Here is a 126,345-nt window from a genome sequence, read left to right as displayed (position 1 = left end):
TGATTCAAAATCAACCTTATTCAGACCTATTCAAAACAAACATGAATTTAGTTACTAATTACATCATCATATTTGACACAGTGGTCAGAAAAGTTTGATCTTAATGATGTTTTGAAACCAGTTAATGATTAGCTCGTCATTTTCTGACATGGAGATTGAAAAGGTATGACCTTAATTATCTTTAGACATCCGGTGATCCAAAGTCATCTTGCCCTGTTGTCTTTGCAAGGTAAACAGAATTTGTTACCTGGCTCATGTTGACCTAAAATCTAAAAGAAACAAGTTCCATTTATTAGGCAGAAGCTAGACTAATATTTAAAGTTAGTCAAATCTTACATTGGTGAGATTCTAAGGGCCTCAATGCCTATAGTACTAGTTGAAGTAGACAGAGTCATATTTCCTAACCTGCTGCATTTCGCACCAGAATCATTGTGGGTGGCTGATAAAATCTTGAGCTACACAGCACCCTCAGAAGTATCAGTATATTAATAGTATGACCTTGGTCCTTCCTCTTTTCTGAGCTGGTCTCAGAACTTGTCTGAGCTATGGGTTTAAGATGGGGTCCAACATACAGCATTGGTTTCCATAGGCCTGCCCACATTATTGCTCTCTCAATATAAGGAAGGTCCATGAACAGTAATTGTCTTTAGAGAAAAAGAGAATATGGGAAGTGGATAACAAGTTGTGACAAAGAAGATTATTTTTGATGGGTACCCACCAACGAAGATTGCTTAGACATATGGTTAAGCCAATAGAGAGTCTATTAGCGAGCTGGTACTACAAGTGTTCAGGATACCAGTGTAGCCCTGTGCCTTTATCATAATGTGCTTTAAGAACACACACAAAAAGACATTTTTATGTTGGCATACTTCAGTTAACAATGGTTAGCCAAAACTAACAGAAGCCAAAGAAGCAAGGTTAATCCATGTAGAGACTTTATCGGAACTATACTTTTATTACTAAGGACTTATAGGGGTTTTGGGTTTTTTGTGTTTTCCTGTTTTTTGTTTTTGCTTTTGTGGGATTTGTTATTGTTCCTTTGTTTGTTTATTCTCTTTTGACAAGTAGTATTGACTATGTTCTGAGTTTTATGGTCTGAATAGTACATCCATCATGAAGTCAATTGTGTTAATATCTGAGGGCCCACTACAATTATAACTGTTCCCATCATAGTTTCTGTGTCTGTGCAAGACCTGAGATAGGGAAGGCACCCAAGGATCAATGGAGGTGTCCTTAGCTATGACTCACAGGTTTGGGGATATTGAGCTTTAAGAGTCTGCCTCCTGTTGCCAGACAGTAACCTAGGTTGAGAGACAGGGGGACCAATAAACTCACTAAATTTTTGATTCAAAACTTATCCTGTCTACAAAAAATGTACGGATTGTTAAAGGAGCATATACCAAGGAAACAGCCAATCGATAACAGCCGAATTTTAGTCCCATTGCATGGATGGTCACCAAATCCTGATACTATTACTGATACTTTGTTATGCTTGCAGACAGGAGTCTAGCATGGCTGTCCTCTGATAGAATCTATCCACCAACTGACTCAGACAGATACAGACACCCACAGCCAAACAGTGGATGGAGCTTGGGAACTCTTATATAAGAAGAAGAGGCAGAATTGCAACTCTTAAAGAGATTAGAACTCCAAAGAAAGACAAACAGAACCAACTAATCTGGACCCTTGGGGTTCTCAGAGATGGACCCACCAACTAAAGAGTATGCACAGGCTGGACCTAGACCTCCTCCATCATATGTAGCAGATGCGCAGCTTGGTCTTCATGTGGTTCCCGAACAACTAGAAAGGAACCTATCCCAAAAGCTGTTGCCAGCAGTTGGGATATAGACTTATAGCTTGTCTTGCCTTGACAGGCCTCAGTGGGAAAGAAAGCACCTATCCTCTCAGAGACTTGAAAAGGCAGGTTGAGTACATACCCAGGGAACTTCTATCCACTCAGAAGAGAGGGTATTGGAGAAGACCTGTGGGAAGGAGTGACAAGGAATGTGAAAGTGAGTTGAATGTAAAGTGAATACATAAAACATTAAAAACTAAAATTAAAAACAAATCCTACTATGGAAACTCTAGTTTTCCACAATTGCCCCACAGTGCATCCTTTTTTCCCACACACCCTTATTGCTAATTTTCACTGCAGTGGGGCACTGGTCTAGCTGAAAGCCTGTGGCTTCTGCTACACCATCAATAGTGGATATGCACAGAAACTCTTCTCAGATATCCTGTTCTTGTCATTTTTCATAGAGAGACTATATCTTTCGATCTGCAGGGGCTGCTTTTATGTTCACTTCAACAGTTCATAGATAATGTAGGTATTTGGGTGGGCCAATTAAAAGCACAGTATTTGGGACTAGGTGGTAGCTACATTGGTCATCACACCAGATCTCCTACACCACACCACCAGGCCCAGGTCTTCAGCATTGTCCCAGCTAGCTCACCCAATGGTATAGCCAACAAGGGACATGGCCAACTCTCACACTCTCTTAATGTACAAGCTGGCTCATCCATGTCATTGCCATCAGGGCCAGCTCTACTGTGCTGCCCAGGGTAAGATGCAAGGCCTCTCTCCCAGTGCTGCACCTAAGGTGGGGTGAGCTAGCTCTTCCATGATCATACATCCATCACCCCCAACCATGGCAGATGGAGAAGGTATCTCTCCAGTACACAATCCATTTCCTAATGGTAGGAAAATGGCAGGGGCAGCTTTCCTACTCTCATACATTCAGGGCTGACACACAATCAACCAGAACCAGCTCTACTGTACTTTCTGAATGAGGTACAGAACCTGCTCTTAGAGTGTTATAGCTGGAGAGCAGTAGAGCCAGCTCTTGCACAAGGCACAGGCAAAGAAAGAGGCCATCTCTGCACAGTTCTCAGACATCAACATGGACCCAAATGGCAGAACAGACCAGGGACATCCTTTGCCAAAAACAGACTCCTAGTGTCTTGGGGCCATGGACCAAGACGTGGCCTTTGGTGGCAGCATAGACCAGGACTTCACAATGGTCTTAGGCAGCATTGCTGTCTATTCATATCAGGGTGCTCCTCATTACTCTCAAGTGTCCAGTTCCAACTCTCTTCCTTGTGCACACATCCTTCTATTTCTCTTTCTCTTCTATCTCTCCACCAATTACTTGCTCAACTTAGTGATACCCAGGGCTTCTGGGTGTCTAAGATTGTCTCAGCAGTTCTCTGCCACACCCATGCCACATAGCACCAGATTGGGGATCCTCTAAGGCTTGCTTTGCCCAACTCATCCTCCTGGGACTGGGCATGATAATCTTGGTGGTGTTCTGACTGCCCAGGCCCTGTGGCGTTGGACTTCGGACTGTCTCTATCTTGTTCTGCCCACCTGGGCCACATGACATCAGCTGCATAGGAAGAAGCCATATTGTCAACCAGTTAATAAAAAAGTCAGCCCCTGCTGTTTTTTTCTTGTATTTGCTATACAGCCTTACTTCCCAAGATGCCCCTCCACTCTATCACTATAATCCAGTTCATGCTGAAAATATACCACCTGTGTTATTGGATTAGATCACACTCTAGTGCTGATATAAAAATAGTCCATGGTAAAGGCCTGTCTTGTGGCAAACCTAAACACAAGGTACAGTGTTCTTGTGTGCTGAGATAATAGTGTCAAACATATAAAGTAAGAACTGATTAAAACTACGATGAGGGGTATTAACTCTTCATAATAATCATGCCTGATATTAAAATAATTAAATTTCACTGATGTTCTAGTTTAAGGAATCCCCAAGGTAAAGGCTCTATATAATCAGAGGCCCTAGTCTGCCTTCTGCAGTCTTCATATCCCCCAATACTGGCAGGTAAAAGGTCCTTAGAACCTCAGTCCCTGGCCCAAATTTCTGTCCTCTCCTTAGTTCACATCACTGAGAGGTAAAGCGTTCTTGAGCCGTAACTGGCCCACATTTGTACTCATCCAGCTGACTCCAGTTACACAAGTCTCAGTACAAAATTACAACCAACATTTAAAAAAAAATCAAGGCAATGTACTGAGTCAGACATTTTGAAATGGTATTCATTTGACATAGCCTATCACCAACCTTCCTAGCCAAAGGAAAAAAACCCTAACTTACACAGTCAAAAGCAAATTCCTTCCTATATATTGCTTCTCACACTCTACCTGGAAACTTCATTATTATATCAACTGACACATCTTCCCTCATATGAGGGTCCTCAACTAAGTAGGACTATTGGTGACAGTCCGTCCATGAGAGCTGGTATGTTACTTTCAAGTAGTATAAAAACTACTTGGAAATGAGAAAACTTCCAGCTCACATTCAGTCAGATTTCTCCATGTCCTGTATCCAAAATGTGAGTTGCTTTTTGGGACAGGGTCTTGCCATATAGTATGTAGCCAACAATAGCAGTAAGACCCTTGTGATCTGGAGAAATTTGTAGATTGCCTTAGTCAATAATTCTTGAGGAGATAAAAGAAAGAAACACTTGTTGCTGAACTAAAAGCCTTATGGCTCCTGAGGGTTCTGCTTCAACCCATGCAGGTTCAAGTTATAAACCCTCAAACTGCTATTTTTACTGTTCTAAGTTATTTCACATCTACAAGGCACCCCAAAGCTTAGCATTATGTTAAAGATACCATGTATTTGAAGAGCTATTACTATCCTTTATAAGAAAATATAATTGGTCTTGGTCAGGTAAGATTGTTTAAAAGAAATACTAACAGCCCCAACACATAATAAAGATCTCTCATAATTTTTATCCAATATTTAGTCAAAAAAGTACTGTTTGGCAAAGCAGTGTACATTAGGCCTTTACCTTAGTGAGTCCTCCACAATGCACAATATTTCTCCATGATTCATCTGTCTATTTCACAGGACATAGATTTCTGTTTAAGAGGCTTGTGACTTGGAAAACACTCTTCACACCAGAATATATAAAGAAGAGAAATGTACAATGTCTACTCTAGGTATATAACTTCCCACACCTAGGTGGAGCTTCATATTTCTATATCTGTGCTATTATATTATATTTGCCTTGAATGTACTGGTGAAAAGTTTATAAAGGCTTCCAGATACTCAATACCACAGCACTCAACTTTCTGTCAATTTGCCCTTGAGCTATTCCAGTTTCAACACATGTGCTGAGACATTGCATCCATGTAAAAGCAGTGTACTCCTTTCATCTGCTCTGAACCATCCTTATTTTCAACTTTTAATTATTTATTAGCAATACAAGGGGATAAGTTTTACAGACTCATTAAAAATACAGTACTACATTGATTTATTAGGATATATTAAGAGCTATATGTACAAAGGTAGAAATAACTAAGTTCTTTAAAGTACACATGCAACATTGGCTTTTAATTGGAAAAGAAGGGGGAATAGAGCAGACCACCCAGAGGTGCAGACATTCCAAGGCTGCAGGACAGCTCTGGACACATCAGCCCACATGCCTTTTCCAATGGGAAACTGCATAGTAACTCTGGACACAGGGATATGGGAGCAGACAGCCACCAGTACCCACAGTTCTCCTCTGTGCCCAGGACTGAACTGATCTGGCCAATCAGCTGCCTGCACCAAAATCCAGTAGGGGAGAGAGCTGGAACCTCAGGAATGTGGATACTACTGAAAAGTCAGAGGAGACTACCTTCTGCCCACAGTACAGATCCAAGAGGGAATCGCATAGTGCCAACTATGACCGAAGGGTGCAAGGACCTACATGAGCAATTAGAGGCAGGAGCCTTTGATCCATGCCCATGCCTAGAGCTGGAGGACAGTCTTCAGGAGCACTAACACACCTGACATCAGAGCACCTGTACTCAGGAAAGGCTGAAAGAAAGCAGGAAAACAGTTCTACAGGAGTACTGACACAGCGGCCTATGGCAGGTTCAAGTCGCTCCCAGAAACAGCAAGACAAGCAAACACCAGAGACAACCCAATGTCTAGAGGCAAACACAGGAACCTAAGCAACAGAAACCAAGACTACTTGGCATCATCAGAGCCCAGTACTCCCACCAAAGAAAATACTGGTTATCCAAGCACAGCAAAAAAGCAAGATTTAGATTTAAAATCACATTTTTATAATAATGGAGGACTTTAAGAAAGACATGAATAATTCCTTAGAGAAATGCAGGAAAACACAAGTAAATGAGTAGAACCATTACAGGAAACACAAAAATCCCTAAAAAAATTACAGGAAAATGCAACCAAACAGGTGAACAAATTGAAAATGGAAATAGAAACAATAAAGAAAGCACAAAGGGAGACAACCCTGGATATAGAAAACTAAAGGAAGAGACAAGGAGCTGTAGATACAAGCATCATCAACAGAATACAAGAGATAGAAGGGAGAATCTCAGGGGCAGAAGATACCGTAGAAAACAGAGACATGTCTGTCAAAAACAATGTAAAACACAAAAAGATCCTAGCCCAAAACATACAGTAAATCTAGGACACAATGAGAAGATCAAATAGGTACAGAAAAAGTGAAGACTCCCAACTTAAAGGGCCAGTAAATATATTCAACAAAATTATAGAAGAAAACTTCCCTAACCGGAAGAAAGAGATGCCCATAAACATACAAGAAGCCTACAGAACTCTAAATATATTGGGCCAGAAGGGAAAGTTCTCCTGTCACATAATAGTTAAAACAACAAATACACAAAACAAAGAAAGAATATTAAAAGCAGTATGGGAAAAACGTCAAGTGATATATAAAGGCAGACCTATAAGAATTACACAAGACTTCTCACCAGAATCTATGAAAGCCAGAAGATCCTGGACAGCTGTCTTATAGACCCTAAGAGAACACAAATGCAGCCCAAGTTACTGTATACAGCAAATCTTTCCATTAGCATAGATTGAGGAAACAAGATAATCCATGACAAAACCAAATTTATGCAATATCTTTCTACAAATCCAGACCTACAAAGGATAATAGATGGAAAACTCCAAACCAATGAGACAAACTACACTGTACAGAAAGCAAGAATAGAATTTCCTTGCAATGAAACCAAAAGAGGCAAACATAACTCCACATCTAACAACGAATATAATAGGAAGTGACAATCACTGTTCCTTAATATCTCTCAATATCAACAGACTCAATTCCACACTAAAAAGACATAGACTAACAGACTGGATACTTAAAGAGGACCCAGCATTTTGCTGAATGCAGGAAACACACCTCAGAGACCAAGACAGACATTACCTCAGAGTAAATGGCTGGAAAACAACTTTCCAAGCTTATGTCCTGAAGAAACAAGCTGGAGTTGCCATTCTAATAACAAATTAAATTGACTTTCAACGTAAAGAGATTAAAAAAATAAGGAAGGACACTTCTTAATCATCATAGGAAAAAATCCAGCAAGATGAACTCTCAATCCTAAATATCTATACTCCAAACGCAAGGGACCTACATTCATAAAAGAAACCATACTAAAGCTCAAAGCACACATTGCAAGTCACACAATAATAGTAGGAGATATAAACACCCCATTCTCATCACTGGATAGAGCATGGAAACAGAACTTAAACAGTGACGTAGAGAAAGTAACAGACATTATGAACCACATGGATTTAATAGATATTTATAGAACATTCCATCCTAAAACAAAAGGATATACCTTCTCAGCACCTCATGGAACCTCCTCCAAAACCGAACATATAATCACAAAACTTTGTTGAGGTCACAAAACACGCCTAAACAGATAACGGAAGATAGAAATAATACCATGCATCCTATCAGATAAACACACCCTAAGTCTGGTCTTCAATAACAACAACAATGACAGAAATCCCACATATACATGGCAGTTGAATAATGCTCTACTCAATGAAAACTCGGGCAAAGAAGAAAAAAGAAAGAAATTAAAGACTTCTTAGAATTTAATAAAATGAAGATATAATATTCCCAATCTTATGGGACACAATGAAAGCATTACTAAGAGGAAAACTCATAGCTCTGAGTACCTGAAAAAGAAACAGGAGAGAACATATGTCAGAAGCCTGACAGCACACCTAAAAGCTCTAGAACAAAAAGAAATAAATAAACCCAAAAGGAGTAGAAGGCAGAATATAGTCAAACCCAGAAGTGAAATCAACCAACTAGAAACAAAAAGTACTATACAAAGAATAAACAAAGCTTGGAGCTAGTTCTTTGAGAAAATCAACAAAATAGATAAACCCAGAACCAGAGTAACCAGAGGTCGCAGAAAGTGCATCCAAATTAACAAAATCAGAGATTAAAAGTGAGACATAACAACGGAATCTAAGGACATTTAAAAAAAAATAAAGGATCGGATCTGACTACAAAAGTCTATATTCAACAAAACTGGAAAATCTGGAAGAAATGGACAATTTTCTAGACAGATACCAGGTACCAAAATTAAATCAGGAAAAAATAAACCATCTAAACAACACCATAACTACTAAAGAAATAGAAGCTGTTATTAAATACCTCCCAACCAAAAAGAGCCCAGGTCCAGATGAGTTCAGTACAGAATTCTATCAGACCTTCATAGAAGACCTCACACCAATACTGTCCAAACTACTGCACAAAATAAAAAGAGAGGGAGCACTACGAAATTCCTTCTATAAAGCCACAATTACTCTTATACCAAAAACACAAAGCCCCAACAAAGAAAGAGAACTTCAGACCAATTTTCCTTATGAATATTTCACAAAAATATTCAATAAAATTCTTGCAAACTGAATGCAAGAACACATCAAAACAATCATCCATCATGATCAAGTAGGCTTCATCCCAGGAATGCAGGGATGGTTTAATATATGAAAGTCCATCAATGGAATCCACTATATACACAAACTCAAAAATAAAAACCACATGATCATTTCATTAGATGCTGAGAAAGCATTTGACAAAACTCAACACACCTTCATGATAAAAGCCCTGGAAAGACCAGGAATTCAAGGACCATATCTATACATAGTAAAAGCAATATACTGCAAAGCAGTAGATAAAATCAAACTAAATGGACAGAAACTTGAAGCAATTCCCTCTAAAATCAGGGACTAGACAAGGTTGTCCACTCTCTCCTTACTTATTCAATATAGTAATCAAAGTCCTAGCCAAAGCAATCAGACAGCAAAAGAAGGTCAAAGGGATACAAATTGGAAGGGAAGAAATAAAATATCACTATTTGCAGATTATATGATAGTGTACTTAAGCAACCCCAAAAGTTCCACCATAGAACTACTTAACCTGATAAACTACCTCAGCAAAGTGTCAGGGTATAAAATTAACTCAAACAAATCAGTACACTTCCTCTACTAAAAGGATAAGCAGGCTGAGGAAGAAATTGAGGAAATGACATCCTTGACAATAGTCCAAATAACAAAATATCTTGGTGTGGATTTAACCAAGCAAGTGAAAGATCTGTATGACAAGAACTTCAAGTCTCTGGAGAAAGAAATTGAGGAAGATCTCAGAAGATCAGAAGACCTTCTGTGCTCATGGATTGGCAAGATTAAAAGTCAAAATGGCCATTTTGCCAAAAGCAATCTACAGATTCAATGCAATCCCCACTAAAATTCTGACGCAATTCTTTGTAGAGATAGAAAGACCAATTTGCAATTTCATTTGGAATAACAAAAATACAGGACAGCAAAAATTATACTCAACAATAAAAGAAATTCTGGGGGAATAACCATCCCTGACTTCAAGCAGTATTACAGAGCAACAGTCAAAAAATCTGCATGGTATTGGTACAGAGACAGGCAGATAGATCAGTGGAACAGAATTGAAGACCCAGAAATGAACCCACACACCTAGAGTCACTTGATCTTTAACACAGGAGCTAAAACAATCCAATGGAAGAAAGATAGCACTTTGAACAAATGGTGTTGTAGAAGAATGCAAATTGATCTATTCTTATCACCATGTACAAAGCTTAAGTCCAAGTGCATCGAGGACCACTACATCAAACTAGATACACTCAAACTAATAGAAGAAAAACTGGGGAAGGGTCTCGAACACATGAGCACTGGGGAAATTTTCCTGAACAAAACATGAATGGCTTATGCTCTAAGATCAAGAATTGTCAAATGGGACCTAATAAAACTGCAAAGCTTTTGTAAAGCAAAATAAAGTCATTAGGATAAAACAGCAACCAACAGATTGGGAAAAGATCTTTACCAATCCTACATGTGACAGAGGGCTAATATCCAAAATATACAAAGAACTCAAGAAGTTAGACTCCAGTGAGCCAAATAACCCTATTAAAATGGGGTACATAGCTAAACAAAGCATTCTCTGCTTATGATTATGGTCAAAAAGCACCTAAAGAAATGTTCAACATCCTTACTCATCAGGGAATTGCAAATCAAAACAACCCTGAGATTCCACCTCATACTAGTCAGAATGGCTAAGATAAAACACGTGACAGCAGATGTTGGCGAGGATGTGGAGAAAGAACACACTTCCATTGTTGGTGTGACTGCAAACTGGTACAACCACTCTGGAAATTAGTCTGGAGGCTCCTCAGAAAATTGAACATTGCACTACCTGAGGGCCCAGCTATACCTCTCTTGGGCACATACCCAAAAGATGCTCCAACATACAACAAAGACACATGCTCCACTATGTTCATAACAGCCTTATTTATAATAGCAAGAAGCTGGGAAGAACCCAGATGCCCTTGAATGGAGGACTGGATTCAAAAAATGTGGTATATCTACTGAATGGAGTACTATTCATCTATCAAAAATATTACTTCATGAAATTCATAGGCAAATGGAATGAACTAGAAAATATCCTAAGTATGGTTACTCAGTCACAGAGAAACACACTTGGTATGCACTCATTGATAAGTGAATATTAGTCAAAAAGCTCAAATTACTCAAGATGCAGTCTTTAGAACACAGGAATCTCAAGAAGAAGGATGACCAAAATGAGGATGCTCTCACTCCTTCTTAAAAGGGGGAAGATATCCATAGGAGGGGTTATGGAAGCAAAGTTTAGAACAGCGATTCAAGGAATGGCTATTCAGAGCTGGACTCATATTTGGTCCATATATATATATATATATATATATATATATATATATATATATATATATATATATATATATATATCCCAAAACTAGATAAGATGGTGAAGCTAGAAAATGCATGCTGAAAAGGACCGGATATAGCTCTCTCCTGAGAGACACATTCAGAGCATATCCAACACAGAAGTCAATGCTAGCATTAAACTACCAAACTGAGAATAGGACCCCCGGGGTGATTTCAGGAAGTATTGAAAGAGTTGAAGGAGCTTGTAATACCATAAAAACAACAGTGCCAACCAACCAGAACTTCCAGGGACTAAACCACCACTAAAAGACTATACATAGACTGACCCAGGGCTCCAACTACATATGTAGCAAAGAATAGCCTTGTTGGGCCACTAGGGGAAGGGGAAGGCCTTGGTCCCACCGAGGTTGGACCCACAGTGCAGGGGAATATGGAGTGACAGTAATGGGGATGTATAGGAGAAATACTTGTATGAGGGAGGGGAAGGAGAAGGGAGGGAATGGGGGTTTATGGACAGGAAACCGGGAAGGGGAATAAACTTTTAAATGTATGTAAAGAAATATATCTAATAAAAAATTTTAAAAACTCAGAAAAGAAAATCCTTTTGGAAAACCTAATATTATACTCAGTTTTTAGTGTCTGGTTCTACAGAGATACCTCACTGATCATTAATATTTATTCTTCTTTAAAATAAACAAATTAAGAAGGGAATGAGATAGAAAGAATTAATTGGATTCTATTAGTAAAATAATGCCATTTAGCTAATGCCATGATTTTAAACTATGAGAATACCATTTTTAATTTGAATGTTTTCTTTATTTGCATTTCAAATGTTATCCCCTTTCCTGCCCCCTGGAAACCCCCGATTCCACCCCCTGCTTTTATTAGGGTGCTAACCCAACTACCCATTCCTTCCTGCCTACTTGCCCTGGCATTCACCTATACTAGGGCATCTAGCCTTCCTAGGACCAAGGATATCCCCTTCCATTAATGCCTAACATGGCCATCCTCTGCTATTTATGTGGATAGAGCCATGGGTTATTCCATGTGTACTATTTGGTTGATGGTTTGTTTTCCAGGAGTTCTGGGTATTCTGGTCAGTTGATATTTTTGCTCTTCCTATGGAGGTGCAAACCCCGTCAGCTACTTCAGTCCTTTCTCTAATTCTTTCATTGGGGACCCTATTTTCAGTCCCATGGTTGGCTATGGGCATCTACCTCTGTATTTGTCAGGTTCTGGTAGAGGCTCTCGGGAGACAGCTACATCAATCTCCTGACAGCATGCACCTCTTGGCATCTGCAATAGTGTCTGGGTTTGGTGACTGTATGTGGGATGGATCCCTAGGTGTGATAGTTTCTGGATGGCCTTTCCTTCAGTCACTGCTCCACATTAGGTCTTGATATTTCCTCCTTATTTTGTTTCCCTTTCTGCCCCATCGTTGTGCCCTTTTGATAGATTTTGCAGTTTAGAAATACAATTTACGTGCAGGTTTATTGCATTCAGATCTGTTAAGACCTTCCCTATTAACGATCTCACCTATCATGTGCACAGCGAACCACTAAAGTCATGTAATAGTCTAAATGTACTTACTAGATTAAAAAAAAGTCTTTTTCTAAATCTATTATGAACACAGTACTAACTGGCTTAGTAAACTGAATATCAAACATGTCTTTCTCAAACCTAATTTTCCTGAAATTCCTGTCATTACACTAATGTTTTCTAGGAATTTTATTTCTACTGCTAAAATAAACACCATGACTATCACAACCTTGAGAAGGGAAACGTTTACCTGTGCTTAGACTTTCTGGTAGCAGTCCATTTTCCAGGGAAGTCAGGACAAGAATATGAAGGCAGGAATTGAAGCAGAGATGACGAATAAATGCTACTTATTAGCTTGCCCACAGGTGGGAACAAGCCATGCAATTGGCCTAGCAATTGGTGCTGCTCTTCAAAGGGCAGGGTTAAATAATTCTCAAAAAAAAAAACCTGCTTTAACTACAAACAGATCAGTCATTTCATGAGAGTATGCCCTCACCCTTGCTAAAATAAAAAACCCTCCAATTGAGGGACAGAAGAATGTTCCCCCAATATGGGCTCCACCAAGTACGTTGTGCCCCCATGCCTTAGAGGCCAAAATTGGGCTAGTGACTGTAAATCCAAAACCGACAGCCAAAGATGTCCCCTGCTCCCATGGCAGTTGGGAAACTCTCCACAGGGACAGCTTCTGGCCCCCACTTTCAGGACAGGTCCCGGGGCAATAGGGTTTGTTCCTCAACAAACCAGTCACCACTCACCAAATCAATTGCCCATCTCTGCCAAACCACAAAGAACAACTCAGGATTGGACATCTGTGCCTCCTCCAGTACAATATTAACACCTGAAGAAAGTTTCCAGGCCGCCTACCCCCAAATACTCTTGGCTTGGTTCTGGGGAAGATCTTCCCAATCCCTGAAGGGACTCCAGATCACTCCTGGGGTTATAGACCCTGACCACTAGGGAGAAATACAGGTCCTGGCCAGCATCACAGGTGCCCAGATACTCATACCCACACAACAAGCAATCGCACAGTTGTTGTTACTCCCCAAGATGCCAGTCAAAAATCCACATCATAAAGATGCCAGAGCTCCAGGAGAGAGATGGATATCAGAGAATTTTTGGGCCCAAAAGATATCCTCCTCTCAGCCTATGCTTAACTTGTTTCTGAATGGAAAAACCTTCCAAGGACTCTTAGACTCAGGGGCTGATGCCAGTTATTTCTGACAGGTTCTGGCCAGCTGCCTGGATGTTACCTGACTCAGCCATCCACCCACAAGGAATTGGACACTCTAAAAATCCTAAGATTACCACTCAGACCATTAGGTGGACACATCCAAAAGGAAACTCAGGAACTGTGATCTCCTATGTAATACCTGACTTGCCAATAAATCTCTTGGGGAGAGACATTCTTTTCCAGATGAATGTTTTCATGTATAACCCTAATGAGGTGGTCACAAAACAGACGCTAGCCCAGGGACTCCTACCTGGACAAGGATTGGGAAAACAGGTACAGGGTATCAAAGAACCATTGACAATGACACAAAGTCTAGATCGAAGAGGCTTGAGATTCTTGTCTTCACATTTTCCCTAGAGATCGCAGTCATGACTGTTCCCCAGGCTCACGCAGAAAAGATCTCTTGGAAAGATACTGCCCCAGTCTGGGTTGATCAGTGGCTGCTAACTCAGGAAAAAATTGGCTGCTGCAAGACAGTTAGTGCAGAAACAATTAGCAGCTAGCCACATTGAGCCATCCTCCTCCCCCTGGAATACCCCAATCTTTGTTATTAAGAAAATGTCTGGCAAATGGAGACTCTTACAAGATCTCCGTGTGGTAAATAAAATTATGATACCCATAGGAGCACTAAAACCTGGTCTCCCATCTCCTACCACCATTCCTGTCAAGCTCTTTAAAATTGTTATTGATTTAAAAGATTGCTTCATTATCATATTTCTTCACCCTGAAGATTGTCACCATTTTGCATTTAGAATTCCCCAAGTTAATTTCCAGTGGCCCATGGGCTGCTTTCATTGGTGGGTCCTTTCTCAGGGCATGGCCAGCAGTGCTACCCTGGCTCAAAAATATGTAGCCCATGTAATCCAGCCTCTAAGGAGAGCTTGGGCACAGATATATATCCTCCATTATATGGATCATGTAATACTGGCAGTTCCTGGCCAGCAGCAAGCCCTTTCATGTTTTCAACATCTTCGATAGACACTCAGCTCCCAGGGGCTTAAAATCACCCCTGAAGAGATTCAAACACAAGACCCCTATTCCTACCTGGGGTATGAACTTAAACTAGAACAGATCCATACCCCCAAAGTTGAGCTCCAGCTTCATCCCTTAAAACTTTACAAGATTTTCAACAATTACTTGGAAACCTCCAATTTATCCACCCCCATCTAAAATTCCCCCTGAGGCTCTAGTCCCTCTCAATAAACTTCTTTCAGAGGATTCTCATCCATTGTCCCCCTAAACCCTAACCCCCCCAGGCCATCTTGGCACTACAACAGATAGGTCAAGCGATTTCCTCTCAGATCTCATTCCAGATACATTACACTGCCCTCCTATATCTTATTGTTTGTGCTACTACACAAACCCCAGTGGGAGTCTTTTGGCAACAACCCAGAGTCCCAAAGGAAAAGGGTTCCTTCTATTATGGGTATATCTCCCCTCCAATGTGAGGATGGGAAAGAAGTGAATTGTCTGACACTGGTTTTATATCCAATCCCTTCTGGTGAATGAAAGGTTTCAGCTTAAAATCTTATAAAATAGGATCAAGATTAGAAACAGTTCTATATGAGCTAAGTTTTCCTGAAAACAGAAAACAATTGGAGTATTTGTATTGTATTTTCTTTTTTTTTTTTTCTATTTTCTTTTTTCCGGAGCTGGGGACCAAACCCAGGGCCTTGCACTTGCTAGGCAAGCGCTCTACCACTGAGCTAAATCCCCAACTCCATATTTTCCCTTCATTTATGTTTTTCTCAGCCCCAAGCTCCCAGAAGAACACTATATTTATGTATATTACCAATGCCTTGGAAAGGTTCTTTGGCTAATTCTCTGACTAGCTGATAAATTAATCACCCTGTTATTCTTCTCTGAGTTCTGCCTGGTTACCTGGTCTGTCTCTCTGCCATAATCCTCTCATGTGCCAGACATCCCACCACCCTTTTTCTTGCCTAAGCTAATAATCAACAACGATTTTATTGACAAGTGATTCTTCTATACCATACAAGAGGTTTTCTCTACAGTTCTCCCTTTTGTCTCAATCAAAGGCTTTTTCCACTTACAAGAATAAACTACAAGCAACAATAATACTTATGAGAGCGATCAGGTAAGTTTACATTCATAATGGTCAGTTCATATGTATTCGTCAAACTTGGAGACCTACTCTGTTATTTATCCTGTCTTAGTGATCTCAGACTTCTATACCTGAATTATTGTTTATCTTTTTTTTATTAACTTGAGTATTTCTTCTTTACATTTCGAGTGTTATTCCCTTTCCCGGTTTTCAGGCAAACATCCCCCTAATCCCTCCCCCTCCCCTTCTTTATGACTGTTCCCCTCCCCATCCTCCCCCCATTGCCACACGCCCCCAACAATCATGTTCACTGGGGGTTCCGTCTTAGCAGGACCAAGTACTTCCCCTTCCACTGGTGATCTTATTAGGATATTCATTGATACCTATGAGGTCAGAGTCCAGGGTCAGTCCATGTATAGTCTTTAGGTAGTGGTTTAGTCCCTGGAAGCTCTGGTTGCGTGGCATTGTTGTCTATAAGGGGTCTCGAGCCCCTTCAAGCTCTTCCAGTTCCTTCTCTGATTCCTTCAACGGGGGTACTATTCTCAGTTCAGTGGTTTGCTGCTGGCATTCGCCTCTGTGTTTGCTGTATTCTGGCTGTGTCTCTCAGGAGAGATCTACATCCAGGCTCCTCTCAGCCTGCACTTCTTTGCTTCATCCATCTTGTCTAATTGGATGGCTGTATATGTATGGGCCACATGTGGGGCAGGCTGTGAATGGGTGTTCCTTCTGTCTCTGTTTAAATCTTTGCCTCTCTATTCCCTGCCAAGGGTATTCTTGTTCCCCTTTTAAAGAAGGAGTGAAGCATTCACATTTTGATCATCCGTCTTGAGTTTCATGTGTTCGGTGCATCTAGGGTAATTCAAGCATTTGGGCTAATAGCCACTTATCAATGAGTGCATACCATGTGTGTTTTTCTGTGATTGGGTTACCTCACTCAGGATGATATTTTCCAGTTCCGACCATTTGCCTACGAATTTCATAAAGTCATTGTTTTTGATAGCTGAGTAATATTCCATTGTGTAGATGTACCACATTTTCTGTATCTATTCCTCTATTGAAGGGCATCTGGGTTCTTTCCAGCTTCTGGCTATTATGAATAAGGCTGCTCGGAACATAGTGGAGCACGTGTCTTTGTTATATGTTGGGGCATCTTTTGGCTATATGCCCAAGAGAGGTACAGTTGGATCCTCAGGTAGTTCAATGTCCAATTTTCTGAGGAACCTCCAGACTGATTTCCAGAATGGTTTTAACAGTCTGCAATCCTACCAACAATGGAGGAGTGTTCCTCTTTCTCCACATTCTTGCCAGCATTTGTTGTCACCTGAGTTTTTGATCTTAGCCATTCTCATTGGTGTGAGGTGAAATCTCAGGGTTGTTTTGATTTGCATTTCCCTTATGACTAAAGATTTTGAACATTTCTTTAGGTGTTTCTGAGCCATTCAACATTCCTCAGCTGCGAATTCCTTGTTTAGCTCTGAACCCCATTTTTAATAGGGTTATTTGTCTCCCTGCGGTCTAACTTCTTGAGTTCCTTGTATATTCTGGATATAAGGCCTCTATCTGTTGTAGGATTGGTAAAGATCTTTTCCCAATCTGTTGGTTGCTGTTTTGCCCTGACCACAGTGTCCTTTGCCTTACAGAAGCTTTGCAGTTTTATGAGATCCCATTTGTCGATTCTTGATCTTAGAGCATAAGCCATTGGTGTTTTGTTCAGGAAATTTTTTCCAGTGCCCATGTGTTCCAGATGCTTCCCTTGTTTTTCTTCTATTAGTTTGAGTGTATCTGGTTTGATGTGGAGGGCCTTGATCCACTTGGACTTAAGCTTTGAACAGGGTGATAAGCCTGGATCGATCTGCATTCTTCTACATGTTGACCTCCAGTTGAACCAGCACCATTTGCTGAAAATGCTATCTTTTTTCCATTGGATGGTTTTGGCTCCTTTGTCAAAAATCAAGTGCCCGTAGGTGTGTGGGTTCATTTCTGGGTCTTCAATTCTATTCCATTGGTCTATCTGTCTGTCTCTGTAACAATACCATGCAGTTTTTATCACTATTGCTCTGTAATACTGCTTGAGTTCAGGGACAGTGATTCCCCTTGAAGTCCTTTTATTGTTGAGGATAGTTTTAGCTATCCTGGTTTTTTTGTTATTCCAGATGAATTTGAAAATTGTTCTGTCTAACTCTTTGAAGAATTGGATTGGTATTTAATGGGGATTGCATTGAATCTGTAGATCGCTTTTGGGAAAATGGCCATTTTACTATTAATCCTGCCAATCCATGAGCATGGGAGATCTTTCCATCTTCTGAGGTCTTCTTCAATTTCTTTCTTCAGTGTATTGAAGTTCTTATTTTACAAACCTTTTACTTGCTTGGTTAAAGTCACACCGAGGTACTTTATATTAGGGTCTATTATGAAGGGTGTCATTTCCCTAATTTCTTTCTCGGCTTGTTTCTCTTTTGTGTAGAGGAAGGCTACTGATTTATTTGAGTTAATTTTATACCCAGCCACTTTGCTGAAGTTGTTTATCAGCTTTAGGAGTTCTCTGGTGGAACTTTTGGGATCACTTAAATATACTATCACATCATCTGCAAATAGTGATATTTTGACTTCTTCTTTTCCGATCTGTGTCCCCTTGACCTCCTTTTGTTGTCTGATTCCTCTGGCTAGAACTTCAAGAACTATATTGAATAAGTAGAGAGAGAGTGGGCAGCCTTGTCTAGTCCCTGATTTTAGTGGGATTGCTTCAAGTTTCTCTCCATTTAGTTTAATGTTAGCAACTGGTTTGCTGTATATGGCTTTTACTATGTTTAGGAATGGGCCTTGAATTCCTATTCTTTCCAGGACTTTTATCATGAAGGGGTGTTGAATTTTGTCAAATGCTTTCTCAGCATCTAATGAAATGATCATGTGGTTTTGTTCTTTCAGTTTGTTTATATAATGGATCATGTTGATGGTTTTCCATATATTAAACCATACCTGCATGCCTGGGATGAAGCCTACTTGATCATGGTGGATGATTGTTTTGATGTGCTCTTGGATTCAGTTTGCCAGAATTTTATTGAGTATTTTTGCATCGATATTCATAAGGGAAATGGGTCTGAAGTTCTCTTTCTTTATTGGGTCTTTGTGTGGTTTAGGTATAAGAGTAATTGTGGCTTCATAGAAGGAATTCAGTAGTGCTCCATCTGTTTCAATTTTGTGGAATAGTTGGATAGTATTGGTATGAGGTCTTCTATGAAGGTCTGATAGAACTCTGCAGTAAGCCAGCACACCTAAAGCTCTAGAACAAAAAGAAGCAAATACACCCAGGAGGAGCAGAAGGCAGAAAATAATCAAACTCAGAGCTGAAATCAAACAAGTAGAAACAAAAAGGACCATAGAAAGAATCAACAGAACCAAAAGTTTGTTCTTTAAGAAAATCAACAAGATAGATAAACCATTAGCCAGACTAATGAGAGGACACAGATAGTTTGTACAAATTAAAAAATCAGAAATGAACTGGAAGACAAAACTATAGAATCAGAGGAATTCAAAAAATCATCAGATCCTACTACAAAAGCCTACATTAAACAAAACTTGAAAATCTGCAAAATGGACAATTTCCTAGACAGATACCAGTTACCGAATATAAATCAGGAACAGATAAACCATTTAAACAACCCCATAACTCCTAACGAAATAGAAGCAGTCATTAAAGGTCTCCCAACCAAAAAGAGCCCAGATCCAGGCTGGTTTACTTTAGAGTTCTATCAGACCTTCATAGAAGACCTCATACCAATACTACCCAAATTATTACACAAAATTGAAACAGATGGAGCCCTACCGAATTCCTTCTATGAAGCCACAATTACTCTTTCTTTTTTTCTTGGCTCAGATAGATTTTTAATTATATTTTTTGCTGGACCAAGATTTCTAGAGTCTGGTCTAAATCATTTTACTTCACCCATATTTAAGCAGAGTCTCAGTTCAGGTTTCACTGCTGTGAACAGACCCCATGACCAAGGCAAGTCTTTAAAAGACAACATCTAATTGGAACTGGCTTACAGGTACAGAGATTTAGTTCATTATCATCAAGGCAGGAACATTTCAGCATCCAGGAAGACATGGTGCAGGAGGAACTGAGTTATACATCTTCATCTGAAGGCTGCTAGCAGAATACTGACTTCCAGGCAGCTAGCATGAGAGTCTTAAAGCCCATGCCTACAGTGACACACCTACTCCAAACAAGGGCTTCTTAGAGGCCAACCTGGGGCAGCAGCCTCAACAAAATCAGAGTTGAGGAAGATCCTGAAATAAAGGGGCCAAAGACCTGGGCAGACATCGGGCCTTAAAAGAGCCTTGGGTCAACCTTATGAGGCTGGAATGGAATAATCCCCATGCCCTTGATTTGCTTGCGAACCAGGAACGCCTCCTTTGTATATGTCCTTCTAGATTTCCATGCTTCAGCTTCTTCTCCCTTCTAGCTCCCCAGCATGAGACTAGAGGAACACTTCCCCGCAGCTGCTGGACAGAGCCTTCCTGTTATCCTGTTTTGTGCTCAGAGAAACACTGAAGGCTCTAGACCCCTGTGTCCAAAACTCTCTTGGTCTTCCATTTGGCAGAAAAAGTTCAAGAAACCTATGGTCCATGGCTTTACCCACAAGGATCAAACCAACTCTCAAACCTAAAAGAATAGACAAAGTAGAATACGGCAATTGAGGGTCTGATTTTGACATCTCTTATTGTGGAAACAGACCCAGGTCGTGACTGTCTCCCACAGGCTGACAAGCTTGTCCAGTACTGGCCTCTACACAAGTCTTCTTTCAGGACACATCTCAGTTACTTTTTCTTTTTCTTTTTTTTTTAATCTTTATTCAGTTGAGTATTTCTTATTTACATTTCGATTGTTATTCCCCTTCCCGATTTCTGGGCCAACGCCGCCCTAACCCCTGTTCCTCCCCTTCTCCATGAGTGTTCCCCTCCCCATCCTCCCCCCATTACCGCCCTCCCCCCAACAATCACGTTCACTGGGGCTTCAGTCTTGGCCGGACCAAGGGTTTTCCCTTCCACTGGTGCTCTTACTAGGATATTCATGGCTACGTATGCAGTTGGAGTCCAGGGTCAGTCCATCTACAGTCTTTGGGTAGTGGCTTAGTCCCTGGAAGCTCTAGGTGGTTGGCACTGTTGTTCACATGGGGTCACTGGACCCTTCAAGCTCTTTCAGTCCTTTATAAGATTCCTTCAACAGGGTCCCGTTCTCAGTTCAGTAGTATGCTGATGGCATTTGCCCATGTATTTGCTGTATTCTGGCTGTGTCCCGCAAGAGAGATATACAGCCGGTTCCTGTCGGCCTGAACTTCTTTGCTTCATCCATCATATCTATACTGGTTACTGTATATGTATGGGCCACATGTCGGGCAGGCTCTGAATGGGTGTTCCTTCTGTATCTTTTCTAAGCTTTACCTGCCTATTCCCTCCCAGGGGTATTCTTGTCCCCTTTTAAAAAGGAGTGAAACATTTGCATTTTGGTCATCCTTCTTGAGTTTGATGTGTTCTATACATCAAGGGTAATTCAAGCATTTGGGCTAATATCCACTAATCAATGAGTGCATACGATGTGCGTTTTTCTGAGATTGTGTTAGCTCACTCAGGATGATATTTTCCAGTTCCATTCATTTGCCTATGAATTTCATAAGGTCATTGTTTTTGATAGCTGAGTACTATTCCTTTGTGTACATGTACAATATTTTCTGTATCCATTCCTCTGTTGAAGGGTATCTGGATTCTTTCCAGCTTCTGGCTATTATAAATAAGGCTGCTATGAACATAGTGGAGCACGTGTCTTTGTTATATGTTGGGGCATCTTTTGGCTATATGCCCAAGAGAGGTATAGCTGTGTTCTCAGGTAGTTCAATGTCCAATTTTCTGAGGAACCTCCAGACTGATTTCCAAAATGGTTGTACCAGTCTTCAATCCCACCAACAATGGAGGAGTGTTCCTCTTTCTCCACATTCTCGCCATCATTAACTGTCACCTGAGTTTTTGATCTTAGCCATTCTCACTGGTGTGATGTGAAATCTCAGGGTTATTTTGATTTGCATTTCCCTTATGACTAAAGATGTTGAACATTTCTTTAGGTGTTTCTGAGCCATTCAGCATTCCTCAGCTGTGAATTCTTTGTTTCGATCTGAACCCCATTTTTAATAGGGTTATTTGTCTCCCTGCAGTCTAACTTCATGAGTTCTTTGTATATTTTGGAAATAAGCCTTCTATCAGTTGTAGCATTGGTACAGATCTTTTCCCAATCTGTTGGTTGTTGTTTTATCCTAACAACAGTGTCCTTTGCCTTACAGAAGCTTTGCAGTTTTATGAGATCCCATTCATCAATTTTTGATCTTAGAGCATACGCCATTGGTGTTTTGTTCAGGAAATTTTCTCCAGTGCCCATGTGTTCAAGAACTATATTGAATAAGTAGGGAGAGAGTGGGCATCCTTGTCTAGTCCCTGATTTTAGTGGTATTGTTTCAAGTTTCTCTCCATTTAGTTTAATGTTAGCTACTGGTTTGCTGTATGTGGCTTTTACCATGTTTAGGTATGGGTCTTGAATTCCTATTCTTCCCAGGACTTTTATCATGAAGGGTGTTGAAATTTGTCAAATGCTTTCTCAGCATCAAATCAAATGATTTTTATCTTTAAGTTTGTAGATATAATGGATTATGTTGATGGTTTTCCATATATTCAACCACCCCTGCATGCCTGGGATGAAGCCTACTTGATCATGGTGGATGATTGTTTTGATGTGCTCTTAGATTCGGTTGGACACATTTTTATTGAATATTTTTGCATCAATATTCATAATGGAAATTGGTCTGAAGTTCTCTTTCTTTGTTCGGTCTTTGTGTGGTTTATGTATAAGAGTAATTGTGGCTTTATAGAAGGAATTCAGTAGCGCTCCATCTGTTTCAATTTTGTGGAATAGTTTGCATAGTATTGGTATGAGGTCTTCTATGAAGTTTTGATAGAATTCTGCACTGAACCCATCTGGACCTTGGCTCTTTTTGATTGGGAGACCCTTGATGACTGCATCTATTTCCTTAGGAGTTATTTGGTTGTTTATCTGTTCCTGATTTAACTTTGGTACCTGGTATCTGTCTAGGAAATTGTCCATTTCCTGCAGATTTTCAAGTTTTGTTGAATATAGGCTTTTATAGTAAGATCTGATGGTTTTTTGAATTTCCTCTCATTCTGTAGTTATGTCTCACTTTTCATTTCTCATTTTGTTAATTTGGACACAGTCTCTGTGTCCTCTCATTAGTCTGGCTAAGGGTTTTTGTATATTGTTGATTTTCTCAAAGAACCAACTTTTGGTTCTGTGGATTCTTTGAATGGTCCTTTTTGTTTCTACTTGGTTGATTTCAGCTCTGAGTTTATTTCCTGCCTTCTACTTCTCCTGGGTGTATTTGCTTCTTTTTGTTCTAGATATTTTAGGTGTGCTGTCAAGCTGCTGATATATGATCTCTCCTGTTTCTTTCTGCAGGCACTCAGAGCTATCAGTTTTCCTCTTAGCACAGATTTCATTTTGTACCATAAGTTTGAGTGTGTTATACCACAATTTCTCTTATACGTAAACCACACAAAGACCCAACAAAGAAAGAGAACTTCAGACCAATTTCCCTTATGAATATCAATGCAAAAATACTCAATAAAATTTTTGCAAACTGAATCCAAGAGAACATCAAAACAATCATCCATTATGATCAAGTAGGCTTCATCCTGGGTATGCAAGGGTGGTTGAATATATGGAAAACTATAAATGTAATCCACTCTATAAACAAACTGAAAGATAAAATCCATAGGACCATTTCATTAGAAGCCGAGCAACCATTTGACAAAATTCAACACCCCTTCCTGATAACAGTCATGGAAAGAACAGGAATACAAGGCTCATACCTAAACAAAGTTAAAGCCATATAGAGCAAACCAGTAGCTAATATTAAACTAAATGGAGAGAAAAGTGAAGCCATCCCACTAAAATCAGGGACCAGACAAGGCTGTCCACTCTCTCCCTACCTATACAACATAGTTCTTGAAGTCCTAGCCAGAGCATTCAGACAACAAATGGAGATCAAAAGGATACAAACTGGAAAAGTAGAAGTCAAAGTATCACTATTTGTAGATGTTATGATATGATTTAAGTGATCATAAAAATTCCACCAGAGAACTACTGAAACTGATAAACACCTTCAGAAAAGTGGCTGGGTACAAAATTAACTCAAATAAATCAGTACCCTATGTCTAAAAAAAAAGGAATAAGCTGGGAAAGAAATTATTAAATAACACTTCATAATAGTCCCAAAGAATATAAAATACCTCGGTGTGACTTTAGCCAAGCAAGTAAAAGATCTGTATGATAAGAAATTCAAGCCTCTGAAGAAAGAAATTGAAGAAGACCTCAGAAGATGGAAAGATCTCCCATGCTCATGGATTAGAAAGATTAACATAGTAAAAAATGGACATTTTACCAAAAGCAATCTACAGATTCAACGCAGTCCCCATCACAATTCCAATTAAATTGTTCAGAGAGTTAGACAGAACAATTTGCAAATTCATCTGGAAAAACAAAAAACCCAGGATAGCTAAAACTATCCTCAACAATAAAACGACTTCCGGGGAAATCACTATCCCTGAACTCGAGCAGTATTACGGTGCAGTAGTGATAAAAACTGTATAGTCTTGGTACAGATAAACCAGTAGCATGCAACTGAAGACCCAGAAATGAACCCACACACCCATGGTCACTTGATTTTTGACAAAGGAGCCAAAAAAATCCAATGGAAAATAGATTGCATTTTCAGCAAATGGTGCTGGTTCAACTCGAGGTCAGCATGTACAAGAATGCAGATCGACCCATTCTTATCACCCTGTACAAAGTTTAATTCCACGTGGAACAAGGACCTCCACAACAAACCAGATACACTCAAACTAATAGAAGAAAAATTGGGGAAGAACCTTGAACACATGGGCACTGGAGAACATTTCTCGAACAAAACGCCAATGGCTTATGCACTAAGATCAAGAATTGAAAAGTGGGATTTCATAAAACTGCAAAGTTTCTGCAAGGCAAAGGACACTGTTTTTAGGACAAAACAACAACCAACAGAATGGGAAAAGAACTCTATCAATCCTACAACTGATAGAGGACTTATATCCAAAATATACGAAGAACTCAAGAAGTTAAACTGCAGGGAGACAAATAACCCTATTAAAAATGGGTTTCAAAGCTAAGCAAAGAATTCACAGCTGATGAATGTCAAATGGCTGAGAAACACCTAAAGAAATGTTCAACATCTTTACTCATAAGGGAAATGCAAATCAAAACAACCCTGAGATTCCTACTCATGCCAGTCAGAATTGTTAAAATAAAAAACTCCGGCTACATCAGATGCTAGGAAGGAGGTGGAGAAAGAGGAACACACCATTGTTGGTGGGATTGCAGACTGATAAAACTGTTCTGGAAATCAGTCTGGAAGTTCCTCAGAAAATTGGACACTGAACTACATGAGGACCCAGCTATACCTCTCTTGGGCATATACCCAAAAGATGGCCCCAAAAATAATAAATACACATACTCCAATATGTTCAGAGCAGCTTTATTTATAAGAGCCAGAAGCTAGAAAGAATCCAGATGCCCTTCAACAGAGAAATGGATACAGAAAATGTCGTACATCTACACAATGGAATATTACTCAGCTATCAAAAACAATGACTTCAGCAAATTCACAGGCAAATGGATGGAACTGGAAAATACCATCCTGTGTGAGGTAACACAATTACAGAAAAATACACATGGTATGTACTCAATGATAAGTGGATATTAGCCCAAATGCTCGAATTACCCTAGATAAACAGAACACATGAAATTCAAGAAGGATCCCCAAAATGGGAATGCTTCACTTCTTCTTTAAAAGGAGAACATAAATACCTTTAGGAGGGAATAAAGAGGGAAAGTTTAGAACAGATGCTGAAGGAACACCCATTCAGAGCCTGCCTCATATGTGGCCCATACATATACAGCCACCAAACTATATAAGATGGATGAAGCAATGAAGTGCAGGCTGACAGGAAACAGATGTAGATCTCTCCTGAGAGACACAACCAGAATACAGCAAATACATAGGTGAATGCCTGCAGCAAACCACTGAACTGAGAATGGGACCCACGTTGAAGGAATCAGAGAAAGGACTTTTAGAACTTGAAGAGGCTTGAGACCCCATAAGAACAACAATGCCAACCAACCAGAGCTTCCAGGGAATAAGCCACTACCCAAAGATGATACGTGGACTGACCCGGGGCTCCAACTGCTTCGATAGCAATAAATAACCTACTAAGGGCACCAGTGGAAGGGAAGCCCTTGGTCCTGCCAAGACTGAACCCTCAGTGAATGGTATTGTTGGGAGAAGGGTGGCAATGGAGGGAGGATGGGGAGGGGAACACCCCCATAAAAGGGGAAGGGGAGGACTTAGGGGGCTTTTGGCCTGGAAACCTGGAAAGGTAATAACAATTATAATGTAAATAAAAATACCCAATTTAATAAAGATGGAGAAAAAATATTTCCAAGCTAATGATCCCAAGAAAAAATCTGAAGTAGCCATTCTAATATAGATTAAAATTGACTTTCACCTAGAACTTATCAAAAAAGGTAAGGAGGGACACTTCATATTCATCAAAAAAATTGACACCAAGATGAATTCCCAGTCCTGAATAACTATGATGCAAATGGAAGAGCAACTACATTCAAAAACAAACATTACTAAAGCTAAAAACACACATTGCACCTCACATAATAATACTGGGAGACTTCAACATGCCTCTCTCAGCAGTGGACAGATCATGGAAAGAGAAACTAAACATGGGCACTGAATAACTAAAAGAAGTTATGAACCAAATGTGTTTAACAGTTTTCTATAGAACATTTCATCCTAAAAGAATACAATATATCTTCTAGTTGACACCTCATGGTATCTTCTCCAATACTGACAATATAATTTGTCACAAAACATGCCTCGACAGATAGAAAAAGATTGAAATAATACATTGTATCCTATCAGATCAATATAGACTATGGCTGATCTTGAATAAAAACCGAAATGACAGAAAGCCCACATACACATAGAAGCTGAAAAATGCTCTACCCAATGATAATCTTGTCACGGAAGAAATAAAGAAAGAAATTAAAGACTTTTTAGAATTAAATGAAAATGAATGCACAACATACCCAAATTTATGTAACACAATGAAAGCAGTGAAAGAGGAAAACTCATAGCACTGAGTGCCTCCAAAACAAACTGGAAAGAGCATACATAAGCAGCTTTACAGCACACCTAAAAGCTCTAGAACAAAAAGAAGCAAATACACTCAGGAATAGTAGTGAGCAGGGAATAATGAAACTCAGGGCTGAAATCAGCTAAGGAGAAACAAAAAGTACTATACAAAGAATAAAGGAAAACATGGGATGGTTCTTTGACAAAATCAGCAAGATAGAAATAAAAAAACTCTTAGACAGACAAGACAGAGGGCACAGAGAGAGTATCCAAATTAACAAAATCAGAAATGAAAAGGGAGACATAAGAAAAGAAAATGTCTAAATTTAAACATCACGAAAATAACTACAAAAGCCTATGTTCAACAAAAATGGAAAATCTGGAGGAAATGGACAATTTTCTAGACAGATACCAGGTACCAAAGTTAAATCACATCAAATAAGCCATCGAAACAGTTACACAATGCCTAAGGAAATAGCAGCACTTATTAAAAGTCTCACAACCAGAGAAAGCGCCAGACCAGAAGGTTTTAGTGAAGAATTCTGTCAGACTCTCCTATAAGCCCTAAGACTAATACTGTCCAAACTATTCCCCAAAATAGAAACAGAAGGAAGACTACACAATTCCTTCTATAAAGCAACAATTATTCTTGTGCCTAAACCACATAAAGTCCCCCCAAAAAAGAGAACTTCAGACCAATTTCCCTTATAACACAAAAATGCTCAGTAAAATTCTCACAAGCAGAATCCAAGAACAGATAAAAATGATTATCTATCACGGTCAAGTATTCCTTCCAGGGATGAAGGAATAGCTCTATATATGGAAACCCATCAACATAATCCACTAAATAAACAAACTCAAAGAAAAAGCCACATAATCATCTCATTAGATGTTGGGAAATCATTTGGTAAAATTCAACACCACTTCAAGTTAAAAGTCTAGGGAAGGTCAGGAATTCAAAGCCATTACCTAAACATAGTAAAAGCAATATATGGCAAATAAATAGCCAACATCAAGTAAATGGAGACAAACTTCAAGGAATCTGACCAATATCATGGACTAGATAAGGCTGCCAACTCATTGCCTCCTATTCAATATAGTACGTGAAGTCCTAGCCAGAGCAATGAGAAAACAAAACGAAGTCAAAGACAGTTCAAAATATCACTATTTGCAGATGATATGATAGTATACAACGTGACCCCAAAATTTCAACCAGAGAACTCCTAAGCCCGATAAACAACTTCAGCAAAGTGGCTAGATATAAAATTAACTCAAACAAATCAGTAGCCATCCCCTGCTAAAAGGATAAACAGGCTGAGAATGAAATTAGTGAAATGACAGTTTTCACAATAGTCACAATATAAAATTTCTCAGTGTGACTCTAACCAAACAAGTGAAAGATGTCTATGACAAGAATTTCAAATCTCTGATTAAAGAAGTTGAAGAAGATGTCAAAAGATGGAAAGATCTCAGATGTTCATGGATTGACAGGATTAATATTGTAAACGTAGCCATCTTGCCAAAAAGCAATCTACATATTCAATGAAATCCCTATTAAAATTCCAACTCAGTTCCTCATAAAGATAGAAAGGGCTATTTTTAAATTCATTTGCAATGACAAAAAATCCAGGACAGTGAAAACTATCATCAGCAATAAAAGAACTTCTAGGGCAATCAGCATCCCTGACCTCGGGCTGTATTGCAAAGCAGTAGTGATAAAAATTGCATGGTATTGGAAAAGAGACAGACAGATAGATCAGAAGAATAGAATAGAAGACTCATAAATGAACCCACACATCTATGGTCACTTGATTTTTGACAAAGGAACTAAAACCATCAATGTCAAAAGGATAGCCACAAATGGTGTTTGTTCAACTGGAGAACAGCATGTAGAAGAATGTAAATCAATCCACTCTTATTGCTCTGAACAATGCTCAAGTCCAAGTGGATAAAGGATCTCAAATAAATAAAGGGTGGCCTTAGTGAGGTCTCTTATTAATTGAAGATACAGTGTTGCAAATGACTGGTCTAATATGAGGCCCATGACCCATGCATAAGACTGGGAGGAAGGACTGTAGTAGTCAGAGGCATAAAAATCAATCTGGCAGTTCCTGAGAAAATTACATATAATTCTACATGAGGAACGAACTATAGCACTCTTGGGCATATACCTAAAAGATGCTCCAATATATTACAAGAACACATGCTCCACTATGTCTATAGCAGCTTTATTAATAATAGCCAGAAGCTGGAAACAACCAAGATGTCTCTCAAGGGAAGAATGGATACACAAAATATGGTACACTTATACAATAGAGTACCATTCAGGTACTAAAAAAATGACTACAGGTAATTTTTTTTATTAACTTGAGTATTTCTTATATACATTTCGAGTGTTATTCCCTTTCCTGGTTTCCGGTCAAACATCCCCCTCCCCCCTCCCCTTCCTTATGGGTGTTCCCCTCCCCACCCTCCCCCCATTGCCACCCTCCCCCCAACAGTCTAGTTCACTGGGGGTTCGGTCTTAGCAGGACCCAGGGCTTCCCCTTCCACTGGTGCTCTTACTAGGATATTCATTGCTACCTATGAGGTCAGAATCCAGGGTCAATCCATGTATAGTCTTTAGGTAGTGGCTTAGTCCCTGGAAGCTCTGGTTGCTTGGCATTGTTGTGCATATGGGGTCTCGAGCCCCTTCAAGCTCTTCCAGTTCTTTCTTGACTACAGGTAATTCTTAGGCAAATGGTTGGAACTAGAAAATATTATTTTGAATGAGGTAACACAGTCACTAAAGAACACACATAGTATGTACTCACTGATAAGTGTATATTAGCCCAAAAGACCGCAATGCCCACGACACAACCCACAGACTATATGGAACTTAAAAGGAAGGAAGAGTAGGTGTGGACACTTCAGTCCTTCATAGAGCGGGTACTGGACAATTTCAGGAAGTGGACGGAGGGGCCACCTGGGAGGAAGAGAACAGGGGAGGAAAAAAGGTGGGCAGAATCAGGCACTGAAAGAGACAGGAGAGAGAAACAGAGGGTCAGGAGATACAGTAGCAATATGTAGCAGTGGGGGATGAAGAAATGGGGTAGAGACTGGAGGGTCTAAGATACCAGGAAAGCAAAAGGCTCTCAGGACTCAAGAGTAATGACTTTAGCCAAAAGGCACAGGGAAGGGGAGATAGAACCTATTGAGACCACTTTCAGTAGATAGGCACAACCCCCATTTGATGTAAAGTGCCATCCACCCATCTCAAGGTTTTTAACACATTAATATTCCTGTTCAAAGGAAGAACAGGGACAAAAAATGGAGCAGAGACTGAAGGAAGGAACATGGGGGGACAATCTCATCTGGGTATTTATTCTGTCTGCAGACACCAATCTTGACACTGTTGCTGTTGACAAGAGGCAAATGCTAACAGGAACCTAGTCTACCTGTTAACTGGGAGGTTCATCCAGCAACTGATCAGTGCAGATGTAGAAGCTTGGAGCCAACCATCACACTGAGCTCCAGGCCTCTGGTAGGGGAGACAACAGAAGGAATGGGGTAGCAGAGGGGGATTGCAGCCCCATAGGAAGAGCAACATCAGCTATCCAGACTACCTAGTGCTCCCAGGAATTATAGCACCAAGGGTTGTACAGGGAAGGATCCACGGCTCCAGATACATATATGGCTAAGGATGGCCTTATCTGACATCAATGGGGGAAAGCCAGAGGTACTGGGGAGATTTGATGCCCCAGCATAAGAGGATGCTGGAATGGTGGAGCAGGAGTGGGTGGATGGGGTGGGAAGCACCCTAATGTAGGCAAAGCTGAGAGGGGAGATGGTAGATGGCATGGGTGTGGTATAGTGAGTTAACTGGGAAGGGAGATATCATTTGAAGTGTAAACAAATGGAATAATTAATTTTCTGTGCCCAGGACCTTAATGAACTGGCCAAATAGCTCCCTGCACCAATATCCTATGGGGGAGAGAGTTGGACATTCAGAAGTGTAGATACTTCTGAGAAGTGAGAGGAGAAGATCCTCTGCCCACAGTCCAGACCCAAGAGAATTGCACAGTGCCATCTGTGGCCACTGGGTGCAAGAACCTATAGGAGCAATTAGGGGCAGGACCCTTTAATTCCTGCCCACGCCTAGAGCTGGAAGACAGTCCCAGAAGCGCCACCACAGTTGAGAGCAGACATAAGACCCACTTTTCTGCTACCAAGTGACCTGCTTGGTGGATTCAGGATACACAGAGGCAGAATTCCTTGGGGTCAGAGCCCTTCCTGTTTTTGGCTCTGCCCGGAAGTGAACTGGCACCATCCCACAGTTTCGTGCACCCAAATCCCATGGGAAAAAGTTCTTACTAGCACAAATACCAAGTGGTCAGTCCTAAAAGCACATGTATACAAAAAAAAATCATCATGAGAACACAGCCTAGATAATCAACTATTCAGAGCCATAACAGTTCACATAGATGGAAGCAAAGACCAAATGGGTCTGCATTAGGTCCTCTGCATACATGATGTGGTTGCATAGCTTAGTGTTTTGAGGACTCCTAACAGGAGGAGTCTGGGTATCTCTGCCTCATTTGTCTACTCTTTGGACCATTTTCCTCTTCCTTGTTGAGTCGAACCTTGATATGACGATTTGTGGCTAATCTTGTCACACCTTTTTATGCCAAGTTGGCTTGATATCCCTAGAAGGCCTGCTATTTTCTGAAGGGAAATGAAAGAACAATGGATCTGGGGAAGAATAACGGTTCCTTCAAGAGGAACTTGAAGAAGTGGAATGTTGGGGGAGGGGCTGTAGTGAGGAGATGCTATATGAAGAAAGAATAAATCAAAGGAAAAAGCACTAAGAGTTTTTTGTCAGTATTGTTGAAAGCAAATCTTCACACAACCTGCATGTTTATTCCTCCCTGTGAGTTGTCTTCATTGTATTTGTCTACAGAGTTCTTCAGTTTCTCATCAGCATTTATATGTTTCAAACACAAATACTGCTAGTGGCTATACTTAACATTCAGGAAAAAAAAGCTTTCTTACTAATCTCCCATTCACGTTCCCTTTTATATTAGTTAAAGGGGAAGATAATGTGTGCATGACTAGTTGCATGTTTGAGAAGAGAGTCATATCTATGTAAAGGCCAGAAGTAAAACTTTTACTAGTACTGTTTCTGTTAGAAACATCTTGTCTTGTTTTGCGAAACAGTTTATCTCCCTAGTATGGCTATTAATCTAGTATGGTGACCAGGAAACCCAAGGGATCCTCCTGTGCCTGCCTCTCAAACCCTGGTATAATGAGCACATGCACTGACTTTGAGACATGCACTGAAGATGAAGGTTGGGTCTTCAGACTTGAATGAAAAGGGCAACAGGAGGAACCGGTTCCTCCCCAGAACTGCCACTTTACATGCTCTGTTATCATTATACGGAACAACATGATATATTGAGAATCTAGTGTTTTGGTTTTAGCCTGAATTGTAAGGAAACACTGAACAAAGGCAACTCAATCAAAAGATCTTATTTTTGAGAACATAAAGAAGATAAATTTCTGTGAATTACCAGTGCTATAGCTAAACCACAGTAAGAACTCAAATTTAGATATACATAGGTACATGAGATTGGGAGACTGTTACAGAGAATAGGGAAGTGCAGATATATGTGAGCAGTGACTCCAGAAACTGGAAAATGCAATGTGTATATTTCTTGAATCTTGAGGAGTGTAGGAGTTATTTTAAGGGAGAAAATACAATACATCCGGAGCCAGGCAATTTGATCTCTTTATTTATTTATTTATTTATTTATTTATTTATTTATTTTTTTGGTTCTTTTTTTCGGAGCTGGGGACCGAACCCAGGGCCTTGCGCTTCCTAGGTAAGCGCTCTACCACTGAGCTAAATCCCCAGCCAATTTGATCTCTTTAGAGAGGAATGAAGCACAGCTCATAAAATGGTGGCAGAGAGGCAAATCCATTGAAAACTGGAGTTGTATCGATATCCTTTGGGTGAAGTACAGATTTCAGCTTAAAGTTTTGTAAAATCGTGGTCAGGAATAAAAATAACTCCATGCGGGCTAGGCCCTCTCCTGCACACATCCGTTTTCCTAGGAGGAAAATGCCAAAAAAGGTAATTATTCCTTGTACACGGTGTTGACCTGAGATGTACTGCACTGGTACAAAAAATACAAGGGAATAACAGTAACTACTGAGTTAAAGCATACATTTTTTTAGATTAATGGATGGCTAAAGGAAAAACATTTTAGACAAAAAGAGTCATTTTTCAAACTAACATATGATATCAAAGAATACATCATTCAAAAGTACTAGTCACCTAGATAGATGTTATGATCTTACCTATATTCAAAGCAAGAGGAAAGTTGTGGAGGGGGAGGTTTTTAATTTTTCATAAAGAACATAAAACTAAGGTAGCACACACACTACAGAAATGTACTTTATATCCACTGTTCATACCCTGAATTTGGGAGAGGGGAACCCTGAGGCCACTGCAGGGCATGATGGCATATCTACAATATTTTCATCAAACTAAGGTGATCTGAAAATTTTTCAAAAGAGAGAAAATGTCCTCTTCAATTGGTTAACAAACTTCAAAGAAATGATCTCCATTTTCTTTTGAATATTATTTGTGACCTATACCCTTTGAGTAAGTTAGACATTTTAATGAGAATGCTGCTCTATGTTTTGTACAAAATGTAATGTGTGAAAGAGCAAGGTATGAACTTTTCCCAGTATCCCTCTGGCCTAGGGATATGTGATAATCTCACATGCATTAACTATACTGTATTGGCATGAAGTAATCACTCCTCTGTTTCCTGTATATGTTTTAGGCCCCTTGGTGCTTTTCTATGTTTTAGGAGACATAGCTTATTATCCAGTCTGGAGGTGAGTAAGAGCAAAGAAGGAATTTAATTTTGAAGAAGTCTCCATTTTCATGGGGAGTAAGTAAAATGTAAGTGAAGTTTAGTTTCTAGAATGGTGTCCTTGGTATTTCTGTAATTTACCTAAAAGAAGAAAGCAAATTCCCTATACTCTAGGTTTCTCAATTTATGAACAACTTATAAACAATCAAAACACTCATTTTCATACCCTGATAAAGAAGGTGGTCATATCCAGGACAGTGCATACACAATGAAAATTATGCTCCTTATCATGCAGATGCAAGCTATCAGCACATGTAGAGTCACACTCTAAGTCCCCACGGTTCTGCATGTCACTGGAACCATGGAAATGAGTTTCTATTACCTGCTGAGAAAGGCATGAAATAGTCACTTTTCTTAAACTTTCCATTCCCATCTAAAAAGTGGCCAGGGTCAAATATCTCTGGGTCGGGGAATTCCTTGCTGTCATGCAGCACTGATGAGAGTGATGTTATTATTGTTGTTCCCTGTAATGACACACAGAAGAGTAACAAACAAGCAAGTTACAAAAATTCATGACTTATAAGGAAAATAGTAAATAACATAGTTCAATCTTCTGGTCCATAGGTAAGATTAAGTTTAAAGAATATCGGGTATATTTATGACAGAGAAAGCATAGGAAGAGTATGAGAACTGTGACAGTGATGTTACTAAAGTGCCTTCAGATCAATTTTAGGTCAGTACTTCAGTAGTGAAATCATCATCTCTAGCAGAATTTTAAGCAAGCAACATGGCTGCTTGGGCAAGAGATCATATCCAAACTCCTTTTAGATCTGTGTGACCTGGCTATAATACAGATATGCCTTAAATTCCAGGAGACAAAGGCAAACAAACCTCTGAGTTCAAGACCAGTATTGCATAGAGAAAGTTTCAGTTAAACCAAAGCATAGGTCCAGGAATGGTAGCATACACCCTTAATCCCAGCACTCAGGAGACAGAGACATATAAATCTCTGAGTTCCATTTAATTAGTTGCATTAGTTCAGTGACCTAAAAGACAGGAGAAAGGAGTGGAGTTCATGGTAGTTCATTTTGTGGAGTTCAGCAGCAGTTTTTATCAGGGGCAGATTTACAGAGACAGGTTTCAAGGAGAACAAGTTAGACACAAGTAAAGTCAGAATGACTCAGACAATATAAAGAGTCAAAAGATTAGAATAGATTGCCAGAGTTAGTTTGATTGGGTGAGAATCTGAGAGAAGTCAGATTGAATCAGTCAGCTTGGAGAGAAGTTTGGGCCAAAAGAACTGAGTTAAACCAGCCAACCAGAGTTCAAAAAGAACAAGAAAGGATGTGCTTATTTAGCATTAAACCTAGATGACAACTTCATCAGGTGAATAAAATTTACCCTTACAAAGTTCATATCAAAAACATTATTCATCACAACCAGACTGGTTAAATCCAGAAATGCTTGGATGACCCTACCCAAAAGAAGAGAACACTTCTCATACTCATGAGAAAAACGTATACTTACTTAGGTCATACAGCTCAAAGATACAAATGCTACATATTTTCTCTACCTTAGGAGTCATGGTTAAAATATTTGTGTGTTTTAGGCTTTTTAACTTAGGGTATATGTTGGGACTAGATAGCTAAATGCAGGTGATTGTCAGTGGAAACGCATGGGGGTAGTAGAATACATGTTAAATGAAAGTAGAAAGGACAGTACTGGGGGCAGGATTTAAAGAGGTAGTAAAGTTATATGAAAGGGAAAGTTGGCAAAAAAATGAAGGCTTAAACAAAATGTGATGTATGTAAGAAGTTATGTAGAAACCTACATAGCATTCCCAATGGGAAACTCACAGTCCAAGGAAAAAATATGTAATAAAGGGGTATAATTGAATGTGTATATTATCAAAGAACAGGGCAAGTATGATAGAAGTGATAAGTTTAAGCATGGATAGAGAAATAAGGAAAAGAAAAAAATGAGGGTTAAGGATTCAATCATATCCTCAATCCTCAGGGAATACCATGAAAGAATGGGGAGAAAAAATGTAGGAATCAAAGGTAAAGTGTGACTGAGAAGACTGGAGCACACAGCACAGATGTGCAGCAGAGAAAAGGAAAGCTTACCTTGGGTATTAGGTAGTTCCTGAACTTAATGTCACAGGTCACCGCATGTGGCAGGTTGGTAGGAATGAGGTCAATGAACCTCTGGACCTCATGAATCATGGCATCTGTGTAGGGCATGCGGCTCCTGTCCTGCATGCAAGGGCTGCGATGTTTGCCAACCACACGATCAATCTCTTCCTGGACTTTAGCTGGTTGGTCACAGTAGAAGTGTTGAAATGGGAAAGAAGTAAATTGTTTATCACAATGCATGACTACATGATGCACAAAAGTAGCATTACAAATGCATTTTATATCCAGGAGTACATTAAGGCATGCAGATATGCTATATATAGATGCATATCACTATCTCACTAATAGCTGTTAAAATACATCACTATGTATTATTATAATAACAAGAACAAAAGGATTAAGTAAATACTTCAAGTAGCATAACAACATAAATAACCGTCATATCATAGTCTGAAAAAGATAATTAGAAATCAAACATTGAATTTTTGTCAAAAATATATCTTAAAATATCTTTAGTTTGTGTGTGTGTGTGTGTGTGTGTGTGTGTGAGAGAGAGAGAGAGAGAGATAGAGAGAGAGAGAGAGAGAGAGAAATTTGGTGGGATATAATGTTCATAATAGGTCACCGTCAAAGTCAACAAGTGCTTCTGAAGTATAAACATATTTGTCAATAATTAATGTTTGCTATGCAGCCAATTACATAAAATATCTTCTGTTGTGAAAAATGAAAAACATGAATTACAGTTATATTCCATATGCTAAAAGACAGCTTCAAAAAGACAACACAAGCATCACACTTTCTGTTACTTCATGAACAATGTGTTTGATTTCAGAATTTAGTTATTCCAATTTTCACTGTGAGATTCATTGACAGTATATAAATATGATTATCCATCATGAAAAATTTGATCATCTTCTACTAGTACTAGTCATTTATATTTAGTTTGCAATATTCCATTTTATGAGTTTAAAATTGTATCTAAGTATTTAAATTCATAGCTCTTGAAATAAAAGCTCAGTTGATGTAGGCATCAGACCACATATTACTTCTCCTTTTTCCCTCATCTTTGTTCATGCATGCAGGATCCACATGGTAAAGACAGAATAGAGATCTCTATAGGTCATGTGTCCAGAAACCTAGCCTTTATCTTATCTTTCTATGTGGGCTGTTCTGATTCCTGGAGCCCATGACTTCCTTGACCCTGATTCAGAGAAGTAGATAAAAATATTCTCAGGTGTTTCATTAAGAAAAGACACATTTCTACGAATACTGGAGTCCAGGCTTACATTTTTGCTTAGCAGTCTCAAGGCAAGTGTTTACATGTGACTCAGGGGTCTTTCTAGAGGATGTCATGCTTATATTTAGTCTGATGTTCTGAAACTCTGTGACTGTTTCTTGGATTAGTGGTTTCATTCTCTTCACATTGCAGAGTATTTAGAATGGTTTATTAAGGTGATAGATAACACACACACACACACACACACACACACACACACAGTTACTAACTTAACTAAGAGGTAGATCTTGCCCCTAAAATTCACAAGCAAATTAGAGAAAGGTGCTCTGATCCTCTCAATTCTGGAACTGGAACATGGTCACTCTTCCCCTTTCATCCCTGTAGATTGCTCTTTCTCTGTCAGCCACTAAAGATCTTTGAATACAGGGCTACTTAGGCTGACTCTTTAAAAGCAACTCTGTCTTCTTCCATGGGGGACACTTAGTCACTGCAGGACTGTGGGTAGAAAGGGAGCCCAAGCAAGAAGAGACCCCTTTTATAAACCTTTTATAGCCCTATGTTGGCTCCTTATTGTTTTCAATCGACATCCATACTGTAACTGTAGAAATGTAGTTTACATGTTCATCTGATATCTATGTTACAGTGTCATCTTCCCTGCCCCATTTTTCTTTGTTCCTCATTACACTGTTGTATTTAAGTATTTTTGTGAAGCTCTTAATCATGTGACATTTTCCATTTCTCCTACCCTTTAATTATTAATTATTATTCATATTTTTGCTAGAGTCACTTTAATGTAAATTACATAAAATTGAGAGGTGAACTTCATATATGCTAAAATATTGAATGTATTTAAAAGTAACTTTTGGGTTGGCACAATCAGATGCTTTCTCCAGGGTACACACTCCCCTTTAAGAGGAAACAGAGGGAACCACGTCCCCTTTGGAAGAAATTAAGACAGTTCTTATGGATGCTCTATTTACTCTGATGACAATAATATAAGAAAAACGTCTGTCGCACTTTGTTATTTCCTTTTTTCTATCTCCAGATGTTAGACTAATGAAAGCATTAAAACTGCATACTTACCACATGTGCAATAGTAACATTTAAAGCTCTCTGGCTACATAAGTGTCATAGGGAAACTTTTGTTCTATCCAGTAATATATTTTTTTCTTAAATTTTAAGTATACAGACCTATTCAGAAGCATGATAGATAACTTAATAAATACTGTAAAATAATAATAGTAGAATAACTTTTCTATAATAATATTTTTAAAATAAATGCTGCTGGTACAACTGGAATAAGTGTGAGCAATATAGGTTGCATGGAAATGGATATTTGAAATAATAACATTCCTTTTTCTATAACTATTGCCTTATATGGAAATAACTTTCTAATGAATTTATTATTTTTACTCCTTCTCAGAGTAGACATTATCTCAGATAAGCTCAGAAATTCCAGAATTCATGCTTATTTCAGTGAAGTAAGTTTTCACCTCTGTATACCTCAAAATTAGGTTTATTAGAAACAAAGAAGGTAAGTACAAAAAGTTGCCTGCTCTGAAAACCTAATTTGGGGACAAAAAATGTATAGGCAAAGCAAGCCAAAGAAGGCTGTAAGTGCCTTTCCCAGATTATCTCCAAAAGAACCCAGACACTTAACAGCATTCTTTTCCTATGTGGACAGTCTCTTCATTCCTCTCATTCATCCTACACTTTCTGGCCAGTAGCACAAAAAGTCAAGGGCAGACTTTTCTAAGAATAATACACAGGACATCAACAACGTCTTCCCAGCATACAATGAGAATGCCAAGGTTCACCACCTGTGTCCTTACCTGTGACTTCTGGACACTTCAGCAGGAGCAACAGAGCATATCTCAGTGTTGTGCTTGTTGTCTCTGTCCCAGCACCAAACAAATCAGTCACAGTGATTGATAAGTTTTCAAGTGTAAATTCCGAATGTGGATTGTGATTTTCCTAAGAATTGGTTGATGTAATTTTCTGGTAAATTGTTTACAAGCACCTATGATAACAATGATTCTACAATATCACCCCATTTTCTGCATGGTTACCAACACAGAACTGAAAATATAGTGCCAGAAGAAATTAGCACAACATTGCAGAGACTAATACAGAGGATCTAAATTTCATTCCGTACACTCATATATTTTTGCTTGAATTCAGAGATACTCTACATCTAAATTTGTATGATAAAAATTAGCATCAAGACTTAAAAGGATGTAAACAAGATTGTTGTTCATTCATTAAAAACAAAAATCCATATGCTAAATATAGTGAGAAAAAAATCAAAGGCATTTGACTCTAACAATATGGGGGGTCTCTGTTATGCTACAACTGGTCTATAATCCAAACTGCTTGCACTGTAGTAAAATAAACCAGTTCTTTCTTTAAGGTATTTGTACTACCCTTAAATCAATAGGATTGAGAAAGTGGTTACACACTGTTCAAGATGTTACAAGCTTATATTACACATTTGTTATTCATTGCTTTGTTCACAACTTTATGGACTCAATATTGCTGCAAATTTGCACCAAAGTTGAACTTGTAAAAAGTATAAAAGTTCAAATATCTAGAAGGAATGGGGAAAAAATAGTCTCACAATGTGAAAATACCATGGCTCCATTCCATAAGCGAGTTCACTAGTAACATGTCATGTATAGGGAAGAATAATTAGACCATATAAACTGAGGAGAGAATAGGTCATGAAGACAGGGGAAATACACACAAATAGCTCTACTAGGATGAAGGAGAGAGTATTTATAACATAATTATGAAAACGATGAATAAAGCTTAGCAGATAGCATACGGTAGGGATTTCATCATATTATATCTATGGATATTTAGTCAGGATATGATTATTCATATATCCTAATTTAAAAATAAGTAACACTACAGTGTTTGATATTATGTAATAACACTATTAACACAATTTAAATCACCTTATCTATGTTAGTATCTGTGAAAAATACACATCTCCCTTTCTCACATTACTTCAGGTACTTTTGTTTCCTGAAATTCATTTTATCTTATCGTTCTGGTGGATCCTTCCGAAAAATCATGAGAAGTCATATATTGTCTTTTTTCTTATTTTACTAGCCCTAGTACAGTGGTCCAGACCATGGGAATCGTCTGGGAAAGACTAGTAAAAGCATGTATTCTTCAATTCTAATTCTTTATTTCAGACAACAAAGTACGGCATGAAAGACAGCAAATCATAACCTGCACCTGCACTTATGAATAAATTTTTACAAATCTATGTCACATCCTGTTGTCCATTTTTTAATAGAAAGATGGCACTAAATGATTGTGGCCATATGTTCTTTCTATGGAAAATAAGTATTCATGAGCTGACCCTACACAGAAAAATGTTTACAAGTCTATGCTCTAGCACAGTCATACTGATTGGTCTCTTTGAAAATTTCAGACCAATTCCTCTTATGAATATCAATGAAAAATTACTCAATAAATATCTTACAAAACAAATCCAGGAACACATTAAAATGATCATACATCATGATAAAGTAGGCTTCATCACAGGGATGCAGGGATGGTTCATTATACAGAAATTCATCAAGATTATTCACCAAATAAACAAATTCAAAGAAAAAGCCACATGATCATCTCATTAGATGCTGAAAACGCGTTTGATAAAATCCAACATCCCTTCATGTTAAAAGTCTTGGAAAGATCAGAAACTCAAGGCCCATACCTGAACATAGTAAAAGCACTATACAACAAACCAGTAGACAACATCAAACTAAATGGAGAGAAACTTTAAATAATCCCACTAAAATCAGGAACTAGACAAGGCTGCCCAATCTCCCCCTTCTTATTCAATGTAGTACTCAAATTATACCTAGAGCAATTGGAAAAAAATGAGGCAAAGAGGATATAGTTAGAAAAGAAGAACTCAAAATATCACTATTTGCAGATGATATGACAGTATATTTAAATAAGCCCAAAAGATCTACCAGAGAAATCCTCAATGTGGTAAATGGCAGCAAAGTGGCTGGGTATAAAACTAACTCAAACAAATGAGTGGCCTTCCTCTACACAAAGGAAAAACAGGCTGAGAAAGAAATTAGGGAAATGACACCCTTCATAATAGTCACAATTAATATAAAATACCTCTGTGGAACTCTCATCAAGGAAGCAAAATATCTGTATGACAAGAACTTCAAGTCTCTGAAGAAAGACCTCAGAAGATGGAAAGATCTCCCCTGCTCAAGGATTGGCAGGATTGATATTGTAAAATTGGCCATCTTGCCAAAAGCAATCTACAAATTCAGTGCAATTCCCATCAAAATTCCAACTCAATTCTTCATAGAATTAGAAAGAGAAACTTGCAAATTCATTTGGAATAACAAAAAAACCCAGGGAAGCAAAAACTATTCTCAACAATAAAAGAACTTCTGGGTTAATCATAGTCCCTGACCTCAAGATGTATTACAGAGTAATAGTGATAAAATCTGTTTGGTTTTGGGACAGAGATAGACTGGTAGATCAATGGTATAGAAATGAAGAGTCTGAAATGAACATACACACCTACAGTCATTTGATCTTTGACATAGGAGCTAAAAACAGCCAATGGAAAAAAAGATCGCATTTTCAACATATGGTGTTTTCAACTGGCAGTCAGTAGGTAGAAGAATCCAAATTGTTTCATTCCCTTGTTTATAATAATAATAATCATTTATTGTTTCTGCTTTTTCACTAGGATATTTTTATTTACATTTCAAATAATATCCCCTTTCCTGGATTGAAATCCATAAGCCCCTAGCTCATTTTCCCTTCCACTTCTTCTATGAGGGTGTTTCCCCAACCAACCAACAACCCCTTCCCACCAACCTCCAATAAGCCTATTAAAAAATGTGGTACAGAAGTAAACAAAGAATTCTCAGTGAGGAATATGGAATTGCTGAAAAGTACCTAAAGAAATGTTGAACATCCGTAGACATCAGGGAAATGCAAATCAAAACAACTCTGAGATTCTACCTCATACCAGTCAGAATGGATAAGATAAAAAACTCAGGTGACAGCAGATGCTGGCGAGGATGTGGAGAAAGAGGAATACTTTTCCATTGTTGCTGGGATTGAAAGCTGATACAATCACTCTGGAAATTAGTGTGGAGTTTCCTAAGAAAAAATGGACATAGGACTACCTGAGGAATCAGCTATACCACTCCTCAGCATATACCCAAAAGATGTTCCACTGTATAACAAGGACACATGCTCCACTATGGTCATAGCAGCCTTCTTAATAATAGACAGGCGCTGGAAAGAACACAGATGTCCTTTAAGAAAAGAATGGAGACAGAAAATGTGGTACAGTTACACAATGGAATACTACTCAACTATTAAAAAGAATGACTTCATGAAAAATAAAATTCTTACACAAATGGATGAAAGTATAAAATATCATCCTCAGTGTAGTAAGCCAAACACAAAAAATCACACGTGGCATGCACTCACTGATAAGTGGATATTAGCCCAAAAGCTCTGATTACCTTATGGACTATCCATATGAAGCTCAAGAAGGACAACCAAAGTTTAGATGCTTCAGTATTTCTTAGAAGGTAGAACAAAAATATTCATAAGAGGAAATATGGAGACAAGATGGGAGCACAGACTGAAGGAAAGGCCATACAGAGACTCTGCACTTGGTGTTTCAGCCCATATATAGTCACCAAACCTAGACAATATTGCTGATTCCAAGAAGTACATGCTGAAAGGAGCCTGATATTGTTGTCTTCTGAGAGACTCTGCCAGATCATGACAAATACAGGTTGGCTTGCAGCCAACTGAAAATAGGGTCCCAATTGGATAAGTTAGAGAAAGTATTGAGGGAGCTGAATGGGTTTGCAACCCCTTAAGAAAAATAATACCATTCTGGAAATCAGTCTGGAGGTTCCTCAGAAAATTGGACATTGAACTGCCTGAGGATCCAGCTATACGTCTCTTCGGCATATACCCAAAAGATGCCCCAACATATAAAAAATACACGTGCTCCACTATGTCCATAGCAGCCTTATTTATAATAGCCAGAAGCTGGAAAAAACCCAGATGCCCTTCACCAGAGGAATGGATACAGAAAATGTGGTACATCTACACAATGGAATATTACTCAGCTATCAAAAACAATGACTTTATGAAATTCGTAGGCAAATGGTTGGAACTGGAAAATATCATCCTGAGTGAGGTAGCCCAATCACAGAAAAACACACATGGTATGCACTCATTGATAAGCGACTATTAGCCCAAATGCTTGAATTACCCTAGATGCCTAGAACAAATGAAACTCAAGATGGATGATCAAAATGTGAATGCTTCACTCCTTCTTTAAAAGGGGAACAAGAATACCCTTGGCAGGTATTCTTGCCAAGGGCAAAGGTGAAAATAGATACAGAAGGAACACCCATTCAGAGCCTGCCCCACATGTGGCCCATACATATACAGCCATCCAATTAGACAGGATTCATGAAGCAAAGAAGTGCAGGCCGACAGAAGCCGGATGTAGATCGCTCCTGAGAGACACAGCCAGAATACAGCAAATATAGAGGTGAATGCCAGCAGCAAACCACTGAACTGAGAACGGGACCCCCGTTGAAGGAATCAGAGAAAGAACTCGAAGAGACTGAAGGAGCTCGAGACCCCTTATGAACAACAATGCCAAGCAACCAGAGCTTCCAGGGACTAAGCCACTACCTATGGACTATACATGGACTGACCCTGGACTCTGACTTCATAGGTAGCAATGAATATTCTAGTAAGATCACCAGTGGAAGGGGAAGCCCTTGGTCCTGCTAAGACTGAACCCCCAGTGAATGTGATTGTTGGGGGGAGGGCGGCAATAGGGGGAGGATGGGGAGGGGAACACCCATAAAGAAGGGGAGGGGGAGGGGTTAGGGGGATGTTTGCCCGGAAACCGGGAAAGGGAATAACAATCGAAATGTAAATAAGAAACACAAGTTAATAAAAAAAAAAAGGAAACAATAGCCGATAAATAAAAGGAAATATTATAAGTTCAAATAATTACAAAATGAAAAAGAAAAACATTACCAACAAACCGGAGCTTCTAAGGACTAAACCACCATCCAAGAGTATACGTGGACATACTCATGGCTCCAGGTGCATATGTAGCAGAGTATGCCATTGTCAGCCCCGAATTGGAGGAGAAGCCCTTGGTCCTGCCAAGGCTTGGTGCCCAATTGTAGGGGAAAGTCAGAGCAGAGAGTTGGGTAGGGGTGGATGGGAGGCTGGGGGAACACTCTCCCAGAAACAGAGGAAGGGGGAGATGGAATAGGGGGTTTATGCATGGGAAACTGGATAAGGCTATACCATTTCAAATGTAAATTTTAAAATATCCAACAAAAAAAAACCTTTTTATTATTTATTTTACTTTTCATTTAAATTTTCTTGGACACTTTATATATTTACATTTCAAATGTTATCCCCTTTCCCTCCTCTCCCAGAATCTCCTCCCCTGTCCCTCTCCTTCTATGAAGATGCTCCCACTCCCACCTACCCACTCCAACACCTATACTCTTGCATTACCCCACATTGAAGACAGGAGACTTCCAAGGACCAACTGCTTTTCCTCCTATTGATGCTGGACAATGCCACCCTCTGCTACATATTCTCTACTTACCAAATGCTACATAGCAGACAATAACTAAGTGCTGCTCTTCATACCCAGTTTTCTAAGTCCACTTAACAGTGTGTCTGGATCCAAATGTAGAATCTAAAAGTTGATTGCATACTATGCCTTCTGACTTCATTGCCAATGTAATACATGTGCGTAAATTACTTAAATGATATATAGGATATTCATTGGTTTTCTCCTAAATATTCTTAAGAAGTATGTCTTTCCCAGTTTACATTCCAGATAACAAAATATTGCTGTTCACAGAGATCAGCATTTGAGCTCAAAACAGTAATTTCTGAGAAGCTTTTAAATGATACTAACCTTTCACAGTTAGGTTATATGTATATATGATCATATATTCATATACAGAGTTGTACACATGCATGTGCATATACAAATATGCACCCATATACATATGTCAGGTTTGCAGGCACACATTCCATATAATTAATAGTCCTATACTACAAATAATAAAGTGACTACCTTGTCTTGGCATTTTATTACAAATAAAATTAATTTGTGACCGGGGTTGCTTGTTCATAAGTGCTAAATACAAAGTGTTGATAGCAGTAAAGCTAATAAGACTGACTTATACTTACTTCTCATTAGCTTAATTTGGTTAGGTAGTTTTCAATTTCCCATCTACAGTTTTACTATTGTGCACATTTTCTAAGTTACTCAGATTTATCTGGCTCAATGCAACTTGTACTGAGTTGTTCAACTGCCACTCTATGTGTGCCTTAGTCCAGAATAGCTGATGCTTCCACTCAGGTCCATAGCTTCCACTACCAAAGATTGAGAAACTCCTCCCTCACCTGCGGTCCTTACCCAGGGTCAAATCCTATCCCTAATCTGCATCTGGAACCTCTGGTCTATATCACTGGTCATATAACGTCACCATCTTGGATATTCACTGGTAAATAAAACTATGAGTATTACAAGATACCCAACTACATTTGGATTAGTTTTAAAGCCTGCAGCAAGGAATTTAGTACCCAGAAAAGTGTTGCTGGTTAAAAGCCCATGGATGGAGAAGCCAAAAACCCGAGGTTACAGCTTACTGATGTTATAATGCTAATGGTCATAATGTTCAACTACTGTGTGTGTGTGTGTGTATGTGTGTGTTTGTGTGTGTGTGTGTGTGTGTGTATACATAAACTTGGGCTGTTATAAATTTAGGTACAATAAGTTTCTGTTTACAGATTAGAAGTCTATGCAGATCCACAGGCACCCATGACTGCCTGACCATTCACTCACAATGTCCTTCTTATTCACCATGATAAGTTGTGTGCCACAACTGGTCAAACATGTTAAATTCTTATCCATCATCATGTCTCACCTTCTTAAATGATTGACTTTCTTCTGCAGTATCTTTCATTCAGAGAAGAGTCCAAAGGTTTCAAAGCCAAAGTAACTTGTAAGGACATTCAATGTGCTTTTGCACAAATGGGAAAGAAGTCCTCAAAACTTCATCTATAGAACCTAAAATTATTTTAAAACACAGTGTCTCATGGGGAGCAACTCAACATCCTCATATGATTTTATTTTTCAGGTAGATTCAATTAAAATTATGGGTCTTACTAGAGGTCAGAAATCCAAATCTTTTCTTGTTGAGTATTTTATGATTTTTTAAAAAGAGAATATTTACCCTCCTAGAACGTATTCCTTTTAATGTTTATTCATAAAATACAAAATTATTCATATTTAACATGCATAAAACAAACCTGATTAAAGTAGTACCTCCAAACATCTAAAAAAAAAAAAAAAAGAAGTCTATGCAGAGATGTGTGTATTATAAAAGTGCAAAAAATAAGAGTCCGAGTACTCAGCCCTTTATTAACCCCATATTCCTGCTAAGAAGTGGTAGAAAAGCTGTAAGAATTAGAGGATAGGATGCAGAGAAGTGATGTGCAAATAAAACGACACACTTATGCACATTTGATCTTTGACAAAGAAGCCAAAAATATACAAAGGAAAAAAGAAAGCATCTTCATTAAATGGTGCCATTCTATCTGGATGTCTGTATGTAAAAAATTACAAATAGGCCCATATTTGTCACGATGCACAAAGCTCAAGTGCAAGTGTTTTGAAGACCTCAATATAAAACCAGATACACTGAATCTAATAGAACATAAAGAGGGGAAAGGGCCTTGAACTCATTGGCACAGGCAGAAATTTCCTAACGAGAACTCCGATGGCTCATGAACTAAATTCAGGAATTGATAAATGGGACCTCATGAAACTAGAAAGCTTCTGTAAGGCATCAGACATAGTCAATAAGACAAATTGATATCCTACAGGTTGGGAAAAGGAGATAGGTGTTGGGGGAGAGTGTAACTTAATCTTATATTGTGTGGGTGAAAGGACTGAAGCACTGAAGGCCAGCAGAAAGAATTGAAACAGGTGAATTCAGGAGGTAGGAGGTTGGGAGGACAATCTAGAATGTACCAGAGACATGGGAAGTGAGTGATTCTCTGGAATCAGAGAGGGCAGATACCCTAGATGAAAGGCCCCACAGTGGGGAGAAGGAAATTATTGAATTCGCCACCAGCAGAAAGACAGGTCATTAAATGAGAGATGGGGTTGCTATCACACAACCAAAGCTCTGACCCATAATTCTTCCTGTCCGAAAGCAATGCAAGGATGAAAATGGTGAAGAGCCTGAGGAAAAGAAAGTCCAGTGACAGGCCCAAAGTGGGGTCCAGCTGAAGGGGAAGCCCAAGACCTGACACCATTACTGACCCTATGGGGTGTTCACAAAAAGGGACCTACCATGACTTCTCTCCAAAAGACCCAACAAACAGCTGAAAGAGTCAGGTGCTGATATGTGTACCCAACCAATGAAAAAAAAAACTGCTTACCCTCCAGTTGAATTAGGGAAGAGCTGTAGGAAGCTAAAGAGGAGGCCAACCCTGTAAGAGGACCAGCAGCCTCAATTAACTTGGGACGCTGAGATTAGACACTGGATCACCAACCAGGCAGCATACAACAACTGAGATGAGACCTCCAACACATATACAGAAGAGGATTCCCAGGTCTGGGTTAAGTCAGAGAAGATGAATCTAACCCTCAAGGGACTGGAAGCCCTAGGAAGTTTAGAGGTCTGTTGGGATGGGTATGGTGGTGACATCTTTCTTGAAACTGGTGGGTGGGGAGTATCGGGAAACAGGGAGCAGGTATTGGATGTAGAACTCCCAGGGAGTGGATCACAAGGGGAATAAAATCTGGAGTGCAAAAATAAATAAATAAATAAAGAAAGAAAGAATGAATGAATGAATAAGTAAACAAACAAACTCTCAAGAAAGAAATCAAAGAAGATCTCAGAAAATGGAGAGATCTCCTATGGTCATGAATTGGTAGAATTAACAAAATAACACTACCAAAGCAATCAATAGATTCGATGCAACCCCCAGTAAAATCCCAACAAATATTGTTTTTTTTTATTTTCATTTTTCTACATACAGTCTGCCAGTTAGACCAACACTAGTTTTTGAAGGAGTTGTCTGTTTTCCATTGTATATTTTTTGTCTTCTTTGTCAAAGATCAAGTGTCTGTAAGTTTTTAATTTTATTTCTGGATCTTGAATTCTATTCTGTTGACCAGTGTTTCTGTCCCTGTACCAATACAAACTTACAGACACTTGATCTTTGACAAAGAAGACAGAAAAAAACAGTATTTGTCACATTACACAAGCTCAAGTCCAAGTGAGTCAAGCAACGCAACCCTAAAACAAGATACTTTGAATTTACGATGTAACAAAATGGAAATTGGGAAAGAGCATGGAACTCATGTGCACAGTAGACTATTTCCTAAATAAAATGGCTACAATGGCTCAGGCTCTAAATAAAGAACTGATAAATGGGACCTCATGAAACAGAAAAGTTCTGTAAGACAAGGACATTGTCATTAGGACAAATTGAAATACAACAGATTGAAAAAAAATGTTCAGTAACTTGACATCTGATAGGTGTTAGTATTGAAAATACACAAAAATCTCAAAAGCTAACCACCAAAAAACAAAAAAAACACACACACACATTCAAAATGAGGTATAAAACTTAACAGAGAATTCAAAAAAGAGGAATCTCGAATGCCTGAGAATCACTTAAAGAAATGATCAAAGTCCTCAGTGATCAGAAAAATGCAAATCAAAATGGCCCTGAGATTCCACAGTACACCAATCAGAATGGCTAAAATCAAAAATTCAGGTGTCAGCACATGTTGGCAATGATGTGGAGAAAAGGAACCTTCCTCCATTGATGGTGGGATTGCAAACTGGCACAACCACTCTGGAAATAAACTTGCAGGTTCCTCAGAAAATTGGAAATATATCTACCTGAAGACCCAGCATATACCCAGAAGATGTGCCACCATGCCACAGGGTGTGTCTTCCCCTATGTTCATAGTGGCCTTCTGTGTGACAAACAGAAATTATAAACAGCCCATATGTCCCCCAAAGGAAGAATGTGTTATGAAAACATGGTTCATTTGCAAAATGAAATACTATTTACCTATTAACAACAATGGCAACCTGAGTGAGGTAACTCAGACCCAAAAGGACATGCATGGCATGTACTCACTAATATATGCATATTAGACAAAAAGTACAGAATTCCCAGGATACAGCCACAGAATTCAAAAAACTAACAAGCCAAAGGGCACAACTGAGCCTGCTCCAATCAACATGGCAGAGAGAAGAAAGCAATCGTGGTAGGCGGGAGAGCAGACGGAAGAAGAGACCAGGCTGGGAAAGAAGCTGAGGTGGCAAAAGAAGAAACATTATCTTGTATTGGGGGAAACAGGACTAAAGCCCTGAGAGTCAGATAAAAAAATGGAAACAGGCAACCTTGGAAGATGGGTTGTAGGGGAACCCTCTAGAATGTACCAGAGATCTGGGAGGCGAGAGATTCTCAGGACAAAAAGGGAGGGACTCCAAAAGAAATTCCCTCAGAATATTGGACATAGAACTACCTGAGGACACAGCTATACACTCATGGGTATATACCAGAAAGATGCTCCAATATATAGCAAGGACACATGCTCCACTGTGATCATAGCAGCCTTATTTATAATATCCAGAGAATGGAAACAACCCAAATGTCCCTCAACAGAAAAATGGATACAGAAAATGTGGTACATTTACACAATGGAGTACTATACAGCCATTAAAAAGAATGATTTCATGAAATTCACAGAACTAGAAAACATCATCCTGGGTGAGTTAACACAGTCACAAAAGAACACACAGGGTACGTATTCATTGACAAGTGGATATTGGGACAAAATCTCAGAATACCGACAACACAACTCAGAGACCATTGAAGCTCAAGAAGAAAGAAGACCAAAGTATGGATGTTTCAGTCCTACTTAAAAAGGAGAGCAAAGTAATCACAGGAGGTTTAGTGTTAGAAGAACATGAAAGGAATAGTGGACGGGGAGAGGAAAAACAGGGGCGAGGCTCAGGTTTGGAAGGAGACAGGGGAGATGTTCAGAAGATCAGGAAATTGAACAGAGTGTGTAGCAATAGAAGATGGAGAACTGGGTGGTAGGCTATAGAAAGTCCCAGATGCCAGGAAAACAAAGGCTCCCAGGACCCAACAGGGATGGCATTAGCTGAAATACCACCACCACCCCAAAAAAGAGAGAGGGAACCTGTAGAGACAATATCCTGAGGTTAGGCACATCTCTGATTGGTGAATGGAGCCATTCAACCTTCTCAAAAATTTAACCCTGAATTGCTCCTGGCTAAAGGAAATAGAAGGATAAAGAATGGAGAAGAGACTGAATGACAGACCACCATAGACTGACACACATGGGAGTTTGAGAAAGGACTGAGGTAACTGAGGGGGGTTGCAAGCCAATAGGAAAAACAACAATATCATCCAACTAGACAGTCCAGAGCTCCCAGGGACTAAACCACCAATGAAAGAAGGCACATAGAAGGACCCAGGGCTCCAGCTGCATATGTAGCAGAGGACAGAGTTATCTGGCATCCATGGGAGGGAAGGCCCTTAGTCCTATGAAGGGTTGATATCCCAGTGTAGGGGAATGCTAAGGCAGTGAGTTGGGAGTGAATCAGTGGGTGGGGAAGCTACCTCATACAGGGGAATAGGGTAAACTGAGAAGGAGGATAACATTTGAAATGTAAATAAATAAAAGAACAAGTAAATTTTTTTAAAAAAGGAAATGCCCTACAGTTGGAGAGGGAACAGGTAGAGTCCACCTCAGGTAGAAAGACAGAATGTCAAGTGAAGGAATTGGGTTGCCATTCCGCAGTCAAAAACTCTAACCCAGAATTGTTCCTGTCTGAAAGAACTGCAGGGACAAAAATGGAGAAGAGACTGAGTGAAAGGAGGTCCAGTTACAGGCCCAAATTGGGATCCAGCTCAAGGGTGGCACCAAGGCCTAATACTATTACTGATTCTATGGTGCATTTGCAAACAGGAGCCTAGCATGGCTGTTGTCTGAGAGGCTAAGGAAGCAGCTGAAAGAGTAAGATGGAGATACTTACAGGATACTGAAGTACATAAGCTATGGACCCTTGTGGTCAAATTATGGAAAAGTTGGAAAAAAGGAAGAGGGGAACCCCATAGGAGGACCAGCAGTCTTCCTAGACTCCCAAGGTCTTCCTTGTTGTGCCACCAACAAGGCAGCATACACCAGCATATTTGAGGCCCCCAATGCATATACAGCAGAGGAATACCTGGTCTAGTCTCAGGGAGAGAAGATACACCTAACCCTTGAGAGAATTGAGGCTCCAGGAAGAGTGAATATCTAGTGACATGGTGCTGTTGGGGACAAATTATTGGAGACAGGGGCACTGCTGAAATATAGGATGAAGAACAATCAGAAGGCAGACTGAGAGGGAGATAAAAACTGGACTGTAAAAAACATTAAAGAGGTCCCCTGCATTCCAGACACCGCCCAGAACTGAAGGGATCCGATCAAAAGCTCCCTGATCAAATCCCTTGGGAGGGAGAGTTAAACCTTCAGAGGGACAGACATGGATGGGAAGCCAGAAGAGATTATACTCTGCCCACATTTCTGACTCCAGAGGAAAACACCTAACGCGATCTGGGATCCTTGTGCACAGGGGCCGCGGGAAAAGGCAGCACAGGCCCTCCTGGTTGCTGCCCTCACAGAGAGCTCAAAAGAAGCCCCCCATTAGCAACTTCAGCCCAGGGACCACAGGTAAGACCAACTTTTCTGCTCCAAGCGACATGTCTGGTGGACTCAGGACACACAGAGGCAAAATTCCTCTGGGACTGGACACTTCCGGTTTTTAGCTGGAGCCCCAACCCCAATGATCCCTGCCCAGAGTTCCCTGCTCCCAAACCCCTTGGGAGAGAGAGCTCACAACCTGGACAGGTGGGCACTCCTGAGATTGCAGGGTGGGAGAAACCATGAATACTGTCCATTCCTGCCCACATCCCTGGCCCAAGAGGAAACTGTATATGGCCTCTGGGAACCTGAATATAGAGGCACTCGAATGGCAGATTCCCTGCAGTCCAGACACCAGCCAGATCTGAAGGTAACTGGTCAACAGTTCTCTGCACCCAAATCCCACGGGAGGGGGAACTAAACTTTCAGAAGAGCAGACGCGCCTGGGAAGCCAGAAGAGACTACACTCTGCCACATTTCTGACTCCAGAGGAAAACACCTAAAGCCATCTGTGACCCCGGTGCATGGGGCCTGAGGAAAAGGCTGCGCAGGCCCTCTTGGTTGCTGCCCTAACAGAGAGCTCAAAAGCTGCCCCCCCACAAGCAACTCAAGCCAGGGGACCACAGGTAAGACCAACTTTTCTGCTCCAAGCGACCTGCCTGGTGGACTCAGTATACAGGCCACAGGAACAGCTGAAGACCAGTACACATGAAAGACTACACACCCAAAAGCAGAACACTCTGTTCCCATAAGTGGCTGAAAGAAAACAGGAAAACAGGTCTACAATACTCCTGACACACAGGCACATAGGGCAGTCTAGCCACTCTCAGAAATGTCATAACAAGGTAACACCAGAGAAAACCTGACAGCAAGAGGCAAGCACAGGAACACAAGTAACAGAAAACAAGACTACATGGCATCATCGGAGCCAATTCTCCCACCAAAGCAAACACTGAATATCCAAACACACCAGAAAAGCAAGATCTACATTTAAAATCACATTTGACCATGATGATGGAGGACTTCAAGAAAGACATGAAGAACACGCTTAGAGAAACAGAGGAAAACATAAATAAACAAGTAGAAGCATATAGAGAGGAATCACAAAAATCCCTGAAAGAATTCCAGGAAAACACAATCAAACAGGCAAAGGAATTAAAATCGGAAATAGAAGAAATAAAGAAAGCACGAAGGGAGACAACCCTGGATATAGAAAACCAAAGAAAGACACAAGGAGCTATAGATACAAGCACAATAAACAGAATACAAGAGATAGAAGAGAGAATCTCAGGAGCAGAAGATTCCATAGAAATCATTGACACAACGTTCGAAGATAACATAAAACGGAAAAAGCTACTGGTCCAAAACATACAGGAAATCAAGGACACAATGAGAAGATCAAACCTAAGGATAATAGGTATAGAAGAGAGTGAAGACTCCCAGCTCAAAGGACCAGTAAATATCTTCAACAAAATCATAGAAGAAAACTTCCCTAACCTAAAGAAAGAGATGCCCATCAACATACAAGAAGACTACAGAACTCCAAATAGATTGGACCAGAAAAGAAAGTCCTCCTGTCACATAATAGTTGAAACAAAAAATGCACAAAACAAAGAAAGAATATTAAAAGCAGTAAGGGAAAAAAGGTCAAATAACGTATAAAGTCAGACCTATCAGAATCACACCAGACTTCTCAGCAGACACTATGTAAGCCAGAAGATCCCGGAAAGATGTCATACAGATCCTAAGAAAACACAAATGCCAGCACAGGTTACTGTATCCAGTAAAACTCTCAATAAAAAATAGAGGGAGAAACCAAGATATCCCATGACAAAACCAAATTTACACAATATCTTTCTACAAATCCAGCCCTACAAAGGATAATAAGTGGTAAAGCCCAAAATAAGGAGGCAAGGTATACCCTAGAAAAACTGAGAAACTAATTGTCTTGGCAACAAAACAAAGAGAAGAAAAGCACACAAACATAATCTCACATCCAAACACGAAAATAACAGGAAGCACCAATCACTATGCCTTAATACCTCTTAACATCAATGGACTCAACTCCCCAATAAAAAGACATAGATTAACAAACTGGATACACAATGAGGACCCTGCATTCTGCTGCCTACAGGAAACACACCTCAGAGGAAAAGAAAGACATTACCTCAGAGGGAAAGGCTGGAAAAAAACTTTCCAAGCAAATGGTCTGAAGAAGCAAGCTGGAATAGACATTCTAATATCAAATAAAATCAATTTTCAACGAAAAGTCATCAAACAAGATAAGGAAGGACACTTCATATTCATCAAAGGAAAAATCCACCAAGATGAACTCTCAATTCTAAATGTCTCTGCTACGAACACAAGGGCACCTGCATACATAAAAGAAACCTTACTAAAGCTCAAAGCACACATTGCAACTCACACAATAATAGTAGGAGATTTCAACACCCCACTCTCATCAATGGACAGATCATGGAAACAGAAATTAAACAGAGACATAGACAGACTAAGAGAAATCATGAACCAAATGGACTTAACAGATATTTATAGAACATTCTATCCTACAGCAAAATTCTATCCTTTCACCACCCCTGGAACTTTCTCCAAAATTGACCATATAATCAGTCATAAAACAGGCCTCAACAGATACAGAAAGATAAAAATAATCACATGTGTCCTATCAGAACATCACAGGCTAAAGCTGGTCTTCAATAACAATAAGAGAAGAATGGAAGTTGAACAATGCTCTAGTCAATGATAACCTGGTCAAAGAAGAAATAAAGAAAGAAATTAATGAACTTCTGAATTTAATGAAAATGAAGGTACATCATACACAAACTTATGAGACACAATGAAAGATGTGCTAAGATGAACACTCATAGATCTGAGTGCAGAAAGAAACAAGAGAGAGTATATATAAGCAGCTTGGCAGCACATCTAAAAGCGCTAGAACAAAAAGAAGGAAATACACCCAGGAGGAGTAGAAGGCAGGAAATAATCAAACTCAGAGGTGAAATCAACCAAGTAGAAACAAAAAGGACCATACAAAGAATCAACAGAACTAAAAGTTGGTTCTCTGAGAAAATCAACAAGATACAAAAACCCTTAGCCAGACTAATGAGAGGACACAGAGACTGTGTCCAAATTAACAAAATGAGAAATGAAAAGGGAGACATAACTACAGTATCAGAGGAATTCAAAAAATCATCAGATACTACTACAAAAAGCAATATTCAACAAAACATGAAATTCTGAAGGAAATGGACAATTTCCTAGACAGAAACCAGGTACCGAAGTTAAATCAGGAACAAATAAACCATTTAAACAACCCCACAACTCCTAACGAAATAAAAGCAGTGATTAAAGGTATCCAAACCAAAAAGAGAACAGGTCCAGGCGGGTTCAGTACAGAATTCTATCAGACATTTCATAGGAGACCTCATACCAATACTATCTAAACTATTCCACAAAATTGAAACAGATGGAGTGCTACCGAATTCCTTCTATGAAGCCAAAATTACCCTTTCAGCTAAATGACACAAAGACCCAACAAAGAAAGAGAACTTCAGACCAATTTCCCTTAAGAATATCGATGCAAAAATACTCAATAAAATTCTGGCAAACCGAATCCAAGAGCACATCAAAACAATCATCCACCGTGATCAAGTAGGCTTCATCCCACGCATGCAGGGATGGTTTAATATATGGAGAACCATCAAGGTGATCCATTATATAAACAAACTGAAAGAACAAAACCACATGATCATTTCATTAGATGCTGAGAAAGCATTTGACAAAATTCAACACCCCTTCATGATAAAGGTCCTGGAAAGAATAGGAATTCAAGGCCCATCCCTAAAAATATTTAAAGACATACACAACAAACCAGTAGCTAATATTAAACTAAATGGAGAGAAACGTGAAGCCAACCCACTAAAATCAGGGAGTAGTCAAGTCTGCCCACTCTCTCCCTACTCATTCAATATATTTCTTGAAGTTCTACCCAGAGCAATCAGAAAACAAAATGAGATGAAATGGAAACAGATTGGAAAAGAAGTCAAAAATCACTATTTTCACATGATATGATAGTATATTTAAGTGATCCCAAAAATTCCACCAGAGAACTACTAAACCTGATAAACACATACAGCAAAGTAGCAGGGAATAAAATTAACTCACATAAATCAGTAGCCTTCCTCTACACAAAAGAGAAACAAGCCGAGAGAGAAATTAGGGAAATGACACCCTATATAATAGTCCCAAATAATATAAAGTACCTCGGTGTGACTTTAACCAAGCAAGTGAAGTATCTGTATGATAAGAACTTCAAGCCTCTGAAGGAAGAAATTGAAGAAGATCTCAGAAGATGGAAAGATCTCCCATGCTTATGGATTGGCAAGATTAACATAGAAAAATGGCCAGTTTACAAAAGGGATCTACAGATTAAATGCAATCCCCATCAAAATACCAATCCAATTCCTCAGAGAGTTAGACAGAAAAAATTTCAAATTCATCTGGATAACAAAAACTCAGGATAGCTAAAACTGTCCTCAACAATAAAAAGACTTCCTGGGGAACCACTATCCCTGAACTCAAGCAGTATTACAGAGCAATAGTGATAAAAACTGCATGGTATTGGTACAGAGACAGACAGATAGACCAGTGGAATAGAATTGAAGACCCAGAAATGAACCCACACACCTGAGAGCACCTGATTTTTGACAAAGGGACCGAAACCATTCAATGGAAAAAAGATAGCATTTTCAGCAAATGGTGCTGGTTCAACTGGAGGTCAACATGTAGAAGAATGCAGATCGATCCATGCTTATCACCCTGTACAAAGCTTAAGTCCAAGTGGATCAAGGACCTCCACATCAAACCTGATACACTCAAACTAATAGAAGAAAAACTAGGGAAGCACCTGGAACACATGGGCACTGGAAAAAATTTCCTGAACAAAACATCAATGGCTTATGCTCTAAGATCAAGAATCGACAAATGGGATCTCATAAAACTGCAAAGCTTCTGTAAGGCAAAGGACACTGTGGTTAGGACAAATCGGCAACCAACAGATTGGGAAAAGATCTTTACCAATCCTACAACAGATAGAGGCCTTATATCCAATATATACAAAGAACTCAAGAAGTTCTACTGCAGGGAGCAAATAACCCTATTAAAAAATGCGGTTCAGAGTTAAACAAAGATTTCACATCTTAGGAATGCGGAATGGCTGAGAAACACCTAAAGAAATATTCAACATCTTTAGTCATAAGGGAAATGCAAATCAAAACAACCCTGAGATTCCACCTTACACAGTGAGAATGGCTAAGATCAAAACCTCAGGTGACAGCAAATGCAGGCGAGGATGTGGAGAAAGAGGAACAGTCCTCCATTTTTGCCGGGATTGCAGACTGGTACAACCATTCTGGAAACCAGTCTGGAGGTTCCCCAGAAAATTGGACATTGTACTACCTGAGGACCCAGCTATATCTCTCTGGCATATATCCAAAAAATGCCCCAACATATAACAAAGACACATGCTCCACTATGTTCATAGCAGCCTATTTATAATAGCCAGAATCTGGAAAGAACACAGATGCCCTTCAACAGAGGAATGAATACAGAAAATGTGGTACATCTACACAATGGAATATTACTCAGCTATCAAAAACAGTGACTTTATGAAATTCATAGGCAAATGGATGGAACTGGAGAATATCCTCCTGAGTGAGGTAACCCAATCACATAAAAACACACATGGACTCATTGATAAGTGGTTATTTGCCCAAATGCTCAAATTACCCTAGATGCAAAGAACACATGAATCTCAATGATGACCAAAATGTGAATGCTTCACTCCTTTAAAAGGGGAACAAGAATATCCTTGGAAGGGAATAGGGAGGCAAAGCTTAGAACAGAGGCAGAAGGAACACTCTTTGAGAGCCTGCCCTACATTTGGCCCATATATATACAGCCACCAAACTAGGTAAGATGGATGAAGCAAAGAAGTGCAGGCTGACAGGAACCGGATGTAGATCTCCTGAGAGATACAGCCAGAATACAGCAAATACGTACGTGAATGCCATCATTACACCACTGAACTGAGAACGGGACCAATGTTGAAAGAATCAGAGAAAGGACTTTTAGAGCTTGAAGGTGCTTGAGACCACAAGAACAACAATGCCAACCAATCAGAGCTTCTAGGGACTAAGCCAATACCCAAAGATTATACATGGACTGACCCTGGACTCCAACTGCATAGGTACCAATGAATAGCCAGCCTAGTAAGAGCACCAGTGGAATGGGAAGCCCTTGGTCCTGCCAAGACTGAACCCCCAGTGATCGTGATTGTTGGGGGGAGGATGGTAATGGGGGGGATGGGGAGGGGCACACCCATAGAGAAGGGGAGGGGAAGTGGTTAGTGGGATGTTGGCCCAGAAACCAGGAAGGGGAATAACAATCGAAATGTAAATAAGAAATACTCAAGTTAATAAAGATGAAAAAAAACCTAAAAAAAATTAAAGAATAAAACAAAACCAAAAATTAAAATAAATAAAATTAAAATCTCTTTCCTATTTCAGAAAATGCTTAAGGCACAAAATGACAATTATATGTGAATAGTTTTCTTACATAATGTACTAAATAAATAATAAATGAAAATCCCATAATGGCATGAATTTGGAAAAGCAGTGGAAAAAATACAAAGCTTATTTATTCACAATTTCTTATACTTTATCACATGATTTGAGTCGGTTTACATCTCTGCTGCACTTCATATTGTCTTTTTCCTCAGTTATGTTACTTTTTGTGGTGAAATAACTGTCAATGTGTTCTGATTAACCAATTCCCCTTATGTGTTCCTGAATCTATATTGTACTTTCATGGCTCAATAACTATTCAAGTTGGTTTTCAAATGACAGTGAACTGAGGCTTTTCAAAGCTCTGGCAAATAAGTTTTCAGTGACTGTGAATTTACTTGAAAAAATGAAATAAATGAATATATATAAATGCTTTACCTGCTTCCACTTAATTAGGTAATAATCAATAAAGTCCCGGGGATTTGTAACATCCAGTGATTCTTGATGCTCTTTTATTTTCTTCAGAAGGTAGTTTCTAATATGATACACATTTTTAGCTAATGTCGTATGACTTCCCGGACAATAATCAATTAAAACAGGGAAAAAACTGCAAAACTACATGGAAAAACACCAAGGATTTATTAAATGCATAAGGGATAGTAAAGAAATACATACATACTATAATCTAGCAATTCTCATTGGGATTTATAATTACATATATGGCTTAGGTTCACCTTGAAAAAGAGTTGCTCCATTTTAGTATAATAATATTATATATAAACTCTATGCTAGTAGAAGAATTGAGGAAGAAAATCCTGCTCATATAATTCTGGTTCATAGTGAATTTTTCCACATTCAGTAATAATTCAATTTTACCTGCAAAGTTTAAATATCATATGATATAAAGTAATGTAATCCAAACATTCTGGATGCCAGTATATGTTAAGAAAATAGGGTAAATAATTTACTGCAGAAAGCTTTTCAATCAGCCAATCTCTGAGATGAAGTGAAAGTATAGAATTGTGTGGGTCTCTAAAGCTGCTTGGACAAAAATTATACACCTTTATTTACTTCTCTGTGGTCCATAACTACTATATAGAAAGAGAGCAGGAGATGCTAATTCCTCACATGGAAAGATTGTCACGATATTAGTGACCTACACACCATACAACCATTCATGCTACCATTTCTTCTTGTTCCCATGTCAGGGAGGATCCAAAATAAAGCAGCAAACATTCCAATGTTTTCAGTGCTTCCTGTATCATTATCCAAAGTTTCCTTTAGCAGATTATTTTCTGTCTACACTGAGCAATTATGCCAAATACTGAAATGAGTAGGTCTTAACTTTTCACAGTACAAGAACTTGTGAGTAATGCAAGAATATTCTTTTATGAGTGACTGAATATCTTTCTAAAAATCAATGGATTAATTTGTAGAAAAAGCTCTCTGAAAGTCAATGACTAAAAATAACATCACATAGGAAGCTAAGTAGCTTGAGCCATCTTAGCATTTGTGCTTTGTTTATCTGTTGGTTAAGCAAAGGATGTAGACCTCCCTTGCAGAGGTCCTATCCATACTACTCTAGGCAGGTCATGTGTATCATTACATCACTATTAGTCCCCTTGTAATTTGACCTGAGAGAAAGAATAGTCACAAGTTTTCAGGAGGAGATGAATTTTATTCACCTGTGTCCAGGGACTGCTCAAAATCTTCATGTTCTCATTGAGTTTTTCCATCAAGTTAAGAAAATCCTGATCTTTATAATCAAAACGATTCTGGAAAATAATGGAGCAGATGACATTGCAAGGAGCACAGCCCAGGATAAACGTGGGGTCACAGGGTGAGCCTGAGGAATGGGAAACAATTGCAATATGTTATTAAAATATACCAAGAGGGCACTTTATCTTTGTAAATAGATAAAATCCTGGAGAAATTTTAAACTTCACTAAAATAAGATTTTCAGTCTTCATTTTATTTTGGAGAAAGTACTTAAAGACAAGTTTCTTCATAATTTAAGCAGATAACTTGACTGTTCTGTGAAAGGTATTTCAGGGGTGAGTAGCATTCACATAGCAATTGAAGATCTGTTCATCACCTAAGCCAAAACAGCGAATACAGAGAGAAATAGTTTACACAACAGAAGACAGATATGTAATATACTTAACAAAAATGAGATGTTGTTAATGAAAACAGTTCAAGGTTACTTATACAAGTCATTTTATTAAGTTCTTTGTGTTTGAAGATTAATACTGTCATGTATAATTTCTTAAAGCATAAAAAATATAATAAAATGAAATTATGATAATTTTTCAAATCATCATGAAATTCTATTACATAGCCAAGGAATGAAATTATATTTTAACTCATAAGTAACCAGGACTATGAAAACGAGCATTCAAGACACATTGCCATATCAGTGAATTTGGGGAGATGAAAGTAGGCCCACAAAATGAAAACAAATATCATCTGGTTTGGGATCTATAGATGTAGATGATGTCACTACCACCATTATCAATAGCAACTCTTCTGTACTAAAATGATCAGCAATAAATAAGTTATGTTCACGCTAAGAATGGAACTCATTAGAAAATTAAAATAAAAGCTGTTGTAAAGTAATGCCAGTAGATCCTTTGACCCTTTGTACTCTAACAGGATGGAAAACTCAAAACACAAAAATTTACTTACCATTGGTTTTCCTCAGTTCCTCCACAAGGCACCGTGCTTCCTCTTGAACACGATCCTCAATGTTCCTTTTCCCCATGCCCAAATTCCGCAGAGTCGTGAGGGTAAAGCGTCTTATTTCTTTCCATCTATTTCCATGGCTAAAAACAATTCCTAAACAAATGGGAATAGAAACTACAATGTGATCTCAGAAAGAAAGAGGGCATTGGAGAAGACACAACCCTAGAGAGACATAGTCTGAGCCCCAGGATCAAGTCTGGCCTTTGCTGTCTATCTTCTTCCTCACTGTGAATGCTACCCAGCTCACTCATAAAAATGCATACTTACCAAGGTCTTTATTAATTTTTTCAGCTACTGGGAAGCTTCCTCTTTCAGCAAACTCCTCCCCATGATCAATCAAGGCTTCTTTTACTGCTTCATATCCATGCAATATTACAGTGGGCTTCGTGCCAAAGTAAAGAGTAAATACAGGACCATACACTTTTGAGAACTGGAAATTGAAAAGCAACCAATGGGTACTTGTCACTTTTCAGTGATGTCACAATGGCCCAGGTACTTGATATTTAGAATACAATAAAGTACCGCATCAAAATATTCAGCAGGTCTCTTGATCGTGTTTCAGTAAGTACTTCAGGCAAAAGTTTTCCAAATTCATTTTGGGGCTGAATTGCTCATGAATAAAAGATCCATTCCATGGGCAGTCACCAAACCCTGGCAACTGTTACTGATTCAATGTTGTGCTTGCAGACAGGAACCTAGTATGACTTTCCTATGAGAGGCTCAAAGAGCAACTGATTGACAAAATTATAGATGTTTACAGTCAAAAATCGAACTGTAGGAAGAGTAAGAAAGAGTGGGAAGATTGAAGGAACATAAGGGAATAGCAATCCCATAAGAAACCACAGAGTGTTAACTAACCTGGGCCACTGGGAGTTTTCAGGGACTAAATCACAAACTAAAGAGAATACAAACCCTGAACTGAGGCTTCGGCACATATATAGGAGAGGACTACCTTGTCTGACTTCAGTGGGAAAGGATGTGCCTAATACTACAGAGACTTTATACACCAGGGAAGGGAGATGAATAAGGGGCACCTTCTCAGAAACAAAGTAGAAGGAGAATGAGGAAGAACTATGCAAGGGGGATGATATTCAAAATTGGGGGGGTAAATAACATAATAATAATAACAATAATAATAACTAATATTAATTTAAAAATGTAGCGGAAGTCCCACACCCGCGGATCCCGGCCCACAGCAGCTCTCTGCTCCCAGACCCGGTGAGAGAGAGACCCAACCGCCTGGTTAGGTGGGCACTCCTGAGGCTGCAGAGCAGAAGAGACCACCAACACTGCTCACCCCTGCCCACATCCCTGGCCCAAGAGGAAACTGTATAAGGCCTCTGGGCTCCCGTGGGGGAGGGCCCAGGAGCGGCAGGACCCCTGTGCCTGAGACACCTCTGGAACCTGAAAGAAACAGACCGGATAAACAGTTCTCTGTACCCAAATCCCGTGGGAGGGAGAGCTGAACCTTCAGAGAGGCAGACAAGCCTGGGAAACCAGAAGAGACTGCTCTCTGCACACACATCTCGGACGCCAGAGGAAAAAGCCAAAGACCATCTGGAACCCTGGTGCACTGAAGCTCCCGGAAACGGCGGCACAGGTCTTCCTGGTTGCTGCCACTGCAGAGAGCCCGTGGGCAGCACCCCACGAGCGAACTTGAGCCCCGGGACCACCGTAAGAATAACTTTTCTGCTGCAAGAAAGCTGCCTGGTGAGCTTGGGACACACGGAAGCAGAATTCCTGTAGGACCGGGCACGTTCTGTGTTTACCAGAAGTCCCACTCCTGCGGATCCCGGCCCGCAGCAGCTCTCTGCCCCCAGACCCTGTGAGAGAGAGACCCAACCGCCTGGTCAGGTGGGCACTCCTGAGACTGCAGAAGGGAAGAGACCACCAACACTGCTCACCCCTGCCCACATCCCTGGCCTAAGAGGAACTGTATAAGGCCTCTGGGCTCCCGTGGGGGAGGGCCCAGGAGCGGCAGGACCCCTGAGCCTGAGACACCACCAGAACCAGAAGGAAACAGACCTGATAAACAGTTCTCTGCACCCAAATCCCATGGGAGGGAGAGCTGAACCTTCAGAGAGGCAGACAAGCCTGGGAAACCAGAAGAGACTGCTCTCTTCACACACATCTCGGACGCCAGAGGAAAAAGCCAAAGACCATCTGGAACCCTGGTGCACTGAAGCTCCCGGAAACGGCGGCACAGGTCTTCCTGGTTGCTGCCGCTGCAGAGAGCCCGTGGGTAGCACGCCACGAGCGAACTTGAGCCTCGGGACCACAGGTAAGAATAACTTTTCTGCTGCAAGAAAGCTGCCTGGTGAACTCAAGACACAGGCCCACAGGAACAGCTGAAGACCTGTAGAGAGGAAAAACCACACGCCGGAAAGCAGAACACTCTGTCCCCATAACTGACTGAAAGAGAGGAAAACAGGTCTACAGCACTCCTGACACACAGGCTTATAGGACAGTCTAGCCACTGTCAGAAATAGCAGAACAAAGTAACACTAGAGATAATCTGTTGGCGACAGGCAAGCGCAGGAACCCAAGCAACAGAAACCAAGAGTACATGGCACAATCGGAGCCCAATTCTCCCATCAAAACAAACATGGAATATCCAAACACACCAGAAAAGCAAGATCTAGTTCCAAAATCATTTTTGATCATGATGCTGGAGGACTTCAAGAAAGACGTGAAGAACTCCCTTAGAGAACAAGTAGAAGCCTACAGAGAGGAATCGCAAAAATGCCTGAAAGAATCGCAAAAATCCCTGAAAGAATTCCAGGAAAACATAAATAAATAAGTAGAAGCCCATAGAGAGGAGACACAAAAATCCCTGAAAGAATTCCAGGAAATCATAAATAAACAAGTAGAAGCCCATAGAGAGGAGACACAAAAATCCCTGAAAGAATTCCAGGAAAACACAATCAAACAGTTGAAGGAATTAAAAATGGAAATAGAAGCAATCAAGAAAGAACACATGGAAACAACCCTGGACATAAAAAACCAAAAGAAGAGACAAGGAGCTGTAGATACAAGCTTCACCAACAGAATACAAGAGATGGAAGAGAGAATCTCAGGAGCAGAAGATTCCATAGAAATCATTGACTCAACTGTCAAATATAATGTAAAGCGGAAAAAGCTACTGGTCCAAAACATACAGGAAATCCAGGACTCAATGAGAAGATCAAACCTAAGGATAATAGGTATAGAAGAGAGTGAAGACTCCCAGCTCAAAGGACCAGTAAATATCTTCAACAAAATCATAGAAGAAAACTTCCCTAACCTAAAAAAAGAGATACCCATAGACATACAAGAAGCCTACAGAACTCCAAATAGATTGGACCAGAAAAGAAACACCTCCCATCACAGAATTGTCAAAACACCAAACGCACAAAATAAAGAAAGAATATTAAAAGCAGTAAGGGAAAAAGGTCAAGTAACATATAAAGGGAGACCTATCAGAATCACACCAGACTTCTCGCCAGAAACTATGAAGGCCAGAAGATCCTGGACTGATGTTATACAGACCCTAAGAGAACACAAATGCCAGCCCAGGTTACTGTATCCAGCAAAACTCTCAATTAACATTGATGGAGAAACCAAGATATTCCATGACAAAACCAAATTTACACAATATCTTTCCACAAATCCAGCACTACAAAGGATAATAAATGGTAAAGCCCAATATAAGGAGGCAAGCTATACCCTAGAAGAAGCAAGAAACTAATCGTCTTGGCAACAAAACAAAGAGAATGAAAGCACACAAACATAACCTCACATCCAACTATGAATATAACGGGAAGCAATAATCACTATTCCTTAATATCCCTCAATATCAATGGCCTCAACTCCCCAATAAAAAGACATAGATTAACAAACTGGATACACAACGAGGACCCTGCATTCTGCTGCCTACAGGAAACACACCTCAGAGACAAAGACAGACACTACCTCAGAGTGAAAGGCTGGAAAACAACTTTCCAAGCAAATGGTCAGAAGAAGCAAGCTGGAGTAGCCATTCTAACATCAAATAAAATCAATTTCCAACTAAAAGTCATCAAAAAAGATAAGGAAGGACACTTCATATTCATCAAAGGAAAAATCCATCAAGATGAACTCTCAATCCTAAATATCTATGCCCCATATACAAGGGCACCTACATACGTAAAAGAAACCTTACTAAAGCTCAAAGCACACATTGCACCTCACACAATAATAGTGGGAGATTTCAACACCCCACTCTCATCAATGGACAGATCATGGAAACAGAAATTAAACAGTGATATCGACAGATTAAGAGAAGTCATGAGCCAAATGGACTTAACGGATATTTATAGAACATTCTATCCTAAAGCAAAAGGATATACCTTCTTCTCAGCTCCTCATGGTACTTTCTCCAAAATTGACCATATAATTGGTCAAAAAACGGGCCTCAACAGGTAAAGAAAGATAGAAATAATCCCATGCGTGCTATTGGACCACCACGGCCTAAAAATGGTCTTCAATAACAATAAGGGAAGAATCCCCACATATACGTGGAAATTGAACAATGCTCTACTCAATGATAACCTGGTCAAGGAAGAAATAAAGAAAGAAATTAAAAACTTTTTAGAATTTAATGAAAATGAAGATACAACATACCCAAACTTATGGGAAAGAATGAAAGCTGTGCTAAGAGGAAAACTCATAGCGCTGAGTGCCTGCAGAAAGAAACAGGAAAGAGCATATGTCAGCAGCTTAACAGCACACCTAAAAGCTCTAGAACAAAAAGAAGCAAATACACCCAGGAGGAGTAGAAGGCAGGAAATAATTAAACTCAGAGCTGAAATCAACCAAGTAGAAACAAAAAGGATCATAGAAAGAATCAACAGAACCAAAAGTTGGTACTTTGAGAAAATCAACAAGATAGATAAACCCTTAGCCAGACTAACGAGAGGACACAGAGAGTGCGTCCAAATTAACAAAATCAGAAATGAAAAGGGAGACATAACTACAGATTCAGAAAAAATTCAAAAAATCATCAGATCTTACTATAAAAACCTATATTCAACAAAACTTGAAAATCTTCAGGAAATGGACAATTTCCTAGACAGATACCAGGTATCGAAGTTAAATCAGGAACAGATAAACCAGTTAAACAACCCATAACTCCTAAGGAAATAGAAGCAGTCATTAAAGGTCTCCCAACCAAAAAGAGCCCAGGTCCAGAGGGGATTAGTACAGAATTCTATCAAACCTTCATAGAAGCCCTCATACCAATATTATCCAAACTATTCCACAAAATTGAAACAGATGGAGCACTACCGAATTCCTTCTACGAAGCCACAATGACTCTTACACCTAAACCACACAAAGACACAACAAAGAAAGAGAACTTCAGACCAATTTCCCTTAAGAATATCGATGCAAAAATACTCAATAAAATTTTGGCAAACCGAATTCAAGAGCACATCAAAACAATCATCCACCATGATCAAGTAGGCTTCATCCCAGGCATGCAGGGGTGGTTTAATATACGGAAAACCATCAACGTGATCCATTATATAAACAAACTGAAAGATCAGAACCACATGATCATTTCATTAGACGCTGAGAAAGCATTTGACAAAATTCAACACCCCTTCATGATAAAAGTCCTGGAAAGAATAGGAATTCAGGGCCCATACCTAAACATAGTAAAAGCCATATACAGCAAACCAGTTGCTAACATTAAAAGAATGGAGAGAAACTTGAAGCAATCCCACTAAAATCAGGGACTAGACAAGGCTGCCCACTCTCTCCCTACTTATTCAATATAGTTCTTGAAGTTCGAGCCAGAGCAATCAGACAACAAAAGGAGATCAAGGGGATACAGATCGGAAAAGAAGAGGTCAAAATATCACTATTTGCAGATGATATGATAGTATATTTAAGTGATCCCAAAAGGTCCACCAGAGAACTACTAAAGCTGATAAACAACCTCAGCAAAGTGGCTGGGTATAAAATTAACTCAAATAAATCAGTTGCCTTCCTCTATACAAAAGAGAAACATGCCAAGAAAGAAATAAGGGAAACGACACCCTTCATAATAGACCCAAATAATATAAAGTACCTCGGTGTGACTTTAACCAAGCAAGTAAAAGATCTGTACAATAAGAACTTCAAGACACTGAGGAAAGAAATTGAAGTAGACCTCAGAAGATGGAAATATCTCCCATGCTCATGGATTGGCAGGATTAATACAGTAAAAATGGCCATTTTACCAAAAGCAATCTACAGATTCAATGCAATCCCCATCAAAATACCAATCCAATTCTTCAAAGAGTTAGACAGAACAATTTGCAAATTCATCTGGAATAACAAAAAACCCAGGATAGCTAAAGCTATCCTCAACAATAAAAGGACTTCAGGGGGAATCACTATCCCTGAACTCAAGCAGTATCACAGAGCAATAGTGATAAAAACTGCATGGTATTGGTACAGAGACAGACAGATAGACCAATGGAATAGAATTGAAGACCCAGAAATGAACCCACACACCTATGGTCACTTGATTTTTGACAAAGGAGCCAAAACCATCCAATGGAAAAAAGATTCCATTTTCAGCAAATGGTGCTGGTTCAACTGGAGGTCAACATGTAGAAGAATGCAGATCGATCCATGCTTATCACCCTGTACAAAGCTTAAGTCCAAGTGGATCAAGGACCTCCACATCAAACCAGACACACTCAAACTAATAGAAGAAAAACTAGGGAAGCATCTGGAACACATGGGCACTAGAAAAAATTTCCTGAACAAAACACCAATGGCTTATGCTCTAAGATCAAGAATCGACAAATGGGATCTCATAAAACTGCAAAGCTTCTGTAAGGCAAAGGACACTGTGGTTAGGACAAAACGGCAACCAACACATTGGGAAAAGATCTTTACCAATCCTACAACAGATAGAGGCCTTATATCCAAAATATACAAAGAACTCAAGAAGTTAGACCGCAGGGAAACAAATAACCCTATTAAAAAATGGGGTTCAGAGCTAAACAAAGAATTCACAGCTGAGGAATGCCGAATGGCTGAGAAACACCTAAAGAAATGTTCAACATCTTTAGTCATAAGGAAAATGCAAATCAAAACAACCCTGAGATTTCACCTCACACCAGTGAGAATGGCTAAGATCAAAAACTCAGGTGACAGCAGATGCTGGCGAGGATGTGGAGAAAGGGGAATACTCCTCCATTGTTGGTGGGATTGCAGACTGGTAAAACCATTCTGGAAATCAGTCTGGAGGTTCCTCAGAAAATTGGACATTGAACTGCCTGAGGATCCAGCTATACCTCTCTTGGGCATATACCCAAAAGATGCCTCAACATATAAAAGAGACACGTGCTCCACTATGTTCATCGCAGCCTTATTTATAATAACCAGAAAATGGAAAGAACCCAGATGCCCTTCAATAGAGGAATGGATACAGAAAATGTGGTACATCTACACAATGGAATATTACTCAGCTATCAAAAACAACGAGTTTATGAAATTCGTAGGCAAATGGTTGGAACTGGAAAATATCATCCTGAGTGAGCTATCCCAATCACAGAAAGACATACATGGTATGCACTCATTGATAAGTGGCTATTAGCCCAAATGCTTGAATTACCCTAGATCCCTAGAACAAACGAAATTCAAGACGGATGATCAAAATGTGAATGCTTCACTCCTTCTTTAAATGAGGAAAAAGAATACCCTTGGCAGGGAAGGGAGAGGCAAAGATTAAAACAGAGACTGAAGGAACAGCCATTTTGAGCCTGCCCCACCGGTGGCCCATACATATACAGCCACCCAATTGGACAAGATGGATGAAGCAAAGAAGTGCAGACCGACAGGAGCCGGATGTAGATCGCTCCTGAGAGACACAGCCAGAATACAGCAAATACAGAGGCGAATGCCAGCAGCAAACCACCGAACTGAGAATAGGTCCCCCGTTGAAGGAATCAGAGAAAGAACTGGAAGAGCTTGAAGGGGCTCGAGACCCCAAAAGTACAACAATATCAAGCAACCAGAGCTTCCAGGGACTAAGCCACTACCTAAATACTATACATGGACTGACCCTGGACTCTGACCCCATAGGTAGCAATGAATATCCTAGTAAGAGCACCAGTGGAAGGGGAAGCCCTGGGTCCTGCTAAGACTGAACCCCCACTGAACTAGACTATGGGGGGAGGGCGGCAATGGGGGGAGGGTTGGGAGGGGGACACCCATAAGGAAGGGGAGGAGGGAGGGGGATGTTTGCCCGGAAACCGGGAAAGGGAATAACACTTGAAATGTATATAAGAAATACTCAAGTTAATAATAATAAAAAAAAAAGCAAAGCAAGAAAACCCTATAGGCAAAATGAGAATAATGTCAAATAAACCACACTTTATATTATGGAGAGTTTGCAAACCTATCTTCTGAAATTAAATATTCTTTCTCAAAAAAAAATGTAAAAGTACTCAACATTTAAAAGCACTCTTTTTTTATCACTTGATGCCTGGACAATCTAATTCCATGTTCGCTCATACTAAAATAAGTGTCAATGCTCAGATGGCGATTTCAGCAACACCTGTAAGCCTTTTTCTGTGCAGCTTACCTTCAGGAATAAAAGAGAAAATCCATAGTGAGGACCCAAAGTTAATTCTATCATTACCACAAGTGTGGAGACTGTGTAGTACCGAAGCTGCACAAAGCATGGGCATCTGTTAAGAGAACAGTTTCACCCTGAGGCATTCTTGGTCCCAGGCACAGAATAAAAGTCAATTTGAATAGTATCAAATATGTTTAGTTCTCTTATTTCCTGTGTTTTGCCTCATCTATGGATATTTTATTTTAATAAAACATCAGTTATTTAGGGAGCTTCAATGCCAAAAGATAATAAATACACATCTTTAAAATGCTGCATGATTTGGTGGATGGTGTCATATACCCTTTTCCAGAGACTTAGCAAAAAATATGGAAAGAGCAATAAAATAAAGAAAAGAAGTATACATAGTTTTTGCAATTTTCCAAATGTTATTTTAATATGTAAAGACCCAAAGTTCTCTAATTCACCATAGAAATTGCTTTTTCTTCAATTTCTCATGGGGATAGAAATGAACCTTCACAGGATTCTAACTTTACAATCATTAATCAATTACAAGGCCATTTGGGCAAGTCCTGAAAATGTAAATAAAAATAAGATTACACAGACTTTATATGCTATAGTTATGAATATATGTATATAAATATACCTATTTGCATGTACCAATTAATAAAAGAATGGCCATTGATTGTATAAAAGAAAAGTAGGAGTGTATGGGAGGGTTTGGAAAGAGAAAAGTGAAAGAGGAATATATTATGATCTCAAAATAATAATTATGTAATTATAATCTCAAAATGAAAAAAAATTTTAAAAGAGTTATATTCACCTTTCCTTGCAACGTAAAAGAGGAGCATAAGCATACTTACACTGGTTAAGGATTGGGTGATGTTCTTCACATTTAGCTGAAAGATATTGCCAATAATTGGGAGAGGAATAGGGCCTGGGGGGAGCTTTCCTCTCCCAGAACTCTGTCTCCAGATTGACAGGAGAATAAGACAGGTGAGAGTGAGCACCAGCAACATGACCAGATCCATTGAGTTTCTCTTTATTGACACAGCTCTGCCAGGAAGCATAGAGCTTTTATCATGTGGCTGCTGAATCAATATTGCATAATTGACTAATCAGCTACCTGCTGATCTTTTTCTTTTACATGAACTTTATCCTAGGGACAATAACAAAAATAAGCTCTTCTTCGTTCTTAAACATCTCATGATATAACTCAAACTGTGTACTTATCTGCTTGACCTTCCCAAGGTTAGAAGTATATGCATGAGCCACCATGCCCAAGTTTAACTGTATATTTAACTGTGTGTATAATTGAAATATTTGTTACCTCAGACATTTACACAAGCATTCTCAATAACTGTAACTTTATAAATATTTAATACCCCATTTTTCATTGGGTTGTTTGGTTCTTTGATGGTTAGCTTTTTGAGTTCTTTATAGATTTTGGATATTAGCCCTCTATCAGAGGTCAAGTTAGTGAAATAATTTTCCTTAATTTGTCGGCTGCTGATATTCCCTATTGACTATGTCCTTTGCCTTACAGAAGCTTTCAAATTTTGCGAGGTCCCGTTTATCAATTCTTGATCTTAGAGTATGAGCAATTAGAGTTCAATTTAGGAAATTTCCCCTTTTCCTGTGAGTTCAAGAAACTTTCCCACTTCCTCTTCTATTAAAATCAGTGTCCCAAACTGGGATCCAGCTCAAGGAGAGGCCCCAAGGACTGACAATATTACTGAGGCTATGGAGTGTTCACAAAAATGGACCTATCATGAATGCTCTCTGAAAGACCCAACAAGCAGCTGAAAGAGAAAGATGTAGATATTCATATCCAACATATGGACAGAAGCTACCAGCCCCTGTGGTTGAATTAGGGAAATCTAGAAGAGGCTGAGGATGAGGGCAACCCTTTAGGAAGACCAGCAGTCTCAATTAACCTGGACCTCCGAGAGCTCTCATAAACTGAACCTCCAACCAGGCAGCAGATACCAGCTGATATGGGGCTCCCAACACATCTACAGCAGAGGACTGCTCAGGCCGTGTTCAGTCAGAGAATATGCACCTAACCCTCAAGAGACCAGAAACCTCAAGGATTTAAGAAGTCTGATGGGGTGGCGGTGGGGAAATCCTCGTGGAAATAGGGAGTTTGTTGAAGTGGGGGAGATATGGGATTGGAACAGTCAGAGGGTGGACCCAGAGGGAAACATATTCTAGAGTGTTAAATAAAGATAATAAATAAATTTTTAAAAAGTATTTAAAAGACTAGTGCAGAATTCTATCAGACTTCATAGAAGACATCATACCAATACTGTCTATACTATTCCACAAAATAGAAACAGACAGAGCACTATCAGTTTTCTTCTATGAAGCCACAACTACTCTTAAACCAAAACCAAAGACTCAACAAAGAAAGAGAACTTCAGACCAATTTCCCTTATGAATATCGACTGACAAATACACAATAAATTTTTGCAATCCAAATCCAAGAACACATTAAAATGATCATCTATAATGATCAAGTAGCTCCATCCCAGGGGTGCAGGGATCGTTTAATATACAGAAATCCATCAATGTAATCCACTATATAAACAAACTCAAAGATAAGAACCACATCATCATTTCATTACATGCAGAAAAAGCATTTGACAAAATTCAGCACCCCTTCATGACAAAAGCCCTGGAAAGATCAGAAATTCAAGGCCCGAACTAAGCATAGTAAAAGCAACACACAGCAAAACAGTAGGTAACACTAAAATCAATGAAGAGTAATATGAAGCAATTCCACTAAAATCAGGGACTACATGAGACTGCCCACTCTCTCCCTATTTATTCAATGTAGTATGCAAAGTTTTAGCCATAGCAATCAGACACAGAAAGGAGGTCAAAGTGATACAAATTGGAAGGGAAGAAGTCAAATATGACTATTTGCAGATGATATGATAGTATACTAAAGTGACCCCAAAAGTTCTACCAAAGAACTATTAACCAGCTAAAAAATTCAACAAAATGTCTAGAGATAAAATTAACTCAAACAAATGAGTAGACTCCTTCTACTCAAAGGATAAACAGGCTGAGAAAGAAATTAGGGAAATGGCACCCTTTATGATAGTCTCAAATAAATAAATAAAATATCTTGATATGACGTTAACTAAGCAAGTGAAAGATCTGTATGACAAGAACTTCAAGTCTCTGAAGAAAGAAATTAAAGAATATCTCAGAAGACGGACAGATCTCTCATGCTCATGGATTGGCAGGATTGATTTAGTAAAAATGGCCATTTTGCCAAAAGCAATCAACAGATTCAATGCAATCCCCATCAAATTTCCAACTCGATTCTTCATAGAAAGAACAATTTGCAAATTCCTTTGGAATAAGAAGAAACAGGATAGAGAAAAATATCCTCAACAATAAAAGAACTTCTCGGGGAGTCACCATCCCTAACCTCAAGCAGTATTACAGAGCAATAGTCATAAAAACTGTTATTGGTACAGAGACAGGCAGATTATATCAATGGAATAGAATTGAAGACCCAGAAATAACCCCACAGACCCATGGTCACATGATCTTTGTCAAAGGAGCTAAAATAATCCAATGGAAAAAAGATAGCATTTTCAAACAATGGTGCTGATTCAACTGGAGGTCAGCATGTAGAAGAATGTGGATTGATCCATTCTTATCACCCTGTACAAAGCACAAGTTCAAATGGATCAACAACCTCCACATCAAACCAGATACACTTAAACTAATAGAAGAAAAAGTGAGGAAGATGCTCGAACACATAGGCATTGGAGAAAACTTCATGAACAAAACACCAACAGCTTACGCTTTAAGAACCAGAATAGACAAATGAGACCTCAAAAAACTGCAAAGTTTTGTAAGGAAAAAGACACCGGCATTAGGACAAAACGGCAATCAACAGATTGGGAAAAGATCTTTATCAATCCTCCATCTAATGGAGGGTTAATATCCAAAATATACAAAGAACTCAAGAAGTTAGACTCCAGATAGCCAAATAACCCTATTAAAAGTGGGGTACAGAGTTAAACAACGAATTCTAAGCTGAGGAATATCGAATGGCTGTGAAGCATGTAAAGAAATAACATCTTTAGTTATCGGAGAAATGCAAATCAAAACAACTCTCAGATTCCACCTCATACCAGTCAGAATGAATAAGATAAAAATCTCAGGTGACAGCAGATGTTTGCAAGGATGTGGAGAGAGAGAAACACTCCTCCATTGTTGGTGAGATTGAAAACTGGTAGAACTATTCTGGAAATCAGTCTGGATGTTCCTCAGAAAACTGGACATTCCACTACCTGAGGACCCAGTTATACCTCTCCTGGGAATATACCCAAATGGTACTCCAACATACAACAAAGAAACATGCTCCTATATGTTCATAGCAGCCTAATTTCCAATATCCAGAAGATGGAAAGAACCCAGATGCCCTTCAACAGAGGAATGGATTCAAAAAATGTGGTACATTTACACAAAGGAGTACTACTAATCAATCAAAAATAATGACTGGGGTTGGGGATTTAGCTCAGCGGTAGAGCACTTGCCTAGCAAGCGCAAGGCCCTGGGTTCGGTCCCCAGCTCTGAAAAAAAGAAAAAAAATAATGACTTCATGGAATTCATAGGCAAATGGAATGAACTAGAAAATATCATCCTGAGTAAGGTAACCCAATCACAGAAAAACACACATGGTGGGCATTCATTGATAAGTCTGCATTAGTCCCAAACTCGAATTACCCAAGATGCAATTCACAGACCACATGAAGCTCAAGAAGTAGCATGACCAAAATACGGGTGCTTTCACTCCTTAAAATGAAGGAAAAATATCCATAGGAAGGGTTATGGAGGCAAAGTTTAGAGCAGAAACTGAAGGATCAGCCATTCAGACCCTGCCGACATGTGGCATATATAGCCACCAAAACTAGATAAGATGTATGGAGCTAAGAAGTGCATGCTAACAGGTATCAGATATAGATCTCTCCTGAGAGACACAACAGGAGCATGTCAAATACAGAGATAAACGTTAGCAGCAAACCACTGAGCTGAGAATGGGACACAATTTGGGGGAATTAGAGAAAGGATCGAAAGAGCTGAAGGGACTTGCAATGCCATAACAACAGCAATGCCAACCAACCAGATCTTCTGGGGACTAAACCACTACCCAAAAACTATACATGGACTGACCCAGGTATCCAACTACATATGTAGCAGAGAATAGTCTTGTTGGGGCACCAGTGGAAGGGGCAACCCTTGGTCCTGCCTAAGTTGGACCCATAGTGCAGGGTAATTTCAGGGGGATTGTAGTGGTCCATATGGGGGGGGCACTTTTATGGGAGATGCTAAGGGGCTAGGAGTCTTATGGACATGAAACCAGGAAAGGAAATAACATTTGAAATGTAAATAAAGAAATATATCCAATAAAAAATACTGATAAATACAACTAAGTAAAAAAGTGCGCCTAGTGTTACTCAGACATCTTGAATAAAAGATCATAAAATACAATCCATGGAAAATACTTTTTATTTGTCCTAATGGTGAAAAGACAAAGAGAAGTACTGTCAGTATCACACAGTTCATAGAAAAAAATGAATTCAGTGAGATTTTCTTATGGCCATAGTTACTCACTGTAGTTTTGTTACAACTTCTTATTTAAAATAGATTCTTATCTAATATCATACATCCAGGCCTCTCATCCCTCTACTTCTCCTTGTTTCTTCCATCTCCCTTCTCTCCGCAGTATTACTCCTCTCGCTGCTCGGTTTTCTGTTCAGAAAAGTGCAGGCCTTCTAGGGATGACAGTCATATGGCGCAAATCATGATACCGTAAAAATATACAAGAGCCCTTATTTGATACTAGAAAAGACAACACAGTAGGAAGGAAAAAAGTTTCAAGTTCAGGCAAAACAGCTACACCCTCTGTTAGGCAGTCCACAAAATCACCAAAGTACAGCTGTATACCTATATGACTACATAAAAAAGTATTGGGATTGCTGCCTTCACATCATTCTAGAAGAGAAACTAGCTCAGTATAACTGACCACAGAAACATTTGATATCTGAGCAGAAAATACTTGCAGAACTGTGAGTAACTGAATATATTGTCTCCCCAAGAAAAAGTGTTTTCTATTTTTTATTATTGTCTAAATTATAGTTAATAATGATGTGATGAAATATCATAACCAAAAGCAAATTAAGGAGGAAAGTCTTTAAATGGTTTACAATTCTACAGGATGGTTCATAATTGGAGGAAGTCAAAATAAGAACTCAAGCAGGGTGGGTTCAGGAAGTAGAGACTGATACAGAAGTCATGGAGAGATGACTTTACTGGTTTGTTTCCCAAGGCTTGTTCATCCTGCTTTCCCCTAAAACACAGAAACACCATCCCATAGATGGCCCCACCCATCATGAGCTGGGTCCTCTTCAATCAATCACTAATTAAAAATATATCTATAGCCAGAACTGAGAGAGACATTTTATCAATTGAGGTTCACTTTTTCAAAATGACTCTAGCTTGTTTCAACTTGACATAAAACTGTCATCATAACTCTGTAATTGATAAGAAAAAATTACTATACAATAAATAATGAAAGTTGAAAACAGTGCAGTTTCCTCTGGCTTTAATATATCATAGGTAATTGAGAATGTTAGGAATCATAGTTTAAAATGACCAAACCATTCAGAATGGGATCATAAAAATTAAAATATTAATGGAATGATATATGTTATTCTAATTATAATGGCAAAGCTCACGCAGTGGCATCCTTGTAGAGGTGACATCATACTTGTTCTAAATTGGCTAAAAAGATATTGCTAAGCTCTCTTATCACAGAAAATTGTCTTTTAAAACTGTTATACAGTATTTCATAAATCATATTATACATATTCTGTGTATTTTCTTAAAATGCTCACTTCAGTATTTCATTTGATTTTCTCTACTTTCTTTGTCTAAGCCAAAATTATTTCCACCAGGGATTAAAAGGTAAGTCTTGGAGATCCTGTCCTTTTCCTAGGCAGACAGAGACAGGTAGTTGAGCCAGGATGTGAGTCCTTATCTTGCCCTTTTTTTTTCTCCACATAGACATTCAGTTCTATTGCATCTACCAACCTTTACTGACTGTGTACTGTGATTCAATATCAACCTTATTAAATCCTATTTAAAACAAACATGAACTTAGTTAATAATTACATCATAATACTTGACATTGAGATCAAAAAAGTTTGATCCTTATCTTTCAAATCTAGTTAATAATTAGATCATTGTTTTCTGACATGGAGGTCAGAAAAGTTCTATGTTAATATTCTTTAGACTTTTGGTGACCAAAAGTCATCTTGTGTAAGTTAAGCAGAATTTGCTGCCTGACTCACATTGAACTAAAATCCCAAAGAAACAAAGTTACATTTACTAGACATAAGCTAGACTAAAAAGCATAAAACTTTATATTTGATTTTATATTGGAAATTAGTAAGCTCTTAAATTGATGTGATCCTTATGGCCTCAATGCCCAGGATACTAGCTGAAGTCAGAGCCTATGGAATAGTTAGAGAAATATGTCTTAACCTGTTTTATTTCCCACTAGAATCATTGTGGGTAGCTGATAAAACCTTGAGCTACAAAACACAATCTGAAGTATCTGTACATAGGCAGCATGACCTAACCTTGGTCCTTTCCCTTTACTAAACTTGTCTCTGGACTGGTCTAAACTATAGTTTCAGGATGGGATATGACAAACAGCATTGGTTTTCAAAGGGATGCCCATACTATCCTTCTTCCCACATCAGGAAGCACAATGAAGAGTAATTGTCTTCATAGGAAAGACACAAAAGAAGGTGTCTTATAGGTACCCATAAAAGGAGACTGCTCAGACATAGGTTTAAGCCAACAGTAAGTCTATTAGCCAGCTGGTAACAGCATTGGTTTTTCTGGATCTCAATGTAGCCCTGAGCATTTCTTATGATGAACTTTTAAGCACAAATACCATACTCTATGCTAACATACTTCAGTTAAAAATATGATTAGTTAGAAGCTGAACTACAGAAGCCAAAAAGTAAGAATAATACATTGGGAGACTTTCCCAGAACTGGACTTTCATGACTAAGGGGTTTTTTTTGTTTTTAGTTTTTCAGTTTTTGTTTTGTTTGTTTTGTTTTCATTTTGGCAAGTAGTATTGGCTGTGCTCTGAGTTTTATGTCCTAAGGGTACGTTCATCATGAAGTCAGTTGTAGTAAGCTGTAGGGGTCTCCATTGAACAAACAGACAAATTTTATTTGTATACACACAAATATGAAAGGGTTTCATGCCAGCTTCCCCCACATCACCCTGGCTTAAATCTGAAGGATAATAAAAGCATGTTCCTCATGTGCATCAATTATTACCATCCCGGCTTTAAAAATGATGGACCCCAACCCCAGAGCTCTCTAATAAATCACCTGAGGGTAAATTGGTGTCATCTATGTTTCTCAATTTGCTAGGCAAAAGTATGCTTTTGTTACAGTAGATCCATACACATGTGGGCTACAGCCCAAATAAGTGAAAAGTCAAAACAGCTAATTCACCATATGCTCTCTACCTTTGCCATCATGACATTCCTCAACAGATAAAACCTGATAATCTCCCTGACTTCACTAGCTCTCAATTCAAAACCTTCTGCACATGTTGGGAAATTGTTCACCATACAGGGATTTCCCTCAAGGAATAGTAGAAAAAGTACATCAAACCCTTGAAATCCAATTTCAAAAACAAAAGACAACCACATACCCCCTAATGTACAATTAATAATAGCTCTGTCTACACTAAACAAATTTAACATTTACAAAAACTCCAAACACCCTCCTATCTTCCTCCACTGACACACACCAAATTTATCTCCCCCTGCCATAATATATGGACATGGTCCTTTGGATGGAATTTGGAAGGGACCAGACCCTCAACTTAAACTGGGTGTGGTTGACTTATGTTTTCCCACCGGATCAACTAAGCCTATCTTGGTTCCTAACAGAAATGCCTGACACCACCCCATCAACCAAGAATATGGCAGATCAAGTGCAAAGGAGGAGGAGGAGGAGGAGGAGGAGGAGGAGGAGGAGGAGGAGGAGGAGGAGGAGGAGGAGGAAGAGGAGGAGGAGGAGGAAGAGGAGGAGGAGGAAGAATTCTCTCCAAGAGATTCTGCCACTAGATGCTGCCCTGGCAACACACCACAGTCACTTCCTACCCAGTAGCCCCAACCTGTCCACTGCATTTTACCTGCTATCCTAGCCCCCTGCCAGTGCTTCACCACTTTGTGCCAACCATAGCAGAAGCTTCAAATACAATTCCACTCCCTACTTGTGCTAGCCTTTCAGCAACATAATAGCAGTGAAAGAAAGTGGCTACCTTGACATGGCTCCCTATTCCCCCTCAAAGAGTGTAATGGTTTGTTTGCTTCAGCTGTCCCCCACCCCCACAGATCTCCATGGATGTCTTCTGGTATACAGATCATCATGTCTGATTTATTTCTTCATGTTCTATAGCTCAAGCATGTGATATATTTAGGTCTTCAATGTTATTGATACATCATGGTATTCCCTGCATTCCCATCTCCCACTTAGCAGTAATATTTTGCCTGGCTCATGTTGCTCTATTGGCAGCACACCAAAGTTCTAGAACAAAGAGAAATAAATTCACTCAAAAGGAGTAGAATGCAGGAAATAATGAAAAAATAAGGTATAAAACTAAACAGAGAATTCACAAAAGAGGAATCTCGAATACCTGAGAATCACTTAAAGAAATGATCAAAGTCCTCAGTGATCAGGAAAATGCAAATCAAAATGACCCCATGATTCCACCTTAGCCCATCAAAATGGCTAAGATCAAAAATTCACATTACAGCACATGTTGGCAAGGTTGTGGAGAAAAGGAACCTTCCTCAACTGCTGGTGGGATTGCAAACTGGTGCAACCACTCTGGAAATCAGTTTGCAGGTTCCTCAGAAAATTGGAAATATATATATACCTGAAGACCCACTATACCTCTCCTGGGCATATACCCAGAAAATGCCCCACCATGCTACAGGAGTATGTGTTCCACTTGTTCATAGTGGCTTTATTTGTAACAGTCAGAAGCTGTAAACAACCCACATGTCCCACGATGGAAGAATGGATAGGGAAAACATGATTCATTTGCGTAAGAAAATACTATTTATCTATTGACAACAAGGACATCCTGAGTTTTGCCAGCAGATGGATGGAACTAGAAAATGTCATCCTAAGTGAGGTAACTCTGACCCAAAGTGGCATGCATGGCAGGTACTCACTAATATGTGCATATTAGCCAAAAAAGTACAGAATACCCAGGATACAGTCCATAGAATTCAAGGAAGCTAACAAGTCAAAGGACACAAGTGAGGATGCCTCAATCCACTTGACAGGGAGAAGAAAGCAATCATGGGGCGCAGAAGGAAGAAGGGACTAGGGTGGGAAAGAAGACAGGCAAAAGAGGAAACATTATCTGGTATTGGGGGTAAACAGGACTAAAGCCCTGAGGATCAGCTGAAAAAAGTGAAAACAGGCAACCTTGGGAGATAGGTTGTAGATGAACCCTCTACAAGGTACCAGAGACCTGGGAGGTGAGAGATTCTCAGGACACAAAGGGAGGGACTCCAGAAGAAATGCCCTCAGAAAATTGGACATAGTACCAAATGAGGACCCAGCTATACACTCCTGGACATACACCTGAAAGATGCTCCAACATATAACAAGGACATATGCTCCACTATGTTCATATCAGCCTTATTTCTAATAGCCAAAGAATGGAAACAAACCAAATGTCCTTCAACAGAAAAATGGATACAGAAAATGTTGGTACACTTACAAAATGGAGTACTACACCACCATTTAAAACAATGAAACTCACAAAACTATAAAATGTCATCCTAAGTGAGGTAACACAATCACAAAAGAACACACATGGTATGTATTCATTGATATGTGGACATTAGTACAAAAGCTCAGAATACCGACCATAAGCTCAGAATAACTCAGAGACCATAAGAATCTGAAGAAGAAGAAAGACCAAAGTGTGGATGCTTCAGTCCTACATCGAAAGGGCAGCAAAGTAACAACAGGAGGTATAAGTGGGAGGGACATAGGAGGAAGAGAGGAGGGGTAGAGGCAAAAGAAGGGGGCAGGATCAGATGTGGAAGGAGACAGGGGAGATGTTCAGATGGTCAAGAAATTGAACAGAGGTGTGTAGTGATGAAAGACGGGGAACAGGGGGAAGCCAACAGAAAGACCCAGATGCCAGGAAAGCAAAGGCTCCCAGGACCCAACAGGAATGATATTAGCTGAAATACCCAACAAAGGGGAGGGGGAACCTGTAGAGACCATATCCAGAGGTTAGGCACAGCCCCTGGTTGGTGATGGGGCCATTCACCCTTCAAAAATTTAACCCTGAATTTCTCCTGGCTAAAGGAAATAGAAGGAGAAAGAATGGAGCAGAGACTGAAAGACATACCAACCAGAGACTGACACACATGGGAGTTTGAGAAAGGACTGAGATAGCCGAGGGGAGTTGCAACCCCATAGGAAGAATAACAATATAAACCAACCAGACACCCAGAGCTCCCAGGGAATAAACCACGAACCGAAGAATAGGCATGGAAGGACCCAGGGTTCCAGCTGCAGAAGTAGCAGAGGACAGAGTTATTTGGCATCCATGGGAGGGGAGGCCCTTGGTCCTTTGAAGGCTTGATGCCCCAGTGTAGGGAAATGCTAAGGCAGTGATGTGGAGTGAGTGGGTGTGTAGGGGAGCCACCTCATGCAAGCAGGAGGATAGGGTGGTGTAGGGTGCTTTTGGAGGGGAAATTGGGAAGGAGGATAACATTTGAAATATAAATAAATAAATTGATAAATTAAATTTTAAAAAAAGTAATGCCCTACAGTCAGGAGAGGAAACTGGTAGAAAGACAGATTGTCAAGTGAAGGAATGGGGTTGACATCCCACAGTCAAAAACTCTGACCCAGATTTTTCCTGTCTGAAAGAATTGCAGGGACAAAAATGGAGAAGAGACTGAAGGTAAGGAGGTCCAGTGACAGGCCCAAATTGGGATCCAATTCAAGGCTCAGCAAGCAGCTGAAAGAATCAGATGCAGATACTTATAGGAAACTAATGGACAGAAGCTACTGACCCTTGTGGTTGAATTAGGGTAAAACTAGTAGAAGGTAAGGAGAAGGGTGACCCCATAGGAAGACCAGCAGTCTTCCTGGATCCCCAAGATCTCTCAGACCATGTGCCACCAACCAGGAAGCATACACCAGCTGACATGAGGCCCCCAACACATCTACAGCAGAGAACTACCTGCTCTGACCTCAGTGAGAGAAGATGCACCTAACCCTTCAGAGAATTGAGGCCCCAGGAAGTGGGAAGGTCTGGTGGCCTAGTGCTGGTGGGGACAACCTTTTGTAGACAAGGGTGGTGAGGAAGAATAAGATGAAGAACAATCAGAAGGCGAACTGAGAGAGGAATAAAGACTGGACCATAAAAATAAAGAATAGAACAAAAAACATAAAAATTAAAATAAAATAAAATCTCATTTCTGTTTGAAAAATGCTTAAGGCACAAAATGATAATTACAAATGAATACTTTCTTACACAATGTATTGAATAAATAATAAATGAAATCACACAATGGCATGAATTTGGAAAAGCAGGGAAAAACAAAAAAATACAAAGTTTATCAGTCACAATAACTTATACTTTATGGCATGATTTGGGTCAGTTTCCATCTCTGCTGCACTTAATATTGTCTTTCTACTCGGTTTTGTTTATTTTATGTGCTAAGATAAATGGCAATGTGTTCTAATTAACCAATTCTCCTTATGTGTTCCTGAATCCATATTGTATTTTCACACACCCAATAACTATTCAAGTTAGTGTTCAAATGACACTGAACTGAGTGTTTACAAAGCTCTGGCAAATATTTAAGTATTCAGTGAATGAGAAAATACTTGAAAAATGAAATAAATGAGTATATATCAACGCTTTACCTGCATCCACTTAATTAGGTCATAATCAATAAAGTCATGAGGATTTGTAACATCCAGTGATTCTTGATGTTCTTTTATTTTCTTCAGAATGTAGTTTCTAGTATGATACACATTTTTTAGCTAATGTCATATGACTTCCCAGACAATAATCAATGAAAACAGGGAAAGAACTGCAGAACTACAAGGAAAAACACCAAGAATTTATTAAATGCATAAGGTATAATAAAGAAGTACATACATACTATAATCTAGCAAGCCTGATTTTGATTTATAGTCCCATGAATGGTTTATTTTCACCTTGAAAAAGAGTTGCTCCATTTTATACATAATAAAATTATATATAAATTCTATGTAGTAGAAAAATTGAGGAAGAAAATCCTGCCCATATAATCCTGGTTCACAGTGAATTTTTTCAAATTCAGTAATAATTCAATTTTGCCTACAAATTTTAAATATCATATGATATTAAGTAATGTAATCCTTACACTTTGGATGCTAGTACATGCTAAAATAGGGTAAATAATTTACTGCAGAAAGCTTTTCAATCATCCAATCTCTGACATGAAGTGAGAACGTGGAATTGTGTGCGCCTCTAAAGATTCCTTGACAAAAAGTACACACCATTATTTACTTCTTTGTGGTCCATATCTACTATATAGGCAGAGAGCTGGAGATGCTAATTCATCACAGGGAAAGATTGTGAAGATATTCATGATCCACCATTCATATTATCATTTCTTCCTGTTCCCTTGTCATGGAGGATCCAAAATAAAGCAGCAAACATTTCAGTGGTTTCAGTGCTTCCCGTATCATTATCCAAAATATCTTTAGAAGAATATTTTCTGTCTACACTGTTATTTATGCCAAATACAGAAATGGGTAGGTTTTAACTATTGATAGTACAAGAACTTGTGAGTAGTTCAAAAATGTTCTTCTATGAGTGACTGAATATCTTTCTAAAAATCAATGGATTAATTTGTAGAAAAACCTCTCTGTGTGTCAAATAAAAATAACATCACATAGGAAGATAAGCAGCTTGAGCTTTCTTGGCATTTGTGCTTTATTTATCTGTTGGTTTAGCGAAGGACATAGACCTCTCTTCCAGAGGTCCCATTCATACTACTCTAGGCAGGGCATGGGTACCATTACATCACTATTAGTCCCCTTGTAATTTGATCTGTGAAAAAGAATAGTCATAACTTTGCTTTCAGGAGGAGATGAATTTTCTTCACCTATATCCAGGGACTGCTCACAATCTTGATGTTCTCATTGAGTTTTTCCATCAAGCTAAGAAAATCTTGATCTTTATAATCAAAACAATTCTGGAAAATAATGGAGCAGATGACATTGCAAGGAGCACAGCCCAAGATGAAGGTAGGGTCACAGGGTGAGCCTGAGGAATGGGAAACAATTGTAATATGTTATTAAAATATACCAAGAGGGCACTTTATCTTTGTTAATGGGTAAAATCCCTGGAGAAATTTTAAACTTCACCAAAATATGATTGCCAGTCTTCATTTTATTTTGGAGAAAGTACTTAAAGACAAGTTTCTTCATAATTTAAGCAGATAACTTGACTGTTCTATGAAATGTATTTCAGGGTTGAGTAGCATTCACATAGTAATTGAAGATCTGTTCATCACCTAAGCCAAAACAGAGAATACAGAGAGAAATGGTTTACACAACAGAAGACAGATATGTAATATAATTAGCAAAAATGAGATGTTGGTAATGAAAACAATTCAAGGTTACTTAAACAAGTCATTTTATTAAGTTCTTTGTGTTTGAAGATTAATACTGTCATGTGTAAATTCTTAAAGCATACAAATCATAATAAAATGAAATTATGATAAGTTTTCAAATCATGACGAAATTCTATTAAATACAGCTAAGGAATGAAAATATACTTTGACTCATAAGTACCCAGGACTATGAAAATGAGCATTCAAGACACATTGCCACATCAGTGAAGTTGGGGAGATGAAAGTAGTTCAAGAAAATGAAAAAAATAACATCTGGTTTGGAATCTTTAAATGTAGATGAAGTCACTGCCACCATTTTCAATAGCAATTGATCTGTGGTAAAAACGACTAGCAATAAATAAGGTATGTTTGTTCTAAGGATGTAAGTTATTAGAAAATTAAAATAAATGCTGTGTTCATGATACCTGATTCAAAAGCAACAGAGAAAACATCATTTTGAATAGAATAATACCAGTAGATCCATTGGACTCTAACCTGTATCAGGATGGAAAAGTCAAAACAGGAAAGTATGATCACCATTGGTTTTCCTCAGTTCCTACACAAGGCACTGTGTTTCCTCTTGAACACGGTCCTCAATGCTCTCTTTCCCCATACCCAAATTCTGCAAGGTCATGAGTGTAAAGCGTCTTATTTCTTTCCATCTATTTCCATGGCTAAAAGCAATTCCTGAACAAATGGGAATAGAAACTACAATGTGATCCCAGGAAGAAGGAGAGCATTGGCGAAGACACAACCCTAGAGAGGCATAGTCTGAGCCCCAGGATCAAGTCTGGCCTTTGCTGTCTATCTTCTTCCTCACTGTGAATGCTACCCAGATCACTCATAAACATGTACACTTACCAAGGCCTTTATTAATTTTTTCAGCTACTGGGAAGCTTCCTCTTTTAGTAAACTCCTCTCCGTGATCAATCAAGCCTTCTTTTGTTGCTGCATATCCATGCAATATCACAATGAGCTTCATGCCAAAGTACAGAGTGAACACAGAGCCATTCACTTTTGAGAACTGGAAATTGAAAAGCATAATAATGGGTAATTGTTACTTTTCAGTGTTGTCACAATGTGATGACCCAGACAGTTGAAATTTAGATTACAATAAAGAGTCACATCAAAATATTCAGCAAGTCTCTTGATCATGTTTCAGTAAGTACTTGAAGCAAGAGTTTTCCAAATTCATTTTGGGGATGAATTGCTCATGAATAAAAGACTCTATCCCATGGGCAGTCACCAAATGCTGACACTATTACTGATGCTATGTTGTGCTTACAGACAGAAACCTAGCATTTCTTTCCAATGAGAGGCTCTACAAGCCGCTGACTGAAAAGGATATATATTTACAGTTCAACATTGGACTATAAGAAGGGTAAAGAAGAGTGGGAGGATTGAAGAAACTGAAGGGGATAGCAACCCCACAGGAAGACAAAGAGTGTTAACTAACCTGGACCACTGGGAGTTTCCAGAGAATAAGCCACAAACTAAAGAGCATACACAAACTTGTACAAGGCTTCTCACACATGTATAGCAGAGGACTAAACATGGCTTCTGGCTTTAGTGGGAAAGGATGAGACTAAGTCTACAGAGACTTTATATACCAGGAAAGGGGGATGACTAAGTCACCCTCTCGGAAACAAAAGAGAAAGGGAATGAAGAAGAACTCTTCAAGGGAGTAATAGGCAACATTTGGGAGGTAAATAATTTCATAATAATAATAATAATAATAATAATAATAATAATAATAAACTAAAAATCTAAGAGTACTCAACATTTAAAAATACTCTTTTTTATCACTTGATACCTGGACAATCTAATTCCATGTTCACTCATAATAAAATAAGTATCAATGCTCAGATGACGGTTTCAGCAACACCTATAAGGCTTTTCCTGTGCAGCTTAGCCCCAGGAAGAAGAGAGAAAATCCATAGTGGGGACCCTAAGTTCATTCTATCATTACTAGAGATGTGGAGATGGTGCACCACTGAAGCAGCACACAGCATGGGCATCTGCTAAGAGAACAGATTCACCCTGAGGCATTCATGGTCCCAGGCACAGAAGAAAAGTCAATTTGGATAGTATCAAATATGTTTAGTTCTCTTATTTCCTGTGTTTTGCGTCATCTACGGATAGTTTCTTTTAATAAAACATCAGCTATTTAGAGAACTTCAGCACCAAATGCTAATAAATACAGAGATTTAAAGTGCTGCCTGACTTGGTGGATGGTATCATGTGTCCCTTTCCAGAGACTTAGCAAAAAATATGGAAACAGAAATAAAATAAAGATGAGAAGTATACATAGTTTTTGCAATTTTCCAAATGTCATTATAATACGTAAATACCCAAAGTTCTCTAATTCACCATAGAAATTGCTTTTTCTTCAATTTCTGATGGGGATAAAAAATGACCTTTACAGGTTTTTAGCTTTACAATTATTGATTACAATGCCGTTTGGGCAAGTCCTGAAAATGTACACAAAAATAATGTTATACAGACTTTACAGCTTATATTTAGGAATATATATATATAAATATATCTATATGCATGTAACAACAATAATAAGAGAATGGCCATGGATTATATAAAAGAACAAGAAGGAGTATATGGGAAGGATTGGAAAGAGAAAAGAGGAAGAATATATTATAATCTCAAAATAATAACTATGTAATTATAATCTCAAAATGAAAAGAAATTTTTAAAAGAGTTATATTTACCTTTCTTTGCAAGGTACTAGAGGAGCATACTTACACTGGTTAAGGATTGGGTGATGTTCTTCAAATCTAGATGAAAGAAATTGCCAATAATTGGGAGAGGAGTAGGGCCTGAGGAAGCTTTCCTCTCCCAGAACTCTGTCTCCAGATAGACAGGAGAATGAGACAGGAGAGAGTGAGCACCAGCAACATGACCAGATCCATTGAGTTTCTCTTTACTGACACAGCTCTGATCAGGTAGCTTAGAGCTTTTATCATGTGGCTACAGAATCAATATGGCATAATTGACTAATCAGCTAGCTTCTGATCTGTAATCTGTCTTTTACATGGACTTTATTCTAGTGACAATAACAAAAATAAGCTGTTCTTCATGCTTTAATATCTCATGATATACCTCAAACTATCTACTCATCTGCTTTAGCTTCCCAAGGTTAGAAGTGTATACATGAGCCACCATGCCCAAGTTTAACGGCATACTTAACTGTGTATTTAACTTCAAATATTTGTTATCTTAAACATTTACACAAGCATTCTCAATAAGTGTAGATTTATACACATTTAATACACCATTTTTTGATTGGGTTTTTTGGGTTCTTTGGTGGTTAGCTTCTTGAATTCTTTATAGATTGTGTATATTAGCCCTCTATCAGATGTCAAGTTAGTGAAGTTTCTTTCCCCAATCTGTAGGTTTCTGATTTTCCCTGTTGACTATGTCCTTTGCCTTACAGAAGCTTTCCTTCTGTTTTGTGAGGTCAATTCTTGATCTTAGAGTATAAGTCATTGGAGTTCAATTTAGGAAAATTCCCCCTATGCCAATAAGTTCAAGAACCTTTCTCACTTTCTCTTCTATTAAATTCAGTGTCCCAAAGTGGGATCTAGCTCAAGGGGAGGCCTCAAGGCCTGACCCTATTACTGAGGCCATGGAATGTTCACAAAAACCGACCTATCATGACTGCACTCTGAAAGATCCAAAAAGGAGCTGAAAGAGTAAGATTCAAATATTTATACCCAACAAATGGACAAAAGCTGCTGGTCCCTGTGGTTGAATTAGAGAATGCTAGTAGAGGTTGAGGAGGAGGGTAACCCTGTAGGAAGACCAGCAGTCTCAATTAAACTGGACCTCCAAGATCTCTCACACACTGAACTGCCAACCAGACAGCATACACCAGCTGATATGGGGCTCCCAACACATATACAGCAAAGGATTGCTGGCTCTGTGTTCAGTCAGAGAAGATTCACCTAAGCATCATAAGACTGGAAGCCTCAAGGATTTAAGAGGTCTTGTGAAGTGGTTGGTGTGGAAATCTTCTTGGAAATGGTGAGGTTGTTGAGGTGGAAGAGATATGGAATGTGGAACAGTCAGAGGGTGGACCCAGAGGGAAACATAATCTGGCATGTAAATCAAAAAGAATAAATAATTTTTTAAAAAAAGTATTTAAAAGACTGAAGAATACAACTAAGTAAATAAAGTATGTCTAGTGTTACTCAGACATCTTTAATAAGAGGTTATGTATTATCCCGTCCTATAATACAAGTCATGGAAAATAAAGACTTGTTATTTGTTCTAATGGTGAAAAGACAAACAGAAGAACTGTCAGTATCACAAAATTTATATAAAAAATGAATTCAATGAGATTTTCTTATGGCCATAGTTATTCTCTGTAGTTTTATTATACCTTTTTATTTAAAATAGATTCTCGTCTAATATCGTACATCCATGCCTCTCATGCCTCTACTTCTGCATTTTCCACCTACCTCTCCTCTTCCCCCAGATTTACTCCCCCACTTTTTTCTGTTCAGAAACGTGCAGGCCTTCAAGAGATGACAGTCAAATGGGGCAAATAAGGATACAGTAAATCAACACAAGGGCCCTCATATTGAGACTGGGTAAGACAACAGAGTTGAAAGGAAAAGAGATTCAAGATCAGGCAAAAGAGCCATCACATCAGTTAGGAGTTCCACAAAATCACCACTCTATCAGCTATATGACTATGTAAGAAAAGTATTGCGATTGCACCCTTCACATCACTCTAGAAGTAAAACTAGCTCAGTATAACTGACCACAGAAACATCTGATAACTAAGCAGAAAGTACTTGAGGAACTGTGAGTCCTTGAATATATTGTCTCCCCAAGAAAAGGTGTTTTGTATTTTTTTATTCTTGTCTAAATTAGAGTTAATAGTGCTGTGATGAAATATCATAACCAAAAGCAAATTAGAGAGTAAAGACTTTAATTGGTTTACAATTCCACATCATGGTTCATCGTTGGAAGAGGTCAAAACAAGAACTCAGGCAGGGTAGGGTTCAGGAAGTATAGTTTGATACAGAAGTCATGGAAGGGTGCCTCTTACTGCCTTGTTTCCCAAGGCTTGCTCATCCTGCTTTCTCCTAAAACACAGGAACACCCTCCTGTGTTGGCCCCACCCATCAGGAGATGGGTTCTATTCAATCAATAACTAATTAAAACTATATCTATAGCCAGTTCTTAGGGAGACATTTTATCAATTGAGGTTCACTTTTTCAAAATGACACTAGCTTGTGTCAACTTGACATAAAACTGTCATCATAATTCTGTAATTGATAAGAATAAAAATTACTACATAATAAATAATGAGGTTGAAGACAGAGTAGTTTCCTCTGACTTTAATAAATTGTAGGTACTCAAGGATGTTACAAATCATAGTTTAAAATGACCAGACTATTCAGAAGAGAATCATAAAAATTCAAATATTAAGTGGAATGATATGTGTTATTCTAATTATTATTTTCTTCCAACTTTATTAAATTGGGTAGTTCTTCTTTATATTTCTTTTTTTTTATTAACTTGAGTATTTCTTATATACATTTCGAATGTTATTCCCTTTCCCGGTTTCCGGGCAAACATCCCCCTCCCCCCTCCCCTTCCTTATGGGTGTTCCCCTCCCAACCCTCCCCCCATTGCCGCCCTCCCCGCATAGACTAGTTCACTGGGGGTTCAGTCTTAGCAGGACCCAGGGCTTCCCCTTCCACTGGTGCTCTTACTAGGATATTCATTGCTACATATGGGGTCAGAGTCCAGGGTCAGTCCATGTATAGTCTTTAGGTAGTGGCTTAGTCCCTGGAAGCTCTGATTGCTTGGCATTGTTGTACTTTTGGGGTCTCGAGCCCCTTCAAGCTTTTCCAGTTCTTTCTCTGATTCCTTCAACAGGGGACCTATTCTCAGTTCAGTGGTTTGCTGCTGGCATTCGCCTCTGTATTTGCTGTATTCTGGCTGTGTCTCTCAGGAGCGATCTACATCCGGCTCCTGTCGGTCTGCACTTCTTTGCTTCATCCATCTTGTCTAATTGGGTGGCTGTATATGTATGGGCCACATGTGGGGCAGGCTCTGAATGGGTGTTCCTTCAGTCTCTGTTTTAATCTATGCCTCTCCCTTTCCTGCCAAGGGTATTCTTTTTCCTCATTTAAAGAAGGAGTGAAGCATTCACATTTTGATCATCCGTCTTGAGTTTCGTTTGTTCTAGGGATCTAGGGTAATTCAAGCATTTGGGCTAATAGCCACTTATCAATGAGTGCATACCATGTATGTCTTTCTGTGATTGGGTTAGCTCACTCAGGATGATATTTTCCAGTTCCAACCATTTGCCTACGAATTTCATAAACTCGTTGTTTTTGATAGCTGAGTAATATTCCATTGTGTAGATGTACCACATTTTCTGTATCCATTCCTCTGTTGAAGGGCATCTGGGTTCTTTCAATTTTCTGGCTATTATAAATAAGGCTGCGATGAACATAGTGGAGCACGTGTCTCTTTTATATGTTGAGGCATCTTTTGGGTATATGCCCAAGAGAGGTATAGCTGGATCCTCAGGCAGTTCAATGTCCAATTTTCTGAGGAACCTCCAGACTGATTTCCAGAATGGTTTTACCAGTCTGCAATCCCACCAACAATGGAGGAGTGTTCCTCTTTCTCCACATCCTCGCCAGCATCTGCTGTCACCAGAGTTTTTGATCTTAGCCATTCTCACTGGTATGAGGTGAAATCTCAGGGTTGTTTTGATTTGCATTTCCCTTATGACTAAAGATGTTGAACATTTCTTTAGGTGTTTCTCAGCCATTCGGCATTCCTCAGCTGTGAATTCTTTGTTTAGCTCTGAACCCCATTTTTAATAGGGTTATTTGTTTCCCTGCGGTCTAACTTCTTGAGTTCTTTGTATATTTTGGATATAAGGCCTCTATCTGTTGTAGGATTGGTAAAGATCTTTTCCCAATCTGTTGGTTGCCGTTTTGTCCTAACCACAGTGTCCTTTGCCTTACAGAAGCTTTGCAGTTTTATGAGATCCCAGTTGTCGATTCTTGATCTTAGAGCATAAGCCATTGGTGTTTTGTTCAGGAAATTTTTTCCAGTGCCTATGTGACCCAGATGCTTCCCTAGTTTTTCTTCTATTAGTTTGAGTGTGTCTGGTTTGATGTGGAGGTCCTTGATCCACTTGGACTTAAGCTTTGTACAGGGTGATAAGCATGGATCGATCTGCATTCTTCTACATGTTGCCCTCCAGTTGAACCAGCACCATTTGCTGAAAATGCTATCTTTTTTTCATTGGATGGTTTTGGCTCCTTTGTCAAAAATCAAGTGACCATAGGTGTGTGGGTTCATTTCTGGGTCTTCAATTCTATTCCATTGGTCTATCTGTCTGTCTCTGTACCAATACCATGCAGTTTTTATCACTATTGCTCTGTAATACTCCTTGAGTTCAGGGATAGTGATTCCCCCTGAAGTCCTTTTATTGTTGAGGACAGTTTTAGCTATCCTGGGTTTTTTGTTATTCCAGATGAATTTGCAAATTGTTCTGTCTAACTCTTTGAAGAATTGGATTGGTATTTTGATGGGGATTGCATTGAATCTGTAGATTGCTTTTGGTAAAATGGCCATTTTTACTATATTAATCCTGCCAATCCATGAGCATGGGAGATCTTTCCATCTTCTGAGGTCTTCTTCAATTTCTTTCCTCAGTGTCTTGAAGTTCTTATTGTACAGATCTTTTACTTGCTTGGTTAAAGTCACACCGAGGTACTTTATATTATTTGGGTCTATTATGAAGGGTGTCGTTTCCCTAATTTCTTTCTCGGCTTGTTTCTCTTTTGTATAGAGGAAGGCAACTGATTTATTTGAGTTAATTTTATACCCAGCCACTTTGCTGAAGTTGTTTATCAGCTTTAGTAGTTCTCTGGTGGAACTTTTGGGATCACTTAAATATACTATCATGTCATCTGCAAATAGTGATATTTTGACCTCGTCTTTTCCGATCTGTATCCCCTTGATCTCCTTTTGTTGTCTGATTGCTCTGGCTAGAACTTCAAGAACTATATTGAATAAGTAGGGAGAGAGTGGGCAGCCTTGTCTAGTCCCTGATTTTAGTGGTATTGCTTCAAGTTTCTCTCCATTTAGTTTAATGTTAGCAACTGGTTTGCTGTATATGGCTTTTACTATGTTTATGTATGGGCCTTGAATTCCTATTCTTTCCAGGACTTTTATCATGAAGGGGTGTTGAATTTTGTCAAATGCTTTCTCAGCATCTAATGAAATGATCATGTGGTTCTGTTCTTTCAGTTTGTTTATATAATGGATCACGTTGATGGTTTTCCGTATATTAAACAATCCCTGCATGCCTGGGATGAAGCCTACTTGATCATGGTGGATGATTGTTTTGATGTGCTCTTGAATTCGGTTTGCCAGAATTTTATTGAATATTTTTGCGTCGATATTCATAAGGGAAATTGGTCTGAAGTTCTCTTTCTTTGTTGTGTCTTTGTGTGGTTTAGGTATAAGAGTAATTGTGGCTTCATAGAAGGAATTCGGTAGGGCTCCATCTGTTTCAATTTTGTGGAATAGTTTGGATAATATTGGTATGAGGTCTTCTATGAAGGTTTGATAGAATTCTGCACTAAACCTGTCTGGACCTGGGCTCTTTTTGGTTGGGAGACCTTTAATGACTGCTTCTATTTCCTTAGGAGTTATGGGTTGTTTAACTGGTTTATCTGTTCCTGATTTAACTTCGATACCTGGTATCTGTCTAGGAAATTGTCCCTTTCCTGAAGATTTTCAAATTTTGTTGAATATAGGTTTGTATAGTAAGATCTGATGATTTTTTGAATTTCCTCTGAATCTGTAGTTATGTCTCCCTTTTCATTTCTGATTTTGTTAATTTGGACGCACTCTCTGTGTCCTCTCGTTAGTCTGGCTAAGGGTTTATCTATCCTGTTGATTTTCTCAAAGAACCAACTTTTGGTTCTGTTGATTCTTTCTATGGTCCTTTTTGTTTCTACTTGGTTGATTTCAGCTCTGAGTTTGATTATTTCCTGCCTTCTACTCCTCCTGGGTGTATTTGCTTCTTTTTGTTCTAGAGCTTTTAGGTGTGCTGTAAAGCTGCTGACATATGCTCTTTCCCGTTCCTTTCTGCAGGCACTCAGCGCTATGAGTTTTCCTCTTAGCACAGCTTTCATTGTGTCCCATAAGTTTGGGTATGTTGTATCTTCATTTTCATTAAATTCTAAAAAGTTTTTAATTTCTTTCTTTATTTCTTCCTTGACCAGGTTATCATTGAGTAGAGCATTGTTCAATTTCCATGTATATGTGGGCATTCTTCCCTTACTGTTATTGAAGACCAGTTTTAGGCCGTGGTGGTCCGATAACACGCATGGGATTATTTCTATCTTTCTGTACCTGTTGAGGCCCGTTTTTTGACCAATTATATGGTCAATTTTGGAGAAAGTACCATGAGGAGCTGAGAAGAAGGTATATCCTTTTGCTTTAGGATAGAATGTTCTATAAATATCCGTTAAGTCCGTTTGGCTCATGACTTCTCTTAGTCTGTCGACATCACTGTTTAATTTCTGTTTCCATGATCTGTCCATTGATGAGAGTGGGGTGTTGAAATCTCCCACTATTATTGTGTGAGGTGCAATGTGTGTTTTGAGCTTTAGTAAGGTTTCTTTTACGTATGTAGGTGCCCTTGTATTTGGGGCATAGATATTTAGGATTGAGAGTTCATCTTGGTGGATTTTTCCTTTGATGAATATGAAGTGTCCTTTCTTATCTTTTTTGATGACTTTTAGTTGAAAATTGATTTTATTTGATATTAGAATGGCTACTCCAGCTTGCTTCCCCTGGCCATTTGCTTGGAAAGTTGTTTTCCAGCCTTTCACTCTGAGGTAGTGTCTGTCTTTGTCTCTGAGGTGTGTTTCCTGTAGGCAGCAGAATGCAGGGTCCTCGTTGCATATCCAGTTTGTTAATCTATGTCTTTTTATTGGGGAGTTGAGGCCATTGATATTGAGAGATATTAAGGAATAGTGATTATTGTTTCCCTTTATATTCATATTTGTATGTGAGGTTATGTTTGTGTGCTTTCATTCTCTTTGTTTTGTTGCCAAGACGATTAGTTTCTTGCTTCTTCTAGGGCATAGCTTGCCTCCTTATGTTGGGCTTTACCATTTATTATCCTTTATATTGTAGTGCTGGATTTGTAGAAAGATATTGTGTAATTTTGGTTTTGTCATGGAATATCTTGGTTTCTCCATCAATGTTAATTGAGAGTTTTGCTGGATACAGTAACCTGGGCTGGCATTTGTGTTCTCTTAGGGTCTGTATGACATCAGTCCAGGATCTTCTGGCCTTCATAGTTTCTGGCGAGAAGTCTGGTGTGATTCTGATAGGTCTCCCTTTATATGTTACTTGACCTTTTTCCCTTACTGCTTTTAATATTCTTTCTTTATATTGTGCGTTTGGTGTTTTGACAATTATGTGACGGGAGGTGTTTCTTTTCTGGTCCAATCTATTTGGAGTTCTGTAGGCTTCTTGTATGTCTATGGGTATCTCTTTTTTTAGGTTAGGGAAGTTTTCTTCTATGATTTTGTTGAAGATATTTACTGGTCCTTTGAGCTGGGAGTCTTCCCTCTCTTCTATACCTATTATCCTTAGGTTTGATCTTCTCATTGAGTCCTGGATTTCCTGTATGTTTTGGACCAGTAGCTTTTTCCGCTTTACATTATCTTTGACAGTTGAGTCAATGATTTCCATGGAATCTTCTGCTCCTGAGATTCTCTCTTCCATCTCTTGTATTCTGTTGGTGAAGCTTGTATATACAGCTCCTTGTCTCTTCTTTTGGTTTTCTATATCCAGGGTTGTTTCCATGTGTTCTTTCTTGATTGCTTTTATTGCCATTTTTAATTCCTTCAACTGTTTGATTGTGTTTTCCTGGAATTCTTTCAGGGATTTTTGTGTCTCCTCTCTATGGGCTTCTACTTGTTTATTTATGTTTTCCTGGAATTCTTTCAGGGATTTTTGCGATTCTTTCAGGCATTTTTGCGATTCCTCTCTGTAGGCTTCTACTTGTTCTCTAAGGGAGTTCTTCATGTCTTTCTTGAAGTCCTCTGGCATCATGATCAAAAATGATTCTGGAACTAGATCTTGCTTTTCTGGTGTGTTTGGATATTCCATGTTTGTTTTGATGGGAGAATTGGGCTCCGATGGTGCCATGTAGTCTTGGTTTCTGTTGCTTGGGTTCCTGCGCTTGCCTCTCGCCATCAGATTATCTCTAGTGTTACTTTGTTCTGCTATTTCTGACAGTGGATAGACTGTCCTATAAGCCTGTGTGTCAGGAGTGCTGTAGACCTGTTTTCCTCCCTTTCAGTCAGTTATGGGGACAGAGTGTTCTGCTTTCGGGCGTGTAGTTTTTCCTCTCTACAGGTCTTCAGCTGTTCCTGTGGGCCTGTGTCTTGAGTTCACCAGGCAGCTTTCTTGCAGCAGAAAATTTGGTCTTACCTGTGGTCCTGAGGCTCAAGTTCGCTCGTGGGGTGCTGCCCACGGGCTCTCTGCAGCGGCAGCAACCAGGAAGACCTGTGCCGCCCCTTCTGGGAGCTTCAGTGCACCAGGGTTCCAGATGGTCTTTGGCTTTTTCCTCTGGCGTCCGAGATGTGTGTGCAGGGAGCAGTCTCTTCTGGTTTCCCAGGCTTGTCTGCCTCTCTGAAGGTTTAGCTCTCCCTCCCACGGGATTTGGGTGCAGAGAACTGTTTATCCGGTCTGTTTCTATCAGGTTCCGGTGGTGTCTCAGGCAGGGGTCCTGCCGCTCCTGGGCCCTCCCCCACGGGAGCCCAGAGGCCTTATACAGTTTCCTCTTGGGCCAGGGATGTGGGCAGGGGTGAGCAGTGTTGGTGGTCTCTTCCGCTCTGCAGCCTCAGGAGTGCCCACCTGACCAGGCGGTTGGGTCTCTCTCTCACCGGGTCTGGGAGCAGAGAGCTGCTGCGGGCCGGGATCCGCGGGTGTGGGACTTCCGGTAAACACAGAACGTGCCGGGTCCTAGAGAAATTCTGCTTCCGTGTGTCCCAAGCTCACCAGGTAGCTTTCTTGCAGCAGAAAATTTGATCTTACCTGTGGTCCCGAGGCTCAGGTTCGCTCGTGGGGTGCTGCCCAGGGGCTCTCTGCAGCGGCAGCAACCAGGAAGACCTGTGCCGCCCCTTCCGGGAGCTTCAGTGCACCAGGGTTCCAGATGGTCTTTGGCTTTTTCCTCTGGCGTCCGAGATGTGTGTGCAGGGAGCAGTCTCTTCTGGTTTCCCAGGCTTGTCTGCCTCTCTGAAGGTTTAGCTCTCCCTCCCACGGGATTTGGGTGCAGAGAACTGTTTATCCGGTCTCTTATTTACATTTCAAATGTTATTCCCTTTCCCATTTTCCAGGCCAACATCCCCCTGGCCCCTCCCCCTCCCCTTCTATATGGGTGTTCCCCTTCCCCCATTAATGCCCTCCCCACAAACAATCCCTTTAAGTGGGGGTTCAGCCCTGGCAAGAACAAGGGATTCCCCTTCCACTTGTGCCTCTACTAGGCTATTCATTGCTACCTATGAATTTGGAGCCCAGGGTCAGTCCATGTAAAGTTTTTAGGTACTGGCTTTGTCCCTGGAAGCTCTCGTTTGTTGGCATTGTTTTTCATATGGGGTCTCAAGCCCCATAAGCTTTTTCAGTCCTTTCTCTGATTCCTTCAACGGGGCTCCAGTTCTCAGTTCAGTGGTTTGCTGCAGGCATTCGACTATGTATTTGTCATATTCTGGCTGTGTCTCTGAGAAGAGATCTATATCCAGTTCCTGTCAACCTGTACTTCTTTGCTTCATCCATTTTAAATAATTTGGTGGCTGTATATGTATAGGCCACATGTGAGGCAGGCTCTGAATAAGTGTTTCCTCAGTCTCAGTTCTAAACTTTGCCTCCCTATCCCCTCTTAAAGGTATTCTTGTCCCCCTTTTAAAGAAGGAGAGAAGCATCCACATTTTGGTCATCCTTCTTGAGTTTCATGTGTTCTGTGCATCTTGGGTAATTGGAGCATTTGGGCTAATATTCACTTATCATTGAGTGCATACCATGTGTGTCTTTCTGTGATTGGGTTACCTCATTATGGATGATATTTTCCAACTCCATCCATTTGCCTATGAATTTCATAAAGTCATTGTTTTTGATAGCTGAGTAGTATTCCATTGTGTAGATGTACCATAGTTTCTGTATCCATTCCTCTGTTGAAGGGCATCTGGGTTCTTTCTAGCTTCTGGCTATTATAAATAAGGCTGCTATGAACATAGTGGAGCATGTGTCTTTGTTGTATGTTGGAGCTATTTTTCTAAGTATAATGGCAAAGCTCACGCAAAGTCTGAATTTGTAGAGATGGCATCATATTTGTTCTAAATTACTAAAAAGATATTGATAAGCTCTCTTGAAACAGAAAACTGTCTTTTAAGACTATGTTATACAGTATTTCATAAATCATATTATACATATTCTGACTTCAGTATTTCTTCTGATTTTTTTCTACTTTCTTTTTCTAGGCCAAAATTATTACCACCAGGGATTAAAAGGTAAGCCTTGCATATTCTGTCCGTTGGCTAGGCAGACAGAGACTATAGGTAGTAGAGCCAGGGTGTGAGTCCTTATCTTGTCCTTTTTTTTCTCCATATAGACATTCAGTTCTATTGCATCTACCAACCTTTACTGACTGTGTACTGTGATTCAATATCAACCTTATTAAATCCTATTTAAAACAAACGTGAACTTAGTTAATAATTACATCATAATACTTGACATTGAGATCAAAATGTTTGATCCTTATCATCTTTCAAATCTAGTTAATAATTAGATCATTGTATTCTGACATGGAGGTCAGAAAAGTTCTATTTTAATAATCTTTAGACCTTTGGTTACCAAAAGTCATCTTGTCCTTTTATCCTGCGTAAGATAACCAGAATTTGTTGCCTGACCCATGTTGACCTAAAATCCCAAAGAAACAAAGTTCCATTTACTAGACTAAAAAACATAAGACTTTATATACAAATTTATATTGGAATTTATATTGGAAATTGGTAAGCTCTTAAACTGATGAGATCCTAATGGCATCAATGTTCAGGGTACTAGCTGAGGACAAAGAATTTGGAACAGCTAGAGACATAGGTCCTAACCGATTGTATTTTGCACCAAAATCATTGTAGTTAGCAAATAAAATCTTGAGCTACACATCACTGTCAGAGGTATCAGTACATAAGCAGCATGAGCTCACCTTGGTCCTTCCCCTTTACTGAACTGGTCTCAGAACTGGTCTGAGCTATGGTTTCAGGATAGAATAAGATAAACAGCATTACTTTTCAAAGGGCTTCCCAAACTATCCATCCTCCAACATCAGGAAGTACAGTGAAGAGTAATTGTCTTTCTTGGAAAGACATCAAGGAAGGTGTCATAAAGGTACCCACCAAGGAAGACTGCTTAGACATAGGTTTAAGCCAACAGTAAGCCTATTAGCCATCTGCTAACTGCTTTAATTGTTTGGAATCTCAAAGTAGCCCTGAGTCTTCCTCATGATAAACTTTTCAGCACAAAAACCATATTCTATATTGACATACTTCACTTAACAAGAATGATTAGCTAGAAACAGAACTATGGAAGCCAAAAAGGAAGAATAGTACATTTAGAAACTTCCCCAGAACTGGACTTTGATGACTAAAGCCTTTTTTGGTTTTTTGTTTTTTAGTTTTTGTTTGTTTTGTTTTCATTTTGACTGGTAGTATTGTCTGTGCTCTGAGTTTTTTGTCCTAAATGGTACTTCCATCATGAAGTCAGTTCTACTAAATAGTGGGGCCTCCATTGAAGAAACAGACCAATTCTATTTGCATACATACAAATATAAAACGGCTTCATGCCAGCTTCCCCCACATCACCCCGGCTCAACTCCAAAGGATAATGAAAACATGCTCTTCCTGTGCATCCTTTATAACCATTCTCGCTTTACAAATGGTGGACACCAACCCCAGAGGCCTCTAATAAAACACCTTATGGAAAATTGATGTCACCCATGTTTCTCAAACATACTTTTTGGTAGTCAAAGTTACAACAGTTCCATACACATATTGGCTACAGCCCAAACAAGTAAAAACTCAAACATATTAATTCAACACATGTTCTCTGCTTTTGCCATCATGGCATTCCTCAACAAATAAAAACTGAAAGAAAACAGGAAAACATCTCTACAGGAGTGCTGACACAAAGGCCTACAGGAGGATCAAGCCACTGTCAGAAACAGCAAGAAAAGCTAACACCACAGGCAACCTGATCTTGAGAGGGAAGTGCAGGATCCTAAGTGACAGAAATCAAGACTACTTGGCATCATCAGAGACCAGTTCTCCCACCAAAGCAAATACTGGATATCCAAATACACCAGAAAAGCAAGATTTAGATTTAAAATAACATTTGATGATGATGATGATGATGATGATGATGATGATGATGGAGGAGGACTTTAAGAAAGACATAAAAATTCCCTTAAAGAAATAAAGAACAACACAAGTAAACAAGTAGAAGCAGTTAAAGAGGAAATACAAGAAGCTCTTAAAGAATTACAAGAAAATATACCCAAACAGGTGGAGGAATTGAACAAAATCATCCAAGATTTAAAGATGGAAATAGAAACAATAAAGAAAGCACAAAGAGAGACAACCCTAGCGATAGAAAACCATGGGAAAAGATCAGGAGTCATAGATGCAAGCATCACCAAGAGATAGAAGAGAGGATCTCGAGGCAGAAGATACCACACAAAACATCAAAACAACCATCAAAGATAATGTGAAATCCAAAAACAATGGCCCAAAACATCCAGGAAATCCAGGATACAATGAGAAGATCAAATCGAAGGATAATAGGTATGAAGAATGAAGAATCCCAACTTAAAAAGCCAGCAAATATTTTCAACAAAATTATAGAAAATAAACCTTCCCAAATGTAAACAAAGAGATGCCCATTAACAAAAAAGGAGCCTACAAAACTCCAAATAGATTGGACCAGAAAAGAAATTCCTCCCATCACATGATAGGCAAAACACCAAATGCACAAAACAAAAAAAAGGATATTAAAAGCAGGGAGAAAGGTCATGTAACATATAAAGGCAGACCTATCAGAATTACACCAGGCTTCTCACCAGAGACTGTGAAAGTCATAAGATCCTGGACAGATGTCATACAGACCCTTAGACAGCAAAATGCCAGTCCAGGCTACTATATCCATCAAACTCTCAATTAACATAGATGGAGAAACCAAGATACTCCATGAAAAAAACAAATTTACATAATATCATTCTTTGAGTCCAGCACTCAAAGAACAACAGATGGAAGAGCCCCAAATTGGGGGAGAAACTACACCCCAGAAAAAGCAAGAAAGTAATCTCCTTGCAATGAAATGAGCAGAGAGACCACAAACATAAATCGACCTCTAAGTAGGAAAATAACAGGAAACAACAATCACTATTCCTTAATATCTCGCAACATCAATGGACTCAACTCCCCAATAAAAAGACATAGACTTACATACTGGATAGATAAAGAAGACCCCGCATTTTGCTGCATACAGGAAACACACCTCAGAGACAAAGACAGACACTACCTCAAGGAAAATGGTTGGAAAATCATTTTCCAATCAAATGGTCTGACAAAGCAAGCTGGAGTAGCCATTCAAATATCCAATAAAATCGACATTCAACCAAAAGTCATCAAAAAAGATAAGGAAGGACACTTCATATTCATCAAAGGAAAAATCCACCAAGATAAACGCTCAATCCTAAATATCTATGCTCCAAATAAAAGAGCACCTACATACATAAAAGAAACCTTACTAAAGATCAAAGCACACATTGCACCTCACACAATAATAGTAGGAGATTTCAACATCCCACTCTCATCAATGGGTAGATCATGGAAACAGAAAAGAAACATAGAGAAACTAACAGAATTATGAACCAAATGGACTTAAACGATACTTACAGAAGATTCCATCATAAAACAAAAGGATATGCATTCTTCTAGGCACCTCATGGTACCTTCTCCAAAATTGACCATACAATTGGTCACAAAACAGGCCTCAACAGATACAGGAAGATAGAAATAATCTCATGCATGCTATCAGATCACCAAAGACTAAAGCTGGTCTTCAATAACAACAATGACAACTAAACGCCCACATATACATTGAAGTTGAACAATGCTCTAGTCCATGATAACTTGGTTAAGGAAGAAATAAAGAAAGAAATTAAAGACTTCCAAGAATTTAATGAAAAAGAAGGTACAACATACCAAAAGTTGGGGAAAAAAATCAAAGCAGAGCTAAGAGAAAGACTCATAGCTCTGAGTGCCTGCACAAAGAAACAGGAAAGAGCATATATCAGCAGCTTGAGAGCACACCTAAAAGCTCTAGAACAAAAAGAAGTAAATATATCCAAGAGGAGTAGAAGGCAGGAAATAATCAAACTCAGGGCTGAAATCAACTAAGCAGAAACAAAAAGGACTATACAAAAATATCAACCAAACTAGAAGCTGGTTCTTTGAGAAAATCATCATGATAAATAATCCCTTGGCCAGACTACCCAGAAGGCACAAGGAGTGTATCCAAATTAACAAAATCAGAAATAAAAAAGAGACATAACAACAGAATCTGAAAAAAAATTAAAATCATCAGATGCTACTACAAAAGCCTATAATCAACAAACTTTGAATATCTGGAAGAAAGGGACAATTTTCCAGAAAAATACCAGGTACCAAAGTAAAACCATCTAAACAATCCTATCACTCCTAAAGAAATAGAAGCAGTTATTAAAAGTCTTCCAACCAATAAGAGCCCAAGACCAAATGGGTTTAGTGCAGAATTCTATCAAACCTTCATAGAAGACCTCATACCAATACTTTCCAAACTATAGACAATTTTACCGAAAGCAATCTACAGATTCAATGCAATCTCCATCATAATTCCTATTCAATTCTTCATAGAGAAAGAAAGAAAGAAGAATTGGCAAATTCATTTGGAATAACAAAAAACCCAGGACATCAGAAAACTATACTCAACAATAAAAGACCTTCTGGGGGAATTACCATCCCTGACCTCAAGCACTATTATAGAACAGTGGTCGTAAGAACTGTATGGTATTGGTACAGAGACAGGTAGATAAATCACTGGAATAGAATTGAAGACCCAGAAATTATCCCCCACACCTCTGGTAACTTGATCTTTGACAAAGGAGCTAAAATGATGCAATGGGAAAAAAGATAGCTTTTTCAACAAAATGGTGCTGGTTCAAGTAGAGGTGAGAATGAAAAAGAATGCAAATCAATACATTCTTATCACTCTGTAAAAAGCTTAAGTCCAAGTGGATAAAGGACTTCCACATCAAACAAGATACACCTAAACTAAGAGGAAAAAAATTGGGGAAAAGCCTCATAAACATGGGACTGGGGAAAGTTTCCTGAACAGAACACCAATGGCTTATGCTCTAAGATCAAGAATCGACAAATGGGGCCTCATAAAATTGCAAAGCTTCTGTAAGGCAAAGGACACTGTCATTAGGACAAAATGGCAAGCAACAGACTAAGAAAAGATCTTTACCAATCCTACATCTAATAAAACTCCAATATCCAAAATATACAAAGAACACAAGAAGATAGACTCCAGAGAGCTAAATAGCCCTATTTAAAAGTGGGGTACAGGCTAAACAAAAAATTCTCAGCTGAGGAATACCGAATGGCTGAGAAGCACCTAAAAAATGTTCAACATCCTTAGTCAACAGGTAAATACTGATCAAAACAAACCTAAGATTCCACCTCACACCAGTCAGAATGGCTAAGATCAAAACCTCAGGTGACAGGAGATGTTGGTGAGGATATAGAGAAAGAGGAACACTCTTCCATTGTTGGTGGGGCTGCAAACTGGTACAGCTACTCTGGAAATCAGTCTGGAGGTTGCTCAGAAAATTGGACATTGAAATACCTGAAGACCCAGCTATACCTCTCCTGGGCATATACCCAAAAGATGCTCCAAAATACAATAAAAACACCTGCTCCACTATGTTCATAGCAGCCTTATTTATAATAGCAAGAATTAGAAAAAAGTGCAGATGCCCTTCAACAGAAGAATGGATGCAAAAAATGTGATACATCTACACACTGGAGTATTACATACCTATGAAAAAATCACTTCATGAAATTCATACGCAAATGGAATGAATTAGAAAATACCATCCTGAGTGAGGTTACCCAATCACAGAAAAACACACTTGGTATACACTAACTGATAAGTGGATATTAGCCCAAAATCTCGAATTGCCCAGGATGCAATCCATAGACCTCAGGAAGCTCAAGAAGAAGGATGACCAAAATGTTAATGGGGGAACAAAAATATCCATATGAGGGGATATGGAGACAAAGTTTAGAGCAGTGAATGAAGAAACGGCCATTCAGTGCCTGCCCCACATGTTGCCCATATATAGAGAGCCAACAAAACTAGATAAGATTGATGAAGCTAAAAAGTACATGCGGAAAGGGACAAGATATAGATCTCTACTGAGAGACACTTCCAGAGCATGTCAAATACAAAGGTCAATGCTAGCAGCAAATCAATGAACTGAGAACAGGACCCCCTTTGGGGAAATCAGGGGAGGGATTCAAAGAGCTGAAAAGTCTTAAAACCCAATAAGAACAAGAATGCCAACCAACCAGAGCTTGCAGGGACTAAACCACTACCCAAAGACTATACATGGACTGACCCAGGGCTCCAGCTTCATATGCAGCAGAAAATAGACTTGTTGAGGAACCAGGGGAAGAGGAAACCCTTGGTCCTGCAAATGTTGGCACACAGTGCAGGGGAATGGGGGGATAAAGGAGATGCATGGGGAGCAAAGGGGGCTTATGCACAGAAAACTGGGAAAGGGAATAACATTTGAAATGTAAATAAATAAATATATCTAATAAAAAAAACTCTTGCAAACCGAATCCAAGTACACATCAAAACCATCATCCATCATGATCAAGTAGGCTTCACCACAGGGATGCAGGGATGGTTCTATATGTGGAAATGCAGCACAACATAATCCACTGTATAAACAAACTCAAGGATAATAACCACATGATCATTTCCTTAGATGCTGAAAAAGCATTTGACACAATTCAACATCCCTTCATGTTAAATGTCCTGGAAAGATTAGGAATTCAAGGCCTATACCTAAACATAGGAAAAGCAATATACAGTAAACCAGTAGTTAACATCAAACTAAGTGGAGAGAAACTTGAAGCAATCCCACTAAAATCAGGGACTAGACAGGGCTGCCAACTCTCTCCCTATTTATTCAATATAGTACTCAAAATCCTAACCAGAGCAATCAAACAATTAAAGGAGGTCAAAGGGATACAAATTGGAAGGGAAGAAGTCAAAATATCACTATTTGAAGATGATATGGTAGTATACTTAAGTGACCCCAAAGTTTCACCAGAGAAATACTAAGCCTCTTAAACAACTTCAGTAAAATGACTGGGTATAAAATTAACTCAAACAAATCAGTATATTTCCTCTACTCCAAGGAAAAATAGGCTGATATAGAAATAAGTAAAAATGACATCCTTCACAATAGTCCCATATAATATAAAATACCTCAGTGTGGCTTTAACCAAGCAAGTGAAAAATCTGTATGAAAAGATATTTCAAGTCTCTGAAGAAAGAAATTAAAGATCTCAGAAGATGGAAAGACCTCCCATGCTCATGCATTGACAGGATTAATATAGCAAAATTGGCCATTTTGCCAAAAGCAACTATATATTCAATGCAATCCCCATCAAAATCCCAACTCATTTCTTCAGAGACAGAAATAGCAATGTGCAAATTCGTTTGTAATAACAAAACACCCAAGATAGTGAAAATTATACTCAACAATAAAAGAACTTGGGGAATCACCACCCCCAGCATCAAGAATTATTATAAAGCAATAGTGGTAAAAAACTGTATGGTACTGATAAAGAGATCAGCAGGAAGATCTATGGAATAGAATTGAAGACTTATAAATGAACCTACACACTTATAGTCACTTGATCTTTGAAAAGTAACTAAAACCATCCAATGGAAAGAAAATAGCATTTTCAACGTATGGTGCTGGTTCAACTGGAGATCAGCATATAGAAGAATGCAGATTGATCCATTCTTATTACCCTGTACAAACCTTAAGTCCAAGTGAATCAAGGACCTCCATATCAAACCAGATACACTCAAACTAATAGAAGAAAAAGTGGGGGAGAGTCTCAAACACATGAGCACTGGGGAAATTTTCCTGAACAAAACACCAATGGCTTATGCTCTAAGATCAAGAATTGACAAATGGATCCCCAGCTCCGAAAAAAAAAATAGAAGAATTGACAAATGGGACCTCATGGACTGCAAATCTTCTGTAAGGCAAAGGACACTGTCATTAGGATAAAACAGCAACCAACAGGTTGTAAAAAAGATACTTACCAATCCTACATCTGATAAAGGGCTAATATCCAATATATAAAAAGAACTAAAGAACTTAGACTCCACAGAGCCAAATAACCCTATTAAAATATGGAGTAGAAAGCTGAACAAAGAATTCTCAGCTGAGGAGTATTGAATGGCTGAGAAGCACCTAAAGAAATGTTTGACATCCTTAGTCATCAAGGAAATGCAAATCAAACAACACTCAGGTTCCACCTCACACCAGTCAGAATGGCTAAGATAAAAACCTCACGTGACAGCAGATGCAAGGATGTGGAAATAGAGAACACTCCTCTATTTTTGGTGGGATTGCAAACTGGTACAACCACTCTGGAAATTAGTCTGGAAGTTCCTCAGAAAATTGGATATTGCACTACCAGAGGACCCAGCTATACCAGTCCTGGGCATATACCCAAAGATGCTCCAACACTCAACAAAGACACATGCTCCACTCTGTTCACAGCTGCCTTATTTATAATAGCCAGAAGCTGGAGAGAGCCCAGATGTCCTTCAAAAGAGGAATGGATGCAGAAAGTTTTGTACATCTACACAATGCAATGTTACTCAGCTATCAAAAACAATGATTTTATTAAATTCATGGGTTAATGGATTGAACTAGAAAATATCATCCTGAGTGAGGTAACCCAACCACAGCAATACACACCTGGTATGCACTCATTGATAAGTGGATATTAGCCCAAAAGCTCAAATTACCCAAGATGCAATCCATGGACCATATGAAGCTCAAGAAAAATAATGACCAAAAAATATGGAGGCAATGACCAAAAATATGGAGGCAAAGTTTAGGCAGAAACTGAAGGAACAGCCTTTCATAGATATATATATATATCACCAAACTAGAAAAGATTCATGAAACTAAGAAAGGAATGGGAGCTTATGCACAAGAAACCAGGAAGGGGACTAACGTTTAAAATTTAAGTGAAGAAATATATCTGACAGGAACCGGATATAGATCCTCCCTGAGAGACAAAGCCAGAGCATGTCAAATATAGAGGCGAATGCTAGCAACAATCCACTGAACTGGGAATGTGACCCCCATGGAAGGAATTAGATTGAAAGAGCTGAAGTGGCTTGCAACCCCATAAGAGCAATGCCAACCAACCAGTACTTCCAGGGACTAAACCACTACACAAAGACTACACATGGACTGACCCATGTCTCCACCTGCATATGTAACAGAGAATGGCCTTGTTGGGCACCAATGGCAGGAGAAACCCTTAGTCCTGCCAAGGTTGGACCCCCAGTGTAAGGGGCTTTTGGGGTGGCGTTAAGTGAGGGTGGATGGGGAGGGAAACACCCTTATAGAAGAAAGGGAGTGGAAGGGGATAGATGGATTATGGACAGGAAATCAGGAAATGGAATAACATTTGAAATGTAAATAAAGAAATATACAATATTTTTAAAAGGAAAATAAATAATAATAGTACAACAACAACAACAACAATAATAATAATAATAATAATGATAATAATAATAACAATATATCCAGTAGGCTTCATCCCTGGGATTTGGGGATTGCTTGATATAACAAAATTCATCAATATAGTTCACAATATAAACAAACTGTATAAAAAATTCTTACAATCATCTCCTTAGGTGCTTTGAAAATCCAACTCCCCTCCATGATGTGGCTGCTCCCCCTCCTTCTTAAAAGGGGAAAAATATCCATAGGAGGGGATATGGAAGCAAAGTTTAGAGCAGCGACCCAACGAATGGCCATTCAGAGCCTGACCCACATGTGGCCCATATATATATATATATATATACAGCCACCAAAACTAGATAAGATTGACGAAGCTAAGAAGTGCATGCTTAAAGGGACTGAATATAGATCTCTCCTTAGAGACACATCCAGAGCATGTCCAATAGAGAAGTCAGTGCTAGCAGCAAACCACCGAACTGAGACTAGGACACTCTTGGGGGGAATTAGAGGAGGTATTAAAAGAGGTGAAGGAGCTTACAGCCCCATAAAAACAACAATGCCAACAAACCAGAGCTTCCAGGGACTAAACCACTACACAAAGACTATACATGGACTGAACCAGGGTTCCAACTGCATACATAGCAGAGAATAGCTTTGTTGGGGCACCAGATCCTGCCAAGATTGAACCCATAGTGCAGGGGAATATGGGGGGCAAAATGGGGGAGTTATAGGGGGAATACCCTTATGGGGGAGGGGAGGGAATGGGGGCTTATGCAGCACAAGAAACCAGGAAGGGGACTAACGTTTGAAATTTAAGTGAAGAAATATATCTAATAAAATTTTTTAAGTACTAGAGAGATCAGGGATACAAGGCACATACCTACACATAATCTAAGGTATATACAGCAAGTCAATAGCCAATATCAAGCTAAATGGAGAAAAAATTAAAGCAGGGAATAGGAAAGGCTCCTCACTATTTATTCAATATAATACTTGTATTCCTATCCAGAGCAATAAGACAGCTAAAGAAGATCAAGGGGATACAACTTGGAAAAGAAGAATTCAAGATGTCATCATTTATGGATGATATTATAGTATACATAAGTGACCCCAAAAATTCTATCAGAGAACTTCTACAGCTGACATACAGTTTCAACAAAGTGACTGGATACAAATTTAACTCAAAGAACTCTTTATACAAGTGATAAACTGGCCAAGAAAGAAATTTAGGATATTTCCTACACTTTTCAATAACCATGAATAATAAAAATATCTTGTAAATCTAACCAAGAAATTGAAAGGTCTATATGACAAGAAGTTTAAGTGTCTGAAAAAGGATATTGAAGACAATTATCAGAGGATGGAAATATCTCCCACGCTCAAGGATAAGTAGGATTAACATAGTGAAAATGGCCATCTTACCAAAAGAAATCTACAGATTGAATATAATCCCCATCAAAATACAAACATGACTTTTTAAAGATCTTGAAAGAGCAATTCTCAAAATACATGTGAAAAAATAATATACCCAGGATAGCAAAACATTCCCAAACAATAAAAGAACTTCTGGGGGAATCACCATCCCTGACCTCAAGCTATACTACCCAGCAATAGTGAAAAAATGGTATTGGTAAAGAAAGAGACAAGCTGATCAATAGATTCAAATCAAAGGTCCAGAAATGAACACACACACCTATGGACACTTGATTTTTTTTTAATAAAGAAGCCAAAAACAGAGACACCACCCAGACCTGAAGGGACGCAGTCAACAGTTCTCTGCACCCATATCCGATGGGAGGGAGAGCTAAACATTCAGAGGGGCAGAGAGGCCTGGGAAGCCAGAAGAGAATACACTCTGCCCACATTTCGGACACCAGAGGAAAATACCTAACGCCATCTGGGACCCCAGTGCACAGGGGCTACCAGAAAAGGCGGTGCAGGCCCTCCTGGTTGCCGCCCTCACTGAGAGCTCAAAAGCATCCCCCCACAAGCAAACTTGAGCCGTGGGACCACAGGTAAGGCCAACTTTTCTGCTCCAAGCAACCTGCCTGGTGGACTCAGGACACAGGCCCACAGGAACAGCTGAAGACCAGTAGACAGGAAAGACTACATGCCTGAAAGCAGAACATTCTGTTCCCATAATTGGCTGATGTTGGGAGCGGCTAAAGATGGCGCTGACATCTAGTGGTCGTTTGTGGTATTACAACCAATTAGCTGTGTCCTTGGCATTTCCTCTGGCATTTACAAAGCCAGGGTGATATGCATGCTAATAAGGTATCTCATACTCCACCAATCCCCGGAGGACAATTTTACAGCCACTGTCTGTTTTGTACTTAAGGCGAGTGCCTTTGTTCCCTGGGGTCCCCCGTATCAAGAATGAGGTGTTCCTGCAATAAAGGCTGTTGAGAAGAATCCAACGGTGTCGCATCTTCCTTGCTGGTCGAGGTGGGTGCTTCAACTGGTGACCAAGTATGGGGACCCGAGAAAATTCTCTTTTCTCGTGAGTTCAGAAGTCTTTAGTTTTCAGGACAGGCAAAGTCGGTAAGTTCCCAGAAGGGGCAATTAGCTTCTGAATAAGGGACCATAAAGCTCCCGGGGAATAGGGATCATAAAATTTCTCTAATGGGACAATAAGGTTTTCTGGAGTAAGCAGAGACGATGAAAGCTTTGGTATAAAGGCTACAAAGTAAGGTTCTCTGGTGTAAGCAGAGACGATGAAAGCCTTGGTTTAGAGGCAAAAGGGTTTGTGGAACACAGCAATGTTGTCTTTCTCATTTGATCCTTTGTGGGTTGGACTAGCACTTTTGCCTTATACTCTTTTTGTGTTGTGGTGTTGCTACTGTTTGAATTGCCATCATCCAGGACACGAATGCATTTGCTGGGAAGAGCCCACTAATGATGAGCCACAAGATCGTGTGTAAATAAACATGCCAGCTCGCCCTGCTCGTAAATCAATCATAAATAAAGTCATAAAAGCATGGGAAACTCACACTCCACCCCACTCCTGTCAGCTCTTCAGGAGCTTCTTGGTCAGTGTAAGCTTAAAATCGAAAAGAAAATCCTGTTGAGTTTTTTTGATGAATGTAACCATTGTGCTCCGTGTTTTATAGTGTCAGGATCGCTCAAGTTAAGAGCATGGGACAAGTGAGGAAAAGATCTGGATTGGGAAACTACAGACGGCAAGCTTAAACCAGGGAAAAAGCTGCTTTGGTGTATGGTTCGTGCCTGTTTAGAAGATAAACGATGTGAAGAAGCTGTTAGGACAGGTCAGAAAATCCTTACAGAGCAACAAGAGAGTATGTCAGAAGGAGAGAAAGTTTTGAAGGAAGGAAAGAAAAGAAAAGGAGGAAAAGAAGTAAAGGAAAAGACAGAAAAGACCAAGGAGAGGATAGACAGAGACAGAGGTAATAATCAGGACCTAGAGACAAAGAAAATATATCCCTCCTTAAAGGCATTGACCTTGGGAATGTCTAGTGACTCAGAGCTTAGTGATAATGACTTAGTTGACCTTGAGGAAGAAGCCACTCTGTATGAGAAAGAGATTTATCATCCTGACTGGCCACACGCCTATGCTATGCAGAAACAAGTCAAAGAATTAGATAAGAAAGCAATTATACCAATGGCACCCCCTGCACCTCTGTATAACTTTCAATGTCAAAGGATGGTGAAGCCTGCAGGAGGTACTCTTTTTGCCCAGAAGTATGCAAAGAGTTAGGATTGAGTTTTCCAGTTTTTCTGGATGTAAATGGGCAGCAACATCATGAACCTGTTGACTTTAAGACAATAAAGCAATTAGCAGAGTCAGTCAAAACCTATGGAGTCAAGGCAGCTTTTGTTATCACTCAAATTGAGGCTCTTGGCAGATACTGTCTCACCCCTGGAGACTGGGTGAGTTTATCCAGAGCTTGTCTTTCTCCGGGTCAATATTTGGATTGGAAATCTTTCCTTTATGAAAATGCTAACACTCAAGCTGCCATCAATTTGCCTTCAGGAGCAGACCCTCAGAGACATTGGGACGCTGACATGCTATTGGGAATAGGCAGATTTGCTCTGGACCAGACTGGTTATCCAGATCAGGTCTATAGCCAGATTAATGAAATAGCCATTAAAGCCTGGAAAGCATTGCCTAATAGAGGGGCAGTCTCCGGGAAACTTACCAAGGTTCTGCAAGGACCCACAGACCCATTTTCAGACTTTGTAGCCCTCATTGTGGAGTCCACTACCAAGATCTTCAGTGACCCCCATACACCCATGCCTCTTAATTTTTTTTATTAACTTAAGTATTTCTTATATACATTTCAAGTGTTATTCCCTTTCCTGGTTTCCGGGCAAACATCACCCTCACCCCTTCTCTTCCTTATGGCTGTTCCCCTCCCCAACCTCCTCCCATTGTCGCCCTCCCCCCAGCAATCTAGTTCATTGGGGGTTCAGTCTTAGCAGGACCCAGGGCTTCCCCTTCCACTGGTGCACTTACTAGGATATTCATTGCTACCTATGAGATCAGAGTCCAGGGTCAGTCCATGTATAGTCTTTAGGTAGTGGCTTACTCCCTGGAAGCTCTGGTTGCTTGGCATTGTAGTACATATGGGTTCTCTAGCCCCTTCAAACTCTTCCAGTTCTTTCTCTGATTCCTTCAACGGGGGTGCTATTCTCAGTTCACTGGTTTGCTTCTAGCATTCGCCTCTGTGTTTGCTGTATTCTGGCTGAGTCTCTCAGGAGCGATCTACATCCGGCTCCTGTCGGCCTGCACTTCTTTACTTCATCCATCTTGTCTAATTGGATGGCTGTATATGTATGGGCCACATGTGGGGCAGGCTCTGAATGGGTATTCCTTCTGTGTCTGTTTTAATCTTTGCCTCTCTATTCCCTGCCAAGGGTATTCTTGTTCCCCTTTTAAAGAAGGAGTAAAGCATTCACATTTTGATCATCCGTCTTGAGTTTCATTTGTTCTAGGCATCTAGGGTAATCCAAGCATTTGGGCTAATAGCCACTTATCAAAGAGTGTATACCATGTGTGTTTTTCTGTGATTGGGTTACCTCACTCAGGATGATATTTTCCAGTCCCAGCCATTTGCCTACGAATTTCATAAAGTCATTGTTTTTGATAGCTGAGTAATATTCCATTGTGTAGATGTACCACATTTTCTGTATCCATTCCTCTGTTGTAGGGCATCTGGGTTCTTTCCAGCTTCTGGCTATTATAAATAAGGCTGCGATGAACATAGTGGAGCACGTGTCTTTTTTATATGTTGGGGCATCTTTTGGGTATATGCCCAAGAGAGGTATAGTTGGATCCTCAGGCAGTTCAATGTCCAATTTTCTGAGTAAACTCCAGAATGATTTCCAGAATGGTTGTACCAGTCTGCAATCCCACAAACAATGGAGGAGTGTTCCTCTTTCTCCGCATCCTCGCCAGCATCTGCTGTCACCTGAGTTTTTGATCTTAGCCATTCTCACTGGTGTGAGGTGAAATCTCAGGGTTGTTTTGATTTGCATTTCCCTTATGACTAAAGATGTTGAACATTTCTTTCGGTACTTCCTAGCCATTCGGCATTCCTCAGCTATGAATTCTTTGTTTAGCTCTGAACCCCATTTATTAATAGGGTATTTGTCTCCCTGCGGTCTAACTTCTTGAGTTCTTTGTATATTTTGGATATAAGGCCTCTATCTGTTGTAGGATTGGTAAAGATCTTTTCCCAATCTGTTGGTTGCTGTTTTGTCCTAACCACAGTGTCCTTTGCCTTACAGAAGCTTTGCAGTTTTATGAGATCCCATTTGTCGATTCTTGGTCTTAGAGCATAAACCATTGGTGTTTTGTTCAGGAAATTTTTTCCAGTGCCCATGTGTTCCAGATGCTTCCCTAGTTATTCTTCTATTAGTTTGAGTGTGTCTGGTTTGATGTGGAGGTCCTTGATCCACGTGGACTTATGCTATGTACAGGGTGATAAGCATGGATCGATCTGCATTCTTCTACATGTTGACCTCCAGTTGAACCAGCACCATTTGCTGAAAATGCTGTCATTTTTCCATTTGATGGTTTTGGCTCCTTTGTCAAAAATCAAGTGCCCATAGGTGTGTGGGTTCATTTCTGAGTCTTCAATTCTGTTCCTTTGATCAATCTGTCTGTCTCTGTACCAATACCACCCAGTTTTTATCACTATTGCTCTGTAATACTGCTTGAGTTCAGGGATAGTGATTCCCCCTGAAGTCCTTTTATTATTGAGGATAGTTTTAGCTATCCTGGGTTTTTTGTTATTATAGATGAATTTGCAAATTGTTCTGTCTAACTCTTTGAAGAATTGGATTAGTATTTTGATGGGGATTGCATTGAATCTGTAGATCGCTTTTGGTAAAACGCCCATTTTTACTATATTAATCCTGCCAATCGATGAGCATGGGTGATCTTTCCATCTTCTGAGGTCTTCTTCAATTTCTTTCTTCAGATCTTGAAGTTCTTATTGTACAGATCTTTTACTTGCTTGGTTAAAGTCACACCGAGGTAATTTATATTCTTTGGGTCTATTATGAAGGGTGTCGTTTCCCTAATTTCTTTCTCGGCTTGTTTCTCTTTTGTGTAGAGGAAGGCTACTGATTTATTTGAGTTAATTTTATACCCAGCCACTTTCCTGAAGTTGTTTATCAGCTTTAGTAGTTCTCTGGTAGAACTTTTGGGATCACTTAAATATACTATCATATCATCTGCAAATAGTGATATTTTGACTTCTACTTTTCAGATCTGTATCCTCTTGACCTCTTTTTGTTGTCTCATTGCTCTGGCTACAACTTCAAGAACTATATTGAATAAGTAGGGAGAGAGTGGGCAGCCTTGTCTAGTCCCTGATTTTAGTGGGATTGCTTCAAATTTCTCTCCATTTAGTTTAATGTTAGCAACTGGTTTGCTGTATATGGCTTTTACTATGTTTAGGTATGGGCCTTGAATTCCAATTCTTTCCAGGAGTTTTATCATGAAGGGGTGTTGAATTTTGTCAAATGCTTTCTCAGCATCTAATGAAATGATCATGTGGTTTTGTTCTTTCAGTTTGTTTATATAATGGATCACGTTGATGGTTTTCCGTATATTAAACCATCCCTGCATGCCTGGGATGAAGCCTACTTGATCATGGTGGATGATTATTTTGATGTGCTCTTGGATTCGGTTTGCCAGAATTTTATTGAGTATTTTTGCATCGATATTCATAAGGGAAGTTGGTCTGAAGTTGTCTTTCTTTGTTGGGTATTTGTGTGGTTTAGGTATAAGAGTAATTGTGGCTTCATAGAAGGAATTTGGTAGTGCTCCATCTGTTTCAATTTTGTGGAATAGTTTGGATAATATTGGTATGAGGTCTTCTATGAAGGTCTGATAGAATTCTGCACTAAACCCGTCTGGACCTGGGCTCTTTTTGGTTGGGAGACCTTTAATGACCGCTTCTATTTCCTTAGGAGTTATGGGTTGTTTAACTGGTTTATCTGTTCCAGGTTTAACTTCGGTACCTGTTTTCTGTTTAGGAGATTGTCCATTTCCTGCAGATTTTCAAGTTTTGTTGAATATAGGTTTTTATAGTAAGACCTGATAATTTTTTGAATTTCCTCTGAATCTGCAGTTCTGTCTCCCTTTTCATTTCTGATTTTGTTAATTTGTACACACTCTCTGTGTCCTCTCCTTAGTCTGCCTAAGGGTTTATCTATCTTGTTGATTTTCTCAAAGAACCAACTTTTGGTTCTGTTGATTCTTTCTATGGTCCTTTTTGTTTCTACTTGGTTGATTTCAGCTCTGAGTTTGATTATTTCCTGCCTTCTACTCCTCCTGGCTGTACTTCCTTCTTTTTGTTCTAGAGGTTTTAGGTGTTCTGTCAAGCTGCTGACATATGCTCTTTCCTGTTTCTTTCTGCAGGCACTCAGTGCTATGAGTTTTCCTCTTAGCACAGCTTTCATTGTGTCCTATAAGTTTGGGTATGTTGTACCTTCATTTTCATTAAATTCTAAAAAGTCTTTAATTTCTTTCTTTATTTCTTCCTTGATCAGGTTATCGTTGAGTAGAGAATTGTTCAATTTCCACATATATATGGGCATTCTTCCCTTATTATTATTGAAGACCAGTTTTAGGCCGTGGTGGTCTGATAGCATGCATGGGATTATTTCTATCTTTCTGTACCTGTTGAGGCCCGTTTTTTGACCAATTATATGGTCAATTTTGGAGAAAGTACCATGAGGAGCTGAGAAGAAGGTATATCCTTTTGCTTTAGGATAGAATGTTCTATAAATATCTGTTATGTCCATTTGGCTCATGACTTCTCTTAGTCTGTCTACATCTTTGTTTAATTTCTGTTTCCATGATCTGTCCATTGATGAGAGTGGAGTGTTGAAATCTCCTACTATTACGGTGTGTGGTGCAATGTATGTTTTGAGCTTTAGTAAGGTTTCTTTTACGTATGTAGGTGCCCTTGTATTTGGGGCATAGATATTTAGGATTGAGAGTTCATCTTGGTGGATTTTTCCTTTGATGAATATGAAGTGTCCTTCCTCATCTTTTTTGATGAATTTTAGTTGAGAATTGATTTTATTTGATATTAGAATGGCTACTACAGCTTTCTTCTTCCGACCATTTACTTGGAAAGTTGTTTTCCAGGCTTTCCCTCTGACGTAGTGTCTGTCTTTGTCTCTGAGGTGTGTTTCCTGCAGGCAGCAGAATGTAGGGTCCTCGTTGCATATCCAGTTTGTTAATCTATGTCTTTTAATTGGGGAGTTTAGGCCATTGATGTTGAAAGATATTAAGGAATAGTGATTATTGCTTCCTGTTATATATATATTGGGATATGAGGTTATGTTTGTGTGCTTTTCTTCTTTTTGTTTTGTTGCCAAAATGATTAGTTTCTTGCTTCTTCTAGGGTATAGCTTGCCTCCTTATGTTGGGCTTTACCATTTATTATCCTTTGTAGTGCTGGATTTGTAGAAAGATATTGTGTAAATTTGGTTTGGTCATGGAATATCTTGGTTTCTCCATCTATGTTAATTGAGAGTTTTGCAGGATACAGTAACCTGGACTGGCATTTGTGTTCTCTTATCGTCTGTATGACATCTGCTCAGGATCTTCTGGCTTTCATAGTTTCTGGCGAAAAGTCTGGTGTGATTCTGATAGGTCTGACTTTATATGTTACTTGACCTTTTTCCCTTACTGCTTTTAATATTCTTTCTTTATTTTGTGCGTTTGGTGTTTTGACTATTATGTGATGGGATGTGTTTCTTTTCTGGTCCAATCTATTTGGAGTTCTGTAGGCTTCTTGTATGCGTATGGGTATCTCTTTTTTTAGGTAAGGGAAGTTTTCGTCTTTGATTTTGTTGAAGATATTTACTGGTCCTTTGAGCTGTAAGTCTTCACTCTCTTCTATACCTATTATCCTTAGGTTTGATCTTCTCATTGAGTCCTGGATTTCCTGTATGTTTTGGAGCAATAGCTTTTTCCACTTTACATTATCTTTGACAGTTGAGTCAACGATTTCTATGGTATCTTCTGCTCCTGAGATTCTTTCTTCCATCTCTTGTATTCTGTTGGTGAATCTCATATCTACAGCTCCTTGTCTCTTCTTTTGGTTTTCTATATCCAGGGTTGTTTCCATGTGTTCTTTCTTGATCGCTTCTATTTCCATTTTTAATTCCTTCAACTGTTTGATTGTGTTTTCCTGGAATTCTTTCAGGGATTTTTTGACTCCTCTCTATGTGCTTCTACTTGTTTATTTATGTTTTCCTGGAATTCTTTCAGGGATTTTTGTGACTCCTCTCTATGGGCTTCTACTTGTTTATTTATGTTTTCCTGGAATTCTTTCAGGGATTTTTGCGATTCCTCTCTGTAGGCTTCTACTTGTTCTCTAAGGGAGTTCTTCACATCTTTCTTGAAGTCCTCCAGCATCATGATCAAATATGATTTTGAAACTAGATCTTGCTTTTCTGGTATGTTTGGATATTCAGTGTTTGCTTTGGTGGGAGAATTGGGTCCCGATGATGCCATGTAGTCTTGGTTTCTGTTGCTTGGGTTCCTGCGCTTGCCTCTCGCCATCAGATTATCTCTAGTGTTACGTTGTTCTGCTATTTCTGACAGTGGCTAGACTGTCTTATACGCCTGTGTGTCAGGAGTGCTGTAGACCTGTTTTCCTGTTTTCTTTCAGCCAGTTATGGGGACAGAGTGTTCTGTTTCGGGCGTGTAGTTTTTCCTATCTACAGGTCTTCAACTGTTCCTGTGGGCCTGTGTCTTGAGTTCACCAGGCAGGTCACTTGCAGCAGAAAAGTTGGTCTTACCTGTGGTCCTGAGGCTCAAGTTTGCTCGTGGGGTGCTGCCTATGAGCTCTCCGAGGCGGCAGCAACCAGGAAGATCTGCGCTGCACTTTCCGGGAGCTTCCATGCACCAGGGTTCCAGATGGCATTTGGTGTTTTCCTCTGGCATCAGAGATGTGTGCAGAGTGCAGTCTCTTCTGGTTTCCCAGGCATGTCTGCGTCTCTGAAGGTTTAGCTCTCCCTCCCTCGGGATTTGGGTGCAGAGAACTGTTTGTCTGGTCAGTCCCTTCAGGTTCTGGCGGTGTCTCAGACACAGTGGATCTGCTGCTCCTGGGCCCTCCTCTACGGGAACCCAGAGGCCGTATACAGTTTCCTCTTGGGCCAGGGATGTGAGCAGGGGTGGGCAGTGTTGGTGGTCTCTTCCGCTCCGCAGCCTCAGGAGTGCCCACCTGACCAGGCGGTGAGGTCTCTCTCCCACGGGGTTTGGGATCAGAGAGCTGCTGCGGGCAGGGATCCACCAGTTTGTGACTCCACCTGCTACATACTGGAAGTGCCCGGTCCTAGAGGAATTTTGCCTCTGTGTGTCCTGAGATCCCCAGGCAAGTCGCTTGCAGCAGAAAAGTTGGTCTTACCTGCGGTGCCAAGGCTCAAGTTTGCTCGTGGGGTGCTGCCTATGAGCTCTCCACAGCGGCAGCAACCAGAGCTATGCCTCTTATTAAGCAGCTAGTGTATGAACAATGTACAAAAGATTGTAGGACTGCTATAGCACCGTATAAACATAAAGGTTAAGAAGTTTGGATGAAGGTCTGCAGGGAGATAGGAGGGCCATTGACTAATGTTGGCCTAGCTGCAGCAATGGTACAATTAAAAAGGAAGGGTACTACAGAGATTTGCTTCAGATGTGGCCGTAAAGGGCACTAAAGAAGTCAGTGCCCAGACAGAAGTGGAGAACAGAGTAATAGCAGACCTCCACAACCTAGATTGTGCCCCCGCTGTAAGAAAGGGAACCACTGGGCAAATGAATGTCGATCTATAAAAGACATGGATGGTCGCCCCCTAGCGACAGGATATGTTGGTGCATGGCCAAAAAACGGACAAAGGGGACCACGTCCCCAGGGCCCTCAAATATATGGGGCTCTACAGAATGACAGGCAGGGACAAGACAAACAGAAGCCTTGGCCTTCTCTTCACCACCCAAAGGACCGAGGAGAGCCACTAAAGGCTCCGCAGGACTGGACCTCCATTCCACCACCAGACTCATACTGACCCCCCAAATGGGAGTACAGCCTATAGACACAGATTTTAGAGGACCTCTCCCTAAAGATACAGTTGGGCTGTTGTTGGGACGCTCCTCCTCTGCCCTGAAAGGTTTACAAATTGTACCTGGAGTAATTGACCCTGATTATTTAGGCACAGTAAAAGTCTTGGTAACCTCTCCCCAGGGAGTTACTGCTATTTCTCCTGGAGACAGAATTGCCCAGCTGCTGCTTCTGCCTAGCTTGCATAGGCATTTTCCTGCTGAAAATAGAGTCAGAGGAGACAGAGGTTTAGGATCTACAGGCTCCCGATTTGCCTTTATCTTGTTAGAACTGGGTAATCATCCAATGTTAACTTTGACTGTGGAGGGATGTTCTTTCCTTGGTTTGTGAGACACTGGAGCAGATCATAGTATCATCTCTGTTCATGACTGGCCACCCAGGTGGCCTACACAAACATCATCTCAGGCCCTATGAGGTCTAGGGTATGAAATGGCTCCCTTACTTAGCTCCACTGAGTTGACATGGAAGGATGCAGAAGGAAGGTCAGGAAAGATTACTCCATATTCTCAGTTCAGTGGTTTGCTGCTGGCATTAGCCTCTGTGTTTGCTGTATTCTGGCTGTGTCTCTCAGGAGCGATCTACATCCGGCTCCTGTCGGCCTGCACTATATTGCTTCATCCATCTTGTCTAATTGGATGGCTGTATATGTATGGGCCACATGTGGGGCAGGCTCTGAATGGGTGTTCCTTCTGTGTCTGTTTTAATATTTGCCTCTCTATTCCCTGCCAAGGGTATTCTTGTTCCCCTTTAAAAAAGTAGTGGAGCATTCACATTTTGATCATCCGTCTTGAGTTTCATTTGTTCTAGGCATCTAGGGTAGTCCAAGCATTTGGGCTAATAGCCACTTATCAATGAGTGCATACCATGTGTGTTTTTCTGTGATTGGGTTACCTCACTCAGGATGATATTTTCCAGTCCCAGCCATTTGCCTACGAATTTCATAAAGTCATTGTTTTTGATAGCTGAGTAATATTCCATTGTGTAGATGTACCACATTTTCTGTATCCATTACTCTGTTGAAGGGCATCTGGGTTCTTTCCAGTTCTGGCTATTATAAATAAGGCTGCGATGAACATAGTGGAGCACGTGTCTTTTTTATATGTTGGGGCATCTTTTGGGTATATGCCCAAGAGAGGTATAGCTGGATCCTCAGGCAGTTCAATGTCCAATTTTCTGAGGAATCTCCAGACTGATTTCCAGAATGGTTGTACCAGTCTGCAATCCCACCAACAATGGAAGAGTGTTCCTCTTTCTCCACATCCTCGCCAGCATCTGCTGTCACCTGAGTTTTTGATCTTAGCCATTCTCACTGGTGTGAGGTGAAATCTCAGGGTTGTTTTGATTTGCATTTCCCTTATGACTAAAGATGTTGAACATTTCTTTAGGTGCTTCTCAGCCATTCGGCATTCCTCAGCTGTGAATTCTTTATTTAGCTCTGAACCCCATTTTTAATAGGGTTATTTGTCTCCCTGCGGTCTAACTTCTTGAGTTCTTTGTATATTTTGGATATAAGGCCTCTTTCTGTTGTAGGATTGGTAAAGATCTTTTCCCAATCTGTTGGCTGCCGTTTTGTCCTAACCATAGTGTCCTTTGCCTTACAGAAGCTTTGCAGTTTTATGAGATCCCAGTTGTCGATTCTTGATCTTAGAGCATAAGCCATTGGTGTTTTGTTCAGGAAATTTTTTCCAGTGCCCATGTGTTCCAGATGCTTCCCTAGTTTTTCTTCTATTAGTTTGAGTGTATCTGGTTTGATGTGGAGGTCCTTGATCCACTTGGACTTAAGCTTTGTACAGGGTGATAAGCATGGATCGATCTGCATTCTTCTACATGTTGACCTCCAGTTGAACCAGCACCATTTGCTGAAAATGCTGTCATTTTCCATTTGATGGTTTTGGCTCCTTTGTCATAAATCAAGTTCCCATAGGTGTGTGGGTTCATTTCTGAGTCTTCAATTCTTTTCCTTTGGTCAATCTGTCTGTCTCTGTACCAATACACCTAGTTTTTATCACTATTGCTCTGTAATACTGCCTGAGTTCAGGGATAGTGATTCCCCCTGAAGTCCTTTTATTGTTGAGGATAGTTTTAGCTATCCTGGGTTTTTGTTATTCCAGATGAATTTGCAAATTGTTCTGTCCAGCTCTTTGAAGAATTGGATTGCTATTTTGATGGGGATTGCATTGAATCTGTAGATCGCTTTTGGTAAAACGGCCATTTTTACTGTATTAATCCTGCCAATCCATGAGCATGGGTGATCTTTCCATCTTCTGAGGTCTTCTTCAATTTCTTTCTTCAGTGTCTTGAAGTTCTTATTGTACAGATCTTTTACTTGCTTGGTTAAAGTCACACCGAGGTACTTTATATTATTTGGGTCTATTATGATGGGTGTCGTTTCCCTAATTTCTTTCTCGGCTTGTTTCTCTTTTGTGTAGAGGAAGGCTACTGATTTATTTGAGTTAATTTTATACCCAGCCACTTTGCTGAAGTTGTTTATCAGCTTTAGTAGTTCTCTGGTGGAACTTTTAGGATCACTTAAATATACTATCATATCATCTGCAAATAGTGATTTTTTGACTTCTAGTTTCCGATCTGTATCCCCTTGACCTCATTTGGTGTCTGATTGCTCTGGCTTGAACTTCAAGAGGTATACTGAATAAGTAGGGAGAGAGTGGGCAGCCTTGTCTAGTCCCTGATTTTAATGGGATTGCTTCAAGTTCTCTACATTTAGTTTAATATTAGCAACTGGTTTGCTGTATATAGCTTTTACTATATTTAGGTATTGGCCTTGAATTCCAATTCTTTCCAGGACTTTTATCATGAAGGGGGGTTGAATTTTGTCAAATGCTTTCTCAGCATCTAATGAAATGATCATGTGGTATTGTTTTTTCAGTTTGTTTATATAATGGATCACGTTGTTGGTTTTCCGTATATTAAACCATCCCTGCATGCCTGGGATGAAGCCTACTTCATCTTGGTGGATGAGTATTTTGATGTGCTCTTGGATTCGGTTTGCCAGAATTTTATTCAGTATTTTTGCATCGATATTCATAGGGGAAATTGGTCTGAAGTTGTCTTTCTTTGTTGGGTCTTTGTGTGGTTTAGGTATAAGTGTAATTGTGGCTTCATAGAAGGAATTCGGTAGTGCTCCATCTGTTTCAATTTTGTGGAATAGTTTGGATGATATTGGTATGAGGTCTTCTATGAAGGTCTGATAGAATTCTGCACTAAACCCGTCTGGACCTGGGCTCTTTTTGGTTGGGAGACCTTTAATGACTACTTCTATTTCCTTAGGAGTTATGGGGTTGTTTACCTGGTTTATCTGTTCCTGATTTAACTTCGGTACCTGGTATCTGTCTAGGAAATTGTCCATTTCCCGCAGATTTCCAAGTTTTGTTGAATATAGCCTTTTATAGTAAGACCTGATGGTTTTTTTAATTTCCTCTGAATCTGTAGTTCTGCCTCCCTTTTCATTTCTGATTTTGTTAATTTGTACACACTCTCTGTGTCCTCTCCTTAGTCTGCCTAAGGGTTTATCTATCTTGTTGATTTTCTCAAAGAACCAACTTTTGGTTCTGTTGATTCTTTCTATGGTCCTTTTTGTTTCTACTTGGTTGATTTCAGCTTTGAGTTTGATTATTTCCTGCCTTCTACTCCTCCTGGCTGTACTTCCTTCTTTTTGTTCTAGAGGTTTTAGGTGTTCTGTCAAGCTGCTGACATATGCTCTTTCCTGTTTCTTTCTGCAGGCACTCAGCGCTATGAGTTTTCCTCTTAGCACAGCTTTCATTGTGTCCTATAAGTTTGGGTATGTTGTACCTTCATTTTCATTAAATTCTAAAAAGTCTTTAATTTCTTTCTTTATTTCTTCCTTGATCAGTTTATCATTGAGTAGAGCATTGTTCAATTTCCACGTATATATGGGCATTCTTCCCTTATTGTTATTGAAGACCAGTTTTAGGCCGTGGTGGTCTGATAGCACGCATGGGATTATTTCTATCTTTCTGTACCTGTTGAGGCCCGTTTTTGACCAATTATATGATCAATTTTGGAGAAAGTACCATGATGAGCTGAGAAGAAGGCATATCCTTTTGCTTTAGGATAGAATGTTCTATAAATATCCGTTAAGTCCATTTGGCTCATGACTTCTCTTAGTCTGTGTACATCTTTGTTTAATTTCTGTTTCCACGATCTGTCCATTGATGAGAGTGGGGTGTTGAAATCTCCTACTATTATTGTGTGGGGTGCAATGTATGTTTTGAGCTTTAGTAAGGTTTCTTTTACGTATGTAGGTGCCCTTGTATTTGGGGCGTAGATATTTAGGATTGAGAGTTCATCTTGGTGGATTTTTCCTTTGATGAATATGAAGTGTCCTTCCTTATCTTTTTTGATGACTTTTAGTTGAAAATTGATTTTATTTGACATTAGAATGGCTACTTCAGCTTTCTTCTTCCGACCATTTGCTTGGAAAGTTGTTTTCCAGGCTTTCCCTCTGAGGTAGTGTCTGCCTTTGTCTCTGAGGTGTGTTTCCTGTAGGGAGCAGAATGTAGGGTCCTCGTTGCATATCCAGTTTGTTAATCTATGTCTTTTTATCGGGGAGTTGAGGCCATTGATGTGGAAAGATATTAAGGAATAGTGATTATTGCTTCCTGTTATATATATATTTGGATATGAGGTTATGTTTGTGTGCTTTTCTTCTCTTTGTTTTGTTGCCAAGCCGATTAGTTTCTTGCTTCTTCTAGGGTATAGCTTGCCTCCTTATGTTGGGCTTTACCATTTATTATCCTTGTAGTTCTGGATTTGTAGAAAGATATTGTGTAAATTTGGTTTGGTCATGGAATATCTTGGTTTCTCCATCTATGTTAATTGAGAGTTTTGCAGGATACAGTAACCTGGGCTGGCATTTGTGTTCTCTTAGGGTATGTATGACATCTTTCCAGGATCTTCTGGCTTTCATAGTTTCTGGCGAAAAGTCTGGTGTGATTCTGATAGGTCTGACTTTATATGTTACTTGACCTTTTTCCCTTACTGCTTTTAATATTCTTTCTTTATTTTGTGCGTTTGGTGTTTTGACTATTATGTGATGGGAGGTGTTTCTTTTCTGGTCCAATCTATTTGGAGTTCTGTAGGCTTCTTGTATGCGTATGGGTATCTCTTTTTTTAGGTAAGGGAAGTTTTCGTCTTTGATTTTGTTGAAGATATTTACTGGTCCTTTGAGCTGTAAGTCTTCACTCTCTTCTATACCTATTATCCTTAGGTTTGATCTTCTCATTGAGTCCTGGATTTCCTGTATGTTTTGGAGCAATAGCTTTTTCCACTTTACATTATCTTTGACAGTTGAGTCAACGATTTCTATGGTATCTTCTGCTCCTGAGATTCTTTCTTCCATCTCTTGTATTCTGTTGGTGAATCTCATATCTACAGCTCCTTGTCTCTTCTTTTGGTTTTCTATATCCAGGGTTGTTTCCATGTGTTCTTTCTTGATCGCTTCTATTTCCATTTTTAATTCCTTCAACTGTTTGATTGTGTTTTCCTGGAATTCTTTCAGGGATTTTTTGACTCCTCTCTATGTGCTTCTACTTGTTTATTTATGTTTTCCTGGAATTCTTTCAGGGATTTTTGTGACTCCTCTCTATGGGCTTCTACTTGTTTATTTATGTTTTCCTGGAATTCTTTCAGGGATTTTTGCGATTCCTCTCTGTAGGCTTCTACGTGTTCTCTAAGGGAGTTCTTCACATCTTTCTTGAAGTCCTCCAGCATCATGATCAAATATGATTTTGAAACTAGATCTTGCTTTTCTGGTGTGTTTGGATATTCCGTGTTTGCTTTGGTGGGAGAATTGGGTCCCGATGATGCCATGTAGTCTTGGTTTCTGTTGCTTGGGTTCCTGCGCTTGCCTCTCGCCGTCAGATTATCTCTAGTGTTACATTGTTCTGCTATTTCTGACAGTGGCTAGACTGTCCTATAAGCCTGTGTGTCAGGAGTGCTGTAGACCTGTTTTCCTGTTTTCTTTCAGCCAGTTATGGGGACAGAGTGTTCTCTTTCGGGCGTGTAGTTTTTCCTATCTACAGGTCTTCAGCTGTTCTTGTGGGCCTGTGTCTTGAGTTCACCAGGCAGGTCACTTGCAGCAGAAAAGTTGGTCTTACCTGTGGTCCTGAGGCTCAAGTTTGCTCGTGGGGTGCTGCCTATGAGCTCTCCGAGGCGGCAGCAACCAGGAAGATCTGTGCCGCCCTTTCCGGGAGCTTCCATGCACCAGGGTTCCAGATGGCATTTTGTGTTTTCCTCTGGCATCAGAGATGTGTGCAGAGTGCAGTCTCTTCTGGTTTCCCAGGCGTGTCTGCGTCTCTGAAGGTTTAGCTCTCCCTCCCTCGGGATTTGGGTGCAGAGAACTGTTTGTCTGGTCGGTCCCTTCAGGTTCTGGCGGTGTCTCAGACACAGTGGATCTGCTGCTCCTGGGCCCTCCTCTACGGGAACCCAGAGGCCGTATACAGTTTCCTCTTGGGCCAGGGATGTGAGCATGGGTGGGCAGTGTTGGTGGTCTCTTCTGCTCCGCACCCTCAGGAGTGCCCACCTGACCAGGCGGTGAGGTCTCTCTCCCACGGGGTTTGGGATCAGAGAGCTGCTGCGGGCAGGGATCCACCAGTTTGTGACTCCACCTGCTACATACTGGAAGTGCCCGGTCCTAGAGGAATTTTGCCTCTGTGTGTCCTGAGATCACCAGGCAGGTCGCTTGCAGCAGAAAAGTTGGTCTTACCTGCGGTGCCAAGGCTCAAGTTTGCTCGTGGGGTGCTGCCTATGAGCTCTCCACAGCGGCAGCAACCAGAGCTATGCCTCTTATTAAGCAGCTAGTGTATGAACAATGTACAAAAGATTGT

At 39.5% G+C, this 126,345-nt stretch overlaps 1 protein-coding gene and 1 pseudogene across 7 annotated transcripts; both read right to left on the bottom strand.

Moving 5' to 3' along the window:
* Nucleotides 1-32,914: 32,914 nt before the first annotated feature.
* Nucleotides 32,915-71,193, bottom strand: Cyp2c6v1l1 (cytochrome P450, family 2, subfamily C, polypeptide 6, variant 1 like 1). Of its 7 annotated transcripts, none has more exons than XM_087591406.1 (10): nucleotides 71,004-71,193; nucleotides 70,150-70,255; nucleotides 61,815-61,977; nucleotides 61,491-61,640; nucleotides 60,491-60,651; nucleotides 59,244-59,420; nucleotides 39,233-39,374; nucleotides 36,155-36,342; nucleotides 34,411-34,552; nucleotides 32,915-33,254 (listed from the first exon to the last, which is right to left on the bottom strand). In XM_087591406.1, exons 2-10 carry the CDS (start codon nucleotides 70,201-70,203, stop codon nucleotides 33,073-33,075), a joined length of 1,359 nt encoding a protein of 452 aa, XP_087447532.1. In that variant the 5' UTR covers nucleotides 70,204-70,255; nucleotides 71,004-71,193; the 3' UTR covers nucleotides 32,915-33,072. The 7 variants fall into 7 exon arrangements, 6 of the variants coding, with proteins under 6 accessions (XP_087447532.1, XP_087447631.1, NP_001416192.1 ...); XM_087591505.1 differs by lacking the exon at nucleotides 34,411-34,552 and adding an exon at nucleotides 34,255-34,410 and having other exon boundaries at nucleotides 71,004-71,192; XR_015640963.1 differs by lacking the exon at nucleotides 70,150-70,255 and having other exon boundaries at nucleotides 34,255-34,552; nucleotides 71,004-71,187.
* Nucleotides 71,194-83,162: 11,969 nt separating this feature from the next.
* LOC148007904 (cytochrome P450 2C6-like) lies at nucleotides 83,163-87,855 on the bottom strand (annotated as a pseudogene).
* Between the last annotated feature and the right edge of the window lie 38,490 nt (nucleotides 87,856-126,345).

The sequence above is a fragment of the Rattus norvegicus genome, chromosome 1 (genome assembly GCF_021556685.1).
Source record: "Rattus norvegicus strain SHRSP/BbbUtx chromosome 1, alternate assembly SHRSP_T2T, whole genome shotgun sequence".
Taxonomy (NCBI): domain Eukaryota; kingdom Metazoa; phylum Chordata; class Mammalia; order Rodentia; family Muridae; genus Rattus; species Rattus norvegicus.
Note: the sequence above shows the minus strand (reverse complement) of the source record. Positions and strands in the feature narration are given on the sequence as shown.

Bases quoted from the DNA above. Each gene is read 5' to 3' on its own strand.
- Cyp2c6v1l1 (NM_001429263.1), bottom strand. From the start codon at position 71,171: ATGGATCTGGTCATGTTGCTGGTGCTCACTCTCACCTGTCTTATTCTC. The intron at 59,421-60,490 runs GTGAATAAAATT...TTTTCCATGTAG, and splicing joins TGAGCAGTCCCTGGACACAG to TTTTGCAGTTTTTTCCCTGT. The intron at 39,375-59,243 runs GTAAAGCATTTA...ACCAATTCTTAG, and splicing joins ACCTAATTAAGTGGAAGCAG to GAAAATCACAATCCACATTC.